This window comes from Leucoraja erinacea, chromosome 3 (assembly GCF_028641065.1).
Source record: "Leucoraja erinacea ecotype New England chromosome 3, Leri_hhj_1, whole genome shotgun sequence".
Taxonomy (NCBI): Eukaryota; Metazoa; Chordata; class Chondrichthyes; order Rajiformes; family Rajidae; genus Leucoraja; species Leucoraja erinaceus.
This window is the reverse complement of record NC_073379.1, coordinates 10298201-10420096: the sequence shown is the minus strand read 5'-3', so window position 1 is coordinate 10420096 and position 121896 is coordinate 10298201. Positions and strand designations below refer to the sequence as shown.

At 45.0% G+C, this 121896-nt stretch overlaps 2 protein-coding genes across 2 annotated transcripts; one reads left to right on the top strand and one right to left on the bottom strand.

The window, feature by feature from the left end:
- The first annotated feature begins 377 nt into the window (after positions 1-377).
- LOC129695264 (coiled-coil domain-containing protein 152-like) lies at positions 378-79872 on the top strand. The gene is made up of 9 exons (XM_055632057.1): positions 378-459; positions 5836-5926; positions 25071-25176; positions 49405-49473; positions 55628-55692; positions 58880-58982; positions 63681-63808; positions 74444-74533; positions 79397-79872. Exons 2-9 carry the CDS (start codon positions 5849-5851, stop codon positions 79517-79519), a joined length of 762 nt encoding a protein of 253 aa, XP_055488032.1. The 5' UTR covers positions 378-459; positions 5836-5848; the 3' UTR covers positions 79520-79872.
- Positions 79873-80985: 1113 nt separating this feature from the next.
- On the bottom strand, positions 80986-97759 carry LOC129695263 (selenoprotein P-like). Its single transcript, XM_055632055.1, has 5 exons — positions 97627-97759; positions 92584-92795; positions 88265-88477; positions 85556-85673; positions 80986-82380 (listed from the first exon to the last, which is right to left on the bottom strand). The coding sequence occupies exons 2-5, from the start codon at positions 92775-92777 to the stop codon at positions 82108-82110; spliced, it is 798 nt and encodes a 265-aa protein (XP_055488030.1). The 5' UTR covers positions 92778-92795; positions 97627-97759; the 3' UTR covers positions 80986-82107.
- Between the last annotated feature and the right edge of the window lie 24137 nt (positions 97760-121896).

Genomic DNA, 121896 nt, shown 5'->3' with positions numbered 1-121896 from the left:
GGTGGGGGCTGGGAGAGGGGCGGGGACAGTGGGGGGGGCTGGGAGAGGGGCGGGGCTTGGTGCGGGGACTGGGGCATTGGGAACATGGTTATATAGAGGAGGGGGCGGGTCTTGGTGCGGGGGCGGTTATATTGGATGGTCGGGGCTGGGAGGGGGGCGGGTTATACAGTGGGGGCATTATATACATGGGAGAGGGGGGGCTTTATGCATGGTTATATAGACTGGGGGGCTTGGATGGTCGGGGCTGGGGGCATTATATACTGGGGCATTATATACTGGTTTTAAAATGTTATGGGGGCGGGGCTGGAAGACTGGGGCGGGGACAGTGGGGGCAGCGCTGAGCCTGGGGGACGGTCCACCTGCGCCCTATACCCGGGGGGACATTTCACCCCCGCAATGGCCGGTGGCGCATCCCAACTGTTGCCCGGCAGCGGTGGGAAGGGAATCATCGACGCGACGGTGAGAGACACCTGGCATTATATACATGGTTATATAGACTGGGGCATTATATACATGGTTATATAGACTGGGGGCATTATATACATGGTTTATATAGACTGGGGCATTATATACATGGTTATATAGACTGGGGGCATTATATACATGGTTATATAGACTGGGGGCATTATATACATGGTTTATATAGACGGGGCATTATATACATGGTTTATATAGACTGGGGGCATTATATACATGGTTTATATAGACTGGGGGCATTATATACATGGTTTATATAGGGGGCATTATATACATGGTTATATAGACTGGGGGCATTATATACATGGTTTATATAGACGGGGCATTATATACATGGTTTATATAGACTGGCGATTATATACATGGTTTATATAGACTGGGCATTATATACATGGTTTATATAAACTGCCGATTATGTACATGGTTTATATAGACTGGGCATTATATACATAGTTTATATAGACTGGGGGCATTATATACATGGTTTATATAGACTGGGAATTATATACATGGTTTCTATAGACTGGGCATTATATACATGGTTTATATAGACTGGGAATTATATACATGGTTTACATAGACTGGGCATTATATACATGGTTTATATAGACTAGGAATTATATACACGGTTTACTGGGCATTATATAGACATGGTTTATATGGGCATTATATACATGGTTTATATAGACGGGGCATTATATACATGGTCTATATAGACTGGGCATTATATACATCGTTTATATAGACTGGGGGCATTATATACATGGTTTATATAGACGATATATATAGTTTATATTAGGTAGATAAAAGTGCTGGAGAAACTCAGTGGGTGCAGCAGCATCTATGGAGCGAAGGATATAGGCAATGTGTCGGGCCGAAACCCTTCTTCAGACTGATGTAGGGTGGGGAGAAGAAAGGAAAAATGAAGAGGAGGAGCCCGAGGGCTGAGGGAGAGCTGAGAAGGGGACAGCAAGGACTACTGGAAATTGGAGAATTCAATGTTTATGCCGCTAGGGAGCAGACTGCCCAAGCGGAATATGATGTGCTGCTCCTCCAATTTCCGTTGGTGCTCACTCTGGCCATGGAGGAGACCCAGGACAGAGACGTCGGATTCGGAATGGGAGGGGTAGTTGAAGTGTTGAGCCACCGGGAGATCAGGTTGGTTAATGCGGACCGAGCGGAGGTGTTCGGCGAAACGATCGCCAAGCCCACGCTTGGTCTCACCGATGCAGATCAGCTGACATCTAGAGTAGCGGATGCAATAGATGAGGTTGGAGGAGATGCAGCTGTCGCACCTGGAACAACTGCTTGGGTCCTTGAATGGAGTCGAGGGGGAAGGTAAAGCGACAAGTGTAGCATCTCTTGCGGTTGCAAGGGAAAGTGCCCGGGAATGGGGTGGTGCGGGAGGGAAGGGAAAAATTGACCAGGGAGTTACGGAGGGAACAGTCTTTGCGGAAAGTAGACGGGGGGGAGATGTAGGTAAAAAACGGGATGAGGTCCTACAAGGTGAATTTAGGGAGCTAGGAGATAAACTTAAAAGTAGGACCTCAGGACCTCCAAGGTAATAATCTCTGGATTACTGCCAGTGCCACGTGCTAGTCAGAGTAGAAATAGGATATTGCAGATGAATAAGTGGCTTGAAAAATGGTGCAAGGGGGAGAGATTCAAATTTCTAGGGCATTGGAACCAGTTCTGGGGGAGATGGGACCAGTACAAACAGGACAGTGCACGTGGGGTGGAATGGAACCAATGTCCTCGGGGGAGTGTTTGCTGGTGCTGTCGGGGAGGATTTAAACTAATGTGGCAGGGGGATGGGAGCATGAGCACAGAGACAGAGGGGTGTAAAATTAGGGTAGAAGCAATAGGTAGCAAGATGAAAAGTAAAAGTGGCAGGCAGACAAATCCAGGGCAAAAATCAAAAAGGCCACTTTTCAACATAATTGTATTGAATGTTGTAAAAACAAGCTTGAATGCTTTGTGTCTTAATGCAAGGAGCATTCGTAATAAGGTGGATGAGTTGAATGTGCAGATAGTTATTAATGAATATGATATAGTTGGGATCACAGAGACATGGCTCCAGGGTGACCAAGGCTGGGAGCTGAACATCCAGGGATATTCAATATTCAGTAGGGATAGACAGAAAGGAAATGCAGGTGGGGTAGCGTTGCTGGTTAGAGATTAACGCAATAGAAAGGAAGGACATTAGCTTGGAGGATGTGGAATCGATATGGGTAGAGCTGTGAAACACTAAGGGGCAGAAAACGCTAGTGGGAGTTGTGTAGAGACCACCTAACAGTAGTAGTGGAGTTGGGGATGGCATCAAACAGGAAATTAGAAATGCGTGCAACAAAGGTAAAACAGTTATAATGGGTGACTTCAAACTACATATAGATTGGGTGATTCAAATTAGCAAGGGTGCTGAGGAAGAGGATTTCTTGGAATGTATATGAGATAGTTTTCTAAACCAACATGTAGAAGAACCAATGAGAGAGCAAGCTATTCTAGACTGGGTATTGAGTAATGAGGAATGGTTAGTTAGCAGTCTTGTTGTGTGTGGCCCCTTGGGCAAGAGCGACCATAATAAGGTTGAGTTCTTCATTAGGATGGAGAGTGACATTGTTAATTCAAAAACAAGGGTTATGAACTTAAAGAAAGGTGACTTTGAGGGTATGAGACGTGAATTGGCCAAGATAGACTGGCAATTGATTCTTAAAGGGTTGACGGTGGATATGCAATGGAAGGCATTTAAAGATAGCATGGATGAACTACAACAATTGTTTATCCCAGTTTGGCAAAAGAATAAATCAGGGAAGGTAGTGCATCCGTGGATAACAAGGGAAATCAGGGATAGTATCAAAACAAAAATGAAGCATACAAATTAGCCAGAAAAAGCAAACCTACCAGAGGACTGGGTGAAATTCAGTCCAACAGAGGAGGACAAAGGGCTTAATTAGGAAAGGGAAAATAAATTATGAAAGAAAACTGGCAGGGAACATAAAAACTGACTGCAAAAGCTTTTATAGATATGTGAAGAGAAAAATATTAGTTAAACACATGTAGGTCCCTTGCAATCAGAAACAGGTGAATTGATCATGGGGAACAAGGACATGGCAGACCAATTGAATAACTACTTTGGTTCTGTCTTCAGACATAAATAACCTGCCGGAAATAGCAGGGAACCGGGGGTCAAATGAGACGGAGGAACTGAGTGAAATCCAGGTTAGTTGGAAAGTGGTGTTAGGTAAATTGAATGGATTAAAGGCCGATAAATCCCCAAATCCACAGGAAGTAGCCCCAGAAATAGTGGATGCATTAGTGATAATTTTTCAAAACTCTATAGATTCTGTAGTAGTTCCTGAGGATTGGAGGGTAGCTAATGTAACCCCATTTTTTTTAAAAGAAGGGAGAGAGAACATGGGGAATTACAGACCAGTTAGTCTAACATCGGTAGTGGGGAAAATGCTAGAATCAGTTATTAAAGATGGGATAGCAGCACATTTGGAAATTGGTGAAATCATTGGACAAAGTCAGTATGGATTTATGAAAGGTAAATCATGTCTGACGAATCTTATAGAATTTTTCGAGGATGTAACTAGTAGAGTGGATAAGGGAAAACCAGTGGATGTGTTATATCTGGACTTTCAGAAGGCTTTCGACAAGGTCCCACATAAGAGATTAGTATGCAAACTTAAAGCAGACGGTATTGGGGGTTCAGTACTGATGTGGATAGAGAACTGGCTGGCAGACAGGAAGCAAAGAGTAGAAGTAAACGGGTCCTTTTCAGAATGGCAGGCAGTGACTAGTGGGGTACCGCAAGGTTCAGTGCTGGGACCCCAGCTATTTACGATATATATTAATGATTTGGACGAGGGAATTGAATGCAACATCTCTAAGTTAGCGGATGACACAAAGCTGTGGGGCAGTGTTAGCTGTGAGGAGGATGCTAGGAGGCTGCAAGGTGACTTGAATAGGTTGGGTATGTGGGGAAAATGCATGGCAGATGCAGTATAATGTGGATAAATGTGAGGTTATCCACTTTGGTGGCAAGAACAAGAAAGTAGACTATTATCTGAATGGTGGCCGATTAGGAAATGGGGAGATGCAACGTGTCATGGTACACCAGTCATTGAAAGTGGGCATGCAGGTGCAGCAGGCAGTGAAGAAAGCGAATGGTATGTTAGCATTCATAGCAAAAGGATTTGAGTATAGGAGCAGGGAGGTTCTACTGCAGTTGTACAGGGCCTTTGTGAGACCACACCTGGAGTATTGTGTAGTTTTGGTCTTCTAATCTGAGGAAAGACATGCTTGCCATTGAGGGAGTACAGAGAAGGTTCACCAGACTGATTCCTGGGATGACAGGATTTTCATATGAAGAAAGACTGGATAGAATCGGCTTGTACTCGCTAGAATTTAGAAGATTGAGGGGGGATCTTATAGAAACTTACAAAATTCTTAAGGGGTTGAACAGGCTAGATACAGGAAGATTGTTCCCGATGTTGGGGAAGTTCAGAACTAGGGGTCACAGTTTAAGGATAAGGGGGAAGACTTTTAGGACCGAGATGAGAAAAACATTTTTCACCCAATTGCTTCCAGTACCTCGTGCTAGTGAGAACAGGACCAGGGAGATAGGGGATTTGAATGTGTGGTGAAGGGGCTGTGCAGGGAGCAAGGATTTAGATTTATAGACCACTGTGATCTCTTCTGGGGTGGGGGTGCCTGTGCAAAAGGGACGGAGGGGGACTGACATTCTGGCAGGCAGGTTTGCTAAGGCTGCACGTGTGGGTTAAGTTGAAGGGGAAGTGGCTACAGGAAAAATTACAAAAGATTCTCGAGTTAATGGGAAGGAAAGCTTGAGAATGGACAACAGAGTAAGGTCAAGGGCCAATTGCGAGGCGGGAAGTGAATACGGAGGTCAAAGTACTGTCTATGAATGCGCGAAGTATAAGGAATAAAGTGGACGAGCTTGAAGCTCAGTTAGAAACTGGCAAGTATGATGTTGTGGGAATTACTGAAACATGGCTGCAAGAGGGCCAGGGATGGGAACTGAATATTCAAGGGTATACCTCCTATCGAAAAGATAGACAGGTGGGCAGAGGAGGTGGGGTTACCCTGTTGGTGAGAAATGAAATTCAGTCCCTTGCAAGGGGTGACATTGAATCAGGATTATTTATTTGCCTCTGTATTCCACAAATACGGACACATTCTGAAAAAATATCTCAACACACAACTTTTTTTCAAATTCAGGATTTATTTAAATACAAAAACAGATTTCAATGTTTTAAGAAAAGAAACAGATTCAAAAACTAACAAGATATTTTGGAAAAATGAGCAATAATATCCCATTTTGTCCCAAAATAGCAACAAAAAGAAAATGGAGGACAAGATGAAGAAGGTAACACACACAGCAAATCTGGACAAATTGGTTGAAGACTTTGTCCTTTTGGAGCAGGTATGTGAATTGGGATAGTTAGAAGATGCACATGAGCAGCTAGGCAACATGGTGTGTGCCAAAATTAGCAGCGGCTTCAGGTTGTAACTTTTCCCAAAGTGCAAAGATAGATTAAACTATTTTTAAAAACATATAGAAAATTATGAGTCTAATTGGATATTGATAAACGCTAGGGGATTAACATGGGAGCATCTTGTGAGAATGTAAAACTCTGTTTTTAAATTAAAATTGTAAGATTAAACGAGAACTTACTAGTTTGAAGTTTGATCTGTATTTTATGAGACCGTGAAGACCCCGTCCAGCACGCATGCGCGACATACTTCAAAGCAGTGGTGCGGAATCACAGAAACAACAGAATAATTGAAATAAACATAGTAAAGATAAGGAGAACAAAGATACCAGTTGATCTCTATAATTGAGGGTGGGAGCGGAGAGCACGTAATCCCTCATCGTAACTCCTCATAAAATACAGATCAAACTTCAAACTGGTAAGCTCTCGTTTAATCTTACTATTTTACTTCGGAGTCACGTGAGTGACTACGTGAAGATTTTAAAGCTCTGTGATTTCAAACCGTGTAACAGTCCATACTTCACTCGCTGCCGAAGTCATCCAAGGGAGGAAGTATGTTATCGTAATCAAACATGAATCTGTTTGTAAAACAATAATGGTATTATTTGAAAATAATAACAGAAATTAATGCTCCCCCGGGCTTAAATTATATATTTTTTGCAGCGTCTAAAATTCTCTCTGCAAGTGAAACAGGTTTTATTAATGGCTTATTGTAGAATGTTTGAGAAGTTCTTTCCATGGACCACGTCCATTCTGTTAGCCGCCGACGTGGATGCTGCCCTGGTGGAGTGAGATGTGTAAATATCGGTATCCACTCCAACAGCTCCCAATACCTGTTTGAGTCATCTAGAGATGGTTTGACTCGGTACCCGACCATGTGGCTTTTTTGTGGCTGACCCATCGTGCTTTTTGTCTCCCTTGGGAATTTAGGTTGTGTTGATATATTGTAGAAGGTGAGTCATGACATATAACAGGGGTCAGGTGGGTACACCCGGAATTCCATAATGAGTCCTGAAGTTCCTGGTCTACTCTGTTTTACCAGCTCCTGAATGGTGAATGTTATTTGGTCTGATGTTACGACCATATTGTCCAGTCTTATGCTGAGACTAAGCCCATCAGCATGGCCGTTTACAGGGTAGCTGTTTCCAGAGTGAGGGATCTTGCTGGTGGCCATCCCTTAGGCATGTCAGGCCAATGCTGACATCCCAGATCTTGGTATATCTAGGTCTAGGACGTTTTGAACTGAAGGTACCTCTCATTAATTTGGCCACCAGTGGATGAGACCCTATGGCCTGTTTCCCTGGTGCCTGTCTTAGATAGGCTGACAGTGCACTTCTAGCACATTTGATAGTGCTATAGCTCAGACCTTCATCATGGTGAAGGCTGGCTAGGAACTCTGGTACATAGATATAGTGGTTGATTAGTAGGTTGTCTCTGTTCTCGAGCAGTATGTTCCCCATTTTTTTTATACTGGAGACATATTGTTTCTTGGTGGAAAGTCGGTGAGATGCTGTTATCGTGTCCATGCTCCTATTTGACAATCCTAGGTCCATCAAAAGGTCTTTTTGGAATCTGCAACCCAGTAGGCTTATTCTGTCATGGCATGGGTGACTTTTGCCTGATACTGGGTGGATCAGTAGATCTGGTCCACTGGGAATGGTCATAGGTTTCAATTACCCTGTCAAGGACCACTGGGAACCATGGCTCTGTAGGCCAGTCGGGTACTACCAAAAAGCCCGAAGCAAAGTTTATCTGTATTTTGCGTAGTACCTGACTGATGAGTCAGAAAAGGGGGGGAAAACATAGAGATTAGTTCCCCCCAGTTTAGCGAGAATGTATCCATCGCCGCTGCCTCAAGGTCTGGTTCCCAAGCGTCATACATTGGTACGTGGTGATTCAGTCGGGATGCAAAGAAATCGATATCTGGTGTTCCATATTGCTTTGTAATTTCAGCAAATGCTTTGGCGTTTTACATGTCTGCCACTGTATGTAGCTTACCTGGCAGGTATGTTGCTGATAGCCAAATATGTTTGTCGACACACCATTACCAGATTATGTTGATCAAATTATCACATTATATCGATTTTATCCCGCCCATGTGGTTAATATAGGCCACCACTGTGGTATTGTCAATTTGTAAATGAACATGCAAATGGTGCACTTTTGAACAATATGCTTTTAACCCATAGAACGCACCCAACATTTCCAAATAGTTTTTATGTCCAGTGTCTGTAGTAGTGATGATTCTAGATTTGTCCATCTAGCACCTGTTCTGGATATGGATTATTGATAAATGATGGCTGGAACTATGCCAAATGTTCTCTTTCCATCATTATAAGTCTGAAAATAGGCAATTTCATGGTTCAGTCAAAGTGACCTGCATGTTGTTTAAAACGCAAGCACCTTTGCTCTAATGCAAAGGTCCAAGCTACTAATGGTGCTACTAATTTCCCAATTGCTCTTGCCACTTGTCAAATGGTTGGTCGATTGTTAACCATTAATTTGTTACAGGTTTGTGCCGATTCTGCAGACTTTTCTTTTGGCAACGTTATAGACATATGGACTGAGTTAATTGTGAATACAAGATAGTCCATAGTTGTGGGTGGTGTCAACGTAGATTTATCTGGATGTATGACAAAGGCCAAGTTTAAATATGTTTTTAGTAGCTAATGCTGCTGAATTAGCTAATTCCATGGTTTTGTCTATTATTAAAATATCATCGAGATATGCCATGACAATATGTTTCCTTAATAGTGTCAGGGCTGGTTTTAATATCTAAACAGTTTTGGCTCATGTTAGACCATTAGTCAATCATTTGTACTGCCATAGTTACCCCATCCAGGTAAATTTTTAGGCATCTACGATGATCTTCATGAATGGGTACTGAATAATATGCATCTTTTAAGTCGATGCCTGCCATAAAGTATCCTTAGGAAATCCATTGTTTGGCAGTTACAAATGTTTTCCATTAAAGTGTGTATACCTGACGAAAGTATTCAATGTGGTTAAGTCAATGATGATGCAACATTCGCCATCTTTTTTGGTTTTATTAAATTTAATACGAATTCCAAAGGTTCATGTTTAGATTTCTCTATGATCACTTTGTACGTAACTTCTCCATTCAGCTTGTCCCTCATGTTTTTTTTTTAGTGAGAGGGTAAAACCCCTTTGGGGTGCATGCTGAACTGGTGGCAAGTTGTCGTGAATTAATTCAATTTTTGTCCTTAAATACTTTTTGGTATATAACTACCAAGTGTGATAGTTCTTCATGCTTCCAAAAACAGGTGTAATCTCCCCCCGGTTAGCACAATCCCCACCTGAACCAGACCCAACTACCTCCACTGTTGTTTGGTGGTGTGTTAATTTCTTCGGTTTCTGGTTCCTTGTCTGTCGGGGTGGTGCTGTGGGGGGTGGCACATTTTCCATGGTGCCCGCTCTGGGCCCTGTCCCGAAAGACTTCCGGGGATGGTATGTGGGCCCCGAGCTTTCACCAGTACCATGAAGTAGATGCCTACTGGTGGATGCGTAGAGGTACTGCCGTCTGGGTTTGCGTGGTTTGCTCGTTCCAGGTCCTGCCCTCATGAGGCCAAATGCCTTGGATTCTTCGTCCAGATGTTTTGGCTTGTTTTGGTAATTCTTTGCTAAATAGCAGGATCTGTGGTTCTGAGGCCGGCGTTCTACACAGTCCTGCAAATTTTTGGGGTTGAGGGCAGGTCTTATGACCTCCTTCCGGAGGTTGTTAATCACATACTGTGTTGCACAGTAGAGCCAGGGTGTTTTGTCATGTCAACCCTGTCCATGAAATATGAAGTGATAGCCGACGTCAGGGGTATCAACATTTTTTGCAATTTAAGTTTTTGGGTTTTGATACCCTGCTCAATGTACCCCCAGTAATGGCAGGCACATTGAGCAAATGCAATTTTGGGGAGGCGTGATAAGGTCCAACGCCTCATTGACTACCTGTCTTGGAGAGGTTTAAAGGACAGGTAGTAAGCTGCCCGCCAGTTTAGGCTGTAACGGCCGTCCCGCTTGTGGTGTTGCCACGTAGCGGTTCACCGCTCCCAGCAGCTCTTCCTGGTCATGTGCCACAAGCATACTCATGGTTTCTTCAGCCAGTGACCCCTGTTCTTGACCAGCCCAGCACTGGTCACCAATGCTCCCCTCTGTTGAGGGAGATGCGATGGCCAGTGCTTGTTAGTGCACTGGAGCGGGAGTTTTTGTGCTCCCTTGGCGAGCTTGCCCCATCTCCCGGAGCAAGTCTCGCTGGAGCTTTTGCTCCATGAGCCTTTCCATAAGGCTTGAAACGGTCACCTTTTGCCGCTCTCGGGCGGTGAGTCTACCATGCCGGGCTCGTCTGAGTGAACCGGCCGGTCCGACTTCCGTTGTGCCTTACATCCAGCCCGCTGCGGTTGTTTGAGCTATGCTAGCGGCGCTGGGCTTGGCTCGGAACGTGGTCGGTGACTGTGGACCGCAGCGTGTGCGGTCCAGGTGCTGCCGGTCGCCCCCCACTGCTGGAACCCTCCTGGTCCATTGCAGTCCGACAGGAACGACCTTCCTTGGTGTTTTCCCTGTTCATGTTCCTATTTAAAAATATAACAGAACAGGGTTTCGAAAACACCATGTTCTCAGAGTAAGTTTGCTTACCTGAAGGTCCGCTTTCAAATTGTTGCGGGAGAGCTCGTACTCCCGTCCGTTGATGTGCACTGCGTGAGACGCTATGTCGCGCATGCGTGCTGGACGGGGCCTTCACATAGTCACTAACGTGACTCCGAAGTAAAATGACTAATTTAGTGCAGTCACAACTGGATAATTGCTGATCATCTGAACGGTGGCTGAAAGGATTTTGTCGAATGGAAGAGTTTGATTTATTCAGGACGCTGTCAATGTCACTTGAACACAAGAAGTATCCAGATTCTACCAAAATAGAAATAAAGCAAAGCTTTAGGAGTTTGAAAGGCTATGAGCATTGGTATGAAGGGGAGGGAGTGTTTTTCAGCCTCCAAAAAGAGATTGAATTAAAAAATATATATATTTTTTTTAAGATGATGCCCCATCCAAGCCATCTCTATTCTATCAATTTATTATAGACATTCTACCTCTTGGGTTAATTTTGCACAATAAGTTCTGGAAGATATATTTTAAAGGTGATCTTTTTTAATTTATGTTTTATTTGGATGCTAGTATTGTTGGCTGGTATCATCTCCCGCACTTAAATGTCATTAAGAAGGTAGCAGTGAGCCATCTTCCTGAGCCACTACAGTCCTTCTGGTTAAAGGCACTTTCACTATGTTGATGGGTAGAGAGTTGCATGTTGATGAAGGGCTAATGAAAATTTCACAGTATAAGATGGTGCCTGACATGGAGGAGTGGTGATTCTGATGCGACCTGCCTGCTGCCCCTGTCCTTCCAGGCAGTAGAAGCAGATGCTACGGCAGGTACTACGAGCGATCTGGGCGGCACGGTGGCACAGTGGTAGAGTTGCTGCCTTACAGAGCTTACAGCGCCAGAGACCCGGGTGGGATCCTGGCTACAGATGCTTGTCTGTACGGAGTTTGTACATTCTCCCCATGACCTCCATGGATTTACTCCGAGATCTTCGGTTTCCTCCCACACTCCAAAGTCGTACACGTCTGATTGTGGATTTTGGAAGGTGTAGGATGGGGACCCACAGTCCCGTTTATATCAACCGGTCAATGGTTGAAAGGGTCGAGCTTCAAATTCCTGGGCGTGCACATCTCTGAAGATCTTTCCTGGTCCGAGAACACTGATGCAATTATTAAGAAAGTATATCAGCGCCTCTACTTCCTGAGATTACGGAGAGTCGGTTTGTCAAGGAGGACTCTCTCAAACCTCTACAGGTGCACAGTAGAGGGAATGCTGACCGGTTGCATTGTGGCTTGGTTCAGCAACTTGAGCGCTCTGGAGCGGAAAAGACTACAAAAAGTAGTAAACACTGCCCAGTTCATCATCGGCTCTGACCTCACTTCAATCGAGGGGATCTATCGCAGTCGCTGCCTCAAAAAGGCTGGCAGTATCATGCTCATAGCCCACACCATCCTGGCCACACATTCATCTCCCCGCTACCTTCAGGTAGAAGGCACAGGAGCCTGAAGACTGCAACGACCATGTTCAGGAATAGCTACTTCCCCACAGCCATTAGGCTATTAAAACTGACTCGGTCAAAACTCTGAACATTAATAGCCCATTATCTGTTTATTTGCACTTTATCAGTTTATTTATTCATGTGTGTATATATTTATATAATGGTATATGGACACACTGATCTGTTCTGTAGTCATGCCTACTATGTCCTGTTGTGCTGAAGCAAAGCAAGAATTTTGTTGTCTTATCAGGGACATGACAATAAACTCTCTTGAATCTTGGTTTGTAGTATAATGTTAATGTGCGGGAATCGCTGGTCGGTGCAGACTACAATGCATTCTGTAGATGGTACACTGCGGTATCATCACTGCAGTTATAAAACGTAGCTATTATGACATTCAATTATGAATCAATAATGCCATTTTCATCAGTTAGGAAGAGGAAGGAATGACAGAGATGGGATATTCCCTTGACCATTTTCAAGAAAGTTGACAAACCCCTTTCCCAGGGAAAATCACTGTCAGGATACTCTTCACATGACCTAACTAAAGCTTTTCACTCCGTCAGAAGACCAGAGGAAACAATGGAAGTAGCACTTGTTTCTTACTACCCACCTATTTCACCCTTCAGGCACCTTCTGACACATCTGTGCAAGAGCAAAAAAACACTCTTAAAGAAAGGACCCAACCCAAAATGACATCTGTCCATTCCCTTCACAAATGTTGCCTGACCCATTGAGTTACTCCAGCACTTTAGGTTTTGCGCAACATTCCAGCATCTGTAGTCTCTTGTGTCATCTGTGTAATATTATGTGAATAACTCATTAGCCTAATAAGTCAGCTCAGAAGCTATGGAACTGGATAGTTTATCACTGCTTCTCCCCATTGTAAATAATCCTTCATTTAAATCTGTGTTGAATAAAGGTTTTGTACAATGGAAAAATTATGGAATTAAAAAGGTGGGACACCTTTACAGAAAAGTTATTTTTCTTTCATTTCAGGAGTTACAACAGAATTATGGACTACACTCAAATATTTTTTTTTAATATTTCCAATTTAAGAGATTATGTTAAATCACATGCACAAGAATATAGAACTAGGGAGCCAGAGATCCTTGTCGAATGTTTGAATAAACATCCTAACACAGATAAATTAATATCTCACATTTATAATATTCTTTTAGATAGTGAGGTCCCGTCAACGGAACTATATAGACAAGCATGGGAAAGTGAATTAGCTCAACCCATAATGAAAGATATATGGAATGAAAGTTTACAACATATACATCAATGCTCGTTAAATGCCAGGCACTCTTTAATACAATTTAAAGTACTTCATAGACTGCACTATTCTAAAACAAAATTAAACAGAATTTTTCCAAATATTTCTCCTATCTGTGACAAATGTCAATACTTAGACGCCAAACATACAAAAATTATAAATTTCTGGATGGATATTTTTTTAATTATTTCTGAAGTTGTTAATATCCAATTGTATCCTGATCCAAAAGTAATAATATTAGGAATATCAGAACAAAGCTTAAAACTTTGAGTAAACCAAACAAATTTATTTTATAATAGTATAATAATTGGGAAAAAATTAATATTAAAATTTTGGAAAAACCCAGCAACAGCCACAATTAAAATGTGGATTATGGAAATGTCTGAGACCTTACATTTGGAAAAAATTACACTTGTCTTAATTGACAAATCAAAATTATTTACTAGAATATAGTCTCCATTTATTGATTTTCTGGCCGCTAAGAAATTGTGTCTCCTTGTCCCCTCCATATTTTGATAGCGATTTCCGTGCCTGGAGCCTACCACGGTAAAGGGAGTTTTGGATTTAGTGTTAAGTAATCAACCGGATTTGATAGGAAACTCAAGATAAGCGAAGAATTAGGAGGCAGTGACCACAACATTATAAGTTTTAATCTACAATTTGAGAGGGAGTAGGTGAAATCATACGTGTCGGTATTGCAGCTGAGCAGAGGGGACTACAGAGGCATGAGGGAGGAGCTGGACAAAGTTGACAGGAAAGGGACCCCTAGCAGGGATGACAGTGGAACAGCAATGGCAGGAATTTCAGGGAATAATTCAGAGAAAGAGGCAACCATGGCTGACAAGGGAAGTCAAGGTCGGTATAAAGCTAAAAGAGAAGGCATATAACATTGCAAAAATTAGTGGGAAGTCAGAGGATTGTGAAGCTTTTAAAGAACAACAGAGGGTAACTAAAAAGATAATACGGGGAGAAAAGATGAAATAGCAAAACAAAAAATTAAGCGTACAAATTAGCCAGAAAAATCAGCGTACCAGAGGACTGGGAGAAATTCAGAGTCCAGCAGAGGAGGACAAAGGGCTTAATTAGGAAATGGAAAATAGATTATGAAAGAAACTGGCAGGGAACATAAAAACTGACTGCAAAAGCTTTTATAGATATCTGAAGAGAAAAAGATTAGTTAAAACAAATGTAGGTCCCTTGCAGTCAGAAACAGGTGAATTGATCATGGGGAACAAGGACATGGCAGACCAATTGAATAACTACTTTGGTTCTGTCTTCACTAAGAAAGACATAAATAATCTGCCAGAAATAGCAGGGGACTGGGGGTCAAATGAGATGGAGGAACTGAGTGAAATCCAGGTTAGCCGGGAAGTGGTATTAGGTAAATTGAATGGATTAAAGTCCGATAAATCCCCAGGGCCAGATAGGCTGCATCCCAGAGTACTCAAGGAAGTAGCCCCAGAAATAGTGGATGCATTAGTGATAATTTTTCAAAACTCTTTAAATTCTGGAGTAGTTCCTGAGGATTGGAGGGTAGCTAATGTAACCCCACTTTTTAAAAAGGGCGGGAGAGAGAAAACGGGGAATTACAGACCAGTTAGTCTGACGTCGGTAGTGGGGAAACTGCTAGAATCAGTTATTAAAGATGGGATAGCAGCACATTTGGAAATTGGTGAAATCATTGGACAAATACAGCATGGATTTATGAAAGGTAAATCATGTCTGACGAATCTTATAGAATTTTTCGAGGATGTAACTAGTAGAGTGGATAAGGGAAAAATTTGGATGTGTTAAATCTGGACTTTCAGAAGGCTTTCGACAAGGTCCCACATAAGAGATTAGTATACAAACTTAAAGCACACGGTATTGGGGGTTCAGTATTGATGTATATAAAGAACTGGCTGGCAGACAGGAAGCAAAGAGTAGGAGTAAACGGGTCCTTTTCACAATGGCAGGCAGTGACTAGTGGGGTACCACAAGGCTCAGTGCTGGGACCCCAGCTATTTACGATATATATTAATGATTTGGACGAGGGAATTGAATGCAACATCTCCAAGTTTGTGGATGACACGAAGCTGGGGGGCAGTGCTAGCTGTGAAGAAGATGCTAGGAGGCTGCAAGGTGACGGATAGGCTGGGTGAGTGGGCAAATGCATGGCAGATGCAGTATAATGTGGATAAATTTGAGGTTATCCACTTGGGTGGCAAAAACAGGAAAGTAGACTATTATCTGAATGGTGGCCGATTAGGAAAGGGGGAGATGCAACGAGACCTGGGTGTCATGGTACACCAGCCATTAAAAGTAGACATGCAGGTGCAGCAGGCAGTGAAGAAGGCGAATGGTACGTTAGCACTCATAGCAAAAGGATTTGCGTTTAGGAGCAGGGAGGTTCTACTGCAGTTGTACAGGGTCTTGGTGAGACCACACCTGGAGTATTACGTAGAGTTTTGGTCTTCTAATCTGAGGAAAGACATTCTTGCCATAGGGGGAGTACAGAGAAGGTTCACCAGACTGATTCCTGGGATGTCAGGACTTTCATATGAAGAAAGACTGGATAGGCTCGGTTTGCACTCGCTAGAATTTAGAAGATTGAGGGGGGATCTTATAGAAACTTACAAAATTCTTAAGCGGTTGGACAGGCTAGATGCAGGAAGATTGTTCCCGATGTTGGGGAAGTCCAGAACAAGGGGTCACATTTTAAGGATAAGGGGGAAATCTTTTAGGACCGAGATGAGGATAACATTTTTCACACAGAGAGTGGTGAATCTCTGGAATTCTCTGCTACAGAAGGTAGTTGAGGCCAGTTCGTTGGCTATATTTAAGAGGGAGTTAGATGTGGCCCTTGTGGCTAAAGGGATCAGGGGGTATGGAGAGAAGGCAGGTCCAGGATACTGAGTTGGATGATCAGCCATGATCATATTGAATGGCGGTGCAGGCTCGAAGGGCCGAATGGCCTAGTCCTGCACCTATTTTCTATGTTTCTATGAAATATGAAGGTAAGCTAGCCAATACTATAAAAGAGGATAGCAATAGTTTCTTCAGTTATATAAAGATCAAGAAAGAGGCTTCAAGTGGATGTTAGACTGCTGGAGAATGATGCAGGAGATGTGATAATGGAGAATAAGGAAATGGCAGAGGAGTTGAATAACATTTTTGCATCAATCTTCACAGTGGAAGACACCAGCAACGTGCCTGAAATTAAAAAGAGTCAGGGGTTGAAAGTTAGTGGAGTGGGTACTTGGGAAGGTGGAAGGTTGACTGCACCCCAGGGTTCTGAAAGAGGTGGCATTAGAGATTGTGAATACCACTGGGTGACGCCTGCAACGGCCGCAACGCCAACAGTCTGTCTCGTCCCTTCTTTGTTGTTTTTTAGTATGTGTTAAATGTATGTTTTTATTGTTGTTTAGCTTGTTTTATGTGGTGGGGGGGTTTGGGGGAAACGTTTTTTAATCCCTTACCTCGGTGGAGATGCGATTTTATTTCTATATCGTATCACCGTCCGCACTGCGGCCCAACATCGTGGACTTGACGGCCTCTACTGGGGACCGACTTCGGAGCTCCAACTGCGGGAGCCTGCGGACTGTAACATTGTGGAGCACGCGGTCTCTGGTGAGAGACCGACTTTGGGAGCTCCAAGCCGTAGGAGCTTCGATTGCCCCAACGCAGGAGATTTGATTGCCTTGACTGCGGATGGTTCAACTGCCCCGACTGCAGGAGAATAAAGAGGAAGAAGATTAGACTTTATTGCCTTCCATCACAGTAAGGAATATAGGAATCAGCTGTGATGGATGTTTATGTTAACTTTTATGTAGTTGTGTGTCTTGTTGCTTTTTTTTTGTATGGATGTATGGAAATTCGAGTTTCACTGTACCTTAATTGGTACACGTGACAATAAAGAGACCCTTGAACTTTCGAACCTTTGGTTCTGGAGAGGGTTCAGAGGAGGTTTACAAGAATTATCCCAGGAATGACTAGGTTAACCTATGATGAGTGTTTGGCTGCACTGGACCTCGCTGGAGTTTAGAAGAATGAGGGGCGACCTAATTGAAGCATACGGAATAGTGAAAGGCTTAGATAGAGCGGATGTGGAGAGGATGTTTCCATTAGTGGGAGAGGCTAGAACTTGAGGTCATAGCCTCAGAATTAAAGGATGTTCTTATAGGAAGGAGATGAAGATACATTTCTTTGGTCCTAGGGTGGTGAATCTGTAGCATTCTTTGCCACAGAAGGCTGTAGAGGCCACCGGTAGATATTTTTAAGGCACAGTTAGAAAGATTCTCTATTAGTACAGGTGTCAAAGGTTATGGGGTGCAGGCTGGAGAATGGGGTTAGGAGGGAGAGATAGATCCGCCATTATTAAATGGCGGAGTAGACTTGATGGTCCGAATGGCCTAATTCTACTCCTATTCCTTATGTCCTTATCCAAGTGAACCTCTTTAGCACTTTCTCCAAAGCCTCCACACCTTCCTGTAACGGGGCAACCAGTACAGCATGCACCTGTGGCCAAACCAAAGTTTTATACAGCTGCAAGATGACTTGCCAACATTTATACTCACTTTCATAGAACTTTGCATTTATACCCCAAGATCCCTCTGTATATCAGTGTTCCCAAGGGCCATTAACTGCATACTTTTCTCTTACATTTGTTCTCCTAATGTGCAATAGTGCACAATTAGAACATATAACCTTTCTGGATTAAACTTAATCTGCCATTTCTCGTCCCAAATTTAAAACTTGTCTATACCTGTATCACGTTATATCTTTTGATAACCTTTATCACTATATAGAACTCTATCAATTTCTGGTGTCAGTGAACTTACAAATCAGCCCACTGACATTTTCTCAAAAACATTTATATATATAATAATCTCACAATTAACAACATCTCAGAACTGATCCCTGACCCCTGCTGACCTCCACTGGTCATATGCCTCCAGCCAAAATATCAACCCTTCACCACTATTCTTATTGGTTGGCCAAGCTAATTTTGAATCCAAGTCACAATGGATCCCATGTGCCTTAATTTTCCAGATTAACCTAAAATGAGGGGCCTTGTCAAATGCTTCACTAAAGTAATCAAAAGACACTAAAGACAATATCTACTTCTTTACCCTCATCAATCATCTTCATCATCCTGTTCAAACATCTCAATCAAGTTTGTCGGACATGGACTGTCTGAACAAGCTGACTATCCCCAATAAGTCCATGCTTGTCCTGATGTGAGTATGAATCTTCCCCAAGCACTTATGTATTGTTCACCAGCCTAATAACATTACGTATTATCTAGTCTTCTGGGACTTTGCCTGTGGCTAAAGAGGATACAAACATCTCTGCCAAGATGCCAGCCATCTCTGTTCTCGCACAATAACCCGGGATGTCATCACGTCTGCTTGATTATTTTGTGCCATCAGGAAGAGGGTACAGGAGCCTGAAAACTGTAACGTCCAGGTTCAGTAACAGCCTCTTCCCTACAGCCATTAGGCAATTAAACACTACAACTTCAAATAAGCTCTTGACTTCTGAGACATCTATCTATTCATACTATTACTAAAACTCACATCTTGTCCTCTTCCGGTTTGCGTTTTTTTTTTAATTTGCCCAAATATGGTATCCTATATTGCTAGGATTTTTCGCCACTTTACTCACCGTTCACCTCTGCTCCCAGTGCACCAAGTTTTGTTCCAATCGGTGGCATATTACAAAAGTTATGAAAGTTAAAAAAATCGTGAGATTGGTCTTCTCACCTGTCAGTCACCATGAAGGTAACGCCCATTCCGGCACCCGCTGTCAATCACCTGGGCGAGGAGAGTAAAGTCCCAGAGGCGTGGCTGAGTCCAAAAGCCGTGCTGATTAAGCCCGCAAGAGTGGAGTCGGGGAAGCCATTGAGTGGAGTCGGGAAGCCGATGAGTGGAGTTGAGGGAGCCGTTGTGTGGAGTCGGGGAAGCCATGCGTGGAGTCGGGGAAGCCACTGTGGAGTCGGGGAAGCCGCTGAGTGGAACTGGGAGGTGCTGTGTGGTGCCGCGGCCGGTGGCCGCTGAGTGGAATCCCTCCCCCCCACACACACCCCTACCCCCCCCATCCACACACCCACACACCCTTTCACCCCTCACCCTTACCCCCTCCCCTACACCACCCCTTTGCCCTTCCCCCCAACCCCCCACACACCACACCCCCCACCCCACCCCCCACCCACCCCCCCCCACTCCCCCACACCACCCCACCCCCCCCCCCACACCCCTCCCCCACACCATCCTCCCCCTCACAACCCCCCTCCCACACACCCCCCTCCCCCACACAACACCTCTCCCCCACACCTCCCTTCCCACACACCTCCCTCCCTCATACACCCCCTCCCCCACACTGCCCAATACCCACCTCCTCCCTCACATCCCCCCTCCCCCACACCAGCCCCCTCCCCCACACCAATTCCCTCCCCCCACACCAACCCTCTCCCCCACACCACCCCCTCTCCCCCACCATGGAATATTGAATTGCTGAATGGGTTGCGTTGGTGGACCAGGCCTCCCGTGTGACTGGGACCCAACGGGTCCCTCTTAGTCTAGTATGACAATAACACACTATTGACTTGTGGATGTTGCCAGTAAGCCATCAACTGGTAAATCCCCCAGCAATTTGCCAACAACTTTCCTCACTTTCCATATTTGTATTCCTGTTTTGTCATTAGCAACCAATCAGACCATTGTGATTTCCAAATGGTTTGATAGCAGATTATCGGTGTGTTTCTGTACTTGTATTTTGCCTGGGGTAAGCAAGAGTTTGAGGTTCACCAATCCTTAGGCATGACCTTTACTTTTGCTGATCTTTTTCGTAATCTCACACTAATACCTGTCATTTCCAGGCATACAGTTTATTAGAATCATTAATTTAAGAAAAATGTATTATGAACTGTCTGAGCCACAACCTGATTATACTTTATGAGCAGCAGAGGCAATTGACTTCAATTTCCGTTACGTTGTCAAGAACTGGTAGAAGATTGTTTCTGATAAATGAGTCACGGTGATGCACACTTTCTCTGTCCATGTACATTTATTTTAGTTCACTATGTCAGAGTTCTGAGAAAAAATGGCAGCAGCTGGTTGATTAGTCTCGACATATCTGCATGGGATCATGAGAAATGGAATAGATTTATGGGAAAAATCAGGACAGATCTTTTTTGTTGTGGATCAATAAAGATTTGTGCATCAGTTTCATGTAATCACTTGAATATATCATGCACGCTGCTCAGGAGTTGAGTGGTAAACAATGAACTAATCTCTGTTGACAATAATAGAACGTACCTCGATCTAGCAACCTCAGTGGAGCACTCTATTCATGCAGACATGTATTACAATGCACAGGGAATATAAAACTCAGGCAATACATTGTTGAACTGCTTAAATGTGCAATTTCAGTCTAATTACAAGCACAGGCTAAGCAGCGTAGACTGCAATTTCCTTGTCTTAGCATAATAGTTTGTTCATTACAGAAATTAATTAATATTACATGGGAAAGATGCCTCACAATTGTGCAATGAAGAATGTACTAATTGAGGAGTCTGCAGGATCATGGAGTGGTGAATGCTGAAATGGTGGACACAATGTTTCATAAAACTTCATAAGATCTAGGAGCAGAATTAGGCCATTTGGCCCATCAAGTCTACTGTACAATTTGTTTATTTATTGGGCATGTTTATATATACACACTGAACCTTTTTTTCTCTCCCGTTGTGTACTATGTTTACCTATTCTGTTGTGCTGCAGCATGTAAGAATTTAATTGTCTTCTGGTACATATGACAATAAAACACTCTTGACGACTCAATCATGACTGGTCTATCTTTCCCTCTCAACACCATCCACCTGCCTTCTCCCCATAACCCCTGACACCTTTACTAATCAAGAATCAGTCAAAAATATCCATTGACTTGGCCTCCACAGCCTTCTGTCCCACGTCTACATTACATTACTGACATTTATAGTTAGTGACATTACCACTTTACCTTATGAGCTCCCTTCAAACAAGACTTTTTTTTCTTTCAAAGAATTTTCACAATCATAGATTCAACATCTCAGTTGGTTTGCATCTCCTTGAAAGCAATTGTATTATCACCATGCTGACCTCTGACAGTGCAACGTTTGGCTTTAATTTATAGCTCATTTTTTTGGTTCGCTGCTCAGCTTGCCATCTTTCTCAGGCAATACATTTTTTTCTATTTATTCAATAGATGTGAGCTTCGAAGCCTGAACCATCATTTAATTGTCCATCCCGAGATGCTCTTGAGATGTTGCTGGTGAGCTGTCTTCTTGAACCACCGCAGTCCTTGAGATGTAGGTGCATCACAATGCTGTTAAGGGTTTTGATCCAGGAAATTGAAGGAACAGTGACATATTTCCAAGTCAGGATCGTGTCTGGCTTAGAGAACAACATCCATGTGGTGGTGGTGGTGGTGATGTCCCCTGCTTTTCATCATCCTTTCCCCCTCAAACCACTCCTTCCCCAGGTACTTTCCCCTGCAATCTCAGGAGATGCAACACCTGCACATATACCTCCTACCTCACATCCATTCAAGGACTCCAGAAGCTCTTCCAGGTGAGATAGAGATTTGTAAGCACCTTCTCTAACTTCATCTACTACGTTCATTGCTGATACCCCCTACCTCACATACATTCAAGGACTCCAGAAGCCCTTCCAGATGAAATAGAGATTTACAAGCACCTGCTCTAACTTCATCTACTGCGTTTAGTGCTCCCAATATGACCTTTACATCGCCAAGACCAACCATAGATTCTGCGACCGTTTTGCCCAACACATACGATTGGTTCACCAATTGCTAACTATTTTAACTCTTCCCCTCCCAATACTGACCTTTCTGTCCTGGGCCTCTTCCATTGCTAGATTTCCACAGGAAAACTGGAGGGACAGCACCTCATATTCTTCCCAGGCAGTTTACAACCCAACAGTATGAACATTGAATTCTCCAATTTTAGGTAACTAACCTGCAAACAATTATCCTATTTTCCCCTTCTCTGTGCTGTAGCCCATCTGGATGTGCACCCATTCTCCCCTTCCCCCCTCCCTGAACCCTTCCACCTATATTCCTTCCTCTAGCTTCGCATTTCACTCCTATTCTCTTATCTCACAACTTTTTTGTCTTCATTTGTGACCTTAGTCCAACTATCAGCCGATCAAACCCCCCTCACCTCTATTCCACCCATCACTTGGCAGACTTTGTCCCATCCTCACCTTTCTTCCAACTTTCCCCCCCCCCCCCCCAACTAAAACCAGTCTGAAGAAGACTCCTGACACGAAAGATCACCTATCCATGTTCTCCAGAGGTGCTGCCTGACCCGCTGAGTTACTCCAGCACTCTGTGAAACGTCACCAATCCATGTTCTCCAGAGATGCTGCCTGACCCGCTGAGTTACTCCAGCACTCTGTGAAATATCACCTATCCATGTTCTCCAGAGATGATGCCTGACCCTGTAAGTTTACTCCAGCCCTTTGTTTCCATTTTTGTAAACCAGCATCTGCAGTTCCATGTGTCTACATTCCTCGCTTTAGCAGTCCTTGCCCTTCTAACTGGCAGTGGTGGGCAGTTTGGATAGTGTTGTCTCAGGAGTCTTGGTGAGTCGTTGCAGTACCTCCTGTAGACTGGATACAGACTTGATTTTGTACGTCAGTGATGGTTGTAGATGGGATGCCTATCGAGCGGGTGTCCTGTGTGGTGTCGATTTTTGTGAGTGTTGTTGAATCTGCCCTCATCCACACAAGTGGAGATAGTACCATCACACTCCCGACTCCAGCCTTGGAGATGGTGGACAGGCTTTGGGGTGTTAGGAGGTGAGTCACTCACCACAACATTCCCAGCCTCTCAGCTGCTCTTGTGTGTATATGGCTGCTCCACCACCATTTCTGATCAATGGCAACTCAGGGTATTGATAATGTGGGATTTAGTGAATGTCAGGGAGTATGGCTGGATTTTCTCTTGCTGGATACAATCAATGTCTGGCACTTGGGTGGCACAAATGTCACTTGCCAACTATAAGCCCGGGCATGGATATTGATCTGGGGTTTACTGCATCTGGATGTGAATGGCTTCATTGTCTCAGGAGTGTTGAATGGTGCTATCATTGTGCAAACATCAGTGAACATCCCAACGTCTGACCTGACCATTGAAGGAAGGTCATTGATGGAGCAGCTGAAGATGGTTGGTCCTCACACATGACACTGAGGATCTTCAGCTGAGATGTCCCGTGGCTGAGATGCTTGACTTCCAACTAACACAACCATCTTCCTTTGTGCTGGGCATGACTGAAACCAGTGCAAGGTTTCCCTTCCATTCCCATTGACTCCGAAATAGCCTGGGCTTCTCGATGCCATTCGCAATCAAAAGCTGCCTTGATGTCAAGGGCAGTTCTTCTCACCTCACCGCTGGAGTTCACCTCTTCTGTCCCTGTTTGAACCACGGCGGCAAAAGGTCTGGAGTTAAGTGACTGGATTTGTGTAAACTGGGTTTCTGTAAGCAGATTATCCCTGAGCAAAAGCTGCTTAATAACACTATCTATCATCCCTTCCATCACTTTGCCGATTGAGAGGAGACTAATGGGGCAGTAAATGGCCAATTTGGATTTGTCTTGCTACTTGTAGACATGATGTTTCTAGACAATTTTCCACATCATTGAGTAATGCCAGTGTTGTAGATGTACCAGAATATTTTCGGGGGAGCAGGTTCTGGAGCACAGATTGTTAAAAGGGATGTGACACATTTCCTTGCTGGGCAATGTATTAACGTATCAATTCTCAGTTACATCAAAATTAGACACAAAATGCTGGAGTAACTCAGCGGGACAGGCAGCATCTCTGGAGAGAAGGAACGCGTGACGTTTCAGGTCGAGACTTCAGAGTTTCCTCGACCCGAAACGTCACCCATTCCTTCTCTTCTGAGATGCTGCCTGTTCCACTGAGTTACTCCGTTTTGTGCCTATTGTTGGTGTGAACCAGCATCTGCACTTCTTTCCCACACACTCCGTTGCATCAACTGAGATTTATTGGATGATATTGCAGCGATCACTGAATGAAAGCAGAAGTACAAATATTGAGGAGGTTAGAACTAGTGTCGACTCAAAGAGCCAAATGGTCTCCTGCTGTGTTATAACATTTCTACACTTACAATTTATCAGAAATTTATTCAGACTGATGTCCATTGCCAGTTTATATGTAATCTCCTGTTTTATGAAAGAGTAAATTAGCACAAAGTTAATACTTTTGCCAGAAACCCATTGTGCAGTCAATCTTTCATGGGGAAACAATCATTGTCAGTCCCAGGCAAATGGGATTAGCCCAGAATGCCAACTTGGTCAGCATGGATAAGGTGGGCCGAAGGGCCTGTTTTCATGCCGTACAGCTCTATGAGTCTATTTGAGGTTTGATTTTTTGGGGGCTGACTTTATACATAGCTGGGCTACCTGTATGTGCTTCATGCTTCTTAAACTTAGTCTTGTCACCATGAATCCACTATCAAACACTTTATTTATATCGCATCAAAGGAGTTGTTCAGAATGTTTAAGTACAATATATTTAGCTCAAGCAGTTTATCATCAACCTGTGTGTACACAGGTCCTAAGTCTATTCATAATTAGGATATACAATGTTAAGCCAGTGTTACCATTAAATATGTCATTTACTTGCTTTAGAAAATAGCCGAAATTCAGGGGAACAACAGTCTCCTGGAAATTCAACTGGAGGAAGCGAATCGTTTGGTGAAACTGACGCAGACTAAAGAAAACTGTTGGAAAGAAGGTAACTAGGTCTGATGGAAATGCTTCATTTATTTGCAATCTTTGATTCAATTTTCCCTCACGCATCTTCATTGAATAATTCCTTCATGACGTTTACAACAAAACCCATCATTCTCTCATTCCCGGGCGGCACAGCGGTATAGTTTGCAGCGCCAGATTCAATCTTTCCCTCGGGTGCTGTCTATGTTAGTTTGCACATTCTCCCTGTGACTGTGTGGGTTTTCTCCGGGTGCTTCAGTTTCCACCTCCATCCTAAAGATGTGCGGGTTTGAAGATTAATTGGCTTCTGTAAAATGCCCCTAGAGTGTAGGATGCGGACCTAGGATAATATAGAACTAGTGTGTGGGTGATCATTGGTCGGCGAGGTCTTGGTGGGCCGAAAGGCCTCTTTCCACGCTGTATCTCTACACTAAACTAAACTGATAAAAGGTAACACTGTTTGAATCCTAAAAATCGTGTGTATGTCAGATAAACCAATCTAATAACTTCAGTCGCAAACATGAAAAGGTGTCTGGTTAGCTCAGAGTGGTAAAATATAAAATGTCCCAATATTCAATGAAAATTATTTTATATACCACACAGCAATTTAAGCGATTGGAGAAGCATATAAAAATGAGGCGCTGAGTAGGTCAGCGTAAATTGCTAATTATCCTTGAATAGATTGTGTCGCTTTCTTGAAACATTGAATCAGTGATAAGCCCTCTCTGCATACTTTCTTCTGTTACTCTCTATCCATATTCCTCTTCTCCCTTCTGAAACCCAACTTTTTGTCCAGTTCCAAAAAAAAAAGCAGTATCCTAATTCAATTCTACCGCACTTTCAAAATCTCAGTTGTAGATTCCTTGGGCCTGCAACTTTCCATTTAACATGAAATGTCTGCTCATCCATGTACTTCTCCTTAATACCCCAAACTATTTCCGGCACCAATTTTTCAGCCCACTTCAACAATTATTAGCACTCATTATTATTTTAGTACTACCTATGCCTTTGTTACCAATAGAGTTGTAGAGCAGCATAGCATGGAAACAGTTTTTTTGGTTCACTTTGTCCATGTCAACTACTGGGCTAGGCCATTTATCTGCATTTTACAGGATATTGATAAGTTAATGAGGGAGAAAATAGAAGGATTAAATTGACTGAGTTTATGTGTGGGGCAGACATTGCATGGGCTGTGCTCTATGTTCTAAACTATTACCAGCACTCAGTCTTCACCTTGGTTTCTTTCAAATAATTACCAAAAGAGTAAAAAGGAAAATAAAAAGAATTGTAGCGTGGTGAAAAGACACTTTTAATCAGACAGAACTGTAAAAAGCTATTAGCTGCACTTAACCCCAATGATCTGAGCCAATTTTTGTAAATTGCTTTGAGGCTTGTACTTGAGGGAGTGTACAATCTGTTCCCGATTAGAAAGTGCTAAACCTGGAACATCTTGTTCTTCACAAATTGTTTTAGACATGCTACAGCAGACCTTGCTTGCAGGTGTGACCCTCCATACAGCCAAAGGGCCTGTCCCACTTTCACGACATGATTCACGACCTCTGCCGAGTTTGCCCTTGACTCATACTTGCAGCATGGTCGGCAGGAGGTCGTAGGTAGATTGTGATGCTAGTCGTAGGTACTCGTGGCATCAAGTAGGTTGGGGCGTTTTTCTAGCCTGATGAGAAATGTCCACGAGTAAAAAAGGCTGTGAATTAGGTCGTAAAAGTGGGACAGGCCCCTAACTGTCCAACTGAAATATTATAAAATAAATAGCCAGAATTAACCAGAAAGAGCCAGAGCTTGGATAGAGTGGATGCAGATATAGTTCCACTAGTGGCACAGCCTCAGAATAAAAGCCGGAGTGCACAGCCTCAGAATAAAAGGATGTACCTTTCGGAAGGAGATGATGAGGTATTTCTTCAGTCAGAGGGTGGTGAATCTGTGGAATTGATTGCCACACACGGCTGTGGAGGCCAAGACATTGGGTATTTAAGGGAGTGATTGGCAGATTCTTGATTAATATGGGTGTCAAGGGTTATGGGGAGAAGGCAGGAGAATGTTGCGAGGCAAAGATAGATCATCCTTGATTGAATGGCGGAGTAGACTTGATGTGGCCGAATGGCCTGATTTTACTTCGGAGTCACGTGAGTGACAACGTGAAGAAGGCCCGTTCAGCCGCACGTGCGTCATTACGTCAGACGCATTGGTGCAGGCGGCCGCTTGGAGCAGCAGGAGCGTCTCCAGCGCGGTAAAAGTTAAACTCAGGTAAGCTTGGTTTTCTTACCTGTTTTATTCCCTGCGGAACCGCTTGTTCCAGAGGCTTCCTGCTGAAGGATTTGCGAGGCCCGACGAGGGAACCTGCTATGGGCTGTGGGGAAACCCTGGTTCTTGCCGCAGGAGTGGGTAGCTGGGGTGTCGCGGAAGTGGGTCGCTGACGGGTGGTCAGTGACTTCTAGGCGCGTCGACTGCCGGAAGGGTTTTTCCCTTCGATAGGTACAGAGACGCTGGGGTTCCCGGGGAGGGGACCTCCAGTAGGCCGGGTGCCAGGAGGGCTTTTCCCTCCGACAATAAAGATTAATGCTGGGGTTCCCGGGGAAGGGGACCTCCAGTAGATGGGTGTCGGGAGGGCTTCCCTCCGAGATAAATATAAATGCTGGGGTTCCCGGGGAGGGGACCTCCAGTAGATGGGTGTCGGGAGGATTTTCCCCGATATAAATATAGATGCCGAGTGTCGGGAGGAGTTTCCCTCTCATATAAATATAGATGCCGGGTGTCGGGATGATTTTCCCCGAAATACATATAGAGGCTGGGGTTCCCGGTAGGGGAATCCAGTAGTTATGCGGCTTTCAGACCGCATGGGGTCCCCAGGAAAGGGGTTAAACCAACCGGAACGGTCAGCCCTGGTGCTGGCAGGGGTTTTCCCTCCGGTAATATATATATACTAGACCAAGTGCAGACCCGTTGGGTCTGCACCCCAACGAAGCCGTTCCCTACCCGTAGCCCCCACGAGAGACGTGGTCCTCCAACTCAAGCTGCTCGGGAATCAGCAGTGCGGCTGTTTTTAAATGGCGTCTGAGGCGAGATGCGGGCGCCAGCAGCCGTTAGGGTCGCTGGCCAGCAGGAGGCGACAAAATGAGTGAGTGGGGTGGGGGGGGGGGGAAGGATTTTATTAAAAATGTGTACATAAACACGATGAAATTTAATGAGTAGTGGATACTTGGAATGAAAAGTGAAATCTCTACCGAAATGGAAAAAAATCCGCTAATGGAGGAGATCAGCTTACCGGGGCATTTTCTGACCCTGAAGGGTGGGCCTGTTGGAGAGGTTGCACCAGCAGCGCCTTGTAGTAGGGCTGCTAAATGTCTCCCTTATGGAAGAGGAGAACATGCCGGGTCAGTGTAAATCTGATGCCGAGGCTGAGCGTATAGTGTGGAGCATACCTCAAGGGATGAAGGGCACATTTCAGAGGTACGATTCCTGGCAGCAAGGTTGCCATCCCAACATAATGCAGTGAACACCGCTATCAGGGGACGTTAGAGCCACCCGCCGAATCTTCTATTCAGGTAAGACCTATTCCACAGGCAAAACCTAATGGACGAAGCATAAACTGTTGGACCAATTAAGCCAATGACGAGTAAGGATTCATAGTTAGGGGAAAACGCACCCCACGGCTTCATCGGCAGGAAGCGGTTCACTGAAGCTGGTAGAAGCATTAAAGCTGACCTACAACTAAGTGACCACAAACAAGTTGGTAAGATTTACAATTGGTTGTGCAATACACAAATGATTGAGACATTGTCATCTACTCAGAGGCATTTTAACCAGGTAAACTGGACAATACTAGTATTCCAAGGAGGTTGGAATTTGGCCAGAAGAGTGTTGAGCCAGGTCCAGTATTTTAGCCAGGTTGCCTTCGAGACAGGCTTGGAGGTATGGGGAATTGTCTTTCAAGGCAAGGACAGAATTATGGCAAGAGTTGGCTTGGGACATGTGAGAATTATCGGAACCGGGCCAGAGTTGCCATTCAGGGCAGATGTGGCCTGTTCATTATGAAAGAAGGGTGATCAAACTGATTTCATAGGGTTTTCCATGTACAATGATCATCAGAGATATTTGAAGGCATTGTTATGATGAGGCAATTTAAACAGTATGATAACAATAAATCATTCAAAGGACTACTCGGAGCTCAAAAACACTTATGATGTATTGTTTGGATTATATTTTGATGCTGTATTTGGCTAAAATCCACTCATTCTCAAGCTAATTGTAATTGTTCTCTCCTATCCAGTAAATTAGGTTGTTATCAAATGGATAGTTGGCCTGTGACTCCGCCCTGGGCAACAGATTGGAATCAATAGAAACCTGGAACAGCCTTGTGGTTATAAAGGAGTTCCTATTCATTAGACTAACTAGCAATGTAATAGATGTGATGTAGCTGTGCAAGTGGGAGAACTGACAGCATGTTTAATGACAAACAATAAGGGTCATGAAGGTCATTGATAATACAACTTGCTATTGCCAGCTGAAGCTAATAAAACCACTATGATGGACAAACAATATTCAGCATTGCTCCAGTAGTTGATCAATAAATATGTCATTATATTGCAAAAAAGATGCCATGGCTTAAGGTGGGAACATGCGAATGACATCTCTAGTTGGAGGTGCAGGAGATTTGCAATGAGTTATTAACTGTTCAGTATTGGTATCATCTATCTATAGACCCTAAGTGCATTTATGGGTTAAAGAGTGATTGAGTGAATATACATAGGTGCATGCTCAACTTCATGTTGATACACTAAGATGTGGCAGATGATAAGCACGAGGGTGCAATCAGGGAAAAGATCCTGTAAAATAATAATAATAATAATAATAATAATTTTATTTATAAGCACTTTAAAAACAAACATAGCTGCAACAAAGTGTTGTACATCACTAATCATTGACAAAAAAGTTAATACACACCAAAAATAACAATCAAAAGAAATAGTAGGAAAAGACATGTAAAATAAAGAAACATCAAAAACACCACAAACAGAAGCAACGTCTCAGGCATGGTCAAAAGCCAGGGAGTACAAATGTGTTTTAACACTGGATTTGAAGATGGACAGTGAGGGGGCCTGTCTGATGTGCAACGGCAGGGTGTTCCAGAGTGCCGGAGCAGCAACAGAGAAGGCTCTATCCCCTCTGAGCCTCCGACTAGACCTCGGTACCTCCAGGAGCAGCTGACCAGCTGACCTGAGGGACCGGGCAGGAGCGTATGGGTGGAGCAGCTCAGAGAGGTAAGGCGGGGCGAGCCCATTCAGAGATTTAAAAACAAATAACAGTATCTTAAAATGAACTCGAAAGTGCACCGGGAGCCAGTGTAGGGAGGCCAGAATTGGCGATATGTGCTCCCTCTTTCGAGTCCCTGTTAAAAGGCGAGCAGCAGCATTTTGAACCAACTGGAGACGAGCCAGTGAAGAACGAGCAACACCAAAATAGTGCGTAAAAGGTACGTAATCTAATTTTCCACTGGAGTATCATTAAGTACAGATCAATGACAACACAGAATGGGTGTTGGACCACGCAGTATTTATGAAATTCTGATTTAATGCAACACCGAATATAGATATATTGTTTTCATGCTAATTAAAGGTTGCAAAAATGTGTGGCATAACAGTGGCGAAAGATACATTCTCGCTACAAGCATGAGGAATGGTCTTTTATGTCTTCCTCCAATTTGCTTTATGAATCGGGTCTTGAAATAGAGTCATCAAGAGTCGCTTTAGGTTCCAGCTGTGGTATTGGCCTATGCAGTTTGATTCCCGAATCGAGAATAATAATAATGCAACATTATATGGTTATTTTAAACGTAACTTGCTGGTTCAGCCTGTGGCTTGAGAGATCAGCTGTTGCATGATAAAATTAATATATGTTCTACAGATTCTCAATAGACTGATTACGGCTTGGGTTGTCACGCCTATTTTTGTATGTATTCACAGTGCTGGAATGGTACCAGAAAGCGGTACTTTGCTGCTTCAGATGGGAAGCGTTTGTTTAATGCTCATGTTATATTTAAAATGGTACAGATTCTGATTGATTGCAGTTTATTTAAATGGTCTTTGACAATATTGAATTATAGGGTCATTAACTGTGCCAAGGGGCTTTCCATCAGACTTACTGCAGCTAACGAGGTCCAAGTTGTTGGGTTCACCTCGGATATTGAGTTAGTAAAGGATATCTGTTTCCCAGGACAAGTACAATGCAGTATGGGAGATTGACATTGTGTAACACTATTTTAACCAGGGGGTTCCAGCTACATTCTTAACTTTGATCGGACCTCATTAGGTAGTTATCCTCCTGGTGCTGGTTAGCGCAAAAGGTCACTCGCTACATTATTGTGACAGGAGAGGATGATTACATCTGCAAATATATGCATATTATTTTATGCTATAGTTAATTTAAGCAGTGCAGTAGGGGTGTCGGGTCTCAAAATAGTTCAAGACATACCCAGGGATTTTTCGTTATGTGGGGACACACATATACAATAATACGTCAAGGTCACCACGAGCCTTTGAGACTCTCAGCTAACTATGATTGTTAGTTACAAAAGACGTTATAAGAACCTATCTGCTCAGATCTTGTCAGGTGTTAAAACGGAGTTGAGGTATGCAGGAGTAGATACTGATCCGGATCTCGCTCCACCAGGGCTGCTATAACAGCAGCAACAAGGGTTTATTACGTTCCGCTGGGCCACATCCTAACGGCTGTAGTGTGGTCAAACGAACAATATTTCAAACATGTTATAATAACCCGTTGCCAGACCAGAGGTATTCTCAATTTATTTTATGTTCTGTTATAGGTTCCATCCGGATGAGAGATGTGACTATTGTTATTGTTTATTTAACAGCATCAGCATGTTTAAATCTATGTCATGACTGTATGCATTATGAATGTTTTCCCTCATTTGTCAATGAGGCAGTTGTGGTTGTGTAGGCTTGTTTCTCACGGCATGAAATCACAGAGCTTCGAAATCTTCACGTAGTCACTCACGTGACTCTGAAGTAAAATAGTAAGATTAAACGAGAACTTACCAGTTTGAAGTTTGATCTTTATTTTATGAGCCGCTCCCAGCCCTCATTAAGATCATCTGGTAGTTCTAGTCTTACTATCATACATCGGTCACTATTATTATCTGTGATTTCACACCGCTGCTTTGAAGATTGACGCACATACGGCTGAACGGGCCTTCTTCACGTAATTCCTCATAAAATAAAGATCAAACTTCAAACTGGTAAGTTCTCGTTTAATCTTACTATTCTTCTTTACAACTTATGAACTTACAAACAACAAACACCTGAAGAAAGAAAAGCTAGGATGCTCAATGCGGATAATACTCAACAGGTCAAATGACATCTTGAAGAAACGGACCTAATATTTCAAGTCAATTACTTTTCATCATAGCTAGAAAAATTAAAGACAAGCACTTTTTAAAGTTAAAGCTATGTGATGGTGAGGGAAACAGAGGGTTTGTGGAGAGAAATGGGGTGTGCAATGGAAACAAAGCGAATGTATAATTCCAAGCTGCTTCTTCGCCCCTTCCTCGCGGCCTACCATCGGGACTGGAGAGGCTACTCCTGCCGGGACCGGCCAGAACCCCAGCTTCGGCAGCGGCGCAACACTGAAGCACCATCACGGAGCGGGCGATGCCTTGCCCGGGTCGTCGTGCGGTAAGCTCCGGAGTGCTGTGACTGCCGACTCCAACATCGAGGAGCTGCGGTCTGCGGAGCGTCCAGCCGCGGGCAGCGCTGAACTTTGAACACCGCCGAACCTGGGATCTCTTACAGAGATCGCCAGAGTTGGAGCTCCGACCAGCGCGGCCTGTGGGTTTCAGGAGCCGCGGTCTCCGGGGAGGGAGCGGCCGTTCCAGACACTCCAAGCTGCTGAGGAGTGTTTCTCCCAACGCCGGAGCTCCATCATCCGACAAGAGGGCCTGAAAACATCGGGCTGCCTTTGCGGCGACTGGCTGCGGAGGGCACCAATAGGCCCCGACCTTGGGTGATCACAGAGGAAGAGAACTGAACTTTTTAATGCCTCTCCTCACACTGGAAAATGTTGATTCTGTTGTGGGGGGACGTTCATGTTAAATTCCATAATGTGTTGTGTCATTTTTCTTTCTTTAATTTTTCTATGGATGTACGGAAACCTAACTATTTATTCTATGTAAAGCACTTTGGTTTCAACACGAGTTGATTTAAACGTGCTATATACATAAAATTTACTTATTTACTTACTATAATAAAGATGAGATTACAAAAGTGAACTCTACAAACGGCAGTGGTATGATCGTTACAATCAATTCTTACACGCCTCTAAAAATACCTGCCCATGCAACCACTGTCCTTTTTCCTCTCCAATAATTCAAGGACCGTAATGCTCCTCCTGAGTGAAGAAAGAGTTCTCTTTCACTTCTTCATACTACATTCAGCATTCCCACTGTGCAGACCTACATTTGGTTATCTACTTTGAAGGAACCAAATGTAGATTGGGTGACTGCTTTGAAAACTTCTCTGTTGTCCAAAATAAATTCTTCATCCATGCTGACCAAGATGCCCCATCTACACTAGTCCCATTTGTTCGTGCTTGGCCCATGTCACCCTCAAGCTTTCCAAACACTCTCTCTATCCAAATGTCTTTTAAATGTTGTTATAGTACCTGCCTCAACGACTTCGGTTGGCAGCTCGTTCCATACACCCATCATCCTCTGTGAAAAGGTTGCCCCCCCTTTCCCTTCTAACCATAAACCTACGTCCTCTGATTCTTGAATCTTCTACTCTGAAGAAAATATTCTGTGCATTCATCCTACCTATTCCTCTCATGATTTTGTACCCCTCAGCCAGCCATCAGTGGTAAGTCACTGGAGAGCATTCTGAGAGAGTCAGCATTTGGATGAACAAGGACTAATTAGTGAGGGAATCATGTCTCACAAATCTGTTCAAGTTTTTGAAGTGATAAACATGAGGATTGATGAGGTCTGCGTGTTGGACGTTGTCGAGATGGACTTTAGCAAGGCCTTTGACATAATCGCATTGGAGCCAGGGAGAGCTATACAATTGGAGACACAATTGGTTTAGCAGAAGGTGGCAGGAGAAGTCAGTTTCTCTGACTGGAGGCCTGTGACTTGTGGTGTGCCACAGGAACCAGTGCTGGGTTCTGTGGTTTATCGGTTATACAAATAATTTGGATAAGAAATGACATGGCATGGTAAGTAAATTTGCAGATTGACATACTTGCTTGGATTAAACGGCATCTACAATTTCTCCTCCTCCCCCATATCTAGGATTGATCTATAGCCTGCTGTACCCTCTGACAGCCTTCCTCACTGTCGGCATATTTTGGTGTCATCTGGAAACTTACTAACCAACAAACAACCGAGGTCCACATGCTGATCCTTGCAGAATATCGCTAGTTACAAACCTCGAGCCAAGAAAACATACTTTCACCACTTCCTGCTTCTCTAGGAAAACCAGTTCTGAATCCACACATCCAAGATACAGTGGATTCCATGCATTTTAATCTTAAGAATCAGCCAGCTACGAGGGACTTTATCGAATGCTATACTAAAATCCACATGGACAGTATCCTCTGCATTATCCGAATTGTTCCACATCATCACCTCCTCTTCTTCTTCTTACGTTTGAGGCAGCAGAGGTTATGTAACGGCCTCCCGGCGCTGTAGCCAGTTCATTTGTCGAGGGCCGGGAGGTCTACCCCTCCACCAGGGGGGGCGGATGACAGCGCAGTCGAAAATGACGTGCTGCGATGATTGCTGGTCTGCTCCACACACGCAGGCTGCTGATGGACGCAGCCCCCAGCGATGCATGTTGCCGTTGAACCGGTCGACCCCTGTACGGGGATGGTTCAAGGTGACACACTCTTTGCGGGACAGGTCCGATCTGGGTGGGGCTGTGGTGTTCAGTGCAACAGTGAATTACGGACATCGTGAAGTCTGTTTGCAGCTGGTTCTCCATGCTCCTAGTCTGTTGAAACCGGAGACACAGAGGGTCACTGCGTGACGGGAGAAGGGGCGACGAGATGACGGGCGTTGAGGTCCAAGTTGCTGTGAGTCCTGTGCGAGGTGGTATGAAGGATGTTTGGCGTCAAATGGGACCTTGCACACCAGCCTGTGGGTGAAGTAATCTCTGCGAACCTTGGCGGGTGCGATACCTGCGAGCACCGGCAGAACATCTGTCAGAGTAAAACGTAGGCAGCCAGTGATGATCAGCACGGTGTCGTGGAGGATGGCGTCACCGCCTCAAAAAATGTAATTAACTTAGTAATACAATTATCACAATCACAATAAGACTTTATTTGCCAAGTATGTTTTGCAACATACAAGGAATTTTATTTGCCAAGTCAGTCATACGAATAAAAAGCAACGGAACACATTTTAACATAAACATCCACCACAGTGACTCCTCCACATTCCTCACTGTGATGGAAGGCGAAAAAAAGTGCAAATCTCTTTCCTTAGCTCTCCCGAGGTCGGGGGACTCGAGCCCTGCGTTGACGGTACGATCTTGACTCCTGTAGCCGGTAGCGTTCGGCCCTCCGCATCGAGGTGAACAGCTCCTGCATCGGGGGGGATGTCAGCTCCCCCGCGCCGGATGATCGAACCCCGCATTGGGGCTGGTCGAGCCTCTGTGTCATTGGAGTTTCCCGACTAGCCTCTCCCGAGACTGCAAGCTCTTGATGGTAAGTCCGCAGGCCACGGTTGGAGTGATCCCAGGCAAAGGATCGGCTCCGAAGCAAGTCTACGCCCCGCGGTGAGGCCCAAAGTCAGTCTGAGGAGGCCTCCAACTCCATCGATGGTAGGCCGCAGAGCGCCCAGAGATGTAATCCGAAAATTAATCGCATCACCGGCAAGGTAAGAAACTGAAAAAAAAAGTTTCCCCCGACCCCTCCCCCTCCTCCCACATAAAACAAACCGGAGAACATTTACACAGACTTTTAACACACACTAAAAATTTAAAAAAAATTAAAAAACACACAGACTGTTGGTGGGGCAGCCAATTGTGCGGCGCCCCTTGTGGTATATGATAGAATAAGAAACTTTTGTACATATTTTTTTCAAATAACAACCAATTCCTCACCTTTGAAGTGCTTTGAACAGCTTCCTGGTTCCCTCTTGTTACTGGAATTGTCAGCCAGCCGACTATTATCATGAAGAGTAGTTTAGTTGAATGTGTAGGGAATGGAAAGGTTAAGCACTTTATTTTGTTCTATGAATCAATCAATTGGCCTGAGTGGTTAGATGTGTGGGCAACCAGTCTCAAGTGGAAAGAGTACATGTTGAGAGCTATCATAAAGAATCTGGAAAACAAGCAACACAAAATAGAAATAATACGTATTAATATGGTGAAGTACCAACGGTTAGAAACTTGCAGTATTATAAAGGACAAGAAGAATTATAAAATGTCTGAAATCGAACAGACTGTGAATCATCTCATTAAAAAGCACGATTTAAATTAATCGCCGTGATCAGTATTTAAACCTGAAAGTTCCCCAAAGTTCAAAATGCAAACGGCTAAATGGAGTTTTCGATTGACAGAAGATAGACACAAAAAGCTGGAGGAACTCAGCGGGACAGGCAGCATCTCTGGAGAGAAGGAATGGGTGACGTTTCAGATAGAGTCCCTTCTTCAGACTGAGAGTCACGGGAAAGGGAAATGAGAGATATAGACGATGATGTAGAGGGATATAGAACAATGAATGAAAGATATGCAAAAATGTAATGATGATAAAGGAAACGGGGCTTTGTTAGCTGTTTGTTGGGTGAAAACAAGAAGCTGGTGCGACTTGGAGAGGGATGGGGAGAGAGGGAATGCAGGGGTTAATTGACGTTAGAGAAATCAATATTCCACTGGGCTTTAAGCAACCTAGCAATATATGAGATGCTGTTCCGCCAATGGAGAAGTGGTTGATTGGTTCCATTCTTTGTCACTGCTTGCATTCTTAGGTTAGCTGGTCTCAGCAAGTGCAATCATCAGAGTAATGTGGTAGCTTCACTGTGGTGATGGGGGATTTCATTATATAGGTAGGGAAAATCAGGTTGGTTCAGGACCCCAAGAAAGAGAGTTTGTAGAGTGCCTCCAAGATGGATTCTTAGAGCAGCGTGTAATGGAGCCGACTAGAGAAAAGGCAATTCTGGATTTAGTGTTGTCCAATGAAACAGATTTGAAAAGAAAACTATAGGTAAAGGAACCGTTGGAGGTAGTGATCATAATATGATTCGTTTTAATCCGCAATTTGAGAAGGAGAAGGTTAAATCGGAAGTGTCAGTGATGCAGTTCAACAAAGGGGACTATGAAGGCATGAGGGAGGAGCTGACAAAGGTAGACTGGAAAGTGATCCTAGCAGAAATGACGGTGGAACAGCAATGGCAGGAATTTCTGGGCATAATCCGGAAGATGCAGTACAATAGATTCAGGATCAGTTCCTGTGGACTGGAGGATAGCTAATGTTATCCTAGTTTTCAAGAAAGGAGTGAGAGAGAAAACTGAATTACAGACCAGTTAGCCTGACTTCGGTGGTGGGAAAGATGCTGGAGTAAATTATTAAACAGGTAATAATGGGGCATTTGGATAGCAGTAAAAGGATTAGTTCAAGTCAACATGGATTTATGAAAGGAAAACCATGCTTGACTAATCTTCTGGAATTGTTTGAGGATGTGACAGGTAAAATGGATGAAGGGGAGCCATTGGATGTAGTGTAGTCTTTCAGAAAGCCTTTGATAAGGTCCCATACGGGAGACTGGTGACTAAAATTAGAGCACATGGATAGAAAATTGGTTGGCAGACAGGAAGCAAAGAGTAGGAGTGAATGTGTACTTTTCAGAATGGCAGGCAGTGGCGAGTGGAGTGCCGTAACGCTCCTTGTTGGGGCCACAATAGTTTACATAGAAACATAGATAATAGGTGCAGGAGGAGGCCATTCGGCTCTTCGAGCCAGCACTGCCATTCATTGTGATCATGGCTGATCATCCCCAATCAATAACTCGTGCATGCCTTCTCCCCATATCCCTTGATTCCACTAGCCTCTATCTAACTCTCTTTTAACTATATCTAACTCTCTCTTAAATCCATCCAGTGACTTGGCCTCCACTGCCCTCTGTGGCAGGGAATTCCACAAATTCACAACTCTCTGGGTGAAAAAGTTGTTTCTCACCTCAGTCTTAAATGGCCTCCCCTTTATTCTAAGACTGTGGCTGCTGGTCCTGGACTCACCAAACATTGGTAACATTTTTCCTGCATTTAGCTTGTCCAGTCCTTTTATAATTGTATATGCTTCTATAAGATACCCCCTCATCCTTCTAAACTCCAGTGAATACAAGCCTAGTCTTTTCAATCCTTCCTCATATGACTGTCCCGCATCCCAGGGATCAATCTCGTGAACCTACGCTGCACTGCCTCAATCACAAGGATGTCCTTCCTCAAATTTGGAGACCAAAACTGGACACAATACTCCAGATGTGGTTTCACCAGAGCCCTATACATCTGCCGAAGAACCTCTTTACTCCTATACTAAAATCCTCTCGTTATGAAGGCCAACATTCCATTAGCTTTCATCACTGCTTGCTGTACCTGCACGCCAACTTTCAGTGACTGGTGTACAAGGATGCCCAGGTCTCGCTGCACCTCCCCCTTGCCTAACCTAACCCCATTGAGATAATAATCTGCCCCCCTGTTTTTGCTGCCAAAGTGGATAATATATATAACTAAAGCATTTGATGTCATCCCACACCAACGATGGATTTCCAGTTTCCTGACAAAACGTCTTCAGCGGAAGCTTGACTTCTACGGTATTCGTTCCAACACGAAACGATGTTTGTGTGTGTGTGTGTGTCCTGTGTTTGTGTGTGTGTGTGTGTGTGTGTGTGTGTGTGTGTGTGTAAACGTCTTCAGCGTGTGTGTGTGTGTGTGTGTGAATGGAAAGAGCTCCAATTGGCATCCAGTGTTGAGTGGTACACCTCAGGGCACAGTACTTGGCCCACACCTATTTTTGCTTTACATAAATGACATCCATGAAAAAATCGCAAGTACAACCAGACTTTTCGCTGATGATTGTTTGCTGTACCGTCCAATTAAGTCAGCTGATGATGAAGATGCTCTCCAAAAGGATCTCGATACTATGGTTGAGTGTTCAAAACAATGGGGCATGCAGTTCAACCCTTCCAAATGTGAAACCATGCGTGTCACCAGAAAGAGGAATCCAGGCGAAACATCTTACAATATACTTGGTGCGACACTTGAAGAATCCAAACAAACCAAGTATCTTGGCATCAAATTACAGAATGATCTGCGTTGGAATGGTCAGACTCATCATGCAACGGTGAAAGCAACAGCTGTCCTAAACTTTCTGAGGCGCAACTTTCATCATTGTTCAACTTCTGTCAAGGAGAAGCTATACTTCACCCTCGTTAGACCTCATTTGGACTACGCAGTTGCAGCATGGGACCCATACACAAATATAAACATTTCTTCCATCAAAGACAAGCGGCTCGATTTGGTACCAACACCTATGAGAGAGAAGCGAGTGTCACCAAACTTCTGAATTCTCTGGGGTGGAACCCTCTCCAAGACAGACGTGAAGCTCACCGTTTGACCTGTTTTTACAAAATGTTAAATGGTCAGCTCGACATAGATTACAAGACCTACACCAAATCCAAACCAATTAGGAGCATTCGATCCAATTTGTGATCCCAGCTACAAAGACAGATGTGTACAGTAATTCGTTCTTCCCCCGCACAATTAAAGCATGGAATAATCTCCACCCTACTATAGTTACCCAACCAGATGCAACTAAATTTAAAGTAGCTCTTTCTTCCCAATAACCCTTTCTGGCTTAAGCCCTCCCTCCACCACCTCCAGTTTAAATTCCATTTGGAATATTTTGGAGGACCAAGAAACCCAAGAACCAAGAACACTGAGCCAACATATATAACATATGGGGGTTACCATATATATTAATGATCCTACATATTAGGATATATTAATACCCTACAATTGAGTTACAGATGACTCCCCTGAAATCACCTATGGTGCATCTTCAGTATCCTGATGTCTTTTCCTCCCATGAGATCAGTAATGCACCTTCTACCCCTGCCTTCAGGCAGCAATGCTGCAGTCCTGGCCCATAGTCAGCAATTTCTGACTGTTCCTTCAATTAGCCTGGGGCAGCAGTTATAAGACTTATCTTATGCAACACCTTCTCATGTATCTGCAAGCATCTTTGTACAAACTTAAAAGGGAAAGGGATAGGCAATTGGAGTGGGCTGTTTAACTTGTAAGACTAAATAATTTTCAGTTTACTTATTTGATTTCACTTGTTATATATTATTTTCACTGTGATTAATGTTCAAAATTATTCTAATTTAGGACACACGATCTTTCAGTATGCCCAGAGACATCACTATAATGATGCTCCTGGCATCATTATATGCCTAATGATCAGGTTCAAATCAAATGTATTTCAAGTCAAATGGCTTGAGGTTGTGACTAGCCAAAGAAAGATAGTTTTCAAATAAGAAAGATGGTCTCACTACGTGCAGCATGCATATGTAAAGAAAGTACGACTAACTTTTGTCTGACCTACACCTGCCAATATGTCCGTCTGTCCTTGAATTACATGACTACTGTCATTTAAGTCAAGGGCACACGGAATTTGGGTTTTGTTCAGGGAAATAGGAGTAGGGGTAGGTCACAGACCCTCAAGCCCCCCCCCCCCCCTCCCCCATCCCAATTGAATCGTGGCTAATTTTTGCTGGCTTCAATTCCTCTTCTGTGCCAGTTCCCCAAATCCTTGATTCCTCAATGCTTCAAGTCAAGTCTAGTCGAGTCGGGTTTGTTGTCATGTACACGTATGGTGAGGTACAGGTACAATAAAAATCTTTTTTGCAGCAGCAACATCCTCTGGGAGAATAAATTTCCCCATACATCAGTTTTAAATGACTGGGCCCCAATATTGTAACTATGTCCCCTTATTCATGACTGACTGATGAAAACGGGTGACAGTTTATAACACTACATAACACCAGCCTCAGCAATTTTGATCTTCTTTGGACTGTGTTCTTGTTTACACTATGGTCTTTGGTTTCAGTAAAAACACTGAATCAAGCACTTGAAAACAACATAATTTTATTTTAACAAAAGCGCGTCACAGTTCAACTACTGTACCTATCCCACCGCGGGTTCGATCCTCGTGTCTGCCTGATCAAGCCTTTTAGGCCTCGCTCAGACAGAGACACTCCAGAAGTTCACGCAGTCCCAAGCGCTCTCCCAGAAGATCGACGCTGAACCTCGTGGTAGCGTACTTTTATATGTTCCGGGACCTTGAGGGGCCGAACCACATGGGGATAGTCTCTTAATAACCCAATTATAGATATCGATTAACCCCACACATAACAGACATTTCCCTAACCCAATAATACAACAGCTCAATACATTGTATTCAAAACAGACTTCGTAAGGGAGCCAACTTAGAAATATTTACCCTGATCTACAGGAAACTCAGACAAGGCTCAATACCTCATCCAATCAACACGCGGCAAAGTCAAACATTATTTACAATTATTTACAAAGTGTATGGCTGGTTTGCAGCCATCCAATCCATTCTATGTATTTTGCACCTAATTGACATGGTTTGCAGATGTTCTCATTCTTTGCTTGCAAATTGTATCTAAGCTTCAGACACTCTGGCACCTCTTCGCAGCTTGTCCCAGCACTGCAGAGAGCAACTCCAAATTGACCAAATCTCCCAGCAACCCTGAAGCATTTACCCCATTTTGAAGTCCTAGCCTCTACAATTTAGCCAGGATTACTATTCCTTCCTATAATGATAACCCATCAATAATGATAACCCATCAATAATGATAACCAAAATGGCTCGATAATCTGCTAACCAGAAATACATAAGTGTGTTTTACTTTTCCCATCTATCAGCAACACAAGATGATGATGTTTCTTCCCAGAATCTTGTCAAGCATCCCGTGTTTTCATGGGCATAACTTCACAAGTTCTGTCTGAGGAGTCTTCACCTCCTGAGTTTTCGTGGGCGCGAATTCCCTCCATCCGTGTTACTGCATAGTCTTCCATCACCTTCCACAGTCGAGCCTAAAACCTAGAAAATCCTGAGAAACTTGGGACAAAGCAAGTTACCATCATGCACTCGTGCTTTCCCACACATTCGTGATACTATCCTATTCTGTTCCCTAATATCTATATTACTAAAAGTCTGATCTTGACCACTTTTGGCCCACTGTGCTGCGATTTCCGAGAGAACGCCGCCACCTACGGCCGTCATTTTTGGCCACCTCGCTCGGAGCCCCCCTCTGCCTTCCAGGACCGGAGGATTTTGTTGCCCAATTGCTTGCCTCGCCTTTTTAAAAAACGTTTGTGTTCACAAAATGAATTTTGGTTGTCAGGTGGCTGCTGCCCAAATGTTTGTATCGTCTTTTTTCAAAAGTTTGTGTTCACAAAATACATTTTGGTTGTCAGGTGGCTGCTGCCCAATTGTTTGCCTCGCCTTTTAAAAAAAGTTTGTGTTCACAAAATGAATTTTGGTTGTCGGGTGGCTGCAGCCAAATTGATTGTCTTGGCTTGGCTTTTAAAATCATTGAAACAGTTGGCTGGCAGCCCAAGAATCCATTCGGCCCACAATGTCTATACTAGCCCTCTGGAAACCAGTACCTTCGGCCCGCAACACCCATACTAGCGCAACAGAAAGCCCCCCCCCCCCCCCCCCCCCCCCCCCCCCCCCCCCCCCCCCCCCCCCCCCCCCCCCCCCCCCACTGGCGAGCAATATTGGAATTGGTGGAGAGGTGGAATATTGTGTTGGTGACCAGCCCTCCCGTGTGATGCTGGGATCCAACGGGTCCCACTTAGTCTAGTACTCTTTATTATTCTGTGACCAACACCAATTAGCCTTCTTCATACTCACACAATGTTATAGTATATATCTGATGACGGGTAATCGTATAAATTTTAGCTGGGTTCAGTCCACTATAATTTAAAGCAAACCATGATAAATGTTCCAATTTAACCAAATTCAGTCTCAGCCTTCTATTTGCCATTTCAAATTTCAATGCCTATTTCATCTTTCTCATTCCACAGCATTGTAGCCGATAATACAATTTCCTTCCAATTCCTGTGGAATTCCCAGTTGTTCAAATTTAAACAATCAATTTCCTTTGCTATTAATTTTATCCTAAATCCAATCAAGAATGCCAAACCCAGGGACAATTTATTTCCACCTTAATATTAGAAGCTGCTTTAACATCAAGGGTTAAACAATTCAAATCCATCGGGCAAATATGCATCGGCTCTGCTATTTTCAATACCTATTCAAGTTTCCCCCTACAGTTAACCAAGTCTTTCCTCCAGTACCTCTTCTTATTTATGTATGCACTCTTCATTATGGTAACTCGTTACTATATTGATTCTTTACTCTGGTAGCGCTTTACTATATTAGCTCTTTACTATGTTGGCTTCGCTCTCTGTCTAGGGCTTCTCGCTTTTAGTCTATTGGCTTCGTTCTTTGACTCGGGGTTCTCGCTGGTACTAGTTCTTCTTATCTCTACGTAACTTTTCAAAATGGTTAGTATTGACCTTCCATGGGGAACATAAATTTTCAGTCTACCTCATCATTTTATACCACCACCTTACGTTTCCAGGGTATGCCTTAATTCTTGATATCCGTTAGGGCCTGTCCCTTCCTTGGTAGTAACTAAATAGTCCAGTCCTATCTTCGACTATCCTCCTATGGGTGAGACTAAAAAAGAATGCTAATTTAACAGTTAATTCTCTAACAATTTGAAGAATGTGTCCCATAAGCCCTCTTCGAATTAATTTACTTATAACTAAATTTTGGCGCAAAGTGAGTATTTTGCCCCGAACCACAGAGAAATTCCTTTTTTTTTAATTCAGATCCAATTCTAAAGAGGAGCTATCCCAATAGTCATTACAAGTTAACAGTTATTTCTTTTGAAGATGATTAAAGTGTCCTTTGTTCTCCTTCCTTTTCTTTCTCCAATAGCTAGGGGATATCAAAGTTGGGCACTAGGGTAGGTCCTTTTCTTCTTCCTTTCTGATGGTAATTTCAGTTACTCGGGAGTAGGGATACTGAGGAGCATATTGCGCTGCCTGCTGGCCTTCCCAAATGTCTTAAAGGGGCAGGACAGCATCAGTTCTTCCTGCTGGTCACCTTTTTCTGGGGAGCTACATTACCTTTCGCTGTCTTCTTCCCGTTCTTAGGGGTCTGTGCATTCTTTTACCTCACTCCCCAGATAGTCTCTCGTTGATATATTGTCCTGCAGACATAAACTCAGCAATACATTAATTCAATATCTTCCTTCTCCACTCCCGTTCCTCCTGCACAGTCTTTCTTAAACATTCTTGTCAATAGCTTCTGGCACATTTTCCACTCCTGCTCCAGTGTCCCTCCAGCACAAGATTCCAGCATCTCTGGTTTCTCGTATCTGTGAGTAACATGATCTGTTGTTGACTATTAGTGTATTTTTCCCTCCCCATGACATGTCTAACATTATTCTTTTTTGAAAATAAGTCATTGATGTCAAATCTTCCTTGGCTGCTGAATATTACCAGATAATCCAGGTCAGTTCTTGGGGTCAATTCAATTCAATTCAATTCAATTCAATTCAACTTTAATGTCATACAAATACAAGTATCAGTACAACGAAATGCAGTTTTGCGTCAGACCATAGTAGTTGTACATAAAGAGAAAAGACAAGAAAAAAAATAGAAAGAGAGAAGATACAGAATAATCAGGAAATACAGAATGATTAAACAAAGGGGGACGGAGGGACCAGAGAAGTCTATCGTCGGGACTCCGAGTTCAGCAGTGTGATTGTGTTGTTATAGAAGCTTTTCCTCATCATATTTCTACCAGAGCAACTCCCTGTTCCAGCAACAGACATTCTGCTGGAGGAACTCAGTGGTCTAGCAATATCTAAAGGGGGAAATGGAATGGTCAATGCTTTTGGTCAAAACCCTGCTTCAGGACTCTCAGTGAATGGGGAGATAATGTACAGAGGAGAGTGGGAGGGCAGGGCAGGGCCCAGTGTGCGGTAGGTGGACTGAGGGGTGAAGGTGACGGGCATATTCAGCCCGTTGGGGCTAGAAGGAGGCAAACAATATTAAAGACAGATGGAGCCAGGTGGGGAGAGGGGAGATTGGAGACAGCTAGGAAGGTGATAAGGGGGAACACTAAGGCGACCAGATTCTGGCATCTGCAGTCTCCGGTGCCTCCCTTGTTCCATCCTCTGTCATTTCTCCATACATATATTTATCCAATTCCCTCAGTGAGGCCACAGTGAAACTGCCTCCAGCACATTTGCAGCCGTGCACTCCTGAGTCCATTTACCCACTGCATCAAAAGGCAAACATTGTGATAGGATGAATTAAAGTGGAATTGGTGGAGGCTTACGGATCATAAACACCAGCAAGGTTAAGTTGGGCTACGTGGGCTGTTTCCATGTTCTACAATTCTCATGACATGACGTTAGTCTTGGTTAGACTGCCAGTCGTTTCAATTTATACCAAGTGTAAGAGCTGATGTGAATGCTAATAGGGCACTAAAATACAGCAATAATATTAGAAATCATAAAGTGGATATTAGTATTTACTAACATTCTTAAATTTTTCCTGTAAACATCTATTAACTGCCCTAGCATTAATATGTCGGGCCCATTTTTAAGTATTTGGTAAACTAACAATTCGCAGAATGTATGCAAATTTCCTTTGGATTTGTTTGACTTATCTAGCATTTTTTAATTTTGCAAACTGAGAATTAGTATTTAAGCAGGAGTGAGCTGCAACAGTTCAAGGAATGAGCAGAGCTGGAAATACCATTTGGAATCAGGCAATGGGAAGTCTCTGAGCTAAAACAGCAGAAGGCAAAAGCTTGATAGTTTCAAGACTACAGAGGATGATTCTTCAAAACTGTTATCCACACATGTTTGAGTTTGATTCACCTGGACATCGGTGGTGTTGGTATTAGTTTATTTATGCAGGTCAGACCATACTTGAGTACATCAGGTAGTGAAAACAGGAAAATGAACGGAATGCAGAATATAATGTTACAGCTACAGAGAAAGTGCAGAAAAAATAAAGTGCAAGGGCTGTAATAAGGTGGGATGGAAGATCAGGATATTCATCCCCAGCATATGAGCTGTCTGTTGAAGAGTTTGATAACGGCTGGGAAAAACCTGTTCCCGAGTCTGGTGGTATGGCTTCAAGCTTTTGTATATTCTTTCTGACGGAGGAGAGGAGAAGAGGGAATGACCATGGTGTGAGTAGTCCATGATTCGATGGAGGGGGCAGTTCTGATGGGAAGAGTAATGCTGCTCTACAGCAAAGGCGCGGCCGCCACTAGATCGCGGGATATTCAGCAACCCGAAGTCGGCCGATCTTAGGGACCTGGAGGTGGAGTGGTGGGTGAGAAGACTTTTAATGTAGGTGGGGGCAAGCCCATTGAGGGCTTTGTAGACATAGAGGAGGAATATTGACAACAAGGCAGGGTGAAGTGTAGATGGAGTTGATGGTCTGGGCTGCATGCACAACTCTCTGCAATTTAATGTGGCCTTGGGCAGTGCCGTTACTGTATCAAGCAGTGATGCATCTGGGTAGGATGCTCACTATGGTCATCATCATCGGCTGTCACTCGAAACGAGTATGACTGTCCTCTCATGGAGGACGCCTATGCGTGACTTTGTTAAACGTGGGGGGACTGGTGCACAGACAGCCACTCCAGGGTCCTTGACAGATCTGGATCAGAATCCAGTGGCATGGAGTCCAAATCGACTGGAAACCCTTTTCTGCTGCAGCCTTCATCCGCATTCCCAGCCGTCGTGACGCTCCACTAAGGTCAGCCATCGTCCTCCGCCTGGTTCACCGTTGAGGTCTAGGTTGAATTGCTCTTTGTCAGAGACCTCCCCCTCGACCTTACCACCATGGGTGGCCCTACCAGGAGCAGAACTCCAGACGGCATCGCTCTCAGGGTGTCAGGGCCACACAAGCTTCTCCACCACGACAAGGTGACAATCCACGAACAATTCACTTTGGTACATCTGCAGAAACTGTTAAGAGGCATTGGAGGCATGCCAAATTTTTATTGGCTTCCTCGGAAGTAGCGGCAATGGAATGCTTCCTTGGCCATAGTGTCAGTGCGGTTGGACCAGGACAAATTGCTGGTGATATTTAATCTGAGATACCTGCAACTCTCGACCATCTCCCCTCCACTGGACATGTACACCACTCTGCTTCCTGAAGTCAATGACCAACTCCTTTGTTTTGCTGACATTGAGAAGAGGTTGCTTTCTTCACACCATTCTACTAAGCTCCATCTCCGTTCTGAACTCTGACTCGATCCGGCCAACTCTGGGGTGGTGTCATCTTCAAACTTGTACATGGAGTTAGAGCAGAATGTGGTTGCATAGGTGTGAGTTTATAGGGAGTGTCGGGGAGTAAGGGGCTAAGAACGCATTTGTGCGGGTGACAGTGTGGAGGATATTTTTATGCCTAACCCTCACTAATTGTGGTCTGTGGGTCAAGAAGTCAAGATTTCAGTGGCAGAGGGGAGTGCAGTCTCCTCGGTCTAGGAGTTTGGAGATGAATTTGGAGATGGCTCTTGCCTTGGTGCTCCGCCCACAAGTAACAACATGACATACAGTGACAGTTACGAATGACTCAGAAAACACTAAACATTAATGATAATAAAACATTAATGATAAAACACCATTGATCAAGCATGTGAACCAACAAAATACCAGATACCCAAAGGGAGGCTACAGATTTTTGGCTGTTGAGTAGAGCAACTACTCGTGGATAAAAAGTTTAGTTTATTATTTTCATGTGTACCAAGACACGGTGAAAAAGGCTTGCTCTGCATGCTATCCCATCATACTATGCCAGCTACCTAGCCCTGACCATGTTTCTTTTTTCCTGGGGTTAGACTCACAATGACAAAGTTATTTTTATCGTAAGGTTTTCAAACCCAAATGTTTTTAATAGTTATGTTTAATGTTGTACTAAAGACAATATGTGATATTGTTTAATAGAGTATCCTGGCACAAATGTCGATAGTGGCCATCCTTTGTCAGTTTCAATGGTCTCCCTTGTGAAACTGACAGACTGTGTTAAGAGGTTAAGGTGTTTGATTACTGCATGGAGGCAGTTTATTCCCTTACTCTGTGACTGCTTCTCAATTTCCAAAGTCACTTTCAAGTGGTTTTCTAATTCCCAATCAAAATTGTGTTAGATCCGGAATGTTGAAACAAGGAACTGCAGATACTGGTTTACAAAAAAAGTGCTGGAGTAACTCAATGGGGTCAGGAGGCATCACTGCAGAGCATGGATACGTGACGTTTCGGGTCAGAACCCTTCATTAGACACATGGATAGGTGAAGTTTCGGGGGTCGGGACCCTTCTTCAGATTGAACATGGATAGGAGACATTTCACGTCGAGACCTCTCTTTTCAGACTCATGGATTGGTGATGATTTGGGTCTAGACCCTTCTTCAGACCCAAAATGGAGAGGTAAGGTTTTGAGTCGGGCCCCTTCTTCAGTCAATGGATGAGTCTGGAGAAGGGTCCCAATCAAAACCATCGCCTATCCATGTTCTTCAGAGATGCTGCCTAACCCAATGAGTTATTCCAGCACCTTGTGTCTTTTTTTCTGCATTAGATTCAACCAAGGTCGTGCAATATAAAGAGTGTTCCCCGATTGTATTATATCTGATTTGCATCGTGGAAACTCGCTTTATAACTCAAATACCCCCATCTCTATAACGTCACCTCTTCTCATTCAGAAAAGGCAAACATCCCCTTGTAATTCAAGGCATTCTGTCTTGGTAAGAACATTGTACTCTTTTAGCCTAATGGTATCTACCTATAGCTCAGTGACCAGAAATGCACATAGTGACCAAATGTGGTCTGGCCAGCATCTTCTGCAGTTGTAATGTGATGCCATCATTCCTCAACAAACGTTCCAAACATCTTTTTCCTCCTGTCAACCTGTGTCATCACTTTCAGTCAAATCTCAGAAGATTGTGAGAAAGCCCAGATTCCAGATCTGCTGCCACAACTTGTTCCCAGCCCTCTCGGGAATCGCATCCCAGTGCAAGTCAGAGTTGAACAAACTAGATTTGTGTACAACTTTTATATCCAGTAATGGATTGAATATTTTTGCTTTTCAGAATGTGTTTTGCTGCATGGAGTGATAGATGGACTGCAAGGCACCATCCAAAAACAATATAATGTGAGAGGTAAGAGTTCATGGTAAATTAGGCAGAAAGTAATGCAAGATTGACACAAAAAGCTGGAGTAACTCAGCGGGACAGGCAGCACATCTGGAGAGAAGGAATGGGTGATGTTTCTTCAAACGAAGAAGGGTCTCGATCTGAAACAGCCCCCATTCCTTCTCTCCAGAGATGCTGCCTGTCCCACTGAGTTACTCCAGCGTTTGTGTCTACGTTTGGTTTAAACCAGCATCCACAGTTCCCTTCTACACAGAAAGTAATGGAATGTTGACACAAGAGACTACAGTTACTGGAATCTTGAGCAAAACACAAAGTGTTGGAGGAACTCAGCGGGTCAGGCACCATCTGGGGATGGAATGGGGAGGCAACATTTCAAGTCAGAATCATTCTTCAGACTGATGCATTAGGGGGGAAAAAATGGAAAAAGAGATAAACGCCCTGTTAGGGCGGCATGGTGGTGCAGCGGTAGAGATGCTGCCTTACAGTGAATGCAACACCAGAGACCTGGGTTCGATCCTGACTAGGGAAGCTGTCTGTATGGAGTTTGTATGTTCTCCCAATGACCTGCGTGTGTTTTTTCGAGATCTTCGCTTTCCTCCCACACTCCAAAAGCGTACAGGTTTATAGTTTAATTGGCTTGGTAAATGTAAAAATTGTCCCTCGTGTGTGTGGGATAGTGTTAGTGTGTGGGGATCGCTGGACGGCGCGGACCCGGTGGGCTGAAGGGCCTGTTTCCGCGCTGTATCTCTAAACTAAATTAAACTAAAGATGGGGTGGTACAAAGCTGGAGAAACTCAGCGGGTGCAGCAGCATCTATGGAGCGAAGGAAATAGGCAACGTTTCGGGCCGAAACCCTTCTTCAGACGTTGCCTATTTCCTTCGCTCCATAGATGCTGCTGCACCCGCTGAGTTTCTCCAGCTTTTTTGTGCACCTTCGCTTCTCCAGCATCTGCAGTTCCTTCTTAAACATGGGGTGGTACAAAGCCTGATGAATGATAGATGGATACCGATGAGGGGAGGGGCAGGGGGCTGATTTGGAGATGGGTGGATTAAGTGACCAAGGCTGGAGGTGAAATGGAGATCAAAAGGGTGTCAGATGAAGAGAGAAGGTGGGTGAAATGTAAAGCCAGAGAGGGATAGGGGGAGGGAAATAAGGTGGATAAAAGGGAAATGGGCGACTCAGAGATGAGCGATGAGTGTATGAAGGAGGAGAAGAAGTAAAATGACTAGAGATGGGAGATAGTGAGAGAACTGCAATGGAGTTGGGAAGGAATAAAAAGAAAGAGGTGAGAATGTTGTTCCATTGATTCATTTGTTTTCCCGATCTTTTCTTGCCTTTCTCAGTGTTTTCAACCGTCCATTAAAATCTGGCATTTCATTGCAGCCGCAGAGATTGTGCTGAAGAGACACTTTGAGACTGAGATTTGGGTTAATTCATACTGGATGAAAGTTCAGTGTTTTCACATTGTGCACAAGAGTTTATTTTGGGAATGCTTATTCTCTAGGGATTTCCCTCCACCTCATTTCTTGGCTCATTGGAGATTTTGCTTCTCAGTTTGTGAAGGGACAATTTTTTTGTCCAATTTTCGTCCTTCTGTCCCCTTGTGAAGCTGGCAACCTGGAATCCTCGCCAGGTGACCATGACAGCAGATTGTTGATGGCTTACTCAATCTTAAGAGGATGGAGATTTTTCCACAATCGAGAGGGAACGCTTCAAGAAAGCTTGCCGGCACTGCAGGATCTTGAAAGGAAAAATGTCAATGATTTTACTCAATGCTCACCTGAAAGAGTCACACAGCGTGGAAACAAGCTTTTCAGTCCATCTTGTCCAAGCCAAACACGTTGACATATTGGTCTAGTCCCATTTAGCCCATATCTCTCTATACCTTTGCTATCCATATATCTGTCCAAATGTCATTTAAAAGTCGCAATTATAATCACGTCTATAGCTTCCTCTGGCAGCTCAATCCACACACCGTCTACCCTCTGAATGAAAAGTCGGCCCTAAGCTCCCTCTTAAATCTCTCCCCTCTTACCTTAAGCCTGTGATCTCTAGTTTTAGAATCCTCTATCTTGGGAAAAAGACAGAGCGTTCACTTGATTCATGCCCCTCATGGTCTTGTACAGTTCAATGATGTTCATATCTACCTCCATTCCCTTACTTCAACTTTTGCTCTAGAATAGAGTGTCTGGATTTCATCTTCTGGCAACCAATCATCCAGCTGGCTGTTCATACTTGTTCAGTTCAGGCATCCAAGCATTAGTGATCCCATCATGGATGTTGTTCAAGTTTCTTCTTGGTGCCACTGGGAAGGCAGTGCATAGCAGAGAGTACTCCTGACCTAGTCGACCTCATTGGAGATCCTCGGGTCATCTTTAATCGGATTTTACTGGCCTTTAGTTTAGTTTAGAGATACAGCACGGAAACGGGCCCCTCGGCCCAACTAGTCCGCATCGACCAGCGATCCCCGCGCACCTAACACTATCCTACATGCACTAGAGACAAACTGTACATTTTTGAAGTGTGGGAGGAAACCGAAGATCTCGGAGAAAACCCATGCAGGTCATGGGAAGAAAGTACAAACTCCGTACAGACAGCACCCGTAGTCAGGATGGAACACGGGACTCTGGCGCTGTACGGCAGCAACTCTACCGCTGTGCCATCATATGCCGCCCATTATCTTGCGCTAAATGTTATTCCCTTTATCATGCATCTGTACACTGTGGACTGTTCAATTGTAATCATAGATTGTCTTTCCACTGACTGGTTAATACGCGACGAAAATGCTCTTCACTGTACCTCGGTATACGTGACAATAAACTAAGATAAACAAATTGCTTGATCATCAAACACTCCTATCTTGCTCTGACTGCAGAACAAATGGTTGTGTGAACACATTCATCGCCATAACCATAGTGGAAATCATGCCCTATGATCAAATGCCAATGATTATAATAGTTTCAAAATAGGATTAACATGCATTGCAACTGGTTGTTGGTGATTGTATTTTCCAGCTGGGAGCAGGGAGCAGCCAACACTCCCATCTGCAGGGAAACGGAGACACCGCAGCTAATAGTCATACTGAGGTGGAAAGCGCATGTGCCATAAACATTTGTTAATTCAGTGAAGCTACGCATTAGAAGGATGAGAGGGTACGTGAGGGTACTGAATAGTGGAAGGTCAGGATAGAGTGGATATTGAGAGGATGTTGTCTAGGATGAGATGTCATAGCCTCAGAATTAAAGGACATTCCTTTAGGACGATGAGAAGGAATTTCTTTAGTCAGAGTGTGGAATCTGTGGAATTAATTGCCACAGTAGGCTGTGGACGCCACGTCAATGGATATTTTTAAAGCAGAGATAGATAGCTTCTGAAGAAGGGTCTTGTTATGAAACATCATCCATTCCTTCTATCCAGATATGCTGCCTCCAGCATTTTGTGTCTATCTTCAGTTTAAACCAGCATCTGCATTACCTTCCTATACATCGATAGATTCTTCATTAATACGGGTGTCAGGGGTTTTGGGGAGAAGGCAGGAGAATGGGGTTGAGAGGAAAAGATAGATCAGCCATTATTAAATGGTGGAGTAGATTTGATGGACCAAATGGCCTAATTTCTATCACTGCTCTTATCACTTATGACCTTATGATGCTGCACTGAACGTCAGTCATGGAATCGTAAATCAGCCACTTCCCATACTGAAGGAACAAGAGGCGAGGGTTTCAGGAGTGAGTGGAGAGCAGGTGGAGGGGTGGTGAGGCAATGACCTGAGGAGGAGGAGGATGGCCATGCGTGAATCTCAGTTGAACTAGAATAGTTGAACTAGGCTCATGAAGTACTACCCTAACTTGCTGTGTTAAACAGCAATAAAAATGAACCAGTCACAGGCCAGTTCTGAAATTTCATTCCCGTTTTGAGTCATATATTTACATTTGTTTTTACCATTCTGTAGAGTTACTCTAGCTAGAACTTACTTACTCTGCAGTGAATGGTCGTTTCTTACCAATCCCACTTGCAAGAGGCCGATGTCCCTTTACTTGATTGAACATGACTTGAACAAGGGAGGTGGACTGGCTGAACCTTGTTGCCTTCCACCACAGTGAAGAATGCTGTGGTGGATGTTTGTGTTAAATCATTGTGTGTTCTTTTTAAGTGTATCGCTGCTGGCAAATTCATTTCACTGCACCTTCGGGTGCATGTGACAAATAAAATTGACTGACTTTGACTGTTGAACTTTGACATTCCTTTTGCTTCATCTGTGATGTGAGAATGGACTGCTGCTAAAGTCATGTCACAAGCCTTTAGCTTCTATGTTTTGAAACATCTTTGCAAAGAGCTTTGCATAAATAAGGTTGAAAAACTTTTATGACAGCTACTCGACTGCACAACTACATCCACTGGGCATGAAGCATTATTTGTGTATAGAGTTATGCAATCTTCAGCCCCCACGTCCATTCCCCCTTTTTGGCCATCTACAGTACATTAATTAAATGTTTCTGCATGTGGACCTTATCCTTCTATGCCTTGCCAATTCAAATGCCTGTCTAAATGCATCACGTGTTGTTTCAAGGCTAACAGAATCAAGGGATGTGGGGAAAAAAAGCAGAAACGGGGTACTGATTTTAGATAATCAGCCATGATTATATTGAATGGTCTACTCCTGCACTTATTTTCTATGTTCTATCCTAATCATTAGGATTATATCTAATTCCTTCACCTTCTCTCGCAGCATGTTCCAGATATCAACCACTCTGTGTAAAACAAAAACACCCCTCAGTTCCCCTTTAAAACAACTCCCTCTCACAATAAACTCATGCTCTCTTGTTTTTCATGCCACTACCAAGGAATAATAGATTTTGACTATCAATCCTATGTTTCATGGTATTTTTAATACCTCTATTAGGTCACCCTCGGCCTCTTCTGACCCTACAATAAGCCCAGCCTGTCCAATCTTTCCCATAACTAAAGTCGTCCAATCCAGGCAGCATCCTGGAGAATCTCCAATGCACACATTCCATCAGAACCACATCTTTCAAATAGTGTGGCTTTCAGAACTACACACAATGCAGTCTATACATTGTATAGTCATAAGAGTCATGAAACAAGCCCTTCAGCCCAACTCATTCTAGGCTGGCCCCATTTGCCTGCATTTGCTGCATATCCCTCTAAACCTTTCCTATCCATGTAAAGTTCTTCAAAACATCACAACTTTTACATTCTATACCCTAACCTATGAAGGCAAGCATGCCATATGCCTTCTTCATCACCATATCCACCTATGGTGCTACTTTCACCCTTGATCCCTTAGATATAGATATGCCATTTATTGTCACTATACATGTACAGTGAAACTGAAAGCTGCTCGTACTCAGTGCATACATACAATTTTACACAAAAAACAAGAAACAGAAAAACAAAACAGAAGGGAGATGGGGGGGGGAATAGGTGCACAAATTCTACGGCGCTACATACATATATACATATATACAGATGGAAGTCCGTGTTGGGCGGTGTAGTCAGTGCATGTGTGGATTTGAATTTATGGTAGATATAATTCTCGGGAAGCAGCTATTCCTGAGTCTGTTTGGGGTATCTGTGCGCTATGGACAGCTTGATTGTATTCATGTCGAGTCTTCTTTAACTGGATAGTACGCAAATGAAAGCTTTTTGCTGTATCGCTGTACACGTGACAATAACTTTCAGGAAATTGTGGACTTAGACCCTTATGTCATTCTGCTCATCAACATTGCTAAGCACCTTGTAATCTACTGTATGTGTCCTGTCCCTATTTGACTTTCCAAAATATATTTCCTCACATTTGTCACCATTAATTCCATGCTCGGCCCAGCTTTCCAACTGATCGCTATCCTTTTGAAGCCTGAGACAAGCTTCCTTGCTATTTACAGCACCACCAAATTTCAACTGATAGTGGGGAAAGGGGTAATTGTGTCTGTCCGGAGGTTGGTGGATTGATGCTGACGTGAGTCATGCGTTTGTAAGTTTGCATGAGTGTGGGTCAGCGTGTATTGGTGGAGTGAGTGCCTCTGTGGGTCTGTGTCAGCCTGTGCATGTGTGTGAGTGCTTTCACAGAGTTACAGCTAAAATCTGGGCAATTACTCAGATAAATTAACACATTTTTATAAACCACTGTTCTTGCAGACGAAAATGGAAATTTAAAAAGAAGGATCAAGGAAATGGAGGAGAACTTAAAATTGGTTGAACAGGTAGGGCGTGACTTTAGACCTGTTTTATTTTGTGATTGTCCAGTCTGGTGATGAGGACGATCATTCCTGAACTAGAACTGATATCAAATTTGTACAGTTGTGGTTTTATTCTAAATCACCTGAAATGTCTGTATATAATACGCATAGAATACGCTGATTGTGTGATTGGCTGGCAAACCAAGTGCAGTTATCACCTTCTAATCTACCTTCATTATGTTTAACTTCCTTTTTAACATTGATATTACTATCAATGGCGGAATGGTGCACAGCGGTAGAGTAACTGCATTACTCCAAAGTCAAAGACCCGGGTTCGATCCTGACTACAGGTGCTAACTCTACATAGTTTGTACGTTCTCACCGTGACCTGCGTGGGATTTTCTCCAAGATCTTCGGTCTCCTCCCTCACTACAAAGACGTACAGGTTTGTAGGTTAATTGGCTTGGTATAAATTTAAATTGGCCCTAGTGTGTATAGGGTAGTGTTTGTGTGAGGGGATCGGCGGTCGGTGCGGACTCAATGGGCCGAAGGGAAGGTTTCCGCGCTGTATCTCTAAACTAAACTATCAATAGGTTGTCCTGCACCTCCAGCTACTTATTAATCCCATCGCCGTTACCATTAGGAAATCGCCTTTTTGATTACAGCTTTAACCAGAACATTTTGATGGACTTTGTGACCACAGAACAATGCATAAGCTATGATCAGCCATAATCATGCACTTATTGCCTATTGTCTAAGATGAGACTGATAAAAGAATGTGCAGACGCTGGAACCTGCAATAAAAAACAGCACTGGAAGAAACTCAGCAGGTTGAGCAGCATTTATTGAAACAAAGGGTCCCAAAGCAGGATCTTGAATTGAAACTTTGATTTACATTCTTTGCCTCCACACGCTGCTTCACCCACTGAGTTCTTCCAGCTTTCAGTTATTGGAACCAGATATGAGTTGTTCTTCTAACGTCTCTTAACAGTCTAAAAGCTGTGTTAAGTCCAGCCATAACAACACTCAAAGATTTTGCCAGAAAGAGGAAATGAGCTTGCAGTGGCAGATAAGGTAAATGAGAATCATAAGAGATTATACAAGTACATTAAGAGCAGAAGGATAACTCGGAAAATAATATGTTCCCTTAAGGATCAGTGTGGTGATGAGTGTGTGTGTGGAGCCATGAGAGATGGGCAAAGTTTAAAATGAGTATTTCTTGTCTGCAAGTTTGAGGCAGCTAGCCAATTTGGGGAAATGTCCTAAAGCAAATCAACATTATGAAAGAGGCGATGGTGGTAATCTTGAGGCACATATTGTAAATCTCCAGGGCCTGACCAAGTGTTTCCCAGTGCATTGGGGGAAGCAGGGGAAGAAATCGCTGAGGCTCTGGCAGAGATTTTTAGTATCTTCCTTCGCCACCTATGAGACACCAGAAAACTAGAGTGACTGATGTTGTGTCTCTTTTTAAATAGGACTGCAAGGACAAGCCAGGGAACTACAGGCTGGTGATCCTGACATCAGTGGTTTGAAAGCTACAGGACAGGGTACTGAGAGACCCACAAATCTGCATTTGGAAAGGGGATTGGGGATGGTCACTTTGGCTTTGTGCAAGGGAAATTGTTTCATATGAATTTGGCCATGTTTTTTAAAGAGATGACCAAGAGAATTGCTAACGACATGGCAGTTGTCTACGTGGGCCTCAGCACGGTTTTTGACAAGATACTTGTCTGGTCAAGGACAAGGCTGATCCAGAAGGATAGATCACATGGAATCCAGTGTGATCCATCCAATGGATGCGATATTAGCTTGATGGAGAGAGTCAAAGGGTTGTAGCAGAGGCTTGTTTTTCAGATCGGAGGCCAGAAACAAATGGTGTGCCTTACAGAATAATGAACGGCATAGATAGAGTGGATGTGGAAAGGATGTTTCCATTGGTGGTCATAGCCTCAGAATTAAAGGGCGCTCTTTTAGAATGGAGGTGAGGAGGAACTTCTTTAGTCAGAGGGTAGTTAATCTGTGGAACTCATTGACACAGACTGCTGTGGAGGCTAAGTCAGTGGATATTTTTAAAGCAGAGATAGATAGATTCTTGATTAGTACGGGTGCCAGAGGTTATGGGGAGAAAGCAGGAGAATGGGGTTAGGAGGGAGAGATAGATCAGCCATGATTGAATGGTGGAGTAGACTTAATGGGCTGAATGGCCTAATTCTACTATAACTTGTGAAGCAGGGATCAGTGCTGGGTCCCCTGTTGATTAGTAACTTTGCAGATGACACCAAAATCTTCACGATGGTGGCGGGCAGAAGAAAGGGTGGCTGTTGGTGAACGGGGTGGAGGCTCGATGCACTCTACTCTGGGTGTGCCGATGTCGGCTGCAGGTGACGCCCCGGGCTTTGGAGGGTGAACGGTAGCCTCGTGAGGCGAGAGATGGCGCGTTTGTGGGTCGATGTGCCGTGGACCGTTGCGCTGGTGGAGTGGTCCACTGGAGGACCTGCAGCAGCCTCGGACTCGATTAGATTGGGAGCTGCTCCAAGTAGCCAAACAAGTGGATGGGACGTAGCCTGCAGCGATTCAGATCATTGGAGCAGCGGTGGAGGACATTAACAACTTTGCCTGGCCAGGCTGACACCACAACTCCAACGCAGTGCCCCCATGGACAGAGGGCCTCTACGCCCAAGTTAACACTCTAACATTTAAAACTATTTTGAATTTGAAGGATACAAGATGACACCAGAAACATGAAGACTCTCTCAGTATAATCTATTATTCTTACACACTTGTACTTGAGTATGATTGTCTTATGTAGAGTAGAAAAATTCTGTGTGATTCACTTTAATCTTACTTGCCAAGGGTATTTTATGGCCCCATTAACTGTCCTAATTATTTGGTAAGTTTTCCTCCATCCTTTATATTCCTCAAGGTCTTGTCTGATTTTTAGCTTCCCAGACTTTACATGTGCTCCCTTTTTCTTTTTGACTAAACGTACAATATATCGTCATCCAAAGTCCCTGAGCCTTGCCATCCCGATCTTTCATCCGCACTGGAACATACTGGCCCCGAACAATAGCCAGCTGGCTTTTAATAGACTTCTACAGGCCAAGTGTGGATTTACCCTCAAATACCCTCTCCATGTCCACTATCTATGTTGCAATGTATTTTGTTGATGCTGTCGTTAGGAAGTGTAAGCCTCGTCGCAATATCTTTGCAGGAAGATAAAGAACATGTGGAGAAGCTGCAGTTACAGGTGAACACAATGGAGCAGGAGCACCAGATGGAGCGTGCTGAGATTCACCAGAAACTGACCAGACAATGTAAGTGGATTTTCGGGATCAATAGTGCTATCTGCCACATTCCTCCTCCAACCTCATCTACTGCATTGGGTGCTCCTTCATATCCGTGAGACCAAGTGTAGATTGTTTTGCCGAACACCCGCTGCCAAGGTCTGCTGGATCTCCCGGTTGCCAATCATCTTAACTCCTCTTTCTTTTCCCATAACGACCTTTAGAAAAACATAGAAACATAGAAATTAGGTGCAGGAGTAGGCCATTCGGCCCTTCGAGCCTGCACCGCCATTCAATATGATCATGGCTGATCATCCAACTCAGTATCCCGTACCTGCCTTCTCTCCATACCCCCTGATCCCCTTAGCCACCAGGGCCACATCTAACTCCCTCTTAAATATAGCCAATGAAGTGGCCTCAACTACCCTCTGTGGCAGAGAGTTCCAGAGATTCACCACTCTCTGCGTGAAAAAAGTTCTTCTCATCTCGGTTTTAAAGGATTTCCCCTTTATCCTTAAGCTGTGACCCCTTGTCCTGGACTTCCCTAACATCGGGAACAATCTTCCTGCATCTAGCCTGTCCAACCCCTTAAGAATTTTGTAAGTTTCTATAAGATCACCTCTCAATCTTCTAAATTCTAGAGAGTATAAACCAAGTCTATCCAGTCTTTCTTCATAAGACAGTCCTGACATCCCAGGAATCAGTCTGGTGAACCGTCTCTGCACTCCCTCTATGGCAATAATGTCCTTCCTCAGATTTGGAGACCAAAACTGTACGCAATACTCCAGGTGTGGTCTCACCAAGACCCTGTACAACTGCAGTAGAACCTCTCTGCTCCTATACTCAAATCCTTTTGCAATGAAAGCTAACATACCATTCGCTTTCTTTACTGCCTGCTGCACCTGCATGCCTACCTTCAATGACTGGTGTACCATGACACCCAGGTCTCGCTGCATCTCCCCCTTTCCCAATCGGCCACCACTTAGATAATAGTCTGCAATAGTCTTTCTCTCATTGGCCTGACAAAAATGAGGACACGTGCAAAATGGAAGAAAAACACATCATTTTCTGCTTGGGTAGCTTACAAACTAACAATATGAACATTGAATTCTTCAATTTCAAGTAATACCGCCCTCTCCAAGCAGTTCTTTCCCCTTCACAGCCCCCTACCCCAACCATTCTGGTGCCCACACATTTCTCCCACCATTTCCCACTGCCCCACTCACCATGTTCCCTTCTCCTCTGTACGCTTATCTTCCTTCTCACATTATCCAAACCTATCCCCACTTTCCCTTCCCTCCGTCTCCTTCCACCCATATCAGTCCTTCCAGTTTTATATTTCACTCCTCCGCTTCTCTCCTTATCTGTCACCCTTTTGTCTCCTTTTCACCTCCAGCCTTTGTTGCTTACTCCTCATTTCTGTCAAATGGGAGCTGTTGGTGAGGGGGAGAGTTAAAGAGAGTTAAACCTTTTCCCTCAAAGAATATCTGGAACGGGTTGCATGGGGAAGGTACAGAAGCGGAAATAATTATGACTTAAAAGTCATTTAAGTCGATATATGGGTAGAGTGAGTTTAGTGGGATATGGGCTAAATGCAAGCAAATGGGATTAGCCCAGAATGCCAAGCTAATTTAGTGCTTCGATACCTCAAAAAAAAAAATTCCTTAAATAGAATCCCAAATTTCATGGAATTTGATGATATTTCCTGAAATTTTCAAAAATACTTCCTGCATGCTATTTGTTGTTGGTTTTTTTTGCGGGCACACGTTAACAACACAAAGAAGAACAAGGTAAAACAGATCTATGTGACGACACCGAATCTGCCTGCTTCTGTTACTCACTTGTAGAATATTATGCAATGCAGCTTTCGTTGCGTCCAACAGCTTTCGTTATCTTCGTTTTTTCAACCTGCTCTTATGTGTCTCAGTCTCTGCTCTCACTCCCTCCCACTCTCCATCCCTCCCTCCCTCTCTCTCTCTCCCTCTCTCCTCTCCCTCTCCTCTCTCTTTCTCTCCCTCTTTCTCCCCCTCCTCCCTCTCTCCCCTCCCTTCTCTCTCTCCCTCCCTCCTCTCTCCCTCTCCCTCCCCTCTCCCTCCCTCCCTCCCCTCTCCCTCCCCTCTCCCTCCCCTCTCCCTCCCCGCTCTCTCTCCCTCTCCCTCCCTCCCTCTCTCTTCCCTCTCTCCTTCCCTCTCTCCTTCCCTCTCTCCTTCCCTCTCTCCTTCCCTCTCTCCTTCCCTCTCTCCTTCCCTCCTTCTTTCTCTCCCTCCCTCCCCATTTCCCTCTCACCCTCCCTCCTTCTCCCTCTCTCCACCCCTCCCTCTCGGCCCCTTGAGCCCACCCACCGTTCTTTAAAATTAAGGCCAATCCAAATTTAACTGCAATTAAACTGCTCACTGGTAACTTTTCACCACTAGGCTTATCCAGAATTCTACCACTGCCTGAAAAATAATCAAAGGCTCAACTTCCACTGAGAAACAGAATTCCAAAGACTTATTGTTAGACGAAAATTCTCCCGAACCATCTGACCCACAGCACTGTGGCCATAGCGCTATGTTTAAAGCTCATAGCACTGCAGCCGACTGCTCTTTGTTTAAATTCCCACGCATTAAACTGACAGCACTCTGTTTAAACCTTTGAGTGCCAAACCGGCAGTGCTGTGTGTATTAACTTTACACCCTTTCATGGGCGGGATGTTGAAATTCCCCGAAATCATTCCATTTCCCTAAAATTACCCGAAGACAACCAGACTTTCCCGAATTTCGGGTAATTTCCTTCAAAGTGGAAACACTTAGCTAATTAATATATTTAAGAGAGAGGTGGATAGATTCAAAGACAAGAAGTGCATTAAGAGCTACAGAGAGAGATACATGGTATTGAATGGTGGAGCACACTTGAAGGGGCCAATGGCCAACTCCTGCTCCTGACTGAATGAATGAATGCTTTATTGTCACATGTGACAGGTCACAGTGAAATTCTTTGCTTGCGTACCCAAGGTATGCAAATAGTCACCACATAAAGGGCACTGACAAAGTTACTAAGTATCCCGTGCCAGGTGCTCCTTTGTTCTACCGCTCCTTCCCCTCCCACCCGTGCTCCATCATTCTTCCCCATCCCTCACGCAGTCCCCCAACGCCGGGTCCACCTTTGTTCATCCCCCCCCCCCCCCCCCCCCCCCCCCCAGAGCGGTTTCCGACCCCGACCAGCGCCCTCATTGACCGCCGCTGAGTTCCCTCCTGACACCTTTGTGGCATTGACCGAAGCCCTGGCCAAGGGCTCCATCAACACAGGCTCCGTCGGCCGCGAGTCTCCGCCCACCCATTGAGGCTTGTTGACCCAAGCTCCGCCGACAGATCTGCTGGTGTCCTTTGAGGAAGTTAATAGTGGGACAGACAGAGGGGGAGGCTGTAGATGCTGTTTACCTAGATTTTCAGAAGGCCTTCGATAAGGTGCTGCTTTGGGCGGCTACGGAAGATGAGAGGCCATGGTATTAAACGGCAGATACCAGCATGTGTAGCGGGTTGGCTGGATGGCAGAAAGCAAAGATTTGCAATAAAGGGCACTTTTTCAGGTTGGCTGCCAGTGACTAGTGGAGTTCCGCAGGGGTCGATGCTGGGGCTGCTGCTCTTCACGTTGTATATTAATGATTTGGATAAGGGAATTGAAGGCTTTGGGGCCAAGTTTGCAGATGATGGTAAGATGGGTGGAGGGGCAGGCAGTGCAGAGGAAGCAAGGACTGCAGAAGGACTTGGACAGGTTAGGAGACTGGGCAGAGAAGTGGCTGATTAAATTCAGTGTATTTTGGTATTAAGAATAAAGCTGTAGACTATTTTCTAAATGGAGAAAGAATCCAGAAATTGGAGGTGCAAAGGGACTTGGGAGTGCTGGTGCAGGACTCTCAAAAAGCTAATTTAGCAAGTCGAATCGGTAGTAATGAGGGTAAATTCAATGCTAGCATTTATATTAAGAGGACTGGAACACAAAAAACAGAGATGTAATGCTGAGGCTCTATAAGGCGCTGGTAAGGCCACATTTGGAGTACTGTGAGCAAATTTGGACAACATACCTGGGGAAGGATGTGCTGGCTCTGGAGAGGGTCCAGAGGAGGTTTACAAGAATGATTCCAGGAATGAGTGGGTTAGCATATGATGAGCGCTTGACAGCGCTGGGCCTGTACTCGCTGGAGTTTAGGTTAAGGGGGGACCTCATTGAAACTTACAGAATAATGAAAGGCATAGATAGAGTGGATGTGGAGAGGATGTTTTCCACTGCTGGGAGAGTCTAGGACTAGAGGTCACAGCCTCAGAATTAAAGGGCTTTCTTTTCGAAAGGAGGTGAGGAGGAATTTCTTTAGTCATAGGGTAGTTAATCTGTGGAACTCATTGTCACAGAGGGCTGTGGAAGCCAAGTCAGTGGATATTTTTAAGTTAGAGATAGACAGATTCTTGATTAGATCGGGTGTCAAGGGTTATGGGAAGAAGGCAAGAAAATAGGATTAGGAGGCAGAGATCAGCCATGATTGAATGGCAGAGTGGACTCGATGGGCCGAATGGCCTAATTCTGCTCCTATAACTTGTGACCTGTGGGCTGAAGCTTGGGCTCCGCTGCCCGAGGCTACGGCGACCCACGAGGCTGCAGGCGTCTGTCGCAGCAGCCTCCTGGGAGACGTCCTATTTGCTTTGCCTCGGACCTATCTCTGCTACTTCAATTTGTGATTTACATTATTGCCAGTTGAAACAAAGGAGGCTGAACTCAAGGGGATTATTGACAAAAAGGAGACGGAAATTCAGCTGCTGAACAGACAGCTCTGTTCTCAAGAGAGGGAAAAGCAAAGTGAGATCATCAAATTACAAATGGAGGTAAGTGCAAGTGGAGCTTTCTGACATTGCTTCAACTAGTTATTGAAGTGGTTGAGGTGGGACCGAAAGACTGAAATACAAACACAAAACATTCCTCACCTCTGGATGGATGTGACATAAGGAGAAAAGTGTCAGCGTAGCAATAGTGATACACCATTTACAGATCATCTGGTTAATAGATTAATGAGAGCCATTAAAGACGGGAATGTGTAAATGCAAAAGATCAAATGTGTGGCAAAGGGAAATGTCATGGCTTACGCCGATGTTTCTGTGGGAATGTAGAAAAATCATTGACTCCCTCAACTCTCAATGCTCAATGATGCTTTTAGTGTCATATGTGCAAAGTGCTAACATGGTAAAATTCTTTATGGGGAGAGGGCAGGCACGGGTTATTGATTGGGGACGATCAGCCATGACCACAATGAATGGCGGTGCTGGCTCGAAGGGCCAAATGGCCTCCTCCTGCACCTATTTTCTATGTTTATCTCACAGACAGTCTAGTAGAGTATTACCATACCCCTGATCCCCGGTTAGCAGGTGTACAGAAATAGTCTACTGAGCCTGCATGCAGGAGGTGCCATGTTTTGATGCAATGTGTCGAAAGTCCACGCTCCAGTGATCCTGTTCCAGGCGTGTCCCAGGCTACTGCGGGCCTCCAGCCATCTCCTTCCTCGGACGCCACGTCCCTCCCCTCGCCCGTCCACCTCCTGCAGCCGACCGACCTCGAGGGCGCGGTGGGTCAGAGCCCCGGCTCCCTCTCCTCTCCCACCAGCCTCACTCCTCGCCCGCCGCGTCCGTCATCAACCTCCCGAAAATGCAGACCTTTCTCTTTATTGCCGGGAGGGATTGAAATTTTGGGTGGTGGCGAGCAGTTTACTTTGTGTCAGAGGGTGCCTCAGTAAAGCAGCCAACATAGTGAAGGATCTTTTTCACCCCTTGTCATTTCCTCTCTGGTCGACCAGATGATACAAAAGTTTGAAAGCATGTACCTCTAGACTCAGGAGGAGCTTCTTCCTCCTCTATTATCGGACAACTGAACAGTCCTCCAGTAAACTAGGTGTGGTCTCGATCTCCCAACCTAACTCATTGCACTTTTTCTCCAACTGTAATGCTGTAACACTATATTCTGCACTCTGGTATTTTTCTCTTTTCATTTGTGTACGGCCTGATTGTATAGTATAGTATGATTTGTGCGTATAGTATGATTTGACTGGATTGCACTTAAACAAATCACTACCAGCGTCGCTCGGTACGGGCGACAATAAAAAACCAATGCCAACTCCATTAGCACTGCTTCATGGTCAATACTTCATGGTCAACTTTTATGTCAACAAACGGGGGAAACCGTTTAATCTCTTCCCTGTACGGGGACCCGACTTTTTCCCTATCGGGTCTCCGGTGTCGTTGGACCTAACATCGAGGAGCCGGTGGCGGCCTCTGGCCGGGACCAACCTGAGGGCTCCAGTAGCGGAGCCTGCAGACCTGACAATGCAAAGCTGGCCGTCTTCAGAGCGGGGAGAGCTGTGGTGGTGCGCGGCTGCGACCCGACTTTGGAGCTTCGGAAGCTCCGGCCGCAGGCCCAGTGGACAGGAACATCGGGAGCTCCAGGTCCCTGGGGGGAGACGGCTTTTCGGAGCTCCCGCAACGGCAGCTTCTCCCGCTGGAATCGCGGGGTTGAAAGAACACGGAGCGTGGCCTAACATCGCCGGTGCTGGTTAGTGGCCACGGGACTTACCATCGCCCGCCGGGGGCTCTAACATCGGAGCCCCAGTTCGCCTAGACGCTGAAGTTGGACTGCTGGACCGCTGGTTGGTCTGCTTGATCCGTGGGGTTTAAAGGACACGGAGCTGGGGCCTAACATCACCCGGCGTGGATAAATGGCCACAGGACTTACCATCCTACCAAGCGGGGGGCTTTAACATCGGGCCCCAGTTCGCCTCAACGCTGCAGTTGGACCGCGGGTGAAGAATAAAGGGAAGAGATAAGACTTTGCCTTCCATCACAGTGAGGAGGTGTTGGAGACTCACTGTGATGGATATTTTAATAATAATAATAATAATAACAACTTTATTTGTTAAGCACCTTAAAAAACAACCAAAGCTGACCAAAGTGCTGTACAGAAAAAAGAAAACAAGCAAGACATCATAAAACAGGCAGAACAACAGAACATACAGCTAACACGAGGCGCATAAATTACATACGAAAATCCAAACAATAAATTAAAATACATAAAACACGAGTACGAACCACGCAGCAAAACCAAGCAAATAAAGTAAATAAACAATTCAACACCTTACTGGTCTACAAAGGCCACGGAGAATAGAAATGTCTTCAGGAGTGACTTAAAAACAGCTAGAGAAGGGGCCTGTTTAACGTGCAGAGGCAATTCATTCCACAATCTCGGAGCCGACACAGCAAAGGCACGGTCCCCTCTGAGCTTCCGCTTAGTCTTTGGCTCAATCAGGAGCAGCTGATCATCTGACCTGAGAGAGCGGGAGGGTGAATAAGGGTGAAGAAGCTCAGATAGGTAGGACGGGGCAAGACCACTTAGGGATTTAAAAGTAAATAAAATAATTTTAAAACGAATCCTATACTGAACAGGCAGCCAGTGGAGAGAGGCCAAAAGGTGTGAAACATGATCATGCTTTCGTGTGCCAGTCAAGAGACGAACAGCTGCATTCTGTACCATCTGGAGACGGGCGATGGAGGACCGACTAACCCCCAGATACAGTGCATTGCAGTAATCCAGCCGGGTGGTAACAAAGGCGTGGATTACCGTCTCAAAGTGCTGCCTCGACAAAATCGGCTTTATTTTTGCCAGCTGCCTCAGATGGAAAAAAACAGATTTAACAACAGCCCTTACCTGACAGTCAAATCTAAGCTCAGGGTCCACTTTAATCCCCAGGTTCGTGATGTTAGGTTTGAGATATGCAGACAAAGAGCCTAGTTCAACAGGGGGGGCCCCAGAGGTGCCACCAAAGATCATTACCTCCGTCTTGTCATCATTAAATTTTAAAAAGTTCAGTGACATCCAGGCCTTTATGTCACTAAGACACTCAAGCAAGAGCCCGACAGAGTGTACACCCCCCTTTCCCAGAGGCACATAAAGCTGACTGTCATCAGCATAAAAGTGGAATGAAATCCCGTGCTTCCTAAGGATGGAACCGAGTGGGAGCAAATAGAGTGAAAAGAGGAGAGGGCCAAGAACTGAGCCCTGTGGCACCCCACACGAGAGAGGAGCAGAGGAGGATACAGAGTCCCCAAGGCTGACACAAAAAGTTCGATCAGCCAAGTACGACCTGAACCACTCCAGTGCTATGCCCCTGATACCCACCCACTGCTCCAAACGGGAGATCAAAATTTCATGATCCACTGTGTCAAAGGCAGCTGACAAATCTAAAAGCACGAGGACAACACAGTCACCAAGATCAGTAGCCAAAAAAATATCATTAAAAACCCTCAAAAGGGCCGATTCTGTGCTGTGCCGGGACTTAAAACCGGACTGGAAAATTTCCAAAACGTCATGTTCCTCCAAAAAGGCCATCAATTGCCTGTGCACGATCCTCTCTAGGACTTTTGATAGAATTTATGTAAACTGTGTTAAGTGTGGGTCTTGGGTTTTGTTGTAATGTAAAAATCTGTAGTAAATGTAATTTCGTTCAAACCTAGGTTTGAATGACACTAAATAGCATTCCATTGCATTTACTGTGCTACCTACGCCCAGTCTTCACTTCTCTTTCTGGGTCATAGAAACATAGAAACATAGAAAGTAGGTGCGAGAGCAGACCACCAGGTCCATCGAGCCCGCACCGCCATTCGCTCATGGCTGAACACTAAACAGACACACTTACCCACAAACAGTAGACACAAGACACAGAACACAAGACACTACCCTCCCCTTTATACCGCTATCACCCCTCTCCACCCCAAGAACCTCGTGATCTCCTGGGGGAGGCAAAAAACCGGATAAAAACCCAGGTCCAATTCGGGAAAAAAAAAAAAAACCGGGAAATTCCTCTCCGACCCCAATCTAGGCGATCGACACTTGTCCAGGAGATCACTCAGGTCTTACTATACTAACCATACCTAGGTCCATATCCCTGCCCTCTCCCCGTAGCCCCTTATCCCCTTGGCAGCTAAAAAAACATCTATTTTAGTCTTAAATATATTTAAAGTTTCTGCTTCCACTGCTCCCTGGGGCAGTGAATTCCATAAATTAACCACCCTCTGGGTGAAGAAGTTCTTCCTCATCTCAGTTTTAAAAGAGCCCCCCCTTATTCTGAAACTATGTCCCCTAGTTCTAGTTTCCCCGATCATTGGGAACATCCTCGGTGCATCCACCCGATCAAGGCCCCTCACGATCTTATATGTTTCAATGAGATCGCCTCTCATTCTTCTAAACTCCAAAGAGTAGAGTTCCAGCCTACTTAACCTTTCCTCATATGTCAATCCCCTCATTGCAGGAATTAATCTTGTAAACCTTCGCTGCACTGCCTCCAGGGCTAGTACATCCTTTCTTAAGTATGGACCCCAGAACTGTACACAGTATTCCAAATGTGGTCTCACTAATACTGTGTACAGCTGCAGCAAGACCTCCGTGTTTTTATACTCAATCCCCCTAGCAATAAAGCCCAAAACTCCATTGGCCTTCCTGATTGCTTGCTGCACCTGCATACTAACTTTCAGTGATTCATGTACTAATACCCCTAGATCCCTTTGCGTTGCATTACAACGCAGCTCCTCTTCATTTAGAAAATAACTTGCCCTATCATTTTTTTTCCCAAAGTGAATGACTTCACATTTATTAGTATTAAATTTCATCTGCCAAGTTGTTGCCCACTCACCTAGCTTATCTATATCCTTTTGCAGACTCTTCCTATCCTCCTCATCCCCTACTTTTGCTCCCATTTTTGTATCGTCCGCAAATTTTGATATATTACACTTGGTTCCCTCCTCCAAATCATTTATATAAATTGTGAACAACTGGGGTCCCAGCACCGACCCTTGCGGAACCCCGCTAGTTACCGGTTGCCATCCCGAGTATGAACCATTTATCCCCACTCTCTGCTTCCTATTTGTTAGCCAATCCTCTACCCATGCTAATATATTACCCCCAATCCCATAATTTTTTATTTTTAGCAATAGTCTCTTATGTGGCACCTTGTCAAAAGCCTTTTGGAAGTCCAAGTATACCACATCCACCGGTTCCCCTTTATCCACCCGGGTTGTTACTTCCTCAAAGAATTCGAGCAGATTCGTTAAACAGGACTTCCCCTTCACAAAACCATGTTGGTTCTGTCCGATGAAGTCATGTTTATCCAAGTGCCCCGTTAGTGTTTCTTTAATAATTGTCTCTAACATTTTTTACCCACCACCGATGTTAGACTAACCGGTCTATAGTTACCCGCCTTCTGTTTACTTCCTTTTTTAAATATAGGTGTTACATTGGCCATTTTCCAATCCACTGGGACCGTTCCTGCCTCCAGGGAGTTTTGGAAAATTATCACCAATGCATCCACAATCCCCACCGCTATCTCCCTCAAGACCCTTGGATGTAATCCATCAGGCCCAGGGGATTTATCCTCCTTCAGTCTCATCAATTTCCCTAATACCACCTCCTTGGTGATCTTAATAGTATTTAGCTCCTCCATTCCTACCGCCCCCTGTTTATCCAGCGTTGGAATATTTTTTGTGTCTTCTATGGTGAAGACTGATACAAAATACTCGTTTAATGCCTTTGCCATTTCCATGTTCCCCACCAACAACTCTCCAGTCTCACCCTCCAATGGACCAACGTTCACCTTAGCCACCCTTTTTCTTTTTATATAGCTATAAAAACTCTTACTATTAGTTTTTATGTTGTTCGCTAAATTCCTTTCATAGTCTATTTTCCCCGTCTTAATTAATCTCTTAGTTATTTTTTGCTGACCTTTAAATGCTTCCCAATCCTCTACCCTCCCACTATCTCTGGCTACCTTATATGCCCTTGCCTTCAGCCGAATACTATCCTTTATAGTTTTACTGAGCCATGGCTGACTGTTCTTACCCTTACCCTTTTTTTTCTTCATAGGAATAAATTTTTCTTGAAGGTTATACAGTATACCCTTAAACGTACACCACTGCTCATGTACCGTCTTATTCTTGAGTCTGCTATCCCAGTCAACTTTGATCAGCTCAGTCCTCATACCTTCATAATCCCCCTTATTTAGACTAAGCACCCTAGCCTGAGTTTCAACCTGCTCCCCTTCTATTTGAATATGGAATTCGACCATATTGTGGTCACTTGTTCCCAACGAGTCCCTAACTATGACATTTTTAATTAATCCTGCTTCATTACACAGGACCAGATCCAAGATTGCCTCCCCCCTTGTCGGTTCTGTGACATACTGTTCTAGGAACCCCGTCTCTAATACTTTCTATAAACTCTTCCTCTAGTCTACCCTGCCCAGTTTGGTTTGCCCAATTAATATGAAAATTGAAGTCCCCCATGATTACAGCAGTTCCCTTTTTACATGCGTCAACTATTTGCAGATTTATGTTCTGACTAACAGCGTCACAGCTATTTGGAGGTCTATAAATTACACCCACTAGTGTTTTTTTCCCCTTATTATTCTCTATCTGTACCCAAGCTGTTTCACTATCCTGATCCTTCAACGCAATATCCTTCCTCTCTATTGCCGTTATTCCCTCCCTTATTAAAAGGGCCACCCCTCCTCCCTTTCTTTCCTGTCTATCTTTCCTAATTGTCGAGTACCCCTCTATATTTAACTCCCAGTCCTGATCCCCTTGCAGCCATGTCTCCGTAATGGCCACGATATCATAACTATATATACTTAATTGCACCGTTAATTCATTTATCTTATTACGAATACTCCGTGCATTTAGATAAAGCACTTTCAGATGATTTTTACTACCCTTCCTTTCCGTTTTTGCCCCTTTTACATCTAAAGCTTTATCTTCACACATTCTGTCTCCCGTCACATTTTGACTTTCCGCTTCCCCACTGATACCCTGCTCTATTTCCTCTACCCCTGCCGTTATTACCCCCCTTGATACCTCCCCCCCGCTACTTAGTTTAAAGACCTCTCTACTGCCCTAGTTATATGATTTGCCAGGACCCCAGTCCCAGCACCGTTCAGGTGAAGTCCGTCCTTACAGAACAGATCCCCCCTGTCCCAGTACTGGTGCCAGTGGCCCAAGAAACCAAACCCATTATTCCCACACCAGTCTTTGAGCCACGCATTTAGCTTCTTAATTTTACGTACCCTCGCCGATTTGGCCCGTGGCTCAGGTAGCAATCCGGAGATCAGTACCCTCGAGGTTCTGCTTTTTAATTTATTCCCTAACTGCTCAAACTCCTTCAGCAGATCCTCCTTCCTCGTCCTTCCTATGTCATTGGTCCCCACATGGACCACGACCACTGGATCCTCCCCCTCCCACTGCAAATTTCTCTCCAGCATCGCAGAGATATCCTTAACCCTAGCACCGGGTAGGCAACACAGCCTTCGGGACATGTTCTGCTGGCCGCAGAGAACCCTATCTACCCCCCGAATAATACTATCCCCTATCACTACGGCATTTCTTCTAACTCCCCCCTCTTGAATGGCCTCCTGATCCACGGTGCTGCAGCCAGGTTGCTCATCCCTCCCACAGCCCCTGATCCCGTCCTTACATTGAGTAAGAGCCTCGGTCATGCTCGTCAGGGACAAGGGCTGTGGCTCCTGCCGCATCTCCTCCTGGTTCCCCCTACCTGCCTCGCTTATGGCCACACCTTCCTTTCCTTGCTCACTGCCTACTGAATTAGTTAAACTGGTCGGTGTGACCATCCCCTGGCACAAAACATCCAGGTAATACTCCCCCTCCCTGATGTACCGGGTCCTTCTGCCTCTGTCTCATTACAAGCCCACGGCCTCCCATATCTAGCTCACCTATTCTTCCTCCAACCCTGCTGCATGTAAATGCTGCATTCCTTTCTCCGTTCCTTCATCACTGTTGTATCTATTGCAATAAAAACACTTTTTTTTAATGAGATACAATATTTATGAATAAATACAAGGTCTCTCTTCCCACTTTTTTGACATTACCCACCTCTCCCTCTTCCCCTCATCCTCTTTCCCCACCTTTTCTCTCTCTGCCTCTCCTTATTCTCTCTCTCCGTACTTCCATGCCTCCTCTCTTCTCCCATCCACTGATCTTCCCCTCATTTATCTTTCCCCTTCTCTCCCATCTCTCTTTACGCTGCCACCACTACAGACCTTTCAGCTCAGGTCTGCTGCACCTTAGTCCTGACTGCCATCAGGCCCATATGCCAGCTCACGCTTTCTAGATTACGTTCCTCTCAAAGAGCCTCTGCAGTCTTGGACTTTCCCCTGTTCGATAGCACCAGTGAGATCCTCTTGAATCAACCAAGCATCGCCCTTCCCTCCCCCATCCTCTGGCATCCAAAGCATCAATTGAGAGGCCTTCAGACTACCTAAGATAGACACAAAAAGCTGGAGTAACTCAGCGGGTCAGTCAGCATCTCTGGAGAGAAGGAATATGTGACGTTTCTGGTCGAGACCTTTCTTCAGACTACTCGTTCCTTGCACAAAGAGCAAGCCAGTGAAGGTGACATCGGCCATCGACATTTTAATGAGGCCCAGACAGCTTATCGCCTGAACTATTTTTGTAAACTGTCTTTGTTGACAGTGTTCTCTGAAAAACAAGTTGTCTGTGTCATTCTTAGAAAAGGCTCAGCATGCATTGTTCTTAGAACAGTTTAGCAATTTGTTGTCTGAGAGCTAATGCTTCTTTCTTTAAAGGTAATGATTTCCCAATTACATTTGTATTGTATTGTATTTTAATGACCACACAGCCAGGCTGGTGGAATTTTGGGTTGTCAGCAGCGATACAATAATAAAGAACACACAACCACAATAAAAAATGTAACACAAACATCCACCACAGCATTCAACACTGTGGTGGAAGGCACAAAAATTTGGTCAATCCTCCTCCATTTCCCCTCCGTGGACAGGAGCAGAGTCCAGAGTCAGTCCAGGATCGGCTCTTCCTCACCGGAGACCGCGGCTTTAAGTTGTTACAGGTCGCAGGCCGGCGGTTGAGATTTAAAGTCTCCGCCGCAGCCAGAAGCACCGTAGACTGCAGGGCCGGCGGTCGAAGCTCCCCTCCAGGGGTGTTGGTAAGTCCATGCCGGCCCCGCGGTAGAAGTTGGCCGCGGGCCAAACGGAGCGCTCCCCTCCAGCGAGCCCCTGCCAGGGCTCACCCGCTCCACGCCGAGAGTCCACGCTGCGCCCGCCGCTGAAGCCCCGGGCACGTCTCGGTTAAAGGCCGCGCCGATCCTTGATGTTAGGCCACGGGGGAGGCGACCTGGAAAAAAGTCGCCTCTCCATGGAGGAGGCGACCGAAGCGGTTTCCCCCTTACCCCCCCACACCACCCCCCACACAAAGAAACACACAAAGAAACACAAAATACATACTTTAAAACATACTAAAAAATAAGAAAAAGTTGAAAAAAAAACTGACGCGCTGCTGACATGGCTGCTGCCCAGAGCAGTGCCCTCTACCAATTTAACCATTGAATTTCAGAATTAGAATCACTGTTTGCAAATACACAGGACAAGATGTGAAAAGTCCAAGGTGCCAAATATCAACTTACTCCCGATGGTGATGGGAGCCTTCTGCACTCACCTTTGCTCCTCCGATGTTGAGAAAGGCTAGGCAGACACGTCATTGGGGTTATCAAGTGGGCACCTACTTTCATCGACGTTTCTTTGATGAACCCACAACGTCTCCAGTCGGCTCAGCGGCGCATTCTGGCGTCCCAGAACCACCCCCCTCTGCATCTGGCTAGTCGGCTATTTGGGAGACAAATGGGGTCTTTCCTCTTCAACCACAGCCACTGGCTACTCCGCCCTGCCACCCGTGATGTTTCTTTGATGGCCTGGCGTAGGGCTTGTCCTCTGATCCCCAGGTCCTTCATCTGTCTTAAGGTAGATGTTGCCACGAATCCTCGACATCCAACTTCTACCGGGCAGATCTTAGCTCTCCCGCCCCGCTGTTCTGCCTCCACTGCAAGCTCTGAATATCGCAGTTTCTTTCTTTCGAATTAGTTAATGTTGATTTTATTTACAGTCAAAGGAACACCTCAGAACAGTTTTTTGTAATGGTCTACTCTAGTTATATTTGTTAGACAGCTTGTTCTTCTGCTAGCCAAATTCCAACGCAACTTCTAAGTTAGGGTACGGATCGATTCACCTGGTGCACATTGAGGACATTGGACTTTGCCTATGGAACTGATGCGCTACAATGCTGTGAACTATATTCTACACTGTAGTTTTCCCTTAGCTCTATTTATTGTACGAGTTTGAACCGATTGTATCTATATATGGTATATCTGAGCTTTTTTATATAGCATTGAACGAAAAGTTTTGTACTGTACCTCAGAACATGTGACAATAATAAACTAAAGGGCTCTTCTAGTTCACAATCTAACCAATTCAGCCTGCCTAATGCAACTAGTTTTCCCTAATTCTTCATTTGTGTTATATCCAACTGGGATTATGGAAATACGCTTGGCAGCAGAATGACCTGTGTACTGCTTCATAATGAATAAAGTGTGGAATACTTTTCACACAGTTTAACAGCAAGCTTGTGAAGATCCAGAGCACCTCAATGAAATCACCACATCACGATTTGTCTGTCCTGCCTCACAACATCTTCAAGAGGGTGAGTTCCCAAATAAGAATATTCCCTGTGCGGTTTTGTATTTTCATATTCTTTTATATCACAGTGTAAATGCTGACTCTTGAGTAATTATTTACCCACCTGTACACTATAATAATTTCAAGTTACCAATTAACCACGCAATAGGTGGCACGGTAGCACAGCGGTAGAGTTGCTGCCTTACAGCGCCAGAGACCTGGGTTCAATCCTGACTACGGGTGCTTGTCTGTACAGAGTTTGTACGTTCTCCCCGTGACCTGCGTGGGTTTTCTCTGAGAACTTCGGTTTCCTCCCACACTCCAAAGACGTACAGGTTTGTCGGTTAATTGGCTTGGTATAAATGTCAAATTGTCCCTAGTGTGTGTGGGTGCGGACAAACTCATCTGCGCATACTCGGTGGGCCGAAGGGCCTGTTTCCGTGCTGTATCTCTAAACAAACCTAAACAATCAGCACGTTTGGGATGTGGGAGGAAACTGGTCACAAATAGAAGATGCAAACGCCACCAGAGGGAAGGGGAAGGCAAACCCAGGCCCAGAGACTACCCACAGAGTCACTAACAACCCCTTGGAACTAAAGTGCATCAGTTACGTTGTGAAGGCAAGGCAGCCGTGACTCTGTGCTTGCTGCTGATCTGGCACAGTCAAATGTGAGGTTCATTTAATTACGTTGCAACGTGGGTGATTCTTTGGCCAGTGAGCTGGAGGCACCCATTACCTCTCCGAGGATAGTTGGGTGCCGGCTTGCAGAGTGCTCAGCAACTTTCCGATAGGCTTTGCTCTTATCCCTAATGGATGTCCACAGACGTTGCCAGCAAGGCTTTCCATGTGAGCGATCAATTTAGTCCTGTCCGTGGAACTACCATGTACTGAGTTATGTGGCACTGGAGACAAGGAAGTGCAGATGCTGGAATCCTGAACAAAAAACAAAGTGCTGGAGTAACTCAGCGGATCAGGCAGCATCTGTAGAGGGAATGGACAGACAATGTTTCAGGTCGGGACCCTGACTGGATTATGGGGGAGAAAGCTGGAAGAGAGAGTGGGAGGGAGGGTTAATGCCTGGCAAGACATAGGTCAATACAAGTGGGTGTTTGGCAGGTGCTGGATTAAGTAACAAAGGCTTGAATGAAAAGGAGACAAATGGGTGTCGGATAAGGAAAGAAAAGGAGTGGAATGTAATGCTGGAGGGAGTGACATGGGGGGAAGGGCAACAAAACAAATATGGGACTCGGGCATGAAAGATGAGTGCATGGGGAAGCGGAAAGGAGTAGGGTGTCTGGGGTGGTGGGAGATGGTGGGAGAAATGGGTGCACACCATGTTGGGGGGATCACTTACAACATCTGCATGTTTGCAAAATTTGGCTATCATGTGGATCAGATTGGGGCTTCACCTAATCATGATCCTCATTAATGCCACAGTGTTGCCTTCGGAAAAGGGAGCAGGATGACCAAGGTGGTGGGAGACGATGGGAGAAAGATGTACACACTAGGGTGGGCAGTGGGTCCGGGGAAAGAGAGAGAAGGTAAGAGGAATTACTTGAAATGAGAGAATTCAATGTTTATACTGGTAGCCACCCAAGTGTTGATTTAGCACCCGGCCTGACATGCCAAATTCTTAGACGTCATATTTTGAGATCTTGCCTGAATACACAACATTTTTCTGCCCTTCGGACCCTTCATTACACTTGTTCTACTAGGGATTTTATTCCTGCTTTTGTTGTTTAATTTTGGTTGTCGGAATATATAGGATTCTTCGTAGTTGAATTTGGGGTCTATCAAACATGTTCAGCTTTGCTGGATCCTCTTTCTAAAATCCTAACCCTGTCCCGAACACTGTATACCTTTCCTAATTTGTTATCTTATTCTTTTGGCAATTAGCTTCAGAATAGAATGATAGTCATACAGCGCAGAAACAGGCCCTTCAGCCCAACTCATTCATGCCAAACAAGATGCCCCATCTAATCTAATCCCATTTGCCCATATCCCTCTAAATCTTTCCTATCCATGTGTCCATGTGTCTTTTAAATGTTGTTATACGTAGTACAGGTACCTGCCTCAACTACTTCCTCTGCAGCTTGTCCCGTATACCCACTGTGTTGAAAAAATTGCACCTCAGGTTTCTATTAAATCTTTTCCCTCTCACCTTAAAATTATGAAGTATTTTAAATTTATTGAACATTGATTTTAAAGGGGCTGTCCCACTGCTCCCCGACCATGACAAGGTTGCAATCCAACGGGGATGAATATTACCTGAACAGTGATAGAATTGTAATAGAGGAGATGCCATGAGGCAAGGGTGCTCTTGGTGCACCAGTTGCTAATGTAAATGCAGGCAATTAAGAAGGTATATTAGTGAGCACATTGGAGCACAGGAGAAGGAATATCCTTCTGTAATTGGTAGGACTACTCCAGTTTTGGTCTCCTTTTCCGAGAAAGGATGTTCTTGCCATGGAGTTCGTGTTGTCAGTGGGGGGGGGGGGGGGGGGGGGCCTTATGATGGCATCACGAATGAACGAAGAGAGATTGGGTCAATTCGACACATTCAGCGGGGTTTAGGAAAATGAGAGGAATTGGTGAAACCTGCAAAATTCTAGCAGCACTGGACGAATCAGGTACATGAGGGATGATCATAAGTGATCGGAGCAGAATTAGGCCATTCGGCCCATCAAGGCTACTCCGCCATTCAATCATGGCTGATCTAGCTTGCCCTCCTCACTCCATTCTCCTGCCTTCTCCCCATAACCTCTGACATCTCTAGTTTCGATGACCGGGAATTCCAGAGAGACAGCAAGAGATCAATCATCACAACTATGATCAGTAGAACTTTCTTCTGCCAGAGAGTGATGACCTTTCATAAGTTGTGCACAGGATATAAAGTTATAGATCAGAGTGATACAGCATGGAAACAGGCCCTTCGGCCAACTTGCCCACACCGTTCAACATGTCACAGCTACACTAGCCCCATCTGCCCGCATTTGGCCCATATCCCTCCAAAACTATCCTATCCATGTACCTGTCTAACTGTTACTTAAACATTGGGATAGTCCCTGCCTCAAATATCACCTCTGGCAGCTTGTTCCATACACCCTCCACCCTTGGTGTGAAAAAGATACCCCTCGGATTACTAATAAATCTTTTCCCTGTCATCTTAAACCTATGTCCTCTGGTCCTCGATTCACCTACTCTGGGCAAGAGACTGTGTGCACCTATCCGATCTATTCCTCTCATAATTTTATACACCAGGTCATGGTACAACTTCAGAAAACATTTATTAGGCCGCCGTTGGAATCCCAGTGTCCCCAGTAGAGAACATGTGAGCACACAGGTAAAGATGGAAGAGTAGGCCTCCAAACTAAACTGCCCCACCACTCAATATGGTCATTGCTGATCTACCCCCGGTCTCAAACCTTGCACAGTGCCAGATTCTCATTGCCTCGAACTCCCCGACTTTTAAAACGTTTACTTCCCCTTGAGATACCTCCAACGATCGAGCCATGAAGGGTGTGTTTGCACTGGGGAGGGTGCGGAGAAGATTCACCCGGACGTTTCCTGAGATGGAACGTTACAGAAGTGAGGGGAGATTGGAGAGGCTGGATTTGTTTTCCTGGCAGTTGAGGAGGTTGAAGGGGAGTCAGAGAGAGATAGAGAAATCTATGATAAGGGAGACAGTGAGAAACATTTCTCTGTAATGGAGACAGCCTAGACCAGTGGGCATAGGTTTCAGGCGTAAGAATGTTTGAGGGGGTTTGTGGGAAGTTTTCTCACCCAGAGCATGGTTGCAATCAGCTTGAAAAGGCGGTGGAGACGAGTAGTATCACAATATTTCAAACGTATCTGCACAGGCACTTGAATCGCCAGGGCTGAGAGTCTAGGATTCAAGTGCCGGTAAATGGGATGAATGCGTATGGGTAGCTGATGGTTGGGTTGTTGGCATATGCATGGTGGGCTGAAGGGCTGTTTATGTGCTATAACTTAGTTGACACTACTGTGACAGCCCTAGTTATCCTTGGAAGGTCATACTGCATGCTTCTTAATCAATAAACAATAGACAATAGGTGCAGGAGGAGGCTATTCGGCCCTTCGAGCCAGCATCGCCATTCATTGTAATCATGGCTGATCATCCCCAATCAGTACCCTGTTCCTGCCTTCTCCCATATCCCCTGACTCCGCTATCTTTATAAGCCCTGTCTAGCTCTCTCTTGAAAGTATCCACGGAACCAGCCTCCATCGCCCTCTGAGGCAGAGAATTCCACACTCACAACTCTCTGTGAGAAAAAGTGTTTCCTCGTCTCCGTTCTAAATGGCTTGCCCCTTATTCTTTAACTGTGGCCCCTGGTTCTGGACTCCCCCAACATCGGGAACATGTTTCCTGCCTCTAGTGTGTCCAATCCCTCAGCAATCTTATATGTTTCAATAAGATCCCCTCTCATCCTTCTAAACTCCAGAGTGTACAAGCGCAGCTGCTCCATTCTCTCAGCATATGACAGTCCCGCCATCCCGGGAATTAATCCGAAGATTATGGGAAATGTTCAGAAGAAAGTAAGCTAAGCAAAGTTCCAATTGTTCCCACTTTATCCTCAGGTTATCAATCAGCATCCCATTAAACCACATGCTTCTTCCTTTAAAAGTCTGATGCTGTACATTGTCAAATGTCTTTTGCGAGTCTCTGTGTACATCGACTACACTACCTTCATCAAACTGTGCATCATCAATAATCTCAACACAGTTGGTCCAACCAAAGTTTATGTAACAAATGTGTGCTGGATGACGTTAACTCAGGCTCTCTGGCGCCCGCCAGTCCCACTGTCAGATTGACCAGCCTGTCAGTTTGTTACTCTCTCTCTCTCTCTCTCTCTCTCACTCCCACAGAAGTTGCAGCATCTGCAGGAGGAGAAAAACCGAGAGATTGCAGGTCTTCGGCGGACCATTCGCGAGCTAGAACAGCAGCAAGACTACAGTCACAGCCTGCAGCTGAAACGCAGGAAGTTTTAGTGTCAGTGTTCTGGCACAGCCACACGCGCGCGACCTGAGGCATGGGTTGAGGCGGTTGTTCAGCTCCTGCCACTCAGCTGCTCTTGGTCTTACAAAGAGCCTTGCTGTGGCAGGGAAATTCAGTTTTGGTTCTGAAAGCTGAAGGTGTGTGAGAGGATCAGCTAGCTGCTGGTTGCACTAGCCTTCTTGCTCGTTCAGTCTCACTGACGGGGACTGACATGGAGGTAGAGAACGCTGGTGGATGTCACTCCTGCAAGTGTTTCATTCCAGGCGCTGGAAATTAATTTGTCCCACGTGTTTCAATGTGTAAGGATGCGTCTTTCATTCATTGTTCAAATGAGTTTAAATAAATGTTACAGTTATTATTAAGTGTTTGTAATGATTTAGATTGTGGAGCAGGCGAGCTGCAGTATTATAGGCAGCGTCATTTCCCATTGAGGACAAAATGCATAGGAAAGAACTGCAGATGCTGGTTTACACCAAAGCTAGACACAAAATGCTGGAGTAACTCAGAGGGACAGACAGCTTATGAATTGAAGGAATGGGTGACATTTCAGGTCGAGTCTCTTCTTCAGATTAACTCTCAGTCTAAAGAAGGGTCTCGACCCGAAACGTCACCCATTCTTTCTATCCAGTGATGCTGCCTGAGTTGCTGAGTTACTCCTGCATTTTGTGTCTATCTCATTGAGGACTGCAAGATCATACAGACAATTCATTGAAGGTTAGCATAGGCAGTGGTACAGTTGGGCAGAACGAAGGAGCAGCACTATAGACCAATAGTTTATTTTAAAGAATCTGACTACATGCTTTAAGTCGCAGGTCAAGTTGAAAGAAATTCATTCGAGATTCTAGGACCCCAAAATAGAAAATGCAAGCACTAATTAATGGAATATTAATTAATTCCAACGGCACAACAATGAGGGGGCCTCTGCCTCACTACGATTCAATGGTTTAATTTTGACCTCTGATGCTCTTGGTGTGGAGTTCGCATGTTCTCCCTGTGACCACATAAACCGTGCAAACTTCCATTGGGTGTTGGTAGATTAAATGGCCATGGTCAATTGCCATTTGTTGGTGTTGAGGCTGTGGTAGTGGTGGAATAGGGTGAATGTTGATTGTAAATGTGGGAAAATTTAATTGGCGTTGTGTGTTCTGGCTCGATGGCCTGAAGGATCTCTTTCCCAGGCCGTATAACCCAAGGCGGGCCGAATGGCCTCTTGCCATGCTGTTTTACTCTAAGACTCTCTAAAGGCAACATAATCCTTCCCATTTAATGCAGTCACATCAAACCTATGATGCCACAAAGTACAAAGTGATAGTTGAAAAGTGATCTATGTTAAATTCATCGGTTCTGTATATATACTTGGGGTGTAGTGTGGAGATTGAAAAGACTAATCTTTCAATTGTCGATTAACCAGTATTAAATGTGACCTAACCACAGGTAGATATGCTCGCAAACACACAGCTTTGGTTTCCAGACACAGACTTTTATTGACATGTTCTTGCATTTTCAATGGTTCATGCACCTTCCAGGAAATGTAATCTGCCTGCAATTGCCATACAGGGATTTCAGGTAAACTAGGGTCATCATTTCCCTAGCGACTATCATGAAATATGGCGCCTGCTTTACAACAAACTACAAATAGCCTTTCTTCAGAATCAAGTCTTTTGTTTTTGACTAAACCATTAAACCTGGTCTGTTAGCTGGGAGCTGAGGATCGTGCTTAAGGATTTATTTGATGGAGGGTGAAGCAGCTGTGAGATGGGATTCAGCTCAGGTGTTAATGGCCCCAATCACAGTTTGCACTGGTTGTACTTAATTCCAGCAACACCAGCTGATATTTGCTAATTGTTAAGAAATGTTCCTGCTTAGTTCAATTTGCAGCATTTCTGACCAAGAGACAAGTGTTCTTCATCAGAATTATCGCAGGGTAAAATTTGATGGATCCAAACTGCAAATTGGTCGATGTTGTGCTAAATAGTTGCAGATAACGTGGATTAGCTTCTCTTTATTACTCGTCCTCCCTTTGTGCTTGTCTTACATCAGCCAGCAGCCACTACAGAGTAGTTTTTGCTGCTGGCCTCATAGAAACAACCACAAGGACTGGGGGGAAAAAAGCAAGACTGACAAGGACTAACCTGAACGTTATACTGATCGGGCGGGTGGTACTGTTTGGCAGCAGATTAGCCCTCATGGTGGAACACAGGACTTAGAGCAAACCATAAAGCTGATTTCAAAGCTTTACGACATCAGACGACAGTTTACATTCCAGCCAGAATGTTTACTGCTGCCTGCTTTGTCATTCTCAGTTTCTGCCGGGTTGTCATTGGCTCTGCCCTACCCGAGTTGGCATTGATCAGAGAGGAGACGGCCATCGTCACTGTCAGGATTCGGACAGGCTCTGCCCGTCCAGCTGGCCCTGTCACTGTCAGGATGGCGACCGTCTCCTGCACTGTCAAGACACTTCGCTGTTGGAAGCGTTCTGACCGTGCAGTTGGCGGCAGTATCAACATCATCTGATTCCCGCTACTTCTGACATGCCGTTGGGCGTTCAGCTGAATTTTCTCTTGCACTTCAGTGCGTTCCTTCATGGACCTTGCTCGATTACCGCCAAGTGGTCTCCCTCTTCCCTCTTTGCGGCGCGGTCCAGGTGCGGATGTTGCTGGTGGTGGTGGTGGTGCGGATGCTGGTGCCTGCCTTCTTGGTCCTCGATCTGGGTCCTGTTTTGTGGCAGACGCTGTCTTAAGGTTGGTTTATGGGAATCGTGGCCGTGGCCCCTATGTGGATTGTGTTTCCCGCGATGGCCCCCTACCACCTTTGGCTGTGTTGCATTTCTGGCGAGGCATTCCAAAGGTACTTCCTGCAGGAGTGAACACAGGAGATTTCAAATTCTCTGAGAACAGTTTGTAGTTCGACACACTTTAATTTAGAATCTGTGCATATATTATGAGGACAGCAATTAAACAAATCATGTTTTCCAAATAAAACCATGACGCACTCGCACCAGACAACACTCCCGTCTATTAAAATGTTCCCATTTGCTTTAAATGCATTAACAGAGATGAAATTCTGACGAATGTGCTCAATATATCAGTAAAGCCTGACTATAGTTCCAGCATGAAGTTTGAATAACCTCTCTTTAAGGACAAACAGAGGCTAACTTACAGGAGTCATAGACTGATACAGTGTGGAGACAGCCCCTTTGGCCCAACTTGCCCACACCGGCCAACATGTCCCAGCTGTACTCGTCCCATTTGCCTGCTCTTGGTCCATATCCCTCCAAACCTGCCCGAACCATGTAACTGTATAACTGTTTCTTAAACGTTGGGATAGTTCCAGCTTCAACCACCTCACCTGGCAGCTTGTTCCATACACCCACCACTCTCGATCTCGGACTACTTCCTCTGCGAGTGTCTCCATTCAGCAGGAGATAGTGCAATTGCACACAAGGAGAGGGAAATAAGTGGTGATGGAGCAGAGTGAGGGAGGGTTCCTCTTTTTTTTAAACTCGGGCACACTCATGGAGAATCACACATCACCCAATGATATGCGACTTCACTTCATAGTCAATCTCCAACACACACATAAGCGCATACATTTTAGAAGGATGAGGGGAGACTTCATTGTAACCTGAATAGGGAAAGGCCTAGATAGAGTGGATGTGGAGAGGATTTTTTCAATGATGGGAGAGTCTAGGACCAGAGGGGATAGCCTCAGAATAAAAGGACATACCTTTAGGAAGGAGATGAGGAGGAATTTCTTCAGTCCGAGGGTGGTGAATCTGTAGAATTCATTGCCACAGACGACTGTGGAGGCCAAATCAATGGATATTTTTAAGGCAGAGCTTGACAGGTTGTTGAATATTACAGATATCAGGGCAAGAATGGGGTCGAGAGGGAAAGATGGATCAGCCGTGATTGAATGGCGGAGTAGACTTGAGGGCCAAATGACCTAATTCATCTCCTAGAAGTTATCTGGTACATTAAAGGCTTTACTGAGACATAAACTAGACTATCTGAATCCAGATAGACACAAAATTCTGGAGTAACTATGGAGAGAAGGAATGGAAGACGTTTCAGATCGAGACCCTTCTTCAGACTTGATCTCAACCCAAAATGTCATCTATTCCTTCTCTCCAAAGATGCTGCCTATCCCGCTTGAGTTACTCCAGCGTTTTGTGCCTATCCTAGGTTTAAACCAGCATCTGCAGTTCCTTCCTACACATTCTATCTGAATCCAGTCGGCTTCTGACCACTCATCCACTCCATCCCCATCCCTGCCATTGTCACTGCTGACTTGTCATGTGGACTAATCTCCCATCTTTCACTCTTCATGAACCTATCTCAAACTGTTGCTCGTATCTTACCTTGCATCAACCCCCACCCATCATCGTTATTCACACTGATCCTTGCTGGATGCAAAGACCAAGACGAGTTTAAGAAATAGGGAGGGATTTGAACATGGACAGCTTAGATAAATGAGAAGTTGATATATTTCTGGATGTCTACTGGAAATAATGTCTCAGCCTGCTAAATCTTCACTAAAATTCCCATACTGAAGTTTTCTTCATTTTTGTTAGTGTTTTAGGAACTTTCTTACAAAATTGCATATATCACAAATATAGAAATACAGGTCAGGAGTGGAGCACACAGTCTCTCAAGTCTAATTCACCATTTAGCAAGATTGTTCGCATTGCACCTTAAACTCATTCCCATGTACCCACAGTAACTTTTTGCCGACAGACATATGTCAACTTCTCATTTACTGACTTACTTATCAAGAACCTCTCTAACTCTGATTTAATAATATTCAAAGACTCTATTCACAGAAGAGTTTCAGGAACAGCATCTTCCTCGCTGTTATCAGACTACTGAATGGTCCTCCCATAAGCTAAGGTGCAGTCCCGATCTTCCAACCAACCTCATTGTGGATGCTGCATTTTTTTATCATCTGCATTTTCTCTGTAGCTGTAATGTTATGCTCTGCACTTTGGTATCTTTCTAGTTGAGTTTAGTTTATTGTTACATATACCGAGGTACAGTGAAAAGCTTTTGTTGCATGCTAACCGGTCAGTCCAAAGCCAATGAATGATTACAGTTGATCCATTCACAGATAAATGATAAACGAAAAATAAAGTTTGGTGCAAGGTAAAACCAGTAAAGTCCGACTAAAGATGGTCTGAAGGTCACCAATGAGGTAGATAGTAGTTCAGCACTGCTCTCTGGTTATGGTAGGATGGTTCAGTTGCCTGATAACAGCCGGGAAGAAACTGTCCCTGAATCTGGAGGTGTGTGTTTTCACACTTCTGTACCCTTTGCCCGATGGGACAAGGGAGATGAGGGAGTGGCCAGGGGTGAGACTGGTCCTTGATTATACTGCTGGCCTTGCCGAGGCAGCGTGAGGTGTAGATGGAGTCAATGGAAGGGAGGTTTGCATTACCTGGTGTACTTGTGGCCTGATTGTACTCGTATATATTGATTGGGATAGCATGCAAACAAAGCTTTACACTGCATCTCGATATATATGTCAAGAATAAACCAATACAAAATACCAATACCAAGAGTGTTCTAAAGACTCACTACCTTCTGAAGGAAAACAATATCATTGTAGCAAAAGAGCAAGGAAGTTTCATTATCAAATGTACTGACGAGCATAATGAAATCCTTACTTACAGCAGCTTACGGGCACATTAACCTCAAATAAAGATACAATCAATATTGTAATATTGTTAAAAATAATAATTTTCAGGACCTAGCCAACAGTGGCAATATATTTTTGAATTCATTATTCATCTCTAAACTAAACTGAATTACAACAAGGACCCAGTCCAAAAAGGTACGCCACTGGCCATTACGCCAAGGCCATGAAATGCGTAATAGAGTTTACACTTTCTGTTTCTATCTATCTGTATGTGATCCCAGCAGCTCCTGTGTGGTCAGTCCGTGTTCCTGGGCCCTTACTCCACCCACTGCGCCACCTCCCACATTCTGTGTCACCAACATTAATACGGAGTAAATTCGCTGCTTGATCCTTACCACCAGAGAACAGTTGGTGCACATTGTGTGACAATAGGTTTGCACGATCGCTTCCTCCACATACACTTGGCTGAGGATGGTGAATGGCAGTCCCAAGTGAAAGGTCTGCTGGCCACACCTGATGGAGAAACAACTTGTTACGCTTTGCACGTCAAAGAGGGGAAGTTGCAGGCATTACTTATAAACCACAGGGACTCCACATCCATGCTGGCTCGCAATCGAGCAATCTTACGATACGATACGATAGAACTTTATTTATCCCAGGAGGGAAACTGATCTGCCAACAGTCATAAAAACACAAAATACATGAAACATGAAATTAAAATGACGAGTGGAAAGGCTTGAGGAATGTGCAAAGATTGGGGAGGGAGGGGGGGGGGGGGGGGAGGGAAGTCAGTCTCACTCTACCCCACGACAGAAGGGGGAGGAGTCGTAAAGTTTGATAGACACAGGGAAGAAGGATCTCCTGTGGCGTTCTGTGCTGTATCTTGGTGGAACCAGTCTGTTACTGAAGGAGCTCCTCAGGTTGACCAGTGTGTCACGGAGGGGGTGAGCTGTATTGTCCAGGATGCTCCGCAGTTTGAGGAGCATCCTCCCCTCCAAGACCAACCTCCCCGTGAATCCTACTACAACTCCGCCCCCAGGACGGAGCCAGCCTTCCTGATGAGTTTGTTGATCCTGTTGGTGTCCGCAGCCTTCACCCTGCTGCCCCGGCACACGGCAGCGAAGAAGATGGCGCTGGCCACCACCGATTGGTTGAACATCTGCAGCATCTTACTGCAGATGTTGAAGGAGTCAAGCCTTCTCAAAAAGTACAGCCGGCTCTGTCCCTTCTTGTACAGGGCATCAGCATTCCTGGACCAGTCCAGTTTACTATCCAGGTACACTCCAAGGTACTTGTACTCCCTGGCAAACTGCCACATGTCATGTCATAAGTGATAGGAGTAGAATTAAGCCATTTGGCCCATCAAGTCTATTTCGCCATTCAATCATGGCTCATCTATCTCTTGCTCCTAATCCCATTCTTCTGCCTCCCCCCCCCCATAACCTCTGACACCCGTATCTAGAATCTATCTATCTCTGCCTCAAAAATATCCACTGACCTGGATCCACAGCCTTCTGAGGCAAAGAAAATCCACAGATTCACCACCCTCTGACAAAATAAATTTCTCCTCATCTCCTTCCAAAAATAACGTCCTTTAATTCTGAGGCTGGTCCTAGTCTCTCCCATTAGTGGAAACATCCTCTCCACATCCACTCTATCCAAGCCTTTCACTAATCTGTATGTTTCAATGAGATCGCCCCCCTCTTTCTTCTAAACTCCAGTGAGTACAGGCCCAGTGCCGACAAACACTCATCATAGGTTAACCTACTCACTCCTGGGATCATTCTTGTAATGTTTTGGGTCTCGACTCGAGGTATCACCCATTCCTTCACTCCGGAAATGCTGCCTGTCCAGCTAAGCTTCTCCAGAATTTTGTTTCTAAGGCATATTGCTTTCTTTCATAGGTTAGGTGATATAATTTAAGAGCTGGGACGTTTATGCTGCAGTTTGAGTAGTGTGTGCAGTTCATGGTCGCCTTCAGGAAGGATGTGAATGTATTGGAGAGGGTGCAGAGGAGATTCACCAGAATACTGCCTGGATTAGAGGATTTTAGCTATGGAGCGGAGTTGGATATAGGTTAGATTAGATTTTCCAGAATGAAGGAGACTGAAAGATGACATAACAGACATCTATAAGATTAGGAGAGGTCCAGATTGGGTACAGTCAGAATCCTTTTCATAGGAAAGGAGGTTTCAAACAAGTCAAAGGTATCTAATTGTCATCTCTACCAACATCAGAACAATGAAATTCTTACTTTCTGCAGCATAGTTGGCCCATTAACGTAGGATATAAGGACAAGGGTTTAAGGTGAGAAGATGACGTTTTAGAATGGGAAATAGACACAAGATGCTGGAGTAACTCAGCGGGACAGGCAGCATCTCTGGAGAGAAGGAATGGGTGACGTTTTGGGTCGAGACCCTTCTTCAGACTGAAAGTCGGGGGAGAGGGAGACACAGAGATAGGGACGGATAAGGTGTGAAAACGAGATCAAAGGGGAGGAAGGAAAAAAGAAAATGTAGAATAGATCATTGTTAGCTGTAGGAAGGTGACAATGAAGCATACCAAGATAAAATGTAATCAGGAGGACAGTCAGACTGGTCGGAGAACTAGGATGGGGGAGAGATGGAGGGAGAGGGAAAGCATGGATTACTTGAAGTTAGAGAAGTCAATATTCATACTGCTAAGTAGTAAGGTGCCCAAGCGAAATATGAGGTACTGTTCGTCCAATTTACATTGGGAAGCTTTTTACACAGAGTGGTTTTGAAATCTGGAACGTGCAGCCCGGACCCGTTGTGTTGTACGACAAAGAGGATGACCTACACACACTTAGAAATTCCTCTCCCTCATCCTCTACTGCAGTCAAAGGCCCGCCTATAGTCACATTTATTTCATGGTCAACCATAGTCTAGCAAGAAGGGGGTAAAAAATAATAAATCCCTCAGAGGGGGAATGATTAGGGCTTGATGAAAAGCAAAGCTCTTTTCCCAATACCGATGTAGCAGCGAGGGGGAGAGTATCGGAGGTATTTGTTGATTATAGCCGATGATTTACAGCAGGAAAGGCAGTCAAAAGCCGGCGGACAGCCACACGATGGAGTTACTGACCTGTCGTAGATGAGGAAGTCATCCTTCTCGCCGCGGAGTAGATTCCAAACGTCCGGCTGATCAGTGCCTTGTTGATACACGGGCAGCTGTCCTTCCACCTTCTCCTTCAGCTGTTGGTAATTTCTACGCGAGTCATTGGCCTGGTGATTTACCACCAGGTAGGAGATGTTCACGAACCCACGGTGATCCAGGCTGTGCTTTAGGCGCTTCAAACTGAAATTATGAACCAATTGAAAAACAAATGTACCTGGTATCACAAGGTATGTAGAACGATGAGGGCAGATGCCAAATGCTGGAGTAACTCAATGGCTCAGACAGCATCTTATTCAAACGTATAAAATTATTAAGGGTTTGGACATGCTGGAGGCAGGAAACATGTTCCCGATGTTGGGGGGGAGTACAGAACCAGGGGCGACAGTTTAAGAATAAAGAGTAAACCATTTAGAACGGAGACGAGGATAAACTTTTTCACACGGAGAGTGGTGAGTTAGTGGAATTCTCTGCTCCAGAGGGCGGTGGAGGCAGGCAGGTTCTCTGGATGCTTTCAACAGAGAGTTAGACAGAGGTCTTAAAGATAGCCGAGCCAAGGAATATGGGGAGAAGGCAGGAACGGGGTATTGATTGTGGATGATCAGCCATGATCACATTGAATGGCGGTGCTGTATCGAGGGGCCTAATGACCTACTCCTGCACCTACTGTCTATTGTCATCTCTGGAGAAAAGGAATAGGTGACATTTTGGGTCGAAACCTCACCTACTGTATTCCTTCTCTCCAGAGATGTCTGACCCGCTGAGTTACTCCAGCTTTTTGTGTCTATGGTTTAAACCAGCATTTGTAGTTCCTTCCTGCACATAGTAGATTGATGAGTCTCGTTGCACTAAGCAAAACATATTAGACAGATGAAAACCATTGTAAGTGAGCTGTATCACTATATTTTGCATTCTAGTATTTTTCTCATTGTACTACCTGTTGTATTTATGTATGGGTTCATTGTATAATATGATTTGGCAACAGCACACAAGTAAAGTTTTTCACTGTATCTCTGTACATGTGATAATAATACACTAATACCAATAATGGTTCGTTAAACGAAGGATTAAGGACGTTAACAATGGTATTTTTTTCTTGAAGAGAACACTAGTTTAGTGGAGCTCCCAGTCTTGGGCTGCCTGCAATCTCACTCATTCAAAGAACTGTTCTGGTTCTTTAAACGTCACGTGTATCGAGATGCTGTGAAAAGCTTTGTCTTGCTTTCCAGGCAAGCCATACCGTACGTGAGAACATTAGTTAGTGCAAAGAGAGAATAAACGGCGACAGAAAAAGTGCAGAGGTAGAATGGAAGATCGGGAATTCATCCCAAGCATTTGAAAGGTCTGTTCAAGAACCTGATAACAGCGGGGAAGAGACTAGAGGAATAGAAAAAAGCATTGCAAGTCAAGTCAATTTTATTTCTGTAGCACATTTAAAAACAAGTCTCATTGACCAAAGTGCTTAACATCAGTGCAGGTACTAACGTGCTACATACAGTGGTACATAGATCAACAATACGTACATAAATATATACATACAGCGCTCCTTCAGAGGACCTCAAGAAAGGCTTGTGAGTAGAGATAAGTTTTAAGTCTAGACATAAAGGAGTCGATGGAGGGGGCAGTTCTGATGAGAAGAGGGATGCTGTTCCATAGTCTAGGCGCAGCAACCACAAAAGCGCGGTCGCCCCTGAGCTTATGCCTGGACCGCGGGATGTTCAGTAACCCCAAGTCTGCTGATCTGAGAGACCTGGAGGTAGAATGGTGGGATTTTTGATGTAGGTGGGGGCAAGCCCGTTAAGGGCTTTGTAAACAAAATAAGGAGCTTGAAATTGATTCGGAAATGCACTGGGAGCCAGTGGAGAGAGGCCAGAATCGGGGTGATGTGGTCCCTTTTTCGGGTGCCCGTCAGGAGTCTCGCTGCGGCGTTCTGGACCAGTTGCAGGCGGGACAGGGATGATTGGCTAATGCCAGTGTAAAGGGTGTTGCAGTAACCAAGGCGGGAGGAGATAAATGTGTGGATGATCTTTTCTAGGTCGTCAAATCGGAGGAAAGTTTTTATTTTGGCTATCGTTCATATTTTGGCACTTTATGGTTACCTTTGAGAACCACAGAAGAAGCTATGAGCTAGCGTGAGAGGCTAATGCTATAGAGGTCTCAATTATCTGTTAAAAGCACCAGTAATGCTTCTTAAAAACACAGCGTAAAGAATTGGCATCATGTTAGGCACGGACATTGAGAGCAAAAGGGTCAGTTCTAATGCTGCACTGTTCTATGGTCTGTGTGATTAATTTAGATGATTGGGAGAAAAATGCCTGATTTACTTACTTTGTAAGGAAGCAGTAACAAATCTTACATAATCTAAAATGGAAAATACTGGATGAAACGGGTAGTATGCAGACAGATTCTAGTTTGCTCAGGTGTGAGGCATGCAGTCACGAGGAGCAACATTTCTGCTGTGTGGGACAGAGGTCCTCTAGTGGTGGTATTCAGGTAGTGCAATATAGCTGGATATTGCCAGTCCTTTGTGGAACAGTTTTTCCAGCCCAACACCTTTGACTGCGAGTCCATAGGGCAGTGGCCAGCATGGAACATCCTGCAGGCACTGCAGGATATGGACTCGATGGATCCTGTGGCGTGGTTCCCTGAGCTGACTGCCCAGCCTGCAGGGTCGGCACCACGGAGGCGTCAAGTGGAGAATTTGGTGAGGCAGTCGATGAGGGACCTTGTGGAGCGAGGACGTCGCTGCCGGGGGGAGGATCAAAGAAGGACCCGGCGTGGGAGGGACCGCGGCTCCATGAGAACATCCCGCAGTCTGGTGGACTTCAGGCGGACAGGGATGTAGAGAGAGCGACAGCGGTCGGTACAACTCTGGTCACAGCACGGTGAAGGAGCGTGTGTGTGGCCCGGACATTGAACTGATGGCTGTAAGTCTCCGCTTATGCTGTGTGCCCTGGGGAATGCTGTGTGCCCTGTGAATTTATAGACAATAGTCAATAGACAATGGGTGCAGGAGGAGGCCATTTAGCCCTTCAAGCCAGCACCGGCATTCAATGTGATCATGGCTGATCAATTTGTGGAATTCCCTGCCACAGAGGGCAGTGGAGGCCAAATCACTGGATGGATTTAAGAGAGAGTTAGATAGAGCTCTAGGGGCGAGTGGAATCAAGGGATATGGGGAGAAGGCAGGCACCAGTTATTGATTTGGACGATCAGCCGTGATCACAATGAATGGCGGTGCTGGCTCGAAGGGCCGAATGGCCTCCCTGCACCTATTTTCTATGATTCGCACACTCCGCTGTGGTGGCTGTTAATATTTAATCTTTTTGTAGTTTTGTATCTTGTTGCCTTTTGGTGGGACTGTATGCTAAATCACATTGCACTGTACCTCGGTATACGTGGCAATAAAGGACCATCGATCCATTGAACCAATCTCCAGTGTTGGTGGAAGTTTGCCAGTTTGTATTGGTTGCATTGCCTGAAGGTTTTCCATGCCAGGCCACCCTCACCCTCCATGCTGCTTCCCCACATGGCTACAAAAAGGACAAAGTTCTAACAAGCACGAATGGAGCTCCGGAAACGGAACTGAACTGAAGGCATGCCGTTACCTTGAACGAGAATGCCTCTCTTATGCCATTGGAACATTGAGATAGATACCATCAAGAGAAATGTTAAATGATTTTATTTCATGAACATAGCGAGCAACGGTTGAAAAATGGTAAGATATTAATGATTTCGACTTTAGAGAGACAGCGTGGCAATAGGCCCTTCGGCCCATTGAGTTCATGCTGACCAGCAATCACCCCCGTATACAAGCACTATCCTACACACACTCGGGACAATTGGCAATGCACAGAAGCCAAATATCCTACAAACCTGTTCGTCTTTGGATTGTTGGAGGAAACCGGAGCACCCAGAGAAAACCCACATGCATACACTAGTTATGTCCTGCACACTAGGGACAATTTACAGAAGCCAATTAACCTGCAAACCCGTATATCTTTGGAGTGTGGGACGAAACCAGAGCTCCCGGAGAAAACCCAGGCGGCCAAAGGGAGAGCGTGCAAACTCCGTATAGACAGCACCGTATAGTCAGGTTCGAACCCAGGTCTCTGCTGCTGTGAGGCAGCAACTCCACGGCTGAGCCACTGTGCCGCATTGGTTATTGCTTATTAATTATTAAATATGGTTAATCAATGTTGTGCTGCTCATGCAATCAAACCGTTTCTACAGGCTGGGAAAATAATATCCCAAATAATATCTACAGCGTTGCTTCTGGAGTTCCTTACCTGGCGGCTTGCACCAGACAGAAATGTCAGCTAGCCTGCAGTAATGACACCACAGTTACTCTCCCCAAGGATTGTTCCATGGGATTTTCCTCCCCGATGGTCCATGCTTTTGGCTTCTCGCATTGCCCCTGACTCTCTGCCCAGCCCACAGGGAGCAGGCAGAGAGCCAGGGCAACACCCAGGCACCTCTGCATCGGCACAGAGGCCTTTGGCTGAAACAGAAGAACAAAGGGCTAAGCTCCATCTGGTCTTCGACATAACTCTTGCACCAAACGCCACTTCATCATTTGATTCACATAAAGTTCACCTCTGCTACATTCAACTATTTTGGGAATGAGATGGGGATTCAGTCTGAAGAAGAATCTCGACCCAAAATGTCACCCATTCTTTCTCTCCAGAGATGCTGCCTGACCCGCTGAGTTACTCCAGCATTTTGTGTCTATCTCTGCACTCAGACTTGCAGGTCAGTGCTGGGAGATACTGTTTTGATTGCATCATACTGTATCTCCAGACAAAAACTTTGCTTGGGCAGCTTACGACCTAGTGGTACAAATATTGATTTTCTGTAACTACAAGTACCCTTTGCATTCCCTCTCTCTTCGTCTCTCCCCCACCCCAGTCAATGCACTTGTTTCAAGTCCTCCTGTAATAGCCCTGTCCCGCGGTACAAGTTCATTCCAAGAGCTCTCCCGAGTTTGCCCTGATTCGAACTCGGAGATTTACGGTAATGGCCACTCGTCGGTACTCGGGGCTCTCGTGGACATTTTTCATCATGTTAAAAAATCTTCACGAGTCTTCCCGTGCTTACCTGCCATTAGCGAGTCTTCAAGAGTACCTGCCGTTAGTGTTACGGGCCGCTAAGAGACGTCCCCGAGCTCCGACATACCCGCTACGTTCATTCTCCGTGCTTACCACGAGTTTGATTTTTTTTTTTACTCAGGAGAGCTCTTGGAATGAACTCGTACAGTGGGACAGGGCTTTAACTCATTTTCACATAGCCCACCGGTTACAATGTCTCCTTTATCATCGTTTTTTTGTGTATCTTTCATTCATTTGTTCTATATCTCTCTATATCACCATCTATATCTCTCATTTCCCTTTCCCCCGCCTCTCAGTCTGAAGAAGGGTCTCGACCAGAAACGTCACCCATTCCCTTTCTCCAGAGATGCTGCCTGTCCTTGCTGAGTTACTCCAGCTTTTTGTGTCTATCTTCGGTTTAAACCAGCATCTGCAGTTCCTTCCTAAAACATTTCCTTTGCAATGCTACCAGCGCATGTTCTAATGAAACTCATACTTGCAGCAGCAGCAGCAGCAGCAGCTTTATAAATAGATAATATAATAAATAAAAACAAATTTAAAAAAAAACAATGATAGCGTAAAAACAAAACAGAGCCCAAAGTCCATCATCCATAGATTCTGAGAGAGTTCCTGGTTATTTAGAAATTATATTTTGTGTTACCAACATTTGTGAGGAGGCTCGTCAGGTCATGGCAATTTACAAGGAGAGGTTGGACCAACTTGGATTGTTTTCTCTGGAGTGTCAGAGGTTGAGGGGAAAGCTGATCGAAGTCGATAAAAATGATGAAAAGCGTGGATGGGATAGGCAGAACCTTTTCCCCCAGGGTGAACATTTCAAAGACCAAAGAGTATAGCTTTAAGATGAGAGGACAAAGTCTAAAGTACATGTGCAAGGGCAGGTTTGTACACAGAGGGTGGTGGGTGCCTGGAACACACTGCCAGAAGTGTCAGTGGAGGCATATACAATAGTGAAGTTTAAGAGGCTTTCACATTGGTGCTCCCAGGTATGGAGCGATATGGATCACGTGCAGGCAGAGGAGATTAGTTTAACTTGGCATCATGTTTGGCACAGACATGTGGGCTGAAGGGCCTGCTCCTGTGCTGCCCTATTCTATGTATACAATAAAATATAATTATCAATGGAGGGGGATTCCAGGGATCTTGACAATTTCTCCATATGGACCATTATATACTGGCCATGCCTGCTAACACTGAGATCCACAACAAAATGCCATCAATTCCTGATATCTGTTTGACTAGCTACACAGATGATCAGCTGGTGGCTAGTCATAGGGTGATACAATGTGGAAACAGGCCCTTCAGCCCAACTTGCCCACACCACCCAACATGTCCCAGCTATACTAGTCCCACCTCATAGAGTCATTGATACAGTGTGGAAACAGACCCTTCGGCCCAACATGCCCACACCGCCCAACATGTCCCACCTACACTAGTCCCATCTGCCTGCGTTTGGTCCATATCCCTCCAAATCTGTCCTATCCATGTAACTGTCTTAACTGTTTCTTAAATGTTGGGATAGTCCCTGCCTCAACTACCTCCTCTGGTAGCTCATTCCATACACCCACCACCCTCAGTGTGAAAAGGTTACCCCTCAGATTCTTAATAAATTGTTCCCCTTCACCTACTGGTCCTCGATTCCCCTACTCTGGGTAAGAGACTCTGTGCATCTACCCAATCTATTCCTCTCATGATCTTATACACCTCTATAAAGCGTGTCATGTTTCAGTCTGATTCTCTTCTGTCAAAACCCTGGAGAAAGATCTTTGAACGGTTTCTCCTCAGTTGCTACCTGCCTGCCGAAACTTCCCAGTATTATCCCGTTTGGATACATGAGGAATTGGACTTGCTGGAATCTTGAGCAGAAAGCACAAAGTGCTGGAGGAATTCAGCAGGTCAAACAGCATCTGTGGAGGGAAGTGGAAATACGAGGTTGTGGGTCGGAAACCCTTTGCCAGTCTGATGAAGGGTCTCCACTCAAAACCTTGCCTGTTCATTCCCTCCAGAGGGGGCTGCCTGACCTGCTGAGTCCCTGCAGCATGTTGCTTTTTCCTCTAGTTCTTGAATCCCCAACACTGTGTAAAAGTCTCTATGCACTCACCCTGTGTATTTCATACCTTTATAAAAGATCACCCCTCAGCCTCCAGCACTCCAAGAAATAAAGTCCTAGCCTTTATTTAACCCAACCTATCCCGATAGATAGCTCAGGGTCTTGAGTCCTGCCAACATCCTCGTAAAGCTTCTCTGCACCTTATCCAGCTCAGTGTGGAGTTAACAGATCAAAACTATAAAGTTTGGAGTATAAATATTAATGGCCGTTCCCACTGTACGAGGTAATTCAAGAGTTCTCCTGAGTTCTCCCCTGATTCGAGCTCGTGTAATGTACGTAGCGGGTACGTAGGGGCTCGTACGAGTAAAAAGTAACCATTTTTTTCATCACGAGTATTATTTTTACTCGTGGACATTTTTCACAGTGTTGAAAAAACGTCACGAGTTTACTGGATTCCGCGAGTATCTACCGTTACTCGTACGAGCCGCTACGGGACATCCATGAACTCCTATGTACCCGCTACGTACATTACACAAGCTTGAATCAGGGGAGAACTCGGGAGAATTCTTGAATTACCTCGTACAGTGGGACAGGCCCTTTAAGCAAGAGTCCGAAGTTAAAGTGACGGCTTCTTGTGGTGACGATTGCTTGTTACTATCTTGGAGTGTGAATATCTGTTCGAGGCACCCGAACTACTGCGATGTGCAGCGCAGCCTGCTTCAAGGTGCAGGGAGAATATAGAGTGTTGTGGATTTGCAGATTCTATACAGCGGCATTGAATGAGCCTATTTAGCTCACTGGCTCTCATTTCAGTTACACTTTCCCCGCATCTTTCTGACATTTCCCCCCTCGGCTATTTTACCACATTTGTTTTGAAGGCTGTGATTGAGTCCGTCTCCAGATCCCTTTTGGCAGTGTGTGGTAAATACTCATCAGCTAAAGTAACTTTCTCCCTCTGTCTGTCTGTGATCTCTGGTTCTTTCCCCAAGCGTCTTAAATCTGGCCTTGGTTTTAATCAGCCTCGGAAAGTTCTATGTTATTACTCCACCCATCTCTGAACACTGATGGCTATGAACACTTCTGTCAAATTCTTCTCTTTGCTAATGATTCCAGTTTCTTAGTTCTCTCTACGTAGTCACCCCTTAATCTAGAACCATTCTAGCAACAGATAGTTAGATGGAGTCATACACCGAGCAGAGAGCACAGAAAAAGACCTTTCATCCCAACTTGCCCACACCGGCCAACGTCACAGTTATACTTGTCCCACCTGTCTGCATTTGGCCCATATCCCTCCAAACCTGTCCTATCCATGTATCTGACTAACTGGTTCTTAAACGTGTGATAGTCACTGCCTCAACTACTTCCACTGGCAGCTGGTTCCATACACACGACCAACTTGCCCTATCTGCACTATGACCATTTAACCATGATTGGCCCATATTCCTTTAAACCTTTCCTATCCACGTATTTTTAATATTATTATCTTTTAAATGTTATAGTACCTGCCACAACTACCTTCTCGGGCAGGAGGTCTCATCAATGTGAAAATGTTGCCCCTCAGGTTCCTGCTAAAAATTTCTCATAAGGTCATAAGGTATAGGTGTAGAATTAGGTCATTCGGCCGATTCAATCATAGCTGATCTATCTCTCCCTCCTAACCCCATTCTCCTGCCTACTCCCCATAACCCCTGACACCTGTACTGATCAAGAATCTATCTATCTCTGTCTTAAAAATATCCACCGACTTGGCCTCCACAGCCGTCTGTGGCAAAGAATTCCGCAGATTCACCACCCTCTGACTAAAGAAATTCCTCCTCATCTCCTTCCCAAAAGAACGTCCTTTAATTCTGAAATTCTTAATTCTGCTCGAAAAATAATCTTAACATCACAATCTCACCATGGGTGAAATGTATCTTTAAAAAGTATTTGTTTTACATGGCTCCTGAACATGAATGCATTAAAAGTTAGATTCAGCCATTCAATTTATTCCAAAATTTAGACTGTGTGTCCAATTTGTTAAAATTCTGTTGGGTTGAGGGATAAACATGAGACATTACAACACAGAGAAAATTCAGACATTGGATTATTCCCATTCACCCAATTCAAAAATGTCTAAAATTTAAAAGTTGTTTCCCCCGTTAAATGAATGATAAACAAGATTATAGTCACAGTCTTACGTGTGTAGTAACTTTCTTCACCGCCTGTTCCTATGCTGATCTGTTTTCTCTTGCTATGGAAATCGCAGATGTTCTCCGCTATTTATACCTCTGTTTATCTCTCTCTGCTCCTCTCTCTCCCTCTTTTTCTCTCTCTCTCTCTCCCCCTCCTCCCTCCCTCTCTCAGCGGTCACAGGATTTGGCTCAAAGTTCAGATGTGTCAACGGAGAAGTGAAAAAAACAACTCGCATGCCAGCTTCTCACTGCTGTCTTTTCTTTATCCAGCAAGCTTCTGCTTCATTCAACCAAGGAAATAAAGAATCCATATACAAGCAGGAGTCTCTAAACTTTAGTGAGCCTTTCGGCAAAAGAAAAGTGGATTCAAAGAATTTCTGTTGTGTGGAAAACCTTGGCTCAAAACCTTCCCATATCATCACATGAGGCTCAGAGAAAGTTTCAGAATTCCACGTTGAGAAGACTTTAGGTGTTGTAGATGGGTCTTGTTTGGGAATAGAGATATAAACACAACATCGTGGAGTAACTCAGCGGGACAGGCAGTGTCTCTGGAGAGAAGGAATGGGTGTCGAGACCCCGACAGGTTTAGTAATACTGGATGTGATTGATCCGAGCATTCCCAGTGGTGTGTAGCAAGGAACTGCAGATGCTGGTTTACACCGAAGACAGACACAAAATGCTGGAGTAGCTCAGCGGGACAGGCAGCATCTCTGGGGGGAAGGAATGGGCAACATTTCGGGTCGAGACACTTCTTCAGACTGAGAGTCAGGGGAGAGGGAGTCTAGAGATATGGAAGGGTAAGGTGTGAAAACGACAGATCAAAGTATTGATTTGGTGTCTTCATCCAGAATGTTTAGGCTAAGTCTAGAAGATTGCTTCAAGCTTCTACAGCTCGACACTGAACACTTAGACAGTGTCAAAATGTTATAAATAGACCTAGATATATCCACACAAGTGTTCTAAGTTGTCTACCTATAGCACGTACATACTAACACCAACAGCCAGGGACCCATCAATTAGAATTGAAGTGGAGGCATTGGAGAACATCATGCTCTTAGGAATAAATAGAACATAGAACAGTACAGCACACAAACAGGTCCTTCGGCCCACAATGTTTGTGCCCAACATGATGCCAAACTCAACTATTTCTAACAGATTCTGACTGTGTACCCTATCTATCTACCCTACTGACTGTCGGAACTACTATCTATCTCTTGGGTGACCCTCGGACTACCCTTGATCGGACTTTGCTGGCTTTACCTTGTACTAAATGTTATTCCCTTATCATGTATCTATACACTGTAAACAGATCAATTGTAATCATGTATTGTCTTTCTGCTGACTGGTTAGCAGAAAGACAACCAAAGCTTTTCACTGTACCTTGGTACACGCGACAATAAACTAAACTAATACTGATCTATAACCGCCATTAATTTTTCATGCTTCTATCAGGTTACTCTTCAGATTCTGATACTTCATAGAACATAATTCACCAACCACTCCTTATACCTCTCATCCAGGCAGCATCCTGGTAAATAATTTATGCACCCTCTCCAAAGCCTTCACATTCTTCCTATGCTGGGGCAACCAGAACTGCACACAATATTCCAAATGCGGCCTAACCACAGGTTTATAATCCTTCATCATGGCTTCCTGTGTAAGAAAGAACTGCAGATGCTTGGTTTCTTAGTTCTTGGTTTCTTGGCCCTCTAAAATATTCCAAATGGAATTTAAACTGGAGGTGGTGGAGGGAGGGCTTAAGCCAGAAAGGGTTATTGGGAAGAAAGAGCAACTTTAAATTTAGTTGCATCTGGTTGGGTAACTATAGTAGGGTGGAGATGATTCCATGCTTTAATTGTGCGGGGGAAGAACGAATTGCTGTACACATCTGTCTTTGTAGCTGGGATCACAAATTGGATCGAATGCCCTCATCTGCAACTAATTGGTTTGGGTTTGGTGTAGGTCTTGTAGTCTATGTCGAGCTGCCCATTTAACATTTTGTAAAAACAGGTCTAACGCTGTGCTTCACGTCTGTCTTGGAGAGGGTTCCACCCCAGAGAATTCAGAAGTTTGGTGACACTCGCTTCTCTCTCATAGGTGTTAGTAACAAATTGAGCTGCCTGTCTTTGGACACGTTCGATGGAAGAAATGTTTTTATTTGTGTATGGGTCCCATGCTGCAACTGCGTAGTCCAAATGAGGTCTAACGAGGGTGAAGTATAGCTTCTCCTTGACAGAAGTTGAACAATGATGAAAGTTGCGCCTCAGAAAGTTTAGGACACCTGTTGCTTTCACCGTTGCATGATGAGTCTGACCATTCCAACGCTGCTAAAATCAAAGGTAGACACAAAATACTGGCGTAACTCAGCGGGTGAGGCAGCATCTATGGAGAGAAGGAATCAGTCTGAAGAAGGGTCTCGACCCAAAACATCGCCAATTCCTTCTCTCCGTAGATGCTGCCTCACCCGCTGAGTTACTCCAGCATTTTGTGTCTACACTCATGTTTTCCCGACACTTATACTCAATTCCCCGACCAATGAAGGCAAGCATACCAGAGGACTTCTTCAGCACTCCATCTATTTGTGCTGCTACTTTCAGGGAGCTAAGGACTAGGACGCCAAGATCCCTCCGTTATCCCTATCCAGTAACCCTAGAAGATAGACACAAAAAGCTGAAGTACCTCAGCAGTTGTTTAATACGTTCAGTAATTATTCTGCAACAAGCCAGGTCGTTTCGTTGAGTAGAAAGGAACTGCAGATGCTGGTTTAAACTGAAGATAGACACAAAAAGCTGGAGTGACTCAGTGGGTCAGACAGCATCTCTGGAGAGAAGGAATAGGTGACATTTCGGATTGAGACCCTTCTTTGATACGTCACCCATTCCTTTTCTCCAGAGATGCTGCCTGACCCACAGAGTTACTCCAGCTTTTTGTGTCTATCTTCAGTTGAATCCAACATCTGCAGTTCCTCCCTGCATAAATCCTGCTCTCCTTACTGTCTGCAACTTCAGCAACTTCTGTGTCATCTGCAAACTCACTAATCAAGCCATCTACGTTTGGCTCAGACTCCTGCAACACCCCATTTGTCACAGACCACAGGCAGAAGGACACCCTTCCAGGACTGCCATCCTGGTTGTTTGTCTGGGGACGTTTAGGCGTCATTGGGACAGACACGTATACAGACAAAGCGAACACGATCCTAATGTAAGCAAATGGGATTAGTATAGTTGGGTAACAGGTCAACATGGACATGGTGCCATGCATCCAGATGATCCCATGATAAGGTTCAAAATTGTGTTTTTTGTTCAAAAGGTCAAAAATCCTTTAATGATTAATCTATACCCTGGTTAATCTTAAAGCCATTTTTAACGTGAGTTACGACAACTAAACCCTTCAACCCTGCAGATAGCAAGGAGGCACAAAAGCCAACTTGCGTGAATTGAGAAAAAATAGGTCAGAATGTTTTAATATGTTGTGCCAAGTAATTTTCCAGCAAGAAGGTTGAAGAGCTAAAGTACGTGAATTAATCCGAATGAGCTGAGAGAAAAACCTGTGCAAAATCCTGATCCTTTGATCATATCATCCTCACACGTATTTAGAAATAAACGTAATCAGTCAATGTTTAGGGATCGCTGGTCGGTGCGGTCTCGGTGGGCCGAAGGGCCTGTTACCACGCAGTATCTCTAAACTAAACTAAGCAATGCGGAGGTCTTTTGAAGAGAGGAAGATAATGTGTGGCCATTGCTACCAACACTCTTGCCCACACACATTCCTTTGTGCATTGCCTTGGCTGCATGTTTCCATAGTTTTCAACGTCTAAAAGCCTCCATCCAAACTCCACCAGTATTACATTGCTGTGGCTCAGGAGTAGTTGGTTTGAATGTGTCCACAACCCCAGGGGGCAGTGCAGAGAAGGTTCACTGGACTGGGTCCTGTGGTGAAGGGCTGACGAATGGGAGACGGCAAGCAGGTTGCGACTGTTGGACTACAGGGGGCTGAGAAGGGATCGCACTGCAACATAGAATTTTGAGCGGGGGATTGAGAGGATGGATTGAGAAAGGGACTTTACCTTAGTGAGGATATCTGGAACTAGGGAGAATGTTTGCCATTTTGGGTGAAGATAAGGTGGAATTTCTTCCCTCAGTGGTATTCGTGTTGGTTTATTATTGACATGTGTACCGAGATACAGGAACATCTTTAACATTATCAAGATTCAAGATTCAATTTATTTGTCAATCAAGATTCAATTTATTTGTCATTTGGACCCCTTGAGGTCCAAACGAAATGACGTTTCTGCAGCCATACATTACAAACAAACAGACCCAAGACACAACATAATTTACATAAACATCCATCACATCGCTGTGATGGAAGGCCAAAAAAACTTATCTCTCCACTGCACTCCCCCCCCCCCCCCCCCCCCCCCCCCCCCCCCCCCCCCCCCCCCCGATGTCAGAGTCAAAGTCAAAGCCCCTGGCTGGCGATGGCGATTGTCCCGCGGCCATTAAAGCCATGCCGGGTGATGCAAGGTCGCACACCGGGTCTTGGTGTTAGAGCCCCCGGCATGTGCTCGCAGAGTCCTGCGGCCATTTCAAGCCGCGCGGGGCGGTGCTGTAAGGCCCCGCTCCAGGAGCTCTTCAACCCCGCAACTCGGGCGGGAGAAGTCGCCGTTGCAGGAGCCCTGAAAAGCGGTCTCCCTCCAGGGACCCGCGGGCTCCCGGTGCCGCCGTCCGCCAGACCTGCAGTTGCAGCGTCCGAATCTCCGGAGGTCGGGCCACAGCAGCGCTCCACCACCGCTCCACCCGCTTTGAACACGGCCAGCTCCGCGACGGTGAGGTGAGTATTCGGCACCAGAGCCCCCGGTCTTCCTGTTGGAGGCCGCTCCACATTGCAGCCCCAACGACAACAGAGACCCGACAAAGAAAAGGTCGGGTCTCCTGTGCAGGGAGAGATTTAAAAGTTACCCCCTCCCTCCCACCCCACCCCCACTCCCCCACACACATACCCCAACAAAAAATAACAAAAACTACTTAAAAACATAGACAAAAAGTAATAAAAACGCAGACGGGCTGCAGAGGCTGCTGTTGACGAGAGTCACGCCGCCTACTGCACAGCTGTAGAGTTACAGCTACAGGGAAAGTACAGGTAAAAAAATGTAATGTCCACAGTGATGTAGGTTGGGAGATCGGGACTACTCCCGAGTTTATGCAAGGCCATTCAGCACTCGTAACAGCGGGGTAGAAGTTGTGACGGTAAACACAAAATGCTGGAGTAACACAGCGGGGCAGGCTGCAACTCTGGATAGAAGGAATGGGTGACGTTTCAGGTCGAGACCCTTCTTCAGACTGAGAGCCAGGGGAAAGTGAGATTAGAGATAAGGAAGTGTAAGATGTGAAAACATTAAATATGAAAACATAAGGTGCAAGAGGCTGTTCCTAAATCTGGTAGTCTGTGCTTTCAAGCTTTTGTATCTCCTGCTTGACTGGCGAGAGGAGAAGTGGGGATGGCCGGGGTTGGAGTGGTCCTCTGGAAGATCTTTTGATCAGTGGGTTCATTCGCCATCCATGGGAAGAGTCTCAAGATTCAAGATTCAAGAGACATTCATTGTCACATGCACCAATTGCTACAGTGAAATCTGGGTCACCGAGAGAGTAAAGAGTGTTTAGTTGTTGTACGCACTAGGAACCGAACAATCAAATTCATTCTTGCTGCAGATTTGAAGAACCATTAACACATCAACTCAACAAATAAATACGCAATAATCAACACAAGAAATTATCAGTAATAGAAACATAGAAACGTAGAAAATGGGTGCAGGAGGAGCAGGCCCTTTCAGCCTGCACCGCCATTCATTGTGATCATAGCTGACCATCCACAATCAGTAACCCGTGCCTGCCTTCTCCCCATATCCCTTGATTCTGCTAGCCTCAAGAGCTATCTAACTTAACTTTTAACTATCTAACTTTTAAATGCATCCAGTGAATTGGCCTCTACTGCCTTCTGTTGCAGAGAATTCCACAAATTCACAACTCTCTGGGTGAAAAAGATAGTTTCGCATCTCAGTTTTAAATGGCCTTCCTTAATTCTTAGACTGTGGTCCCTGTTTCTGGACTCGCCCAACATTGGGAACATTTTTCCTGCATCTAGCTTGTCCAGTCCTTTTATAATTTTATACATTTTTATGAGATATCCTCTCATCCTTCTAAACTCCAGTGAATACAAGCCCAGTCTTTCCAATCTTTCCTCATAAGGCAGTCCCGCCATCTAGGCAGTCAGACCATAATAGTGCAAAGCAAAGTCCATCGTGCAAGCTACACAAATACAAAGTAGATCATTGGTGAGGTCGGGTTGTGGACATTTTCAAACCCACTACTCCTGAGCCACAAAAATGTAATACTGCTGGATGGAGAATTTTAAACGATGAAAACTATGGAAATATGCAGCCATGGCAAGGCACAAAGGAATGCGTGTGGCAGGAGTGTGTCCTAATGCATTGGCCACACATCATCTGCCTCTCTTCAAAAGACCTCTACATTGCTTAGTTTAGTTTAGTTTAGAGATACAGTGCCGAAACAGGCCCTTCGGCCCATCGAGTCCACACCGACCAGCGATCCCCACACACTAACATCGTCCTACACACACTGGGGACAATTTACATTTAGGCCAAGCCAATTAACCTACAAACCTGCACGTCTTTGGAGTGTGGGAGGAAACCGAAGTTCTCGGAGAAAACCCACGCAGGTCACGGTGAGAACGTACAAACTCCGTACAGACAGCACCCATAGTCAGGATCGAACCTGGGTCTCCAGCGTTGCAAGGCAGTAGCTCTACCGTGGTGCCACCGTGCTGCCCTTTCCTAAGGATATCTCCGTACATCCTACAGTGTTGCGCTCTCCCAGCTGAGCTATTGAAGGCCCTTAGTAGGGACCCCTTATTGTCAAACCTCTCTGCATTGCTGTTACTCAATCTCTTGTCTCCTCACCATATCTCCCTAGAACAAAAATAACATACTTGGATGGTACATAAGACCTTGCAGAGTGGAGAGATTTGTTTTTGACCCGAAATGTCACCCATTCCTTCTCTCCAGAGATGCTGCCTGGAGTTACTCCAGCTCTTTGTGTCTATCTTTGGAGAGATTTAACGCAGTGTAAGTTAAGACAGGCAACCAGTAATGCCATGAGGTCGTAGAAGAGGGAAACATGCCCTTCGGCCCAACTGCAGTTGTACAGAGCCCTGGTGAGACCACACCTGGAGTATTGTGGGCAGTTTTGGTCCCCTAATTTGAGGAAGGACATTCTTGCTTTTGAGGGAGTGCAGCGTAGGTTTACAAGGTTAATTCCCAGGATGGCGAGACTGTCATATGCTGAGAGAATGGAGCAGCTGGGCTTGTACACTCTGGAGTTTAGAAGGATGAGAGGAGATCTCATTCAAACACATAAGTTTGTTAAGGGCTTGGACACGCTAGAGGCAGGAAACATGTTTCCGATGTTGGGGGAGTCCAGAACCAGGGGCCACAGTTTAAGAATAAGGAGTAAGCCATTTAGAACGGAGACGAGGAAAAACTTTTTCTCACAGAGAGTGGTGAGTCTGTGGAATTCTCTGCCTCAGAGGGCGGTGGAGGCGGGTTCTCTGGATGCTTTCAAGAGAGAGCTAGATAGGACTCTTAAAAATAGCGGAGTCCGGGGATATGGGGAAAAGGCAGGAACAGGGTACTGATTGGGGATGATCAGCCATGATCACAGTTGGCTGGCTCAAAGGGCCCAATGGCCTACTCCTGCACCTATTGTCTATTGTCTATTTCCCAATTTAAGCTAGCCCCATTTTCCCATGTTTGGCCCACATCCCTCTATGTCCAGGGACCTGAATGAGTGTCCTTTAAGTGCAGTTATTGTACCTGTGTCACCAGTGGGGTGAAGGGGGTGAGTAATCTTCCCTTGCCAACATTTAGCCTTAATGGCGACACTTTCTGTCATTGTTCACCGTGCCCCTGGATGAGTGAGGGGGACTACCTGCCAGCCCCTCCCCACAACCACAACCTCTCATAAGGTCATAAGGAATAGGAGTAGAATTAGGCCATTTGACCCATCAAGCTGATTCAACCATGGCTCTCCCCAGCCCCCCTGCTGAACAGTGCATTGACCACCTTTCTTCAGCAGCCTGACCTGCTTGACCAGCATCTAGATTTGTTATTTGCCAGTAACTTGGCACGGTGAGTGCGGAGGAAGGTTAGAGTACAGAACAACAAGCAACACAATACTCGGCGTCAAGGTTACAGAGATTGAGAAATCCTCGGTGGTGGCAGAGTGCCCATTCAAGTCTATTTAGTGCTTGCATGAGAATTCTGATGAGTCAAACGTTTCCTGTGAGCCTTGGTCCTGTCGAAGGTCACACTGACAGCAACAGCAACAGCAAAGTATCACAACTCCCAGCTTCAGACAGTGGCTGCCAACCTGCGCAACCACTCGCACTAATGAACAACTGGCTGATTGTAACTTATCCTCTCTAGATTAGTTTAAACTGTCAATGTGTAGGAAATAGGGCAGGAATTTGGATCAGGGCCGATCGAAGCAGGCAACCTCTCCAATCCAACGTTTTCAGAAATGTGAGATAAGACACAACAAGCTGGAGTAACTCAGCGCATCAGACAGCATCTCTGGAGAAACGGTTTTGGTTCGAGACCATTCGGGACCCGAAAACATCACCTGTTCCTTTTCTGCGGAGATGCTGCCTGACCCGCTGAGTTACTCCAGCGCTTTGTGTCTATTTTAAACCAGCATCTGCAGTTCCTTCCTGCACATTTTCAGAAAAGTATTATTTCTATGGATTAGGTGAAGAATTCATAGCACGTGCCGTCCAAAGCAAACAAGCTCAATACCAGCATGAAAAGCTTGCTTTACAGAAGTTGTAGAAGATGTGTTCAGGCTTTTAATTACAATGCAATCAGGCAATTTAAACTGTGGCACAGGCAGGTTCTTCAGAGAGTTGATTATTTTTTAAGAAGGGTTGACAGAAAAACACAATTTTGACCAAAAGATAAAACGGACTGTTTGAAGATGGAATTCACTGCATTACAGACAATGGAACAGGGCCTGTACAGTGAGGTGAATGAGCAGGAAAGAGAATGAATTGTAAGGCGAATGGGAAAGAGTGGAGGAATAGGACTGGCTAGTTTGACCTACTTGTTGCTGGCACCAACTCAATGGGACAAATGGCCTTCTCTTGCAGAGTTATAGAGTTGTGTAGCATAGAAACAGCCCTTCGACCCACCGTGTCTGTGCTGAGTGTTTTATTGTCATGTGTCCCAGATAGAACAATGAAATTCTTACTTGCAGCAGCACAACATAATATGTAAACATAGTACACTGTAAACAATATGATAAACAAGAGAGAGAAAAAGGTTCTGTGTGTGTATATATACGCACGTACACACGCACGTACACATAAGTACACACAAACAAACAAACAGTGGTTGTGCAATAATAACAATAATAGTCTCTGTAGTTCATAGCTTATTTGAGGTTGTAGTGTTTAATAGCCGAATGGCTGTAGGGAATATACTGCCATCATGGTCACGGTGGCGCAGCGGTAGAGTTGCTGCCTGACAGTGAATGTAGCGCCGAAGACCCGGGTTCGATCCCGACTACGGGTGCTGTCTGTACGGAGTTTCCACGTTCTCCCCGTGAACCGCGTGGGTTTTCTCCAAGATCTTCGGTTTCCTCCTATACCTTTTACTTACCTATACACTTCTATACCTTTTGCCGGATGGGAGAGGGGAGAAGAGGGAGTGACCAGGTCCTTGATGATGCTGCTGGCCTTGCCGAGGCAACGTGAGGTGTGGATGGAGTCAATGGAAGGGAGGTTTGAATTACCTGTTGTACTTGTGGCCTGATTGTACTCATATATATAGACTGGGATAGCATGCAAACAAAGCTTTACACTGCATCTCGATATATATATGTCAATAATAAACCAATACTAGTGTCTTAATTGCCACTTATGAGTTCAAGACAGGTAAATATTATTGTCATATGAACCAGTACAGTACAAGTACTTAGACAACACGATTTGAGGGTGGCACGGTGGTGCAGCGGTAGAGCTACTGCCTTACAGCGCCAGAGACTCGGGTTCAATCCTGACGATGGGTGCTGTCTGTAAGGAGTTTGTACGTTTTCCCCATGACCTGCGTGGGTTTTTGCTGAGATCTACAGTTTCCTCCCACACTCCAAAGACGTGCAGGTTTGTAGGTTAATCGGCTTGGTATAAAATGTAAATTGTCCTTAGTGTGTGTAGGGTAGTGTTAATATGCTGGGATCGCTGGTCAGCGCGGACTCGGCCCTTTTCCACACTGTATCTCTAAACGAAACTAAACTAAACACAAACACATAAATTGTCCATAAATTAGACCAAAAATTTACACATCAAATTCTGTAAGACAGAAAAAAAGAAAGAAGACTGCACAAAAAAAAGGATGTGATATGCAATGTCTTGTTTGGTGAGGCACGAGGAGGTCCATAGTGTTTCAATGTCCAGGTTGGTTTAGGTTTGTGCAGATTGGATCAAGAACCTGATAGTTGTAAGTACTTTGCTGTTCCAGAAGATTCAGATTCAGATTCAATTTTAATTGTCATTGTCAGTGTACAGTACAGAGACAACGAAATGCATTACAGAGACAACGAAATGTATCTGAAGCTGGTGGTGTGGGACTTCAGGCTTCTGTACCTCCTGCCCGATGGTAGCAGTGAGAAGAGGGCACGGCGCGGATGGTGGGGATCCTTGATGATAGATGCCGCCTTCTTGAGGCAGCGACTGGTGTCAATGCTGTCGATGGTGGGGAGGGCAGTGCCCGTGATGGACTGGCCTGAGTGCACCGCTCTCTGCAGCCTCTTGTGTTCCTGTGTGTTGGAATTGCTGTACCAGGCCATGATGCCACCAGTCAGGGTACTTTCCACTGTATCTCTGTAGAGGTTTGTTAAACCCCCTTTTCACGGTGCGACTTGACGCAAGAGGTAACCAGAGTTTGACATCGTGGGAACCTGGTGCGGTAACAATACGGCATTCGTGGACCACCGTGGCGCTAACGGCAGGTAATCGTGTACCTTGGGTACTCGGGAGAAAATTCAAACATGTTTGAATTTGTCCAAGAGTGTCTTGTGCACTTGTGGTTAAGCATTGCAACATTTTATGAACGAAGTGTCCCGTGCGATATCGGTAGTAACTCTTGCGGTCACCGTGGGAACTCCTGCCAACGGTGAACCCGGAAGTTGGATAGAGTGAATCCAGCCAGTTTGCTATTTACATACAAATCTAATAAAACTAGCTAAGCATTTCATTAATGTCAGTGTGTCTCTTTTTGTCTGAAAGATGGGGGTGTCTTCATTTACTGGCGGTGGGTGTCTGTCACTGAAACAGGCAGGTAAGATTTCGCATCCACCTTGTGTGTGCGTCTCTCTCTCTCTCTCTCCCTCCCTCTCACACAGGCGTGAATGGATGAACTCCGCGGGCCAGACAGCATTTACGGAGAGAGAGGGAGGGAGAGAGAGAGAGAGAGAGAGAGAGAGAGAGAGAGAGAGAGAGCGCGAGGCAGTCCTGGTCAGGCGTTTGAAGATAGACACCAGTTGCTTGGAGCAACTCAGCGGGACAGGCAGCATCTCTGGAGAGAAGGAACGTAAATGCTGCCTGGCCCGCGGAGTTCCTCCATTCATGCCTGTGTGAGAGTGAGGGAGGGAGAGTGTGAAGAAGGCTCTCGACCCGAAACGCCACCCGTTCCTTCTCTCCAGAGATGCTGCCTGTCCCGCTGAGTTGCTCCAAGCAACTGGTGTCTATCTTCAAAGGACTGACCAGGACTGCCTCTCTCTCTCTCTCTCTCTCTCTCCCTCCCTCCCTCTCACACAGGCATGACTGGAGGAACTCCGCGGGCCAGACAGCATCTACGGAGAGAAATGGACAGCGACCCATTCTTCAGGCTGCCTTATGTCTCTCTCCCCCCCCCCCCTCACCCCAACTCCCACCCACACACGCGAATGCTGGAGAAACTCAGCGGGTGCAGCAGCATCTATGGAACGAAGGAAATAGACAACGTTCCGCTGAGTTTCTCCAGCATTCGCGTGTGTGGGTGGGAGTTGGGGTGAGGGGGGGGGGGAGAGACATAAGGCAGCCTGAAGAATGGGTCGCTGTCCATTTCTCTCCGTAGATGCTGCCTGTCCCGCGGAGTTCATCCATTCATGCCTGTGAGAGAGAGAGAGAGGAGAGAGAGAGAGAGAGAGAGAGAGGCAGTCCTGGTCAGTCCTTTGAAGATAGACACCAGTTGCTTGGAGCAACTCAGCGGGACAGGCAGCATCTCTGGAGAGAAGGAACGGGTGGCGTTTCGGGCTGAAAGTTTCTTCAGACTGAAAGTTTCACCTCTCAGTAGATCATAAAATAACACAATAATCACGGTCAATGTGAGATACAGTCTTTATTCATATTTGACAAAATAAAAAGACGACTTCTTGCACATATTGAGAGAAGGTGCATCACACCAAACAACATTTGTCTAAAAAAATACAGATTATTCTTCAGCTCATTAAAGAGCTCGGGTGAAAAAAACGAATAGAGTGTGTGACAACAAAGTAACATCATTTGTGCCACGTGATTAACTACACTACAGTCCACGATGTTCATTCGGGAAAGATCGGGAGACGGACAAGTCACTCGCACAAATGACAGAATTGCCGAGTACCGTGGGAACTCTTTACTCTACCCCCGTTATATCGTGTGATATCGTGCTAGACCACGACCACTCCACTCTGGCTACATCTTGCGTCAAGTCGCCCCGTGTAAACTAGCCATTAGAGTGTTCGGTGACATGCCGAATCTCTTTAAACTTCTACGAATTTAGGGGCAATCTGCAGAAGGGTCTCTCCAGAGATGCTGTCTTTCCCACTGAGTTACTCCAGCTTTTTGTGTCTATCTTCAGTGCAAACTGGCATCTGCAGCTCCTTCATCCACATTCCTAATTGACTACATCTCTATGCTGGGCCCAGGACAGGTCATCCAAGATGTTAATGCTCAGGAATTTGAAGCCGATTCCTCTCTCCACTGCTGCCCCACCAATGAACACGGGTGCACGGTCTCCTGACTTCCCCTTCCTGAGCTCAACGATCAGTGAAGAGGTTGCTGTTGACCCACCACTCAACCAGGTGTTCCATCTCACTCCAGGACACAGATTCATCACCACCTTATTTCATTCAGCCTTGATTTTAATGACAGAGCAGAAGTGGAAAACTGAAGATAGACACAAATAGCTGAGTAACTCAGCGGGTCAGGCAGCATCTGTGGAGAACATGGAATGGTGACGTTTCACAGAGTGCTGGAGTAACTCAGTGGGTCCAGGCAGCATCTGTGGAGAACATGGATAGGTGACGTTTCACAGATTGCTGGAGTAACTCAGCGGGTCAGGCAGCATCTCTGGAGAAAAGTAGTAGGTGACATTTAGGGTCGAGACCCGCTTCAGACCTTCAGGAAAATTGTTCCCTGGTGACCTAAGGATTCTGTCTCCAAGATTGTACTAAAACGGGTGTATCGTAGACAGTACAAATGGTTATCAAAAATTACAGCGGGACTTTGACCTGCTGCGAAGGTGGGCTGAGGAATGCCAAATTCCACAGCCCATTCAGGTAAGTTGCATTTGGGAAGCCAAACCAGGGCAGGGCCTTCATAGTGAACCCTGGGGAGTGTCGTACAGAAGGGGAATCCAGCAGTACTGGTACATGATTTATTGAAAATGGTGTCACAGCTAGATAGAAACATAGACATAGAAACATAGAAATTAGGTGCAGGAGTAGGCCATTCGGCCCTTCGAGCCTGCACCGCCATTCAATATGATCATGGCTGATCATCCAACTTAGTATCCCGTACCTGCCTTCTCTCCATACCCTCTGATCCCCTTTAGCCACAAGGGCCACATCTAACTCCCTCTTAAATATAGCCAATGAACTGGCCTCAACTACCCTCTGTGGCAGAGAGTTCCAGAGATTCACCACTCTCGGTGTGAAAAAAGTTCTTCTCATCTCGGTTTTAAAGGATTTCCCCCTTATCATTAAGCTGTGACCCCTTGTCCTGGACTTCCCCAACATCGGGAACAATCTTCCTGCATCTAGCCTGTCCAACCCCTTAAGAATTTTGTAAGTTTCTATAAGATCCCCTCTCAATCTCCTAAATTCTAGAGAGTATAAACCAAGTCTATCCAGTCTTTCTTCATAAGACAGTCCTGACATCCCAGGAATCAGTCTGGTGAACCTTCTCTGCACTCCCTCTATGGCAATAATGTCCTTCCTCAGATTTGGAGACCAAAACTATACGCAATACTCCAGGTGTGGTCTCACCAAGACCCTGTACAACTGCAGTAGAACCTCCCTGCTCCTATACTCAAATCCTTAGGATGGACAAGAAGGCTTCTGGCACATTGGCCTTCAGCAATCAGGAAGATGGACACAAAATGCTGGAGTAATCAGCAGGACAGGCAGCATTTTGTGTCTATCTTCAGTGTAAACCAGCATCTGCAGTTTCTTCCTACACATATTGAGTGTAGAAGTTGACATCAAAGTGTTGGAGTAACTCAGCAGGTCAGGCAGCATCACTGGAGACATGGATAGGTGACATTTCGGGTTGAGACCTCTTCAGACTGATGGGGGTGGGAGATGAAAGGGGAGAGGCAGGACAAAGTGTTGCAGGTAACAGGATGACAATGGTGATTGTGGAGGGTGGGGGGGGGGGGTTGTTTGGTAGAGAATTGGAACAAAGGTCAGAAGTACGAACGGAAGGTGTATAACAGGTTAGAAGAGTTGCGGAGTGTAAAGGCAAAGGGAGGAAGGTAACAGGAGGGATGGGCTGGGAGAAGGGGAGAAGTAGATGGAAGTCTAGGTGGGGCACAGGGGTGGGATGGGTGGGGAGGGAAGGGATGGGAGGGGGTTTCCACATCTCGTTAAAGTTGCAAGACATTGGTGAGGTTGCATTTGGAGTATGGTGTTCAGTTTTGGTCACCCTGCGGTAGGAAAGATGTCATTAAGCTGGAAAGAGCGCAGAGAAGGTTTACAAGGGCTTTGCCAGGACTGTCCCTGAGCTCTAGGGAGAGGTTGAACAGGCTGGGACTTCATTCCTTGGAATTGCAGGAGCCTGAGGGATTATAATATAGAGATGTATAATGTCATAGAGTCATAGAGTGATACAGTGTGGAAACAGGCCCTTCGGCCCAACATGCCCACACCGGCCAACATGTCCCACCTACATGAGGCCCACCTGCCTGTGTTGATCCATGTCCCTCCAAACTTGTCCTATACATGTATCGTGAATGTACAGTCTTTTTCCCAGAGCAGGAGAAACAAGAACTAGAGGGCATAGATAGGCTTGTGAGAGGGGAAGAATGTAATAGGAATCCACGAGGAAACATTTTTACAGAGAGGGGTATACGGAATGAGTTGCCAGAATAAAGAATTGAAATAGGTACATTAACAATCTCCCTTTGATCGCTCATTGTCACCCCTTGCCCTTCCATATCTCTGTGTCTCCCTCTCCCCTAACTCTCAGTCTGAAGAAGGGTCACGACTCGAAATGACACCCATTCCTTCTCTCCAGAGATGCTGCCTGTCCCACTGAGTTACTCCAGCATTTCGGGTCTGGCATCTATATTTAAAGGACATTTGGACAGATACATAGATAGGAAAGGTTTAGAGGCATTTGGGCAAGGTGCCCAAATTGGATGGTGTATTTTCATCATCAATGACTAACTATGTCAACATCCAAGGGCCTAACGAGACAATGGTCTGCTGATCTGCTGGCACTAAGATTGCAATATCAAATGGGGTATGAAATCTTTGGTTTTACAGCCAGATTATTTGGGATTAGCACTCTGTAGCAGAATCTATCCATGCTACAAAATCTATCTAGACATCAGCGAGACCAAACGTAGACTGGGCGATCGTTTCGCTGAACACCTTTGCTCAGTCTACGTAGACCTACCTGGTCTCCTGGTTGCCAAACACTTTAATTCCCCTTCCCATTCCCAAACTGATCTTTCTGTCCTGGGCCTCCTCCACTGTCAGTGTGAGGCCAAATGCAAATTGGAGGAACAGCACCTCATATTTCGCTTAGGCAGTTTACACTCCAGTTGTATGAACATTGACTTCTCTATCTTCAAGTAACCCTTGCATCCACTCTCTCTCTATCCCTCCCCCACCCAAGTCGTACCAGCTACAGTCGTTTTGTTGAGTTTCATTGGCTGTAACTCATTTTCATCTAGCCCACAGCTAACGAAGGCCTGTTTCCTTTATCATTGTTACTTTTTTGCATAACTTTCATTCATTTGTTCTATATCTCCCTACATCACCGTCTCTATCTCTTGTTTCCCTTTCCACGACTCTCTGTCCGAAGAAGGGTCTCGACCCAAAACGTCACCTATTCCTTTTCTCCAGAGATGCTGTCTGGCCCGCTGAGCTACTCCAGCTTTTTGTGTCTATCTTCTATCTATGCTGGTCTCTGATAACTGACTTCAAGTTACAAGAATTTAACGAACAAATATGTCAAAAATGATTTCCCCACGAGAATTACCTGTAGCTCTGAGCAGTTCAGTGAACTGAGCTTTGGGGGAATTTTCAGCTGTCAATTGGAAAAGGCAATAAAATAGTTACTAAGGTCAAAATGTAGCCTTTGGAAATAATTACCATTGACCGATGTGCTTAAAGAACATTCAGTGCAACAAGGCCGTTCCCTTGTAAACAAGGAGATAAGAGGGATAATGCAAACATATCTTGTGTAACTATTTTTCAGCAGTGTAGGAGAATGATTTCTGACACAATAAACTGATAGGAATAGAAGTCTCTTCATTCGCTTCTAAGAATACAGGAGCAGGACTAGGCCATTCGGCCCCTCCAGTGTGCCCCATCATGGATAATCCACAGGAACTGCAAATGCTGGTTTACACCGAAGATAGACACAAAATGCTGGAGTAACTCAGCGGGACAGGCAGCATCTCCGGAGAGCAGGAATGGGTGACCTTTGGGGTCGAGACACTTCTGAGTCTGAGGGAGAGTCTCGACCCGAAACCTCACCCATTCCTTCTCTCCAGAGATGCTGCCTGTCCCGCTGAGTTACTCCAACATTTTTTGTTTATTTGTGACTAATCTATGCTGGCCTCAACTCCTCTTGAGGCGCCAGGTCCTCATAACCCTTGATTCCTCGATCTTCCAAATATTTATCGATCTTCACCTTAAACATATCGAATGATCTGGTCTCCACCACCTAGAGAATTCCAGAGACTCATCACCCTCTGAGAAAAGACAGTTTTCTGCGGACCTCAGTTTTAAATTAACAGCACCTCATTTTGTCTCATGATCTGGTTTACTTAGAATAACTGATGATTTATTGTGTTTTTATTGCTGTTAACGCACTGAGGCGTCTGTAAAGCAGCAGCACAGAAGATTTCACTGTTCCAGTTCATATAACCACTCTTCACGTGACATTTGTCTCCTTGTTCGTGGCTTTTCCAGCAATAATTCCACCTATCAACATTATCTGTATCAGAACGATGTATCTGCAAAACTAAAACAATCAGCTTTACAGGGTCATTCTAAGTTAATAAATCATGAAGCAGCACAACACAAACAACGTTGCTTGATCTATTTAGGGATTAGAGAATTTATCAGGGATTTGAGCAAAGAGTGAGGCTCATTTGGAGAAATGGAACCTCATATTTCGCTTCCAGCCCAGCAGTATGCATTTGATTTCTCTAACTTCAAGTCACCCTTGCTTTCCCCCTCTGTCCCTCTCCCATCCTAGTTCTCCTAGTTTCCCTGTCCTCCTGATTAAGTTTACTGATTGTATGCCTCGTTGTCACCTTCCCCCTCAGCCAACAATGAACCACTCTACATTTCCGTAGCTTCAGGTGCCTTGATCTGTCATTTTCACTCCTTACTCTTCCACATCTGTAGACTCCCTCTCCCCTGACTCTCAGTCTGAAGAAGGCTCTCGACGTCGAAACATCACCCATTCCTTCTCTCTAGAGATGCTGCCTGTCCCGCTGAGTTACTCCAGCTTTTAGTGTCCATCTTCTGTGAAATCGTTATTTGCTACCATCAGCTGGAAGGGTTACTGATCTGGCAAACTGTCCAAAAACTGTGCCTTGTGAGGTTAATGAGGGAACTCGGAAATACTCATCTCCTAGATAATCCCTCAAGGAAAAACTGCTCTGCGCATACGTCTTATGAAGTCGTCCCTTCCACCCTTTAGTAGATGTGTGTAGTTCTGGTTGCCACAAGGAAAAATACATAAGGGGGAAAAGGGTAACCAGTGAGAGAGTGGGACCCCTCAGGAATCAAAGCGGTCACCTCTGTGTGAAGCCACAGGAGATAGGCGTTCTCAATGAGTATTTCTCCTCTGTTTTTAATGAGGAGAAAGGCAGGAGGACGGAGGAACGTGAGAGCAGTCAGTGGCATGGTCGAAGAGGTGCTGAAAGTACTATTGTGTATGAAGGTGTAAATACGCCCCTAAAGCTTACCCTCCTAGTCTAGTTCAGTAAAAACACCGATACAAGCTCTGGACCAACTAATCTTTATTTTTAGAACAAACACAAATTCCCCTATACAATACCTAACCACCGCAGGTTCGATCCTTGTCTCTGCCTGGCCAAGCCATTCGGCCTCGTGCAAGCAGATATTGCCCAAAAGGTCATGCAGTCCCAATCGCCCTTCCAGAAAATCGACACAGATCTAAATGGGGGCTACCTTTTATAGGACCACGAACCTTGAGGGGCCAAACTACATAGCGGTGGTTCCCCAAACAATCCAATCATACATATAAATTACATCAATATATTATTGACAGTTCCCCAACCCAATTACAGAGAGTCTTAAACAATGTTTCTTACAGAAGCTTCCGGAAGGAAGCTAGTTAACTGAATAATGCAACATTTACCCTGGAACACCAAACAATTCTGCCAGGGCTTAACACTCTGGCCAATCAAGAAACAGCAGGGTAACTGTATTGCAACATTATTTACATTATTTACTATCTCTTTGCAGCAATCCAATCAAACTCATGCCGTTACAATACCTTGGAGTTCCTCTGCAAGATTCTCATACATACTAACAATTACAAAGACACTTAGACCTTCCTTGTCTGAGGTACTGATCTGGGACCTAGACTTCCCGGCACCAGCTAGCAGCCTGTGGCTTCTTATATTGAAATACAGAAATGGCTGAAAGGCCTTGTGAATGCATGAATCCTCTGCTATAATTTGGCTCTATTCTGGCCAGGATTTACAAAGTCAGACAAATCTCCAGGACCTGACCATCCTTCTCTGGCAATTTGTTCCATAATATTCACACCCTTTGTGTAAAAAAGTTGCCCCTCGGGTTCCAATTAAATCTTCCTCCCTTCACCTTTTTTTTTTATATTTTATTTTATTAGAAGTAAGCACAGTCATATGGCACCAAAGTGCCTAATATATATTTTCATAATACATTTTATGTACAACTTCTTTTTTTTTTTTTTTGTTACATTGAAAAAAGATGAGAATAAGAAAAAGAGGTTAGATAGTAAAGGATAGAAAAATGTGAAATATATAGTGTGTGAAGAAAGAAAACGAGTAAATGAAGAAAGTTGAGAGAGAAAATAGTGAAAAGAAAAGGAGATCATTATTTATAGTCTTGACCAACCCTCGTCCAGTCCTGAAACAGTTATTTTTTACAATTGTGTTACCTCCCTTCACCTTAAACCTGGTTTATGATTCCCCTACCCTGGGTGAAAGTCTCCCGGCATTTATCCTATCTACTCCTCTCATGATCTTATACACCTCTGTAAGATCACCCCTCAGACTCCTGTGCTCCAGGGAATGAAGTCCCAGCCTGCTCAACCTCTCCCTAGGGCTCAGGCCCTCGAGTCCTGGCAACATCCTCATTAATCTTTTCTGCACCCTTTCAGGCTTGATGACACCTTTCGTATAAGAGGGTGACCAAAAACGAACACCTGAATTCATTGCCGCAGACGGCTGTGGAGGCCAAGTCGTCGGATATTTTTAAGACAGAGATAGATAGATTCTTGATTAGTACCGGTCAGGGGTTATGGGGAGAAGGCAGGAGAATGGGGGTTAGGAGGGAGAGATAGATCAGCCATGATCGAATGGTGGAGTAGACTTGACGGGCCGAATGGCCTGATTCTGCTCCTATCACTTGTGAACTTATGAACATGAACAATTAACAGCAGTGATTTACATAGAGATTTGGGGTCCAGGTCCATTGCTCTGTAATAGTCAACGTGGTAAAGAAGATGGAACGCTTGCATACATCAGCCATGGCATTGAGTGGAAGAGTCAGGAAGTCATGTTGCTGCTTTATAACATTTACCAAATGTCCTCCATCACCATCACCCCTCCACCCTCCTCCACCCCATCACCCTCCCCCTCAACTACCTCATTGGTGACCCTCGGATCATTTTTGATCGGACTTCACTGGCTTTACCTTGCACTAAACGTTGTTCCCTTATCCTGTATCTATACACTGTACACTGTAAATGTCTCAATTGTAATCATGTATTCAAAAGGTAGACAAAAATGCTGGAAAAACTCAGCGGGTGCAGCAGCATCTATGGAGCGAAGGAAATAGGCATCGTTTTGGGCCGAAACCCTTCTTCAGACGTATTGTCTGAATTGTCATGTATTGTCTTTCTGCTGACTGGATAGCACGCAACAAAAGCTGTACCTCAGTACACGTGACAATAAACTAAACTAACTAAAACTAAAGTAAATTAAATGAACTGAACTAGATATGGCACAATGGAATACCACCCCACTTGGCCTATTTATAAAATGACTTTTATTACTCAGTTCCAATAAAAGTTCATCAAACTTAAACATTCATTTGGTTTCTTCCTCCACAGATGCTACTCGATTTGCCGAGCACCCAGATTGTTTATTGCCATTAGCATTTAAGCAGCTGCATTAATATGCAGGGATTGAGGGGTATCGATCATTTACAGAAAGATGGCCTTAGTTTAATTTGTCAGCACCAACATTGAGGGCCGAAGGGCCTGCTCGTGCGTTAGACGCAAAATTCTGGGGTAACTCAGTGGGACAGGCAACATCTTTGGAGAGAAGGAATGGGCGGTGCTTCATGTCAAGACCCTTCTTCAGACCTCCTTCAGGGTCTGAAGAAGGGTCTCGACCTGAAACGTCACCCATTGAAGAAGTATCTCGACCTGAAATGGCACCCATTCCTTCTATCCAGAGATGCTGCCTGTCCCGCTGAGTTACTCCATAGAATAGAGGTGCAGGAGTAGGCCTTTCAACCCTTCAAGCCAGAATCGCCATTCAATATGATCATGGGTGATCATCCAAAAGCAGTACCCCATTCCTGCTTTCTTCCCATATCCCTTGATTCCTTGATTTTGTGTCTGTCTTCGGTGTAAACCAGCATCTGCAGTTCCTTCCTACACATTTTGTCTGGTCCTGTGCTATGCTGTTCCACGGAGTATGTTCTGAGCCCCATGATCCAGCTGATGGTCTTATCACTGAAAGTCCTTTTCCCATTTAGGCAACTCTTTTTCAATGGACAAAGGGCACACACAAGGTTACTAAGTTTGTTCAGAAGTGATGGTAATGAACCAGGTTGGGTGATGGAACATCCACAACAAGGATCGTCCGATTCTTGAAGATCAACTTGACTAAGTTTCAGAGTTGCACTTGCAAGTGTGTTGTTTGTGTCTTGAACGGTAGGATAGAACAGCCACCATTTCCTGACAAAAGACCACTGGGAATTGTAAACAAATGAGATTTGCCATCTTTTGCAGGGGTAGGCCTACACATGTCAGCCTGGGTTCAATAGATCCGTAACGTCTCTGTGAAGATCAATACTCAAGCTCCAAAGTTAATTCCTTTCAGTGCTCTCATATTAAAGTGGCAGCTTTCACATGAGTAAGTTGAGACACAAGGATGTGCAGATGCCGGTTCACAAAGAAAAAAGCACAAGGTGCTGGAGTAACTCAGTGGGTCAGGCAGCATCTCCGGAGAACATGGCTAGGTGACGTTTCACAGAGTGCTGGGGTAACTCAGTGGGTCAGGCAGCATCTCTGGAGAACATGGATAGGTGACGTATTGGGTCAAGACCCTTCTTCAGTCTGATTGTTTCAACTTTTTTTAAATAGCTGCTTTATCTGTGACGTGCAGCAGAGGGAGGTATTCCCTTCCATTGCATTATAAATGTGGCAGAGAACTTTCAAATATGACAGCAGGAATTGATAATGTCTGTTCAGTACAAAGGAACTCAGGGATTCTATCAATCCAAGTGATTCTTTGCACCCTTCTTTGGTCAAAGTCCTCTTCATGTGTCATTATCATTCTGTGCTTTAAAGAAGACTGAAATGGAGCATGTGCAGCTGACACTACTGCAGTCTACTTTAGTCAGCTTCTGTTCCCTGTTGTCAAAAGACAAATGGCAATCGGAAAACAATGAAATGAGGTTGAAAGGGTAACTGGACATCTGCTGGAAGTCTGAAGAAGGGTCTCGACCCGAATCGTTACCCGTTCCTTCTCTCCAGAGATGCTGCCTGTCCCGCTGAGTTACTCCAGCATTTTGTGTCCATTTTTGGTGTAAACCAGCATCTGCAGTTCCTTCCTACACATTTCGTTTGCTAATCTGTAATGGGTTGTAATTGGGCTGTGTTTACTGATCTGTGTCTTTCCAAGGTGCGTGATTTATGGGCCTGTCCCACTTAGGCGACTCTTTAGGCGACTGCAGGAGACTATGCAGTCGCCACATGTTCGCGGGTGGTTGCCGGGGGAGTCGCCTTCATGGTCGTGAGGAGTTCCCGCATTCTGGGAACTAGTCGCAGCCTCATTATGGTCGCCGTGAATTTTTCAACGTGTTGAAAGATTAGCGGCGACTAGAATTCTCGAGCCGTAGGTGGGTCGCCAGGAGGTCCTAACGGGTTGCCAGGTCATCGAAGGTTCTCAAAGGTTCTCATAGGTTGGAGCCGGTGCTGACCGATGAATTTCCTTGGTTCATTGGGGGGAAAAAAAGGTAAGCAATAGTTTTCAGAACCAAGAATAACCGACTGTTCGTAATGTTAATGTCCGCCGAGCTTCACAGCCGTGTATCTCTGGCTTTTTAAAATTTGTCTCCACTCCTTCTCCCCCACCTTCTCCCACCTTCTCCCCCTCCTCTCCCCCCTCGTACTTACTGTACACTGTGCTTTAGCCGTCTTTTTACAGCGCCAACCTTCCTGTTCATCGCGGTGTGTGTCTGTTTCACCTTGGCTTTATACCATGTGAATTTTTTAGACAGCGCTCCCCCTGCTTGCCCTGTCCCCCGCCTGCATAACGGGCTGGTGAAGGAATCGATGTGCATGTGTGTGTGTTCCACTCTGACAGTCACCGTTCCAGTTGCCGGTTTTTCAGGCGACTGCCGGCAAATTGACAGTCACCGGCAGCCTGCTTCTTCTTCTTTTCGTGTCTTTGAAGCTGGTTGGTTATATGACAGTTTCGCATTCCTTTACACAGTCCTTTGCGTTTTTATTGAACACTGCAAGATCCTTTGGGCTGCACTGGTTGGGTAGTAGGGGGCAGACAAGGCAGTTCTGCATTGGTCCTCTTCTCCACATTCACAGGTGGTTTGGCCAGTTCCATAGCCCCATCTGGCCATGGCAGCTTTTGATCGCCCTGTTCCTGTTCTCAGGCGGTTGAGCGTCTTCCACCGGACCCATGGTTCTTCTGAGCCCGGAGGGAGGGCTTCAGAAGGAGGGATACCCATGTCAGTAGGAGGGGGGGGGTCGTCCTCAAGCCTTTTTGTCCATAGTTGGAGTCTGGTTTCTTCCCGTGATGCTATTAGGGGCTGGACATGGCTGAGAAAGCTTCTCCTGGACTTTAGCCGTTGGGCCGGGGGTACACGTCCGTAGAGGAGGTGGCGTTCATCACTTATGGCCTTAGTCATCTCTACTCGGCTGGCGAATTCCCGTCTCACATCAGCAGGGGCAATGCCAGTGAGGAGGTGCAGGTTGTTTATGTTGGTGGGCTTCAAGCAGCCAGTGATTGAGCGGCAGGTGTTATTCAACCCTGGGTCTAGTTTCTTGGCATGGGATGATCTCTCCCAAACAGTACACGCATACTCCGCAGTCTGCTGAAAAATCACCTAAGTGGGACAGGCCCATTATTGTTATAAGCTGGTTATAATTGCTTTTAGACCATTCGTAAGAAGGGAAAATGCTTAAGTGCCCGCTACACTAAACATCACATCAAAGGAAATTTAACTTCGGAGT

Excerpts from the sequence above, each read along its gene's own strand:
- LOC129695264 (XM_055632057.1), top strand. The coding sequence starts at position 5,849 with ATGGAGGACAAGATGAAGAAGGTAACACACACAGCAAATCTGGACAAA. Across the intron at positions 5,927-25,070 it reads ACTTTGTCCTTTTGGAGCAG|AAAATAGCCGAAATTCAGGG; the intron begins GTATGTGAATTG and ends TACTTGCTTTAG. Across the intron at positions 58,983-63,680 it reads CCAGAAACTGACCAGACAAT|TTGAAACAAAGGAGGCTGAA; the intron begins GTAAGTGGATTT and ends CATTATTGCCAG.